Source organism: Pogoniulus pusillus, chromosome 9 (genome assembly GCF_015220805.1).
Source record: "Pogoniulus pusillus isolate bPogPus1 chromosome 9, bPogPus1.pri, whole genome shotgun sequence".
NCBI lineage: Eukaryota > Metazoa > Chordata > Aves > Piciformes > Lybiidae > Pogoniulus > Pogoniulus pusillus.
In genome coordinates, this window is record NC_087272.1 from 27255661 (window position 1) to 27399839 (window position 144179).

The 144179-nt window shown below is 38.8% G+C and overlaps 2 long non-coding RNA genes across 2 annotated transcripts; both read left to right on the top strand.

Moving 5' to 3' along the window:
• Nucleotides 1-23384: 23384 nt before the first annotated feature.
• On the top strand, nucleotides 23385-58742 carry LOC135178467 (uncharacterized). Its single transcript, XR_010303552.1, has 4 exons — nucleotides 23385-23441; nucleotides 23557-23610; nucleotides 57748-57847; nucleotides 58226-58742. It is a non-coding gene; the product is annotated as an uncharacterized LOC135178467 (long non-coding RNA).
• A 45077-nt stretch (nucleotides 58743-103819) lies between these two features.
• LOC135178468 (uncharacterized) lies at nucleotides 103820-110831 on the top strand. Its single transcript, XR_010303553.1, has 4 exons — nucleotides 103820-103877; nucleotides 107316-107416; nucleotides 109877-109975; nucleotides 110337-110831. It is a non-coding gene; the product is annotated as an uncharacterized LOC135178468 (long non-coding RNA).
• Nucleotides 110832-144179: the final 33348 nt, after the last annotated feature.

The following is a 144179-nucleotide window of genomic DNA, read 5'->3' on the forward strand; positions in this document are numbered from 1 at the left end:
GGGTTGGGGAACACCCAAACCATCACAGTCACTAATTTCTTTATAGTTGAGGAAAGTTTGATAAGCAAACACAGACAAAAAAAAAAAAAAAAAAAAAAGAAGAAGATTGTTGTGGTTGTTTGTTTTTTTCAATCTGTGTCCACACACATATCTTCCTAACTTGTCTAAAAAGTCACTTCCTAAACTGCCTGCTGCCAAGTTAAATCCCCTTATGAATTCCACAAGCCAGCGGATTTCCCAGAGGGTAGTCTGTTTCTAGTGGCAGAGACTAAATGAAAGGATTTTGAACAGCATGTTACACATTCCTCCAGAATATAAAATCATAGGAGATGGTGAATGCTTCAGAATTTGTTCAACACCTATTTGTCCCAGAGAGCTTCGCTGCTGCGACAGGACCAAGGTATTAATGAGTATACATGATGCTGGTAGGACTGTAGAATTCGTAATGAACTGAGGGGCTGCCTCCCACACAGAGCATCGCTAACAGGGTCAGGATTTACAAGAGAAGATGGAAAGAGAGAGATTTTGCTCCGCAATCTACCCATACAAACAAAAAGTGAAAGGTGATAAAGCAGAGGTGCGTCTGAGCCAAAGGAGAATGGTGAATCAGATGATTAATTCCCAAAGACTTTAACTTTTACTTTTTTTTTGATCTGTAGCAAGAAGAGACAAGTCAAAACAACCTGAGGAAAAATGCTTTGCAGACTCTGAACATGTCTCATATCCTGCAGCACATCTTTTGAAATACTTCAGGCTGACTTTTGTTGATAAACACTGAGATACAAAATTTGGACAAATAATGTATTTTACTAAAAACTGGAAGACTAACTTGTACTTATGACTGATGTTATAGAACCCAGAATAGAAGGGTTTAGTATTCCTTAAGTTCAAGAAATCAGGAGTCAGTTCTTTTGTGCTAAATGTTGAATACCATACTAGGAGCTCAACGCTTAGGAGGGATAGCCTCTGGCTGTATGAGAAAGAAGCCAAAGGAATTATTGCCTAGGGCCTTTCAGGGGTATACTGTGTAACTAATAACCTTAGATAGATTTGTGAGTCTTGTGAGAATATTTTGGTCTGAAAGTTTTATCCTTTGAGACATTCCTTTGTGTAATGCAGGAATTCATGTCTCCAGTTGGCAAGACATTTCAAAACAAACTATGTAATTGAGTCACAGCATCTAATATTAACAACTGACTACTTTCTTGTACAGCAAGTAAGTTCCATTTTGTTATGCACCTAGTCTGTGTAAAACAAGTCACTCAGGTCTGATCATTAGACACTTCAGCCTAAGGACATTTTAAATTCAGGCTACATTATGGAGTAATTCATGCACAGCCAAACTGAGACTTCAGATCTCTTAAAAAGAGTTTTTTTATATCTTTAGCAATATTTCAAATATTAAAATGTCCATTTTAACAAATGATTAGAATTTTCTTTCTCTGAATGTAAATGTGATTCTGAATCAATAATGTGATGTGATTTTCTCTTGGCTTTGTGTACACGTGTGTATGCATTTATTTTTTTTTCCTGGTCTTTCCTTCACCTGCAATTCTTAGTTGCCTATTTACTGTAGCTAAACAATTGCATCTTCAGCAAATGTGATCTCATCACATGTCAAAAGTTCATGGTGGTGAGAAAATGTGATCAGAACGCCTGGTAGGTCTCCAAGTGTAAATTCTCTTGATACTAAACGGAGGAGGAACTCACTGTAGTATAACAAAGCAAGCAAAAAAGCACTGAGCAGTATCCTATTGGATCATACTCTATGAATCTTGGACAGCAACTAAATAGTTCAAGATCTGTTGAAGACTAAATTGCTACAGATCACAACAAATGAGACAGCAGTTCTGCTTTAGTGATTATCAGAGTAGCCACAGTCCACATGTTCAAAATTAGTAGAATTTTAAGTGTCAAACAACCTAATTTGTAGTTCTTCCTAGATCATGCATGTCAAGTAAATAAAAATGAAGACATGTTGGATTTTTGGCTGTGATTTAAACTTGAATTCTGCCTCTGTCCACTGACTGTAGCAAATGACACAAGATCCTGTGGTAAAATACATAATCATGAAATTATAAACTCCTTGTGCCATGAGCAAGCATGGCTGAAAACACTGATACAGATACAAGTGTCTGGGGTTTCTTAAATGCAGGGAGAGTAATGGTAAATTAAATAGTGTTATTTGAATGCAATTATTTTCTCTGTGTTAGCTTCCTCACCATCTTTTAAACATCAAAATCAAACTAACTTCTCTGTCCAATTCCAGGTGTGTATACAGTCCATGCCACCCATCCTGTTAAGAGGTTTTAAAACCAATTCTTAACAGAGCATCACTACTTGCTGTTTGCTACCTACAAGGTAAAGTTAGATAGATTTTTTTTCTGGGATGTGTTACTGGGCATGGTTCCAAGGAATCAGCATTAAATTTGAGCAGAGGGATTGGACCAGATGACCTCCATAGTTCCCTTCTGACCTCAACCATTCTGTGATGCTTAATAACGTGTTTCATGATAATGTGTCAAATCTACTGGAAAAAAATATTGCTTTTTCATGTATAGTCTCATCCTGTGTCTACTTTACTTTCCTTCTTAAAGTAATTGGTCAGGAACAGGAAAGGAAAGAAATATCAGTGCCTACCTAACATAAATGCAAACGACACAATTTTTTAGGATGAATTTAACAAGCTTCATCTCCTTGGAGGGTAATTTCTGCTTTTAATTTTGTGTGTGTATGTGTGTGTGTGTGTTTCCAGTTTGATCACTTCCTAAAAGTCCCAGGATGGCCTGCCCTGACTCATTAACAAAATGAGTAATTTTTTTAAATATGGGGGGTTTTTTGGAGGCTTGTATTGATTAATTGATTTTTCATCTTTCTGCCATTTCAGAATTGCTGTGAGTTAATGCAGGGAATAAGAATGCACTTTTCATAACAAAGGACTTTACTAGGACTATTTTTAGTGCAGTCTTACGTATAAGTGAATGTCTGCTCTATTTTTTTCCCCAAATTGCAGACAATTAAAATTTTTCTTTTCAAAGTGTCATAGAAGAGAAGTTCACTTATGGCAACAGTTGTGAAGGCAGGGAATTAATGTGGCTGAGTCAGGAAATATACAACAGTAGGATTATTTTATTTTCCTGAAACCCTGCCCCCAAAACTATATACAGGAATGAATTTAGTTTAATTAGCAGGCTCCGTTTGATTGAGAGTATCTTACAAATGATACTATAGATAAATTTGGCTATTTAGGAAGTCAGGTAATAGAAAAGGCTAAGCTATAAACACAGCTTTCCCCCACTATCAATGAGGCTGAGCAGAAGTTAAGAGAAAAGCTTATTCATGAATGTGAGCTAGGCTGGATTCTCTCTTGGGGGGCAGCCCATGATGTTATCAGTGATATCCAGTAGAGATACGCACCACAGAAGTCCAAGCCAAGTCACAGAGCTCCAAATTCAGAAGTGTCTCCAGCACTTCTTCCTGAGTGGGACGGTCGCAGGACAAGGCTGCTCTCACAATGGGAAGGGGAGAACTGAAATTTCTAGGGTCCCCCCATCCAGCAGGCAGTCAGCAATTAGGACGGAATAGGGTCTGAGAGAGAGGGCGGTCCAGGTGCTTGCCAGCTCTATCTCTCTTTTAAAATGATATCTGAGGCTGGTTAAGCCTGTTAAGCTTGCACAAAAGCGTGCTTACAGTGGGCGAGCTGTCCAAAGCAGGGAGGGTCCAGTCGCGGAAGGAGCTTGTTCTTTGCAGTGCCGGGGGACTCTCTCTGCAGGAACTATCAAGGCAGGGAGCACCCCAAGGTGGGAAGCACCTCCTATTTTATACCTTCCTAGACAAAGAGTTGCTTTACCATTACCTAGGCGCAAAGACACAGCCAATCCCCAGCCCGATTTCAGTGCGGACATTGGCATGGGTCACCCCTTGTGCCAGAGGGACCCTTTGCTCCCTCCTCCTTCAAGCCTGCAGGGCGAGGGGAAGGGGAAACAGATTTTTCACACCTTTCCTCTCCCATTCAAACCATGAAGTGAGAGGAATCTGGGGTATCCAGGACACCAGGACAGCACCATAACAATAGTTTAAAAGGCATTCTTAATGAATGTAAAGATTTAAATATATGAAACTTCTCAGATTCCATGAAATGAAAATATAGATGAAAACTATGGTGCCAAAGGCAGTCATAACGTACACCCATGAAAGTGACACATTTTCCAATGAATTGCTCCACAAACTGTTTTTATTTGTGACCACTGCTGCTTTCTGTGTCTTAGAGAAAGGAGGAATGCACATCGCAAGGGGAGAAGTTCATGAAAGATTTTAAAAGCTTTATAAGGAAGAATTATCATGCAAGACTCTTAACTTCTTACCAGGTCTTATTAGGCATATTTGTCCTTCTCCAGAGAAGGTATGTATATTCTGGAGCTGCATTCTGGCTTACATAATAGTCACATAGATATGAAACAAATAACCATGAGTCAAGGAGAGAAGCACATCTTCTAGTACTTCCAGAAAGCAAACAAAAGCCACCAGATGCTGTGTATCTCTGCTGGTGGATGAGAGAGACAGAGAGAACTGAAAAAAAAAAAAAACCACCAAGGTGGCTGCTGGAATTTTTGGGTTCTGAGATCATAGGAAAGTCTCTAATGAATCAGACTACAAGGTTATACTGTGTATTTCATGTGTCTGGCAGTGGGCAGACAGCAACAGATACTGAAAAGATCATCAGAACAAAATGTCCAGATTCTAATAATTCACACTGTAGGAACTTCCTGAAGAGGAGATTGTAGCACTCCTTGAAACTGGATAATCTTTGCACTTACTTATACTCTCTCCTTTGATGCATCCTATTGCAAAGAATTCTACAATTTGATTTCGTTGAGCAAACCAGGAGATTTTGCCCATTTTAAACTGTCAGGTGTCTCCTTCTCCTATATTACAAGAGCAGTGACTAATGTTTTTCCTTTGCACTTTGTCTGTATCATTCATGATTTAATAGATCTCCTAATTAGGCTCTTTTGCAGGGAATACCCTGCCAGCTGCTTCTCTGGCACATTAAAGGGATTTTCAGCTTTGATTGTTGCAGTGTCAGAAAGAAAGTCCTCTACGTAGGCAAGACCTAGACTATTTTAAGATCTACACAGCAGTGCTTTGGGGAATGTTCCTAAATTATGATGAAGCAGCAAAATTATCCTTAACTTCGTGTCTTGTCTGCCTGATATAGGATCAGATCTTTTATATTTGTTGGTGTTGAATAATACTTTAACTGGCCAGAGGGGCTGCTGTTCAAAATGACATCCACATTTAGTTCTATAAGCAAAACACTCTTACTTGGGAAATGTGTTGTGTGCTGGCACATGTGTTTGAAGGCAGGTCAGCACCTGTCAATGATGCACACTTGCCTGCGGCTGTAATGTGCTCTTCACTTCTGTGTCTTCCCAGGGATGAAAAGGACAGAGAGGACATCCTCCCAGGGAATGTTTCTGTCACAGATACACATGCCTTTTGTGTCCCCTAGCTTTTGACTTCTTCTGTGCTGGTAGTCACTTTCTAGCCATCATGTCCTGCCTATCTGTTGCCTTCACTTTCACCTAACAGTACTGTTCCTAGCACACCTCAGGTCACAGAAAGAGCTGTGTTAACCAAATGGTAAGGTCAATGTTACAGCTGTGGACTGTGGCTGCTATAAAATGTTCAGCATCTGCGAGTCTTAGATAATCCACAGATAAGATTTAGATTAGCAAAAGCAGTGATTTTCAAATTAAACAAATAAGTATAACTTAATTTACTATTTTCCCCCCTTTTCTCTCTATAATGGTTACAGGTAATTTATCAAAAGGAAGTGGTTAAATAAAAACTGTGATTATTTAGCCTGTAGATAATGGTTAATACACGGAGGAGCAGGGAAAGGGTTAAAACAGACTGAAGTGACCTCAGAAGAAGGATGGCTAACAGACCACCTAAAGGGCTATACTAAAATAGTCTCCACTATGCAAACATTTATTTATGAGGTAATATGTGATCTTTTTGGTTTGAGTGCAACTGCTCATATTCATACAACAGTGCAGTATTGTGAGTATGGATATGTACAATCCATTACCCTTTTAGGTTTGAAACCAAGATGAGCATTTGGTCTTTCACAAAGAAGATATTTTTGATGGAAGCAAGGCCATGGTAATTTTCTGGGAGCAGTTATTCTTAGTGGCCTATTTATTATACACATTTTTTTGCTAGGGGAGTGCAATGTACTCCATGTTTTTGCAGTTATAAATGTGTGTTTAAACTGGGAGGTCACCAAGGATGGTAAGTCACTGAAACACTTCAGTTACTCAAGACTAGTCTAATTTAGTATTTATATCACATTTGTTGACAGGGTTAAGTGATGAGATCTGTCAAATGTAAAGGTTATTAAAAAAGATTCATCTCCATCAATTATTCCCTGAGTACTGGAACTTTATAACACCTAATTTCCTGATATCTCATGACTGGAACATCATAAAGTGCATCTCCCTGTTTTGTAAAGCTCTTCCCCAAGCTGGTTTGGTGATAGCTCATAGCGACATTAACACAATAGCCTTTCATTTAATGTCAGGAAGGGGGGCACCTATTCTTCACTCTGTCTGTTGTCAATGAAACCATGGGAATAGCTTGGTTTTAATTTGTTTTGAAAGTGCCCACCAGATCCAAATTTATGGTTGAATACTGAAGGATAGGCACTGCAAGTGGGAAGCAAGGTTGAAAATACAACTAGTCCTTAACTCCCTGTAAGGATTCTGTGTACCCAGACACCTTGAGAGCTTAACAGATTAAGTGGACAATCCCTTCCCCTGTCTCCGTATGGAAGAGATGTTTGATGATAGATAATTCAACTTTTTAAAAAGCATTTAAACAGTTTCTGTTTCTTCATACTTCAAAATATAAGTTATAGTTAAGCTTTTATTATTGATATGTTCCCTTCTGAATTGCCTTTGAGAATTCCTCAGAGAAGGTTACTTCTTTTGGTGAAATGAAAAATAAAACCCCCTTCAACTCTTAATGTGACGTTCACATCCTGCAAATCCCCTAAGGCATTACTGATACCTGTAGTTTCTCCCAGTGGCGTGTAGGAGCTTCTGAGGTGTTTGTGTTTAATGGCAGTGATTTAAAAGAACTACTTTAATTCAATTTCTACCTATTGTTTGTGACCGTGGGCGACTTAAATCAATAACTAAGATGTTTCCTTGCAAATTTCCTCTGATTCAGCAGGAACCACACTTGATTACCCAAAGCCTATTCTGTGATAAAGCTCTTAGTATGCAGAGCTGCAAACTTTTCTTTCAGATCTAGAAAAAAAATTTCTATCTTTGAATGGCATATTTTCTGAACAATGCATTACTTAGTCTAGCTTGTAACCTTTCCTGGAAAGGAATAATTTACACAGCAACACCAGTGGAAAAGATATTAACCGTGCAGCATTTTGCTTATAAAAGAGATCATTGAGTCATGATCTGAGTCTGATACGTACCTGCTGTAAGCAATAATACTTTCATCAAGGTAAATGCTGCTACAGCAGTTTGGAAACTGCATATGATATTAGTTAATCTGGACATGATAATGTCTGCTACATAGCCAAGGTCGTGGTGATGTAGAGAGGTAAACAGCTCCTGTTTTAATTAGATGGTAATTGAAATAGACAAGAACCACAGGTAAAAAAAAATAAATAAAGAGATGCATCCATGTTGGCTGTTCAGGGATTTCTAAATGACTAAGTTGGAAGGACCAGCCTCAACTCGATGCATCAACACAAACAAAATTTCTTATGTCAGTAATTTTTGCTTCACTAAAGTATGCAGGGTTTGGGTGTTATTTTTTGCATTTGAATTCTGCTATTAAGTTTCAGACCCTAAAGGGAAATAAATTCACTCATTTCTTCAGCTAGTTAGAAGGCTGGAAACAGTGTTTAAGATAGAATTTTATGTACTCCCTCATAGGTGAAATTAGTAAACTGGGACATCTAGTACTCACCAAATAACATAAAAATAGAGATATTTTATGACACAACTGAATAAGAACCTAAGTGGTAAAAATATATATTGCATTAGGAGAGTATATCTACGAGTAGAATTAGGAAAATGTTGATTAACTTTTTTTTAAGAGTCAGTAAATCCTAAAGCAAAAGTGATACAGATTTTCAAGGAGACAGTCCCAGTAACACGATCTCTTTCATGTTTGCTGGATTAAAAATACAGCTGTATACCTATATGCTGCCGAATGATCACCAAAAAGAGAAAAACAAAAGCTTTATCTTTCTGACCTGTTTTGTCACAGAGACATTTCTCCTAGTATGTAGACATCTTTTCACCCTTCCTGCTTTGCAGAAGTCTCATGCATAGAAGCATATTTGCTTTCTTGTTTCTTCTATTCCTTTGTTTTTACATGTAGGGTCATTCCAATCCTAATCATTATGAATACATTTTTTTCCCTGAGCTCTTTGAAAAGGACGAGAATGGAGGGATACGCCAAAGATAATGAACGTCAAACATTTCCTGCAGCTAAAATAATTCCTTGTTCCTCTGAAGTTTAGAGTTGTAGCTTTGCTGAACTCATCCAGTTCATGAATTCCCCCATGTCCAAAAATGTGTATCCAATCAGGAAGATTTCATCTAAGTTTGCATATGCATGCATGTGTAGTATATACCTGTAACATAGATTTGATATTTTCCCTAGTTTTAGATGTCTCCAAATAAATAGCAGATTATGCAGTGTCAAATATTTTCATTAGTAGGAAATACTCACACAGCAATTAGTGGATGAAGACTTCATCATCCCAGTTGCCTTTACATAACAAGTAGGAGGCTTTGGAACTTGAGGGCCAGGCAAATGAGGGTATAGATGAGGCTCCATTCAGGGTGTTGGCAGCCTGGGGTGAGTCAGCCAGCCCTATGCATTAGGAAGGCTTGTATGAAGAAAAAAGGAGGGTGATTGTTGTGGATCATTCCCTTCTGACCAGTTCCATCCTGCAGGGAAATCTGCTGTCTGCCTGGGGCCTGGGTTAGCAACATCATCAGGAAACTCCCTGGTCTGGTACAGCCCTCTGACTATCTACTACTGGTAATACAGTTTGGCAGTGATGAAGTTGTGGACAGAAGTTCTAAAATAATAAAATGAACTTTAGGGCACTAAGGAGATTGGTTGAAGGCTTTGGAGCACAGATAGTGTTTTCCTCAATTCCTTCAGTATCAGAGAAGAATGCTGGAAGGAATAGAAAAACACAATTGATTAATGCTTGGCTCAGAGGCTGGTGCTACTGGTGGAAGTTTGTTTTTTTTTGACCACAAGCTGCTTTACAAGACACCAGTGTGATAGTAAGATCTTTCTATAACCTGTCTCAGTGGAGGTAGGGGATGATGATTCACATGGAGTAGAGACACAAGAGTTGGTAGGCAGGTAACTATCAAGGCATCAGAGAACTGTCTTCCCTTTGAGAAGGTGGCAGGACCATTAGTCCAGATGAAGTGCATTTATACCAATGCACACAGCATGGACAACAAGCAAGAAGAGTGGGAGCCATTGTGCAGTGAGAAAACTGTGATATAGCTGCCACCACAGAAGTGTCCTGAATTCCTATCCTTTCTTCTCTCTCTGCTACAGTCAGTAAAATTAATTAACTTAGGAAAAAAAAAGCCACCTGTTCAGCATACTAACTTGCCTGACCTGTTCAGACCTGCTTGCTCAACTGAAAAAGTGAGTCTTTTGATCTGTGTTTTGAACTAAATGTGAGAAAGCATTTGTTAGTCTGAGACAGCTGAACAGGATTAGCTGGGGGAGGAGGAGAGAGGAGGAAGAAAGTATCTTGCTGAAGTATGCAACAAAGAATTTCTCTCTTTGGAGGGTTAATAAAAAAAATGCTGCCTTGCTCTGGGCTGTGATGTGTTGCTATTCACTGTCTCTGTTGCTCTTAGTTCTAGTTTCCACAGCTTTGTCCCATGCTCTGCTACCGCAGAGCGTCGACTGTCTTCTTTGTTTTCAGTGCGGAGCCATAAATGCTGACAGGGACTGGGTTTTTTTAAATATATATATTATATTTTACTGGAGTTCACTAAAGAAATAAAACTTTCTCCTTTGGTGGATTTGGCCCTTCACCCAATCTGTGTTATTAGATTCACATGGTGGTTCCACGTTTTGTAACTAAACGCAAGGCTTGAACTGCATATTTATTGGTTTTGTTATGTATAAATAACCCTGGATAATATAACTCACATTTCACTTTCTCTGGCAAAATTTCCCTTACAGTTGATATTTCGTGATGCCATTTTGATGTAGCTTACTCCCTTTTATCCTCCTCCTCCTCCTCCTTTTCTGGGGTTATTTCTCCTTTTCTCATGCATAAATGCACGCACCCACAGAAAATCACTCCTGCGCCAAGAAAACTGCTCTGACTCATCTTGCTTGCTGGCTGCACTGCTTATATCAGGTGGAAGTAGAGGAAGAAAGAGGAGAAGGAAAGTCTCAAATTAGTCTATCAATTGCACAATTTTAGGTGAAAGAAATGGTGAAATAAAAGCTGGAGAGTCTCCTTTTACTATGGTAACATGTTGGGTTCTCCCCCTCCCTTTTTTTTTTTTTTGATGAAGGGATTGTAATGTGAACTTCAGAGACTTTCTCTGAAGGAATGGCCTGCATTCCATTGCAGGATATCATGAAACATTCTGGAAATAACAGTATTAGTTTAAGTATGAAAAAAAAACATCATCCCTGTATAGGGTCCACTGTATACAAACTGCAGCTGAAATTCTGTGATTTTCTTTCTGAATGTCAATAGTTAGTTCTTAGCATATTTTCTATTTTCATATGCAATGTATCTTCGTAATACAATAGGCTGTAGAAAAAAGCAATAGCTCAGCATTGATTATCTTAGTCTATACCCATGCTACGAGTGTACCAAAAGTCATGTAAGCCTGGAATCAAATATAAACTGGTAATCCATATTGAGAAAATCATCATAAAAAACACAGCCATATTTTTTCTCTAACCTACAAATATCACTCTTGTATTCTAAAGCTTTGGGTTTCCCTTGTCAGAATTAGGAATTTTCCCTTTGACATAGGAGTACTTCTAGGGAATACAGAATATTCTTGTGCTCAGCAAGTGCCTCAGGCAGAATGTCTAGTGTGCTGGTTTGAGCCTAATTAGAATATTTTAATGAGGGAAATTAGATTATAGGCTGTGAAAATAAAATAATGGTGATGTCTATTCCCTCAAAGTTTTGCTGAGATGTATGAAAACTAGGACACAAACATAGATAAGGCTTCTGACATATTAACTGCTTCTGCCTGACCTTGCAGAAAACCCAACTAATCATTCTGCTCCTAACCCCGCTTGCCAGTTCTCCCAACTCACTTCGTGCATAAGGCAGACTCTGGGATAAGGGAGGGGGTTGCAAAAAAGGTAGAAGGGTGGTTGGGAGCCTCTCCTGGACACTCTGATTCCTGGGATGGGTATAGTGTTTCTGTACTACTTTTGACTTGTATCCTTCTGTATATAACTGTAAATATTCATAATATATTGTAACTATCTGCTTGTATATTGTGCTAAGCTGTGAATATAAGGCTTCATTCCTTAACTTACAACCTGCTGAGTCTAGTCTGGGTGAATTCATTGTGAGTGTGTGTGAGTAACTCCCAGAACCACTACATACTTTTCTTAGATGTGCCTTCATTTTTCTTTAGTTTTGTTGCAGGCCAGAAGCTGGACATATATTACTTCCTTAGCTGACCTTCTAATTAGCAGTGATCACACTGAACTCAAACCGTTTGAAGGCAGTTGGAAGCAGAATCTGATGTTGGTCTGTGCAAGTGTCTGTGCATTACTCCTTTTTGTCTAGCAAGAAAAGCAGGAGAATCATCTTGTCTGAAAGCCAAAGGGATATACCTAATAGAAATGGGTATGTACATGTGTGACTGACAGCAAGGATTACCAGAACATAGGATGAAGGCACCTTAGGTCTTTCTATTCTCCTGCAGAACGTTTTCTTCTTTTATATCAGTTATGTTATCTTGGTTGTATGAAACTACTGTTCCTTTATTTGCAGAGCTTGGACTGACTGGATTATGAAAAGGCATTATTGACTCAAGCATTACTGGAATGTAGGAGAATCATGTGCAGCTTAAGCTGTAGCCACATTATTATTTGAACCTATGCAAGCATTAACAGGAATCTCTTTTAAATGTCTACTATTCTGAGCCTTGAATGAATGACTGTTAAGAGTATTTCTGATGGAGTACAGCATATTGTAATAAAACTGATTGTCAGTCTGAATTTCCTCAAACATTACAGCTATTACTGCATCAAATTCTTCATTAGAAGAGTTAGAATTCTTCATTACTCACTTACTTAGAGTAAGAGTGTGAGTAAACAGCTCCCTGGCCTACAGTATCGTGTCCTTTCTTATCTAAATGTATTTGAATAGCTGCTAAGCTTGATGCTAACAATCAAAAGTTAGGTGAGAATGTTGGTCTGCTTGAAAGCAAGGAGGCTCTAGAGTGGGATCTGAACAGACTGATGTCAGTGGTATGAGGTCCAACAGGGTCCTGAAATTGCATCACAACAACCCCACACAATGCTACAGGCTTGAGAAACAGTGGCTGAAAAGCTGCCAGGTGGAAAAGGCCCTGGAAGTGTTGGTTAATAGCTGGCTGAACATAAGCCAGTAGTGTGCTCAGCTGGCCAAGAAGGCCAGCAGCATCCTGGCCCTGTATCAGAAACAGTGTGACAAGCAGGACCAGGGAAGTGACTGTACTCAACACTGTACTCAACACTTAAATACTATGTTCAGTTCAGTTTGTTAAAAAACATGTAGATATGGTGCTTATGGATGTGGTTTAGTGGTTGGCTGGCAGCACTGGCTTAATGATTGGACTTGATCTTAAACATCTTTTCAAACCTAAACAATTCTATGACTTAATGCATATCACTGACTCATCCCACTTCCCTAAAAGCTCGATTACACAGAGTGATGCTGGGAATACAGATTCTTAGCACAAAGGAAAGAAAGCATAAGTCAAGGAGTGCTCATCAAAGTTTTACTGGGTCATAACATGCTGCTCCCTTAAAAGCTCACATTTCACTGCCTACATATTATCCTGTCACTCATCTCAATACTGCTACTGACACTTTTGCCTTAAATTTTTCATGGCAAATAAAATATTAAAAATAAAACTCAAACAATCAAAAATAAAGATAATTCATATAATTTACTCCATTAAAAAAAGAAGTGAGTAGATTATCTTGAAATTTTGTTTTGAAAAATACTAAAAAGAAAGAAGAATTATTAGGTTTCTATAGAAATTCCCATACCAATCCTTGAAAATATTTAATGGAAGCAATTCATTCAAAGACATACTCGAGAGCCAGGCTCCAAAACTTTCTCCTACAATTAAATAGCATCAGCAGAACATACTGAATGTTCCACATCCACTTTTTAAATAGTTTCTCCATAAAAGTACACATAATTTTGATTTTCCTTGCCTGTTTTGACAAAAGCTACTAAGGCTCTCTGTTTCTGAGAGTAATTTACGAACTGCATTATTGTGTTATGTCTGTATTAGCAATGTATGTACCTGGCCAACTGCTGGAGGAAAATAGCCAGTGTCCAGCTATTATTTATACTAAGAAAGTATTTTAGGATATGTTATTTGTTCCTGCCAGCAAAGCTCAAGGATGAATTTTTCAGAACTCATGCTTTTTGCTCCAGAAATTCTGCCTGCAGGGAAATGCTTTGGGTTTCAGACATTTTTCCTCTTCCTTGTGGAAATTTTGTACTTAAAACTGTTAATGGTCTGGTTTGGTTTTGGGGTTGTTTTTTTTTGACAAAACCTAAGATCACAATATCCACACTCATTATTGCTAAGCAGTGCAATGATATGCAAGATGCACATAATTAGTAACAACTATGTTCTCAGTTAGGATATGTGCAGGAGCGTGTTCAAAGATTAAGTGTTTCAAACTTGCATTTAATGTCTTTTCCTTGGCTGGCGTTTCTGCTGGATGTAACCACTAGCTCTCCACTGGTGCCACTGTTCATCTCTCTGGATGACCTTTTTCCTTTCCTTTCCTTTCCTTTCCTTTCCTTTCCTTTCCTTTCCTTTCCTTTCCTTTCCTTTCCTTTCCTTTCCTTTCCTTTCCTTTCCTTTCCTTTCCTTTCCTTTCCTTTCCTTTCCTTTCCTTTCCTTTCCTTTCCTTTCCTTTCCTTTCCTTTCCTTTCCTTTCCTTTCCTTTCCTTTCCTTTCCTTTCCTTTCCTTTCCTTTCCTTTCCTTTCCTTTCCTTTCCTTTCCTTTCCTTTCCTTTCCTTTCCTTTCCTTTCCTTTCCTTTCCTTTCCTTTCCTTTCCTTTCCTTTCCTTTCCTTTCCTTTCCTTTCCTTTCTCCTCTCCTCTCCTCTCCTCTCCTCTCCTCTCCTCTCCTCTCCTCTCCTCTCCTCTCCTCTCCTCTCCTCTCCTCTCCTCTCCTCTCCTCTCCTCTCCTCTCCTCTCCTCTCCTCTCCTCTCCTCTCCTCTCCTCTCCTCTCCTCTCCTCTCCTCTCCTCTCCTCTCCTCTCCTCTCCTCTCCTCTCCTCTCCTCTCCTCTCCTCTCCTCTAAATGTATTTAATGACTCCATTCTCAAGTATCTTCTGCTCTTTAAAAGGGAGAATAGCATCTCAATATGCCTGAGAATCAACCAACACTTTTGTTCATTGGGAACTTTTACAATTACTAACTGTAGGCTAATCTCTTCAACCTTGTAATTACAAACCTTATCAAGATTAAATGTGTTAGTTTCTAGTTTGGGAGGTTATTCTTCCCTTGTACTCAACACTGGTCAGGTCATACCTTGAGTACTGTGTCCAGTTCTGGGCTCCTCAATTCAACAGAGATGTTGAGATACTGGAACACATCCAGAGAAGGGTGACAAAGCTGGTGAGTGGCCTGGAACGCAAACCCTGTAAGGAAAGGCTGAGCTGGGGGTGTTTAGCCTGGAGAAGAGGAGGCTCAGGGCAGACCTCATTGCTGTCTACAACTACCTGAAAGGAAGCTGTAGTCAGGTGAGGGTTGGTCTCTTCTGCCAAGCAACCAGCAACAGAACAAGGGGACACAGTCTCAAGTTGTGCTGGGTGAGGCCTAGGCTGGATGTTAGGAGGAAGTTCTTCCCAGAGAGAGTGATTTGCCATTGGAATGGGCTGCCCAGGGAGTGGTGGAGTCACCATCCCTGGAGGTGTTCAAGCAAAGCCTGGCTGAGGCACTTAGTGCCATGGTGTAGTTGACTGGCTAGGGCTGGGTGCTAGGTTGCACTGGATGATCTTGGAGGTCTCTTCCAACCTGTTTGATTCTATGATTCTATATACGTAGAGAATACTTTAGTGGTTAAAACATTTATATAAATTCTAGGAGGCTGGATTTACCTTCATTGTGTAGCAGCTGGTTCAAAATTGAATCAATCAAACTATTTTAGGCAGGAAAAATTACCAAAAGTGAACATTTACCTTATTTCCCCCCTCCCCCCACTGAATATTTAGTTATATTGTCCCTGAAGTCACATCTTGTGGACAGGACTGCAGCAATGCTCATTGAGGTACAGATACACAGATAAATGTACAGTGTACAGTGGCTTTTAAGAGATGGGCACTTTGTCTTTAACTGTTAGCTGATCTTCTGGCTGATGCTATTGCTCAGATGCAGTATTCCACCGGCTTTTACAGAGAGGCATTTTCCTCCAGCACATGTGTATATCTACACTATGTGTAGACATATATGTATATACACATGTGCATATCTACACTCTGTGTAGATATAACAGCAAAATAATTATGAATATTTAATTTTATTTTTTTAACCTGAAAATATACTTTTCTTACTTTTCTTTTTTTTTTTTCCTGCTAGAAATGTTGATATTCAGTTTGTATTTCCTCTGTGCATCACTTGCTTTGTGAAACATAGGTTATATTCTTATATCCAGCCTGAGGCACAACTTTAATGTTGCTATTTTTGACACAAAAATCTTACTAGCTATTTTCAGAAAAGGCTGTGTTCAAAAGCAAAATCTGAATGGTTTTCCCAGTGCTGTGTTTTTAATCAGTGGACAAAAAGAAGAATTATTCTGTACCCGTGTTCATGCAATCAGTGCTTTTCAAGTGACCAGGGAAGAAGGAGCTGGAAAGATGGATCATTGACTTTTACAGAGAAGAGATTATGGTCTCTTCTTAAATTAGTAGACAGACAAGTCAATGAATGTTCCAAAAAATACCAGACTGAAACAAATGTCTTTCCTGCTTCTGATACTAAGTGCATAAGGAGGGAGCTGACTTGCAAACAAAATTTAGTACCAAATATTTTCTTTTCTTTTAACACAGGTCACAATATTTTTTTTTTCTTTTCTGTTTGTATAATCCATTATTTTAGCAGGATCATGGTACAAGTATGTGTGCTTGCTGCCAACCTTCCAAGGTAACTTTTCCTGTACTTCTTGAGCAATGTATGTTTTCAGGAGAGAGAAGTGAATCATATTGTCTGGAAAAATATTGCATTAAGATCTAGTTTGAACAATTAGTTTTTGTAACGGTTAAGTTTTTCTCAGACAGGCAAATACTTATCTTCATTCACACAGATAATAGAAAACAGAATAGACTTTGGTGGCAAAAATCAAGAGTACAATTCCTTAAGATGAAATAAAGCAAAAATAAAATATTAACTTTTCTTTGACTTTATAGATCTGCTCAGAAGTATAGACTCTAACCTCCTGTTGAATATTTCTTGTGTTTATTTTATTAAAGGGTTTCTTTTTTTTTTTTTTTCCCCAATACAGATATACTGTAGATTCTCTAAAGAGGACATTGTTTTCTGTAACACTTCCAGAAGCCAAGAGGTAGCACTAAATTTAAACAAGAAAAATGTTTATTGAAGTTAAAGGAGGAAAGAGAGAGTAAATCAGTTTTCCTTATGCTGGCAATCATTTCCTTCAGCTGGAAACCACTGAAAAGCAAGTTTTCGTGAACACTATTAGTTTCATTGTACACATGATAGTTCCAGGTTTGGATTTCAGAAGTTTGAAGAAGGGCACAGAATTACACAGATTTCATAGATTTGGTCTTTCCTCAGATAGCATCCTAACGGAAAAGCAAATACATTGTGACAGAGGTCAGTAAATAAAACAAAATTCCTCATAAATACAGTTTTGACTGCTTCAAAATATGTTATTTTACACTAATTTTAGTCTCAAGAGCTGGCATTTCCCCAGTGTTTTGCGTTCAGGTTTTAAACACTGATAAATTAAATTGTGTTCTCTGCTCATCTGGACATGGAAGTGTTAACATCACAAGTCATGAGCTTCATTCAACTTTCACTACAGAGCACAATCCTCTGGACAGATTCTGTGCTCTTTCTGACAAGTTCTTGCTGAGGATCTTGACTTAATGAGTTCTGCATGTAATATTTAGGTATTATGATCTTATTTTTCCTGTGGTCTTGATTCAGGGAAATCTCCAACTGGAATCAATTAAAAATTCATTTGAAGGAGTTTGTAAGACACAGTCAGAGGCAGCAAAGGCTTTTACTTGCAGGCTTGTGGAGACTGATAAGGTAAACAATTTATCTTGGTAGACAGTTTGTTTTCGTGGCTTACATCTGGAAGGATAATGGAGCCTATCTGCAGCACTCAGTTGTTGATCTGAAGATCACAAAATATTTTTCTCTTGAATCCTGCTTCTCTATCCATTCCTCACTAATGTTAATGTAAGCAGATATAGTTCAAAGTATCAAAAGAGTTGCCTTATAAATGCATTTCCATATATGTTGCATATTCATGAGAAACTGAAGTGGCACAGGAGATAAATATATCAATATTTGTGAAACACAGATGTAACAACTAGATACTTTTATCTAAAGCTTTGTTCATTTTGGACTAAAACTAGTGATGTACCTACTATGTATCCTAGATTCTCCTATTTACCCAACATTTTCCCAGCATATAACTGCAGCTCAAACATCTTCATTAAAAAAAAATTGCAATTACATTTACTTTTCAAGTTTACCAGAGTCAAGATATTTCTTTCCTGAACAACATAGCTAAAGATAGAAAGGTCTGTGACATTGTTCCTGTTGTGCCTGGGAACAGGGCGGTGGTGGTGGGCATGGGGGACTACTGGTGTGGCTTCTGTAGGAAGCTTTGAGAAGCTCCCCTAATTCAAGACAGACCTTCCTCTGGCCAAACCCATCAGTGTCCCTGTGATAACATATCTAGAGAGGGAAAATCCTTTAGTGTTGGAGAGGAGTTGGATGGGGAGAGACAACCTAGCCTTGGGCACTGTGGTAAAGGGTTGGACTTGATGATCTGTGAGGTCTCTTCCAACCTTGGTGATACTGTGATACTGTGAACCGTGTGGACACAGCATTTAGTAAGGAAGAAGCTGATGTTTCCTTTCAGTGTGTGGTGAGAAGGCAGGCTGGCACCTGACAAAAGTCAGAGGTCAGCTGTGGAGAGGAATCCTGTCTGTAGCCCATAAAAGACCCCATACCAGAGCAGGGAAATGCTCCTGATGAATGTCATGCCTGAGGAAGTCCACACAGGGACAATCCTTTGATGAGAGGATTACAACCTCTGGAAGGGACCCACACTAGTAGGAGAAGCCAGTGGTGAAGTGTCACCTGTTGCAGGGACACTGCGTTTCTGCAGCAAAGGACTGTGAGGAGATATCCCCCTGAAGAGGAATGAGCAGCAAATACAACGTGCAAAGAACTGAGACTGCCTTCAATCCCCATTCCCCATCACGTTGTGTTGCTGTAGGCGGAGGAGCTGGGCCCAGGGATAGTGGAGGGCTGAGAGAAGGGTTGCATCTAAGATCTAGTTGTGTTTATTATCGTCCAGCTCTGATTCAATGAGTAAATTGGTAGTGGATTTGTTTAAAATAAATAAATGTTGTTTCCTCTAGTCAGTTCTGTCTTCTGCCCATGAGCATAATTGGCAAGTGAGTCCTCTCTGCCCTTTCTCTTGACCCTCAGGCCGTTTCTTTTATTTTCTGCTTTATATCCCAGTGGATAGGAATAGGAATGAGTGAGTTGTTGTGTGCTCGGTTTGATGCCAGCTGAATGGGCTCAAATCACAACAGTGAAAATGGGAAACAACGAAAGAAATTTACACTTTAAAATATCTGCTTGTGTTGAAGATATTATTAACAAGAAAAGTGGTCCCCTATCAAAGATGCTGGAGGCTGTGTTGGCATGTCATACAATGATTGGCTTTGGTTAAGGAATATGTAGTACGAAACACCATGGTAATTTAAAGCATTAATGATGGTCCTTCTCTTCCCTTTATGACATACACAAATATGGTGGCAATACCCTCTGGAAAAAATCAATAAGTGGGTAAAATCTGAAAGCTGCATATTTACCATTAAAAATCAGTAGTCATGAAATCACTATTTAAAATCATCATTTAGCTGAGAAAAAAATTTGTTATCAGGAGATAACACTATCAGGAAATAGTGTAAAATCAAGATTACTTTGAATAATTTAGTCAGTAAGTGTGGAAAGATACTGATGAGTATCTCCAAGGAGCAGATCATTAGTTGGTGGTAACTAATGTGTCTATGGAAAAAGCAGACTGACATTTCCCACCTGTATTGCACTACTAAAGGAATTTTTGCCTGTAGCTACAGTGGTCTGTTATCTGTGTGATTCTCACAGGAAGGAGCATCAGTGAACAGGCTGCATATCTCTAACCTTCAAGAGGTTCCTTCCTTGTAGCTTAAAAGGTGTAGAGATACTGTGGAAGTGATAGCCCACCAATATCCTAAAGTTAATACAGTACATTTCCAGTAGTTTTGAACTTCAGATATGTTCCCATGTTAATGAAAGTGTTAAGGCCAGCAGGACAAGGGAGGTTATTCTTTCCTTGTACTCAACACTGGTCAGGTCATACCTTGAGTACTGTGTCCAGTTCTGGGCTCCTCAATTCAACAGAGATGTTGAGATACTGGAACACATCCAGAGAAGGGTGACAAAGCTGGTGAGGGGTCTGGAGCACAAACCCTATGAGGAGAGGCTGAGGGAGCTGGGGTTGTTTAGCCTGGAGAAGAGGAGGCTCAGGGCAGACCTCATTGCTGTCTACAACTACCTGAAAGGAAGCTGTAGTCAGGTGAGGGTTGGTCTTTTCTGCCAAGCAACCAGCAACAGAACAAGGGGACACAGTCTCAAGTTGTGCTGGGTGAGGCCTAGGCTGGATGTTAGGAGGAAGTTCTTCCCAGAGAGAGTGATTGCCATTGGAATGGGCTGCCCAGGGAGTGGTGGAGTCACCATCCCTGGAGGTGTTCAAGCAAAGCCTGGATGAGGCACTTAGTGCCATGGTCTAGCTGATTGGCTAGGTCTGTGTGCTAGTTTGGACTGGATGATCTTGGAGGTCTCTTCCAAGCTGGGTGATTCTATAATTCTATGAAGTGTAGATTTCATAAAGTGACTGCACATGTCTTTGTCAAAGACATGAGGGTCTCTAAATTTTTGTCATGTTAGACCTATGGATAATTAAATTAAGGAGAAATGAGAACAATTTCATAAACTCATCAGGAACTGAGCTTCATATATATCCTTGCACTTGGATTGCAGCCCATGTTGTTGCTGGCTGGAGGTACAACCAAGGATATAGGTTAAACACATTTCATCCAAATGACATTAATTTAGGGGTGACAAGCATCAGTGATACTTTTCTGTATCTAAATGAGGAATTAGTGAACCAACCTGAGCAATGTCTGAAGGTCAAAATTCCAATGGTGCTTAAACAGTTACTTTAAATACTTCATCTCAGTAAACAACAGGGCTATAAACACCTGCTGATTTAAGTGGTCATATGAGGCAGGGTGTCAATTATCTGTGAATCTACCTCCTGACAGCCACAGACCCTTGGATTTTAATAGATGATTTCCATAAAACGAAGGCCACATATCTATCACTCTGTTTATAATAAAATTGAAAAGGTGAATACATTTATACCTGAGGGGTGACCTGATTTTTTAGTATGTTGGTATTGTTTTTAATGTGCTTGTGAGATGAAAGGCTAGAGAGGAATCTAAGCTGGACTGATGTTTTGAGCTCTCTATCAGTGAAGAGGTTTACTTACCCACAAATATGCCACTTGAAGAAGGTACATGAAAAGCTGTAGTGCTCAGTCAAGACTGTTTGAGGTACCACGTCTCCAGAGCACTAGGAGAAATACACATCTCCTTGTTCTATCTGTGCCAAAGATACAGCATCTGCCCCCCATCACGACAACAATCCTTTAGCAATAACTTCACTGTCTTTGTGCCATCCTTGCCCATTAAAAAATCATTAGATGAAGCTCTTAAATTGATATTGAATGCAGTAATAACTTTCTCTTTTATTCTTCTCCCCTCCCCCTCCCATTACATTTATTCTTTACCTATGAGCAACAAGAGATTATCCCATAATTGTCCTGTATCAATTGAATATTTTGTGTAGCCCCTTGAAGCAGCTAGGCATTTGAGAGGTCTGAATATGATTTTGCCTAATATATGTGCCAGCATAAAGCTACCTGATGGACTTCATTTTTTGTTGTTTATTTTCATAAAGTTACACAAATTAAAAATAATGTAAAGAGGAAGAAACAGTAGAAAAAGATTCTTAAGTAGTTCTCTTTAAAAGGTGCTTGCAGAAAGTCATAGAGCTATAGAATTATTTCATTTGGAAATGACATTTCAGATCATCAAGCCCAACCATTAACCCAGCACCTCTGGGTCACCACTAAACCATGTCCCTCACCACTACACCTACGTCTATTAAATACCTCCAGGGATGGTGACTCAATCACCTCCCTAGACAGCTTTTTCCAAGGCTTGACAACCCTTTCTGTGAAGAAACTTTTCCTCATATCCAATCTAAATTAGCCCTGGCACAACCTGAGGCCATTTCATACTGTCCAACTGTTACCTAGAGGAAGAAACCACCACCCACCTCACTATAACCTCCTTTCAGGCAGTTATAGACCATAACAAGGTTTCTGCTGAGTCTTCTTTTCTCCTGGCTAATTAACCTCAGTTACCTCAGCTGTTCCTCACAAGACTTGTGCTCTATAACTTTCACTAACTTTGTTGCCCTCCTTTGGATGTCTTCTAGCACTTTAATGTGAGTGGCCCAAAACTGAACATAGAATTCCTGGTGCAACATGATCAAATCTCCTGTTGCATGGAGTACACTGAAGGTAGATCAGAACTGACTGTTCATCTTAGAATCATAAGATCAGCCAGGGTTGGAAGGGACCACAAGGATCGTCTAGTTCCAACCCTTCTGCCATAGGTAGGAATACCCTACCCTAGATGAGGTGGCCAGAGCTGCATCCAGCCTGGCCTTAAACACCTTCAGGGATGGGGCCTCAACCACCTCCCTGGGCAACCCATTCCAAGCTCTCACCACTGTTATGACGGAGAACTTCCTCCTCACATCCAGTTCCACATTATGTAGAAGGTATGTTATACCTAACAAATAAGACTGCAAAAACAACTAATATTGCAGTTCTTTGGTTAAGAAAAATCTTCTAAAATCAACATTTGGTTGGCCTGAATTATTTTTTTCCCTGACGAAATAGTCTAAACAAAACAAATTTTGTTGCATTTACACTGTAAATCGTTTCCTTGCTTCCTTATCTTTCAGAGAGCTTTAATCTGCACAGGGAAAAATTGTGTTCTGCCAGTTTTTTTCTGAGCCTGTTCCAAGATTCTTGCATCTAACATTCCTGGGGTTGCCTCTCTGTCAGTAGATAAACCACAAAAAGAATGTAAAGAAATACTACCTAGGAACATGCATGAAAGGGATATGTCACAGGGATGGTTTTCTTTACTGGGAATGAACAATGCTAACACTTTTCCAGGTTCTCACCAGTTGCTTACGTGACAGTGACAGACTTAGGAGGGGTGGGGAAAGCCCTTAGAAACTAAATGCTACCTAGCTTCCTTCAGCTGGTTTGAATCTTCCTACTTTGAGACTGTATCCTGCTCTCAGGAAGAAAAAAACATGGCAAACCAATGTGACGATGGGGACAACTTCCAGGAGCAGCAGGAATGACAGGCAGTGACCATGTTCAGTGATAAAACCCTATCATCAGAGCTGTTTCCTAGAGCCCACCTTCATATACATAGCTCTTTTCAGACCAATACGTTTTTACATATCTAAGGCAAACCTAAATGATACTAAAGCGGAAGAGTAAACAATGCTAAATCTGAAGGGTTAAAACTGAAATTGTTTTTACAAGATTTGATGACATGTTGAACTTAGTTATTTTTAAAATCCATGCATAATTTCTCCAGTCCTCATTTAATGAAAAACAAAAGCATTGCAAAGTGGTTGCAGCTGCTGTAGGCAATTTAAAACCATGACTGCCAACAGAATTACTTTTCTTCTCCCCTGTCATTGTAATTTGACTGAAATTGCATTTTAGTGAGTATTACTCTAGGTTAAACTTTTTCCTTTTCTATTTAGAAAAAAACCCTAAATTCCTGCTTACTCCTTTCTTTAACAAAACAAATCTGGTGATTTTTTTTTTCCCTTTAAGGTTTCTTTATAATGGAAAACAAAGCATACAGACTGTGCTTCTGTGAGCTGTCTGGTGAGTAGTACAAACCAAAATCTTTTCAATAGCTGCTCTGATAAGTTCAATAACTCATTACTATAACTTACTTTTCATAATGCATCAAGGTCCACATGTCTATTTTTCCTTGATGGTTATTAGAATATAAAGTGAGATTTAATTAATATTTGGATAAAAGTGGAATATTCCAAGGAAGAGAGATTTTTCAGACTCTGATTGACAGCTGGATATTGACAGAGTAATTGTCAGTGCAATGACTTGCAGCATGAATTTGAAAAAGAGTTACTTAGGGGAAGAGAGAAAAGAATTGCTTTGCTTTTATAGTAACTGTACGGGGTTTTACTTGACAGGCTCTTAGCAACCTTGCTGGTTGCTACTGGAGCAGTCTGATCAGTCTGACCCAGCATGGTTGCAAGCCTCTAGGGTACTTGACCAGAGATTTTTCTAGCACATTGAATTTGGAGACTGGTTCTCATAGTATCTATCTGCTGCCAATCTGTACCTCCATCTTGTCAGGGTTTTAGAGTATTTGTACCCTGGTTGTATTTCAGGCCACACTTACTTCCCAGGCTACGAAGAAATAGATTTGCTGAAAACTAATCTCTGCAAGCATTGTTTTTAGACATGTAAAGACTCATGGCTCATAAGAAATGTTCTTTTTTTTGGCAATAAAGGAATTCAGATAAGATAAGGCTATAACAAGAAAATTACATGGTTTTTTGGTATCTGTCTGTAAGGAATTTGAGTTTACTGGAAGTCCTACCCAGAGGCAAATGAGCCTCAAACCAAAGTGCAAGTAGAACAAACTGAGGAACAGAGCAACCTGAGAATAGGAATAGGAACAAAATGGCAGGTCAAAGTGGTGCCCTCTAAAGAGTTATACAATATCTCAAGGCTGGGGTGGTCAAACCAATCATTCTTACAGCATCTTAAATTTTGTTCAGTACCAAAAGAACTTATAATTAGGCAACCTTACACCAATTTTAAAACAGGGTTCCAGAGATCTGGAGAAATAAGGAAAATTCCGGGGAACTTCTAAGTGAAAAGCAAAAGAATTACAGACGTGATAAAAAATATGAATATAAATGTAAGCTCAAAGTGTGTGTATGTTTTTTTCAACGACTTGGGAAAATCAGGCATGCCATTTTAAATTTCAAAATTAAGTACTAAATGTACTTTTAAGACCTACTTCCCTAATGAAGGCTTTTTTCTGTCCTGCAGCTAGTGTAATTGTGAGAATATTTATGGGACACTCCTATATTTTAGAGATGCTGAAGTATGACAGATGCATCAAACCAAAAACTATCTGAGATTCTCTTTTCTAAACCAAACCCTATTACATCACAGTTCTGCTTTCTGTTCAATTCACGTTCAACACTGAACATGTCTTTGATAAAGAAATGGAATATTTTTTCTTTGTACATAAATGTATGTAAACTGTGTACATTTATACACACATATATGTATATAAACATGAGAACGAACTACATATGCAGAGTTTGCATTATAAATGTTAAAATAAACCCAGCTTTTTGTACTTTGTGAGTTCTTTGGCTTCTGTTTTCATGAAGCAATGCTTATGTTTTCATGATATGTAAGCATTAGCATATCTGTGACTCACTGGAAGGTTTCCTATAATATGGCCTGTAGTTACTATTGTTCTAATAATGCCCACAATGGTATTCAAAGATCCATTGATTTTAAAGCATCTGACAGAGTAGTTTGTCTTGTAGATGTAGTAGGTGAGGGCAACAGAAACACATTCCATCCTTCATAAGTTTCCTTTAAAGTGTCATTTTATGGGAAACTTAAGACAGGAAAGCTATAAATATAATTAAGAAACAAATAGAAGAGAAGGCAATGCAATTACTCTGCTTTATTTCCTACCTTGGGCTCCTGCTATAGTTAATTATTTATGTTATTCTAAAGCATGGAAGCCTCAGTTATAACATATACCCTGTGCTGAGTAGCAGTCCCAAACTACATAAATGTTGTTCTTTCCCTGAAAACTCTTCAGTATAGCTATGATACGATTTTAATCAGACAACCTGATTTGGGATAATGCAGGTATTTGGGTCAACATTAGGTAACTTCAACTTAAAATTGAGCATCACATTATACTTCCTGGTAACTCAGTCCTTGGGCTTCACTGTTTCATGTAATACTCCACAACTTGGTGTGTGTAATTGTTCACAGAGAGCTGTGCACCACTGCTTAAAAATTGCTGGATGGAGTGGGGAAAGGAAAGTGTTTCTAACAGATATGATGAGTCAATAGGTAGTTTAGGCCAGTTAGCACCAACTGCTTCCAACCTGATCCCATGCTGCTGGGTAGGACTCCTTAGTGATGTTCCAGCTGTACCTGAGAGGGTACAGCTACTTTGCCCTGTATCTCTACCTGTGGATTCATTGCTGTAACTGTAACTCAGAAATGCTGCACTTGAAATTCAAGGCCAACAGATAAATTAATATGGAGTACCACATTTTAAATATAACAGCTTTATATAGGCTGTAAGGAATAGTTATGAACTTGCAGGAAGGTCAGATATAAAATATCTTGCTATGACAATATTTTGATACTATCAGTAGACACTTCCCATGTGTGATGGTTTGGGTGCTACCCGCCCCCCACTCTTATGAAATCACCCAGACTATACTCAGACAGCTGAAAGTTAAGGAATGAAGCTATATTTACAGCTTAGCACAATTTACAAGCATATATATGCATAAATATATACAGTTATATATAAGTTAAAAGTAATACAGAAACACAATGTCCCTCCCAGAAATCAGAGTCTCTAAGAGCGCTCTCAACCCAAACCCTCTTCCTCCTCCCTCTTTCCCTCCCTTCAGAAATAACCAGATCAACCCACATGTATCTCCCATGATAAATCTGGAGAACTGGAGTGAGATGTCAACGAGGAGGTTAGAGGAAAAATGGGTTAGGTTGAATTAAAGTTAAGGCAGAGACAGCCACACAGTCTTCTAGAAAGAAGGCATGGCCAGAAGTGAGAGCTAGTTGAGCAGTGTGTCAGAAGTGTCTTATCTATATTTTGACTAGTTGCATTTCTCAGCAGAAGAATGGATGATATAGAGTACTGTTGGTTTCTTTCTTTCTTTCTTTCTTTCTTGCTTGCTTGCTTTCTTCTCACAGCTAAGGATTTAATTTCTCTCAGTAAAATATTCCAATTAGCCTCAAACCAGCACACTGTGTCTCAAATATTTTGATATAGCATTAACTATTTTTTTTCCATTATGCCATACACAGTCACAAATGTCTAAACATTCACCTAAATTCCTGTCTCTTGGAGTTTTCATTCAAATACAAACATTTTCCTGCAGACCCAAGCAATTTTGTGGAGTACAGATTCACCATTATTTCTATAGCAGTTCACCAGATGTTAAAAAACCTACTGCCTGTCATGGGATGAAGTCACAGAATTGCCAGGGTTGGAAGGGACCCCAAGGATCATCTACTTCCAACTCTGTTGCCATGTGCAAAGACACTTCCCACTAGATCAGGTTGTCCAGAGCCACATCCAGCCTGGCCTTAAAAACTTCCAGGGATGGAGCTTCCACCACCCCGTTAGGCAACTTGTGTCCTTTCAAATTGGAATTTTCTCAAAGTTTGCTGGCTGAGAAGTTTAGAGGGCAGCAAATTTTACCAGTGTGAGGAACAGAAGGAAGCAGCTAAATTTTGCAGAGAAATCTAAAGATTTGAGAAAGTTTAAAAGCAGGTAGAAGAACAAACTGAGTGGGAATGGAAGAGAGAGAACAGTCCAGATAGGGTCTAGGGGGAGATGGGTAAGAGTATTTCTCAGAAACAGAAACCTTCCCAGTAACATTGGAATATGATTATTCTTCTGGAAAGAGAAAGGTCATCAGGAAATATTGATTGAGATACCCTCGGCACACCCTCTGACTGTTCAGAGACTGACTCAGAAGATCTGTGGTAGGCAACTTTGCCTTTGATTAAAATTTGAACAATCACTCCAAGAGTCCATAGAGGGGCTAAAGCCCAATTTTCAGTGCAAAAGTTGTCAAACCAGTACAGTGCAAAGTGATAGGAATTCATCCCTTCATATTACTAAGTTTCATACACAGAGCTCATTTATTCAGTTTTGTTCTTTTCATGTCTGTATGTGTACTTTAAGTGAAAAAGAAACAAGAGACGGAAATAAATACCTAAAGAGGTGACTACTTGAGCAATATCCACAATAAATCCAGTGCAACCTATTAATTCAGAATGCTTTACTTTGCTACAGATGCAATCTTATTTGGTTAGCACAAAACCAGTGCACGCTGATTCAGAAATTATTTTTTTTGACAAGGCATAATTTAGGAAAACAAATTCTAAACTATTTCAGAATGTTTCACCTGGTGATACTTCCACCAGCTCTAACCTGGCAATTTGTGTCATATTGGCAGATTCAGTGGTGCCTTTGTCATTGTTGCCTTTTTTTCCCCCCCCCAGAGATAGCATTGTATTTATATTGTGATGTTGTTGAAAGATTAAAGAGATGTTAAGCTTTGCATTTTTGCTAATATTTTGGTTTTCTTTTTATATACTTTCAGCCCAAAGACTTCTCATTTGATTGTCACTTCAGTACTTTTAGTGTCATGAATAGAATTGTTTTACCTTAAGTAGCACTTTTCTCCTAGGAGAATGCAATCCTAATCAGGCTTGACAGTTAATTTAGGTATAAGAATTTATCTTCTGAAATAAAAAAGAAATTATAAAGCAAACCGCAGCAAGCAATGTATAGTTTGAAATTGTATCACCTTCATTTATCTCTTTTGAGGGCATTAGTGGAGTCAGATGATTCATAACCAATGCCAAAACCGAATCAGTGCTCTTTTATAGTGATATGGGAAATAAAAGTCTAAATTTTGTCTTGTGATGGAAATTAAAAAGCACACAATATAAAAAGAAAGATAAGTCCCTTTATTAAAAAATAATTTTAGGAAGAATTGAAGTTGGAGCCACATTAGACTAGAAGACTATTTTTCTTTTAACTGATATACAGAAAGACATTTTTTAACTAAGGATTATATTCCTCCTAAGAGAACATATTCATAGCATCATTGAGGTAATATGGAATGGAAACTAGAAGCTAGATCAAAGTTAAGCAGCTGTTGTGGTAGGAATACTAATTATTTCAGTGACTCACATTGTCTCTTTGTACCTTTTGTCTTTTGCCTGTGGTTTTTTATCTTATGCTTATGTTGCAGTTTTGGAAAAGAATTGTGTTATTTTGTTAGGATTGTTTTGTACTGTGGCTAGTCCAACTGGTTACCCCAGTGAATTTACCCCAGTTAACATTTTACTGTAATGAATATTGTGTAATGTAAAATAAAGTATTTCAAGCAGGACTAACTTGAGATAGCTGTAGGTTATCTAAGGCACCGACCAGTGGACATGACATATGGCCTCTGTACACCAACTGTCTGTCTTGGAGCAGCAGTTAAAGCCCTCATTGAATATCCTTGGCCATTTTGAGTGGCATCAGCTGCCTCTTCAACCAGACTGAGCCTTTCAATGATGTTGGGGAAAAAAAAAAAAGACAGAGTGTTCAGACCTTAATGAGGAAAGTACCCAAACATGACTGAGATCTGGTGCCTAAATTTCTCTTGCAGGTTGGATAGCCTAAGGTTCTTTCCCTTTGTAAATACTACAGGTTCCTTTCCTAGGAAGTAAAACGACATGATTGAGTATAGGAGGGCACAACTGAGAATTATTTTTCCTGCACATGCAAGGTGGAATAACTATGAAAAGGAAACAGAATTAAAGCTCACCTACAGCACTGTTATTTCATTGGATGTGCATCCTCCTGGATGTAGTTTCTATTGGTGTAAATATTTTTTTTGCAGCTGAACATGGTTTACCAAAGTGTCTGGTTAAAGTGCTTCTTAACATCACTTTTCCAAGGTAGATAACAATAAACATAGTTTCTCTTCAGGATTTGCCAACAAATAGTATTTTCAAACATGCAGAAGACCTACCTCAAGCTAGCTGCTTCGGTGGAGTTTTCTTTTATTTTAAATTCAGAAAACAAAAGAATCCTATGTCCCTTTGAAAGTCTGGCTGTGGTGCAAAGATGTGTTAAGTGCTGCCGCATAGGAACTAGCAGAACTCACGTCATCTAGCAGCATGGGCCAAAAGAGGACTAACACAGCTATCTGCAGCTCCCTACCCCTAGCATTAGGGTATTAAAAATATTGAACTCACAAATTTTAAAATCAATTTTAAAGACAGTGCTAAGAAATTACTTGCAGCCTACACAGGCAGCAAATTCCACAAATTCCATACAGAGTCACAAAGATTTTGTAAGACATTGAAGTTAGAAAAATGAAAGGCCATGCTAGAAACATGTGTAGGAGTTAAAAATCTAATATGAAGCCTATGCATAGTGAAAAGTGTTGGAAAATAATTTAGCTGAAATAGACACACAGAATCTTCACATAAATTGTATTTGGTTTTTGCAATTTATTGTCTTGCTAATTCAAATAGAGTGACAGTAGAAGCTGCCTCATCAGACCTAGTAACAGAATATACTTGAAATATCCTGGGGCTTTTAAGCAGTCATTTTAAGTGAGTTTAAACTGAGTTTAGTTTTTACAAGACATATATACATCAGGAAAGTAAAATCTTTTAGCTCTTGTTCATGTCTTTCATTAATTCCTAACCATAGAACAGTTACTCAAAATGTTTACCAAAACCTTTTTATGTTTTTAGGGCACTGTAAAAATATTCTGTATGGCCTTTTTGTTGTGGAAGGGAAAATTAATTGACGTGAGATGATATTTTTCACCAAATTAACACTGTTTATTAATTTTGCTCTTCAGAACTCTCACCACCACTGACCACTAATTTTAATAATATTTTGGTTCTTAAACAGTCATGGAAACATTCTATGGATAATAACTAGATCCAGTAATAACCAGCAAAATATAGAAACAATTAAACTGGAGGAGAAGATTCCTGTGGTCAAATGCCACTTGCAGTGAATACACTGCTTGCACACTGGATGGACTCAAGGAGTTCTTCTTGCTTATGACAATGTTGTTTAGAAGAGGAGCCTCAGGGGTGATCTTATTACTGTCTACAACTACCTGAAGGGGCATTGTAGCCAGGTGGGGGGTGGCCTCTTCTCCCAGGTAACCAGCAATAGAACAAGGGGACACAGTCTCAAGTTGTGCCAGGGTAGGTATAGGCTGGATATTAGGAAGAAGTTCTTCACAGAGAGAGTGATTTCCCATTGGAATGGGCTGCCCAGGGAGGTGGTGGAGGCACCGTCCCTGGGGGTCTTCAAGAAAAGCCTGGATGAGGCACTTAGTGCCATGGTCTAGTTGATTGGTTAGGGCTGGGTGCTAGGTTGGACTGGATGATCTTGGAGGTCTCTTCCAACCTGGTTGATTCTATGTGGATTCTATGTGGATTCTAATGGAGAGTTACAAAGAAGCATTTAGGCATTCACTCACAAATTGTTATTATCTGACTCGCAGGGGCTAGCCACAGTCCCAAATGCTTTCAGGGGGAACTCTGTCTTGTCAGCCATGGTACTTGATTCTTCCCAGGCTTCTGTGGGAGAGGTAGACAATCTCTGATCTCGTCTCCTGGCTCGTCTGGGTGATATGTGCGTGTCCAGGACTGCCGAGCAGGACTTTCAGGTGCAGAGGCAGCTGCCGTGCGGGCTCAGCACAACGTCACGCTGACCACACAAGGCGATCGTGCGCAGGCACCCAGGGTCTGCTCCCAGTAACTCACAGCAGTGGAGTTTACCAGCAAACAGTAAGGCAATAGGCAGTTGCAGAGCACGGCTGAGCACAGCAGGGAGCAGGGGAGCACGTTGTCCATCTGCATATCTCCTTTTATCAATGTGGGCCCAGATTAATTGCCCTTTGGACACAGAGTAGCCTATCAGGGTGGCGGTTAGCCATATTAGGCAAAGCCACAGGCTCACTTCTACCCCAATTCGGGCAAAGCACAGGCCTTGCACAAGCTAAGTGTGTGTGCCTTGTTTACCACAGGGCCCTGGGCAGGCCAGACTCAGTGGCTCCAGGTTCTTTTGTGCCCTTTTCCCACGCTTGCCTCTCTGGTGGAGCAGAGAAGCATGGCTAGGCAAGGCAGGGCATGTATAAGCCTGGTTTGGGCCTACCAGGCCTACCACAACACTTTGTTAAGAATGCAAGTTTCTGGCATTCTGAGTGAGCATAGGTCAGCATCCAAGGTCACAAAAGATTTTCTTTCTCACATTTTCTCAAAGAAATCCTCTGCTCTTTAGCTGTAGATGATGTTTCTGAGGAATTTAAGAAGCACTTCTTAAATGCTATGAATTTCAACACTTTGGTAGCTCTAAAGTATAGCTGAACCAAAGGAATATGTCAGTATCTTCCTAGAAACTTTTTGTCTCGTAGCATTGAAGTGTCATAGTGCTGCTTTAGCTTTAAAATAGTGACAACGTCTCACGACTGTTGTTTTTTCCAACTGTATGTCTGTTTCCAAACTACATTTAAGACATGATAAAAATATAATTTTGATGGCTCGGTAAGACAGTAGGAAAATCTCCTATTTATGACTCTAATATTATGAGGCTGTGCATGCAGAATTTCCATAGCCACTCAATTTTCAGAGAGCCTTTTTTCCTTTTGGGAACTGCCTGTATTTTTAGAAAATCCATATTTCAGAGTTAAATCTAGGTCACCACTTCAGAGGAGAAAAGTGGGGCTTGAAGTGGGGATTTCAGTCTTAGCTGCAGTAGCTCTCTTTCTTGGGTAACACAGATGCTACTTCTGCTAGAAGTGGGATAGACATAATTTGATCTTTGTGTAAGTGTCATGGTTTAACCCTAGCTGGTAACTAAGCAATACCCATTTGCTCGTTCACTCCCCTACAGTGGGGTGGCAGAGAGGACCAGAAGGGTAGAAGTTAAAAAACTCCTGAGATAAAGACAGTTTAATAGATAAAGCACAAAATCCATACACACAGGTAAAGTAAAGCAAGGAATTTTTTCACCACTTCCAATTGGCCTGCAGATGTTCACCCATCTCCAGGAAAGCAGGGCTCCATCGTGTGTAACTGTTACTTCCCCCAGATTTATGTGTTGAGCATGCTGTCATATGGTATGAGAGATATCCTTTTGGTCAGTTGGGGTTTACTGTCCCAGCTGTCCTCCCTCCCAACCTCTTGTGCCTCTTCACCACTGAAATGCTGTGAGAAGCAGAAAAGGCCTGGACTCTGCTTGAGCACTGCACTGCAGTAATGAAAACATCTCTCTGTAATCAACACTGTTTTCAGTAAAAAGCTAAAACAAAGCCCACTACCAGCTACTGTGAAGAAAACAAAGCCTTTTCCAGCTAGAATCAGCACATCACCCCGTACTTCATACCGTATATGTCAGGCTCAGATACCACACTACCCAATATATTAACCACCTCCTCCTTTATTATCCTTTGATATAAAATGCAGATATCATTCCCTTAGTCTATGGACTACCCTTACAAAATGTCAATAAAATGTCCACAATATACAGTAAGGTGAGCATGGCAAGCAGAGAAGTCTGTCAGTTCATAGCTAAAAAGCAGTACCAGCTATAAATATGGTCTAGCAGTTTCCAATTAAAGCTTTTGTTTCTTGAACCCTTTGAACCTCATGTTTGGCATCAAAACCAGCTGTAATAATTTAACACACAGCTGGTAACTAAACACCACCCAGCTGCTCACTCATTCCCTCCTGGTGGCATGGGGGAGAGAATTGGAAGGGTAGTGATGAAACTCATGAATTGAGATTCAGACAGTTTAATAGGTGAGGCAAAATCCACACATGCAAACAAAGTGAACCAGGGATTGTGACTGGATAATCAGCCTTTAGAATTTCTGCTGCTCTGCATAAAGATGTCAAACCAGGAGCCAGGCTGCATATTTCCAAATTGCAAGTGAGCCACTGAAGTAGTCATTTACCTTTGAACATATTTAATAGAATTATACACATAGTAGAAAAGTTTTATACTTCTATGTGTATATAAATATTGTGAATTTATTTTCAGTTGAAAGTATTCTGTTGGTTTTTTTTTTTAATATATCTATGAGTCTGTTCCATTTTTAGACTTATCTGTCCTTATAATGAACACCTAGCATAAGGCTCTAACATAATCTCATTTTTTGAATGAAATGAGTAGGTGTTGAAAAGTATTGTAAGAGCCAATTCGTGTTTCAGAAAATTCCACTTGGGCTGCTTGGGACTGCCACAGTAAGCAACCACTCTTTGTGACTACATAATGAGGTTCACAGAACACTCCTTGAATTTTTCATTTGCTTCCATTTTGTAAGATCTCAGCTTCTAGAACTGGTTAATTACATGATATCCACTTTCATTTCATAAACAAATAAATCACTGAATGAATAGTGTGGCTTCATACAAAGATGTTACGATGCTAAGCAAATGCTTCCTAAAGATTCAAAAGCACGTGAAAAACAAAAACATATATACAGATCTTATAAAGAAAAAGGAGGCCGTGGTTTTCTTCCACCCTAATTTGTACTTTGTGAATAAACAGTTGTGAAGATCATTGACTGCTTGGGATACCTACTCTCTAACTATATCTATTCTTGCCCTGAATTCTGCTACAGAGGAAATGATGTGCCTGTTATATCTCCATCCAGTTAGCCTGTAATTGATTTGCAATGATAAATGCTCACGGGAATTATATTTTTGTACACAGAAAGTCATATGTAAGATTGTTTCTTCTTGTTACAATTTGAACATAGTCTTTTTTCCTCTAAAAAAACATTTATTATCTATAATATAGTTAAGTACAAACATAACTTCCCACCTCTCTAAACACCAAATGTGATTGTTCTGTCTTACCATTATCATGTCTGCTTTTAGTACTGGAGCAGCTCTCCAGCTAGGAATAGGCCTAGTGCTCTGACCTCAAGATAAATAATGGCCATGTCGTCCGTAGCCTTATTTTCATGATAATAGACAGTACAACTCAGTAAGTGTAAATTTGCAGGAGGATATTGTGCTGATAACCTAATCATCAAAAATTACATTTTACAGGTAGGCTTACTTCAAGCTAGCCTTTTTCCTGTGAACTGAATGCCCTTTAGTGATCAGACAACATTGAGTTTCCTCCTGGATTGCACCCTCTAGTTTAATTTCGTTTGATAAGTATCAGTATTCTTGTAATTTGCCTACTCTGCAGTGAGCACCAAAATATAGTAAGCACCAACAACAGGAAGATTAGTTTTTTTTTTTGAGGGAGAGGCATAGGGCTGACATGAGCTGAAGTGCTAATGGAGGTGTGCTCATGGCAGATTATGATATAGCTCAAGAGGATTTTATTATGACTTGAATATGGAAGGTACGGGTGAAGTTGCATCTTATGGGAAAAAACTCCAACTTTGCAGTTGTATATTTTGACATGCTTAGTTTTTTTTACATCCCTGAGTTCTCTCAACTTTTAAATAATGCATTTGTGTATATGTGAAAGATGGAAAACTTTCCTCCAAAAACCTAATGGCTTTTCTTCAGAATCCCAGAAACTGTCTAGTTTTCAGAAGAATGACTTAGAAACATTTTTGCAGTCATTTATATGGTGTTAAAAGCAAGTTGTTTTCATGAAAATTCCCAGCTCAGTAAGAACTGCTTCCAATTTTTTGCTTTTGTGTGGATGTGGACATGGTTTAGGAAGTTGCCCTTGCTACTCTCAGTTGTACTAATGAGCATGGCCTTCTTCAGGTTCATTTTTGATCATAATCCCATCCTGGTTAAAAATGCTTATGAGGTTACCTATGTAGACTTCAAATAGTTTTTGACCATATGCTTTTAATTCTCTTTGGAGTAAAAGACCCTAGTATCATTTGAGAAGAAGAGTGCTTGTCACCAAAACTTTGCCTAATAGATAGAAGTTAAATCAGTTCAGCAATTTCCCCAAAACTGTATAATAATAATAATAGACAAATGAAGGAATTAGTACATGGGATGTTTTTCTGAGTGGTGCTACTCCTTAATTTCTTCAGGCAAAGCCATCAAAGAGCTCACCACTTCTGCAGAAATTTGACTAAGACTGGTGTCACTGAAAGTAAACAGGCTGTTTGCAGATAGAAGATGGAACGTAAAGTAATCCTGAATGCATGCCTTATCCAGATAGCTTGGTTCTCTGGCACTCGTTCTGACTGCCATCTTAGTTCTCTGTGCTGCCTGCTCTCCTTCACCTCAGGATCACCTACAATGCCCTGCTGTTACACGGTCTTCTCAAATGAGTTAGAATGAATATATAATTTCTGGGCTTTTCTACAAAATGTGGAAGTAGAGAGGTTCAAAGCAAAACCCACCTCACTTCCTCCTACCCATCACAGTAGGGTACTCAATCTGTAGGATCACAGCTGCTCTGTCAATGTGCCAGGCAGGGAAACCTATTCCTAGAGAACTTAAGGAAAAAGGACAAGTCTCAGAGATACCTTGCATTTTCATCCTGTGCCCTGGTGTAGGGTCACCTGAGGACAGCTAGGTTCCCTCTTCCATGAGATGGGGACAACTGGAGAAAGAGTTTGGTTTAAAAAGAGGCAGAGACTCCACTCAACCCTTGTCCAAAACAACAATGGTATTGCAGCACTAGGTGAGATCACAGTACTCTTATTTGGCATACAGATTGTGAAACATGCACATCTTTGCACCCTTACTTCTCCAGATGGGAATTTGATTAAAAGTTGTGATTTGTTTCTGAAAGAAAAACTCTTTGACATCTAAAAATAGGATGCAAGACTGTCTATAGCATATAGCTTTAAAAGTATATATGATAACAACAAAACAACTGTTTTCTATTTATTCTACCATTTCTTATAGTCATGCTGAACTAAAATTGCTGTCAACTTCAAGCATCCAAAAATCATGACTGGGGCCATTATAAATGCCCTGAACTTCAAAGGGTATATTTTTTTACCTTCTGATTTTGAACCGTCAGAGCTCACCTTTTAAAGCTTTTCTCCAAAAGTGAAAGGATAGGAATTATTTAATTCTTGTTTTGCTATCTAAATAGATTCACTCAACCCTCCCTGCCACCAAATAATAAGAAAAGTGATAAAATATGGAGGGTTTTGCAGCACTTGAAGGGAGTGTAGCTTTTCAGTAGCCTAGCCTTGTTTCCACTATAATATCCTATGCCGCATAAAAGCGGAGGAGTGTTTCAAAATATAGTTTCTATTTTGCCATCTTCCAGTTGGTTCAGTCTACCCACCCGTTTGCTGCCTGGCAGCAGGGAAAGTATGTTGGTGAGAAAATTGTAAATCCAGGTTTTTAGGCACCTGAGGGCACTGTTCAGTGCTTTGACCCAAAGCAAAGGATTACTTGGAAACTGGGTTCCATCTTCCATGTCACATTTACATCTGCTCTTTATAGAGGAAACTTTATCATCTTCTGACTGAACATGCTTAATGAGGAAAATTTGATATAGAAAGGAAGTAATCAGGAGATACTCCTGTATATTTTAAAGTAATTCACCTTTGCATTTTAAGTAACTTCACCATCCATTTAGAGCATGTTGTTTTTACTTCAACAGCACTGAGTATCCCAGCCAGATGCTTTCCCTCTATTTTGGGATACATAATTAAAACATAATCTCTGCCACAAACAGAAACCTATTTATGGCTCTTAATTATTCTGTTAATGAGGAAACACATTATTTATTTCAAATGAAGTATGCCTAATATAGGTCCAAGATGAAAATGAAAGCATTCAGAGTATTTGTGTTACTATTAATAATTCACTGAATCACCTAAAATATTATGTATTAATTCACAGTGTAATGTATAGATGTCAGTCAGCAGTCACATCCCTCACTGAATTTTGTGTATGAACTATGTATGACTGAATGCAAACACTGACAGCCTAAGAGATGTCTGACTGGTAGACAATAGCAATAATTTATCTACTCAGACTTGATATTATAACTATCTGCTCCATGAATTGCTCTTACAGTCCAGCTGTCACTTCCAATATTTAGCTACTCTTTTACTGTGCAGAAAAGTTGATGGATAAATGGAGGAAATAAATGTCTTCAAGCAATTTGGGAACTGCTTCACATATTTGCTCCTCTGTACTAACAATATTGCCAATAGCATTGTCAGCCTTTTACAAGTGGCTTTTTGGATATTTTTTGTTCAACTTAAAGAAAGTGCAGAAAGATTTGGCATTAACATAGTTGCTTACAAGGTCTTATATAAGAAAACCCCCACAGCTCATAAACATGAAATTAATGGAAATTCAAGGTTATGGACCCAAATTCCCTGGTGATGAAGGGAATCAGCTGAGTCTTCCAAACAGGCTGAAAGTATCTCTGTTACTGTGTGAATTCCTTGTATTCTGAGCACCTTCTCACATTTGGTCCACCGAATGCTGCAAAATGCACACTAGTTCATGGGGGACTAACTTCTGAATTTGCAGAGTAAGTTTTAAATCCTGTTTATTGGAATGACAGCTGTGCAACTTCTAAGAGATCTTAAGTACCTGAAATTAATTAGTAATCTTCTATTAGCAACTAAGAATTTTTAGGTGCACCTGTGACATCATTTGCATTGGTAGCATTGACAAGGAACAACAAGAAGAGTTATGAGGAGCCCATGGAATAAGAAACATGAAACTTATGCCTAAGCTGGGGAGGAATCAAACAGGTAACAGAAGCTTCATTGCTTTGGTTTCAGAATTGTGTAAGAGTTTAGTCTATGCTCTGATGAAAAGGAAAAGTAGAGCTGCATAGAAATTAACAAAGCAGAGTGAGAATCAATGAAAAAAAAACGAATTGGAATTACTCAGGGTAACTTGTATCAAAAAGAAATAATTGATTTTCCTAAAAATGAAAAAAAAAAAGCATTTTTAATGCATCTTCCAAGAAAACAGTTGATAAGTATGTGATAGGGTCATTCAAGAAATGATGAAGTTCAAAAGATATGGAAATGGGCAAAGCTGAATCAACAGTGGGTCATGCAGACATGTTATTGCTCTGGACAGAATTACTAAATGAATTTCAAGGACTGAGATCTGATCTGCATGCAGAAACAGGATTAGTGCTATCGTAAGCAGCATGAATAAAATGTGCAATTCTCTGGACAACACTGTTCAGCTGGATGCAGGAAAGACAAGCTCTAAACAAATCCTCACCTGAAGACCTTTCAAGGTGATGAAGATGAGAGAGTAACTTCCTCAGTTCAGCAGAATGAAGGTGGATGAGGTTTCTAACCCCCCAAAAAGAAAAAAATAATGACAGCATAGGAGTAAATTGATATGGGCTGGTTACAAATAAGAGTACAATTAAAAATAATATAAATTAAGTTCTGAAACAGCTTTCCAACATGATATTATTGATAAACATCAAGATTATTTTTACGACTTCAGCACTATTTGACGTATGGCATGTTGTAAGGAGTGGCTTCACTATCTTGTGCCAAATATGTTCATGGAATCATGCAATCAACCAGGTGGAAGAGACCTCCAAGATCATCCAGTCCAACCTATCACCCAGCCCTGTCCATCAACTAGACCATGGCACTGAATTCCTCATCCAGTCTTTTCTTGAACACCTCCAGGAATGGTGACTCCACCACCTCCCCGGGCAGCCCATTCCAATGGCAAATCACTCTCTCTGGGAAGAACTTCCTCCTAACATCCAGCCTATACCTACCCTGGCACAACTTGAGACTGTGTCCTCTTGTTCTATTGCTGGTTGCTTGGCAGAAGAGACCAACCCCCACCTGGCTACAACCTCCCTTCAGGTAGTTGTAGACAGCAATGAGGTCCCCCCTGAGCCTCCTCTTCTCCAGGCTAAACAACCCCAGCTCCCTCAGCCTCTTCTCATAGGGCTTGTGTTTGTTTATATTTCTAAGGCCATTTCAATGTGCTTAGTCTTATGCTATATATTGAAGTCTATGACTAGCAGTAGTATGTGGTACACAGTGGTACAAAACAGTGATTGAAGATAGGACTTAGGTCTCAGAGTGTATCTTTTTTTCAGCTGTCTTGACTAATCTGATAAAAGATATCACATTTCTACACAAACTTTGCACCTGCTACTGAAGTTTAAGGGTTTCAAAACCTAGGTACACAAAAATATATGTCTACTCTGCAGTTGGGAGTATTTTGCAGTTTAAGAAAACCCGCACAGCTAATGTTGGTGCCATGATTTGTTTTGTCAGTAAAGAAGAATTCAATCTGGAGAAAGGCATGAACACTAAGTACATTACAAGTTTTTAAGAATGTAATTAGTCATGGTGTACTACTTACTGTAATCAAAGCTCTTCTGCCAGGGTGGAAATCCCCAGGTTTCTCCCTGATAAGACTAAATGTTTCTAATTCTGTCTGGCAGTGCAATAATATTTTTGAGCCCGAGATCTAATTAAAATCTGTGTGCTCTTTGATATGAAACAGATCAAAGTTAAATCTGGTATTCTTAGCATTCAGCTTTTTCTTCTCTTTTCAAATGTACACTTCTACTGTCTGAAATTATTTTGCAGCAGACTGTTACCTTCCCTGTTTGAAGATTTTTGTTCTGCATCACTGGATGCCTCTGACACTTTGGTAGGCTCAGTGGAATAGATAACATGTGTGTATGCACAAACAGAGTAAGGAAAAAGGATGAAGCATATCCTCAGCAGTGAAACACCAGCATTCAAATGATTAATAGCTGCTGAGACTACTGACTAATGTTTTTAACATAGGAAAGCTCATGCACACTAATAAACAATATCTTACATTTAGAAGAGCTGAACAAAGGATAATACAGGTCAAAGTCTGCTTATATAACCTCAATTGTTACTACTAGAAGCTAGAAGAATTATTGGAAGAAAACTTTTCAGAGCATGGGAAACACTCTGCTTTGCCTGAAAGCCAATTTCAGCCCCTAGTACAACTGAAAATATTGAAGCTTCTATGAATAAAGATCTTTCTTTCCTTGCTACAACAACTGAGTGTGGCCTGTATTAGACTTTATTTAGGCATGATGAAAGATGTTTCCTGCCTGGTTTGAAGTACAGCAGAGCACACAAAAGATTCAGTGTCTTTTGCTGTCTCAATGAAGCATCTTGCCAAAGTACAAGTAGGGTGACCTCATCAAATGAAAAAGGTTAACTAATGAATTAAAATAACTAATTGAAGTTAATAGTTAACTCATTGAAACTGTGCTCAGAGTGATTGTCAGTGGATTGATGTTTAATGGTCTTCCTCGGAGGTTGGTACAGGGGTGGATGCTGTTTAACATCCTTGTCAGTGATGTGGACAGCGAGATTGCAAGAACCCTCACCAAGCTGTGCAGTGTGGTCAACATGCTGGAGGGAAGAAATGCCATCCATTGGGACCTTGATAGTCTTGGGAGGTGGGCCATTGCCAACCTCTTGAAGTTCAACAAAACCAAGTGCAATGTCCTACACCTGGGCCAGGGCAATCCAAGCACAAATGCAGACTGGAGAGAGAATGGATAGATAGAAGTTCTGAGGAAAAGAGCTTGGGCTTGCTGGTTGATGAGAAGCTCAACATGAGCAGGCAATGTTCACTTATATTTCAGGCAGACAACCGAATCCTGAGTTGCTTCAAAAGAAGTGTGGCCAGTATTCCACTCTTTGAGTCATTCTGCCCCTGTACTCTGCACTGGTCAGACCACACCTCGAGTACTGCGTTCAGTTCTGGGCCCCCCAGTTTAGGAAGGACACTGAGATGCTTGAGCGTGTCCAGAGAAGGGCGACGAGGCTGGTGAGAGGCCTCGAGCACAAGCCCTACGAGGAGAGGCTGAGGGAGCTGGGGTTGTTTAGCCTGGAGAAGAGGAGGCTCAGGGGTGACCTTATTGCTGTCTACAACTACCTGAGGGGTGGTTGTGGCCAGGAGGAGGCTGCTCTCTTCTCTCAGGTGGCCAGCTCCAGAACGAGAGGACACAGCCTCAGGCTGCGCCAGGGGAAATTTCGGCTAGAGGTGAGGAGAAAGTTCTTCACTGAGAGAGTCATTGGGCACTGGAATGGGCTGCCCAGGGAGGTGGTGGAGTCGTCGTCCCTGGGGCAGTTCAAGGCAAAGTTGGATGTGGCACTTGGTGCCATGGTCTAGCCTTGGGCACTGTGGTAAAGGGTTGGACTTGATGATCTGTGAGGTCTCTTCCAACCTTGGTGATACTGTGATACTGTGATACTGTGATACTGTGAGTCCCCACTTGGAATATTGTGCCCAGTTCTGGAGTCTCCTACACAAGAGGGGCATGAAACTGTTCGAGTGGGTCCAGACAAGGGCTGCAAAGATGATTGGAATGATGGACCACCTCTCTTATGAAGACCAGCTGAGAGAGGTGAGATTGTTTGGCCTGCAGAGGAGAAGGCTCTGAGGAGATATCCTAGCAATCTTCCAGTGTTTGAAGGGGGCCTACAGGGCAGTTGGAAAGAGAATTTGCAAACACATTTAATATGATGAGGGGTTATGGCTTCAAACTGGATAAAGCTAGATTTAGATTAGACATTGGGAAGGAATTCTTCACCATGAGGCTGATGAGGCACTGTAACAGGTTTCCCAGGGAAGCTGAGAAGGCTTCAACTCTGGAAGTGTTCAAAACCAAGTTGGATGGGGCCTTGAACAACCAGGTCAAGAAGCAGATGTATCTGCCCATGGCATAGAACTAGATGATCTTTAAAGTGCCTTCCAGTCCAAAGCATTCTGGAATTGACTCTAAGAACTAAGAGTCTCAGTATGTAAGTTGCATTGACATTCAAGGTGTCCTAATTGCTCTTTTCCCTTGGTTAGACATAGGAGACACAGATAGCCAGTCACAACTTTCGTGATTGAGGAGACTTGTGTTGATCCATGTGCAAAACTGAATCTAAATATTGATTTCTTCTTCATTTAAATATTGGCTTCTCCTTCTGTGCCAGCTGAGTGACTGTTCTTCAAGACAGTGACAAGGCTGAATAGAACCCCATCAGTTTCTACTGTTGCTCAGTGACAGAGTAATTTACTTGATTAAAGTTTATTTGTGAAGAGGAAGAGTGACCTTGACAGTCTTCCAATATGTTTGATAGATAACGTAATCCTTCTGTAGGTTTAGCTTCTTGCAAGCATTTTACTGCTGCAGTTGTTATCTGGCAAAACTAAGCCAGGCAAAGTCGTCAATAGCAACACTGGTGAAAAGTCAGAAAGTCTGGAAGCCAGCAGAAAGATTAGCCCATGGTGATATATTCTCAGTTTCATTTCCAACTTCAGACCTGTGAGTCTTTTGTCTCATTGATGGTAAAGCCTTAATTTGGCAAATGACTTAGTTTGGTGTTACGGATTCAATTGCAAATGGTGTAAAGTCAGAGACTAAACCATTTTGAAGAGTTATTTATTTATAAGGTGGTAAATACCTGGTAGTAGAAACCATGCTCAGATGATATATTGCTGCCAAAGTAATTAACTGGGTGGAAGTGAGAAGGTGGGAACCAAAAGAAGATTACAGGTACCAAGCAGGAATATGGTGCCAGGTCCACAGTGGCTCTTACAGAAAAAGAGCAGCAGCATCCAAAAACCTCAGTGTCTCCTTTCCACTCAGTGTGGTCTGTGTCAAAGTACTCAGAACAAAGCCAAAAAGCCCAGTTACTCTTCTCTTGTTGAGGAACTGGTGTTTTCTGGGGTTTTTGACACTGACTATCACTCTTCAGAGAAACAGGAAGGGCATTCACCATGGGCTTCACTACGCTTTTGGTGAAGCATTAGTGAACTGGGGGTGCAGCTCATTAGCTGTAGAAAAATAAATTTGCTTTTTTGACTCTTTGAAGCCCATAGGTGCTCTGTAAAATGCCAATCAAATTTAATTTATCATGAAATTGTTGTCTAGCTTCTAAATTACATCATGTACCTAAAAGGCATGAGAACCTAGACCAGGTTGTTTGCCTCTGTTTGAATACAAAATGCACCCATAAGCCCTCAGAGCTGGAAACAGGCAGGGTCTGTGTCCCTGTAGAGTCTATTCAGGACTATTGGTGTGACTTCCTTTGCATCTGTTTTAAAAACTCAAATACTTGTAACATGTTGAGTCAGTGTCTATTACATCACACAGAACAATGACAAATCAGTGGAGTTCTGAGAAAAGTATATTGGGTTTTGTTTAGTTTTGGTGGTTGGTTGGTTGGTTTGTTTGTTGTTTGTTTATTTGTTTGCTGGTATGGGATTTTTGTTTGTTTGTTTGCTTGTTTGCATGAAAAAAAAGTTAAATTTTTTTTCTTGTAAAAATGTAGACAGGGCCAAGCAGAGTGGTGTCTAGATTGTGGTTAAGCTTTGGCATGGTCCGGACATGACATGCTTCCCTTCCTCTTGTATATGAGAGAGGATTGGTCTAAAATACATATATCTAATTCTTAATTACAGACACAGATATTAAATTCCTCAGATGATAATTGATGTGTGTTCAGGTGCTCCACTCTCATTTAAACCACTTAGTTTCTTCATGTCTACTACCAAGTTATACAAATCATAGAATCACAGAATCAACCAGGTTGGAAGAGACCTCCAAGATCATCCAGTCCAAGCAAGTGCCCAGCCCTGGCCAGTCAACTAGACCATGGCACCAAGTGCCTCAGCCAGGCTTTTCTTGAACACCTCCAGGGATGGTGCCTCCACCACCTCCCTGGGCAGCCCATTCCAATGGGAAATCACTCTCTCTGGGAAGAACTTCCTCCTGACATCCAGCCTATACTTCCCCTGGCACAACTTGAGACTGTGTCCCCTTGTTCTATTGATGGTTGTCTGGGAGAAGAGACCAACCCCCACCTGGCTACAACCTCCCTTCAGGTAGTTGTAGACAGCAATGAGGTCAGCCCTGAGCCTCCTCTTCTCCAGGCTAAACAACCCCAGCTCCCTCAGCCTCTCCTCATAGGGTTTGTGTTCCAGGCCCCTCACCAGTTTTGTCGCCCTTCTCTGGACACATTCCAGCACCTCAACATCTCTCTTGAATTGAGGGGCCCAAAGCTAGACACACTACTCAAGGTGTGGCCTGACCAGTGTTGAGTATAGGGGAAGAAAAATCTCCCTGGTCCTACTGCCCACGCTGTTCCTGATACAGGCCAGGATATATATAATGTCTGGGACAGGGAACCAAAGTCACTTACACAGGCTTCAGAAGAACTTGGTCAGATCTATTTTCTTTCTTGAGTTTTGCTTGTAGTGCTGTCATCTCAGCCTGCCTTTGTCTCACAGCTTGAATCACTATATCTGTAGTCTTAACTTTAAATTCATAATGTGATAAACACTTGGGCCACCATCCCCATAGAAATTATCTTTAACATAATTTATTTTTTATTTATGTTATACACAAATAATTTATCATAGGATTTGGGGTGTGTGTGGTGTTGGTTTGGGGTTTTTTTTGTGTGTGTGCTTGGTTTATTTTGTTGTTGTTTGAGGTTTTTATTTAATGACAATACCAATATGATGAATTACTTTGCTTTCTAAGTGGACGTTACTAATGGTATTCAGTTGTGCAGACAGGTCCTCTGTGTGTTCTAAAGTAAGATTTAAGAATTTTATGATAATCACATCTACAAAGGCTACCTCTCAAAAATAATGAGCTAAATTGCTCTCATTTTTTCCCCATCAGAAATGGATTCTTTTTGTGAGAATGTACACTTGCAAATTAATTCAAAATGTGAAGAAAAACTATTTGTCTCAGAGGATAAGCATGTATCTTACAGAATGCAGCTTTGGGTAAGGGAGAAGTGAGTGGTTGCCTTCTGATTGTTTAGCATAATTAGCTTTAGGCAAATGACCTTTCAGAATAGCATTCCTTGCAAATAATTTAGTATTCAGGTTCTTTCTGGAAAATGTCATAGATTGCTGTGTAATAGTATACCTGGACAACAGTGTGTAAAGAAGGCACAGTGGATCACTACTGCTAGCTCCTCTCTCTTGAAGGCTACCCATTTTAAAATATACTAAAACTGAATGTGGTTCAATAATCACCCATTCTCAAGAGAGGTTCTGCTGCCCCTCTACTCCACCCTGGTCAGGCCACATCTGGAGTACTGTGTCCAGTTCTGGGCCCCCCAGTTCAAGAGGGATGTAGAACAGCACGAGAGAGCCCAGAACAGAGCTGAGGCATAGGAAGTTTCATGTAAACATGTGGAGGATTTTTTTTTCCCTGTGAGGGTGACAGAACACTGGAACAGGCTGCCCAGGGAGGTTGTGGAGTCTCCCTTTCTGGAGATATTCAAACCCCACCTGGATACATTTCTGTGTGATCTGGTATAGGTGATCCTGCTCTGGCAGGGAGGTTGGACTGGATGATCTTGGAGGTCTCTTCCAGCCTGGCTGACTCTATGATTCTATGATCTTTCAAGGTCTCTTCCAGCCCCTGACATTCTGTGATTCTGTGTTTCTGTGGTTCTCTTCAAGCTCAGCTGGTCTACAGCTGCTGGCATTCTAAGTTCTGCATCAGATCTCATGGTACTTGTTAATTAGCATTTACTGGTTTTCAGCCAAAGTTTGAACTTCTAACATCTTTCATGCTTTTTAATAGCCTTCCCTGGGAGCTGAGAAAAAGCAGCTAATTCTTGGGCACTACTTGCCAACAGCTCCTCCGTCCTCTCTTCTCTGCTAACAGCTCACAAATATAGGGCTTCCAGTTATCAACCAATATAAGTCCAGGAAAATCACCTGAAACAGACTATTTCTCAGAAGTCTAAGGAATGTGATATTGAAGCTCTAGCTTTTTAGTGTCAGCTTAACTAAATAGATGGTTGTATAAAGGTTTTGCCACCTCTGTTCATGAAGAGAAGTATTATGAAGAGAATAACTGTACAAGCATGCTAGTAAAAAACATGAGGTGGCAAAAGAGGCTCATAAATATGTTTGTCCCAACCTACTAGAAACAAGAATTGGATATGGCAGCACGTCTTCTCTGTAGCAGATGTATCATCAGCTCTTCCACCAACCAGCCTGTGAACCGGAGTAAAAGTCCAGCACAGAGCCACAAAAATGATTAAGGAAGTTGAACATCTTTCTTATGAGGAGAGACTGAGCGAGCTGGGGCTTTTGAGCTTGGAGAAGGTGACCTCAGTCGTGTTTCTAAATATGTAAGCAGCAAATGCCAGGAGGATGAAGCCAGTCTCCTCTTGGTGATGCCCAGTGACAGGACAAGGGGCAATGGGTGGAAGTTGAGGCATAGGAGGAGGTTCCATGTGAACCTTAGGAGGAATTTTTTCACTGTGAGAGTGATGAAACATTGGAACCAGCTGCCCAGGGAAGCTGTGAAGTCTCCCTCTCTGGAGATATTCAAGAACCAGCTGGATGCATTCCAGTGTGATCTGCTCTGGCAGGGGGAGGGCTGGATCAGATGGTATTGAGGTCTCTTCTTGCCCCTGACATTCTATGATACCTGAAGGAAAGCTGTAGTTAGGTCGGGGTAAGGCTCTTCCCCCAGGCAGCTTGTGACAAGACAAGAGGGCATGGCCTGAAGCTGTGCCAGGGGAGGTTTAGGTTGGATGCTAGGAAGCACTTCCTGATGGAAAAGATAATTAGGCACTGGAATGGACTGCCTGGGGAGGTGGTGGAGTTGCTGTCCCTGGACGTGTTTAAGAAAAGCTTGGATGTGGCATTCAGTGACATGGTCTAGTCAACGTGGTGGTGTTCGTAGACTGGACTTGATGATCTCAGAGGTCTATTCCAGTCTCCATAATTTTGTGATACTATGATAATGTGGCAGGATTTGCTGCAAATCCACAGGTCCACACATGCTGCTAACTGACTGTCGCTTCTTTCCCCTGTAACAGTCATGCAAGTCATCGAGTGTATTACCTACATGAAAAAAAACCCCAATGTGTTTCTATGTTTTCAGATAAAGGAAATATTTTTGCAGCTTCCCGGAGTCTGAACATGGTTGCTACAATGATTATTTTCAGAAAGCATGTGGGAGAATGACTTCACTCAGTGATTGTCTGATTTCTATTAATAACAAAGCAAGGAAACATTTTCAGTCAAAAGGAGCATTTGTAAGCTCATGGCAAATATGCATGGTAGAGAACTGATTTCTTTTTATTTCCAAATTATGGCTTTAATGTGTACACAGTTCTGCTAAAATAAATATACCCTAAAAGGGGGAAAAAAATCACCTAAATATGTCAAATACAGGAATGACATGTTAATTCAGGAAAGGGGTAAGAGTGTTTGATGTCCAGCACACACTTGTGCAAATAACTGAAGCTAATCAAGCCCTGTCTGAGGGCAACTTAACCTGGTGGAGCAGGGAGGCAAAACTCTCCTAGCTTCCATGAGGTGAGGAAGGCCTCAGAGGAAGCAAAATGCACCTGTCCTGAAAGCACCTTCTCAAGGGAATGCAAAATACTAAGCTGAACAACATAACTCTTTTAAGTAAAAGAAAAAATTACAAAAAAAGAGAAATCACAGAATATCCAGGTGAGACACTTCAAATTAACAGGGCTGACAGTAAATACAAACTGTCAGCTTGCAGTGTCATTAGGAAGTATATTCCTTCACAGCCCTACTCTGTAATCCAAGTGTTCAGGGAGCAAGCTCCTCCTGGCATTCTCTCTTTTTTTCTTAGGACAAAAGATGTATTTTCTGTCATCTTTGGACCCTAGCAAGGAAATCTTCTTTCCTTATGAGTGGACCAGTTTGCAAACGGGGCTTCAGTATTTTGCATTTTGTTCATTGCATTAATACAGATACATATTTTCCCTCTAGTATTAAAAAACATAGAATCATAGAATCATAGAATCATAGAATCAACCAGGTTGGAAGAGACCTCAAAGATCATCCAGTCCAACCTATCACCCAGCCCTAGCCAGTCAACTAGACCATGGCACTGAGTGCCTCATCCAGTCTTTTCTTGAAGACCCCCAGGGACGGTGCCTCCACCACCTCCCTGGGCAGCCCATTCCAATGGGAAATCACTCTCTCTGTGAAAAACTTCTTCCTAACATCCAGCCTATACCTACCCTGGCACAACTTGAGACTGTGTCCCCTTGTTCTATTGCTGGTTACCTGGGAGAAGAGGCCAACCCCCACCTGGCTACAATGTCCCTTCAGGTAGTTGTAGACAGTAATAAGATCACCTCTGAGCCTCCTCTTCTCCAGGCTAAACAGGCCCAGTTCTCTCAACCTCTCCTCATAGGATTTGTGTTCCAGGCCCCTCACCAGCTTCGTTGCCCTTCTCTGGACATGTTCCAGTACCTCAACATCTTTCTTGAATTGAGGGGCCCAGAACTGGACACAGTACTCAAGGTGTGGCCTGACCAGTGACCATGTAAGTAAATTAACATGTTAGCTTTTTTCTTTACACTGCAGAAATTTGTGCAAGTAAGAGTGCTTTCATTTTCATCTAAATCACACAGATATGTGACCTACTGCTCTTGTATGTGTTCACCACCTTCTACTTGTCCTTTCAGTCATTTACTGAAGTGTTGGGTTGCTCAAAGGCTGTGCGGGAGACCAGAAAGACACGAGCTTATACCAATATGATGCATTGAAGGTCAAACTGTTTATTGAAGCTAAGAGTGGTGCTTATATAGTGGATTTGGTACAGGTGTGTGTACTTTTGATAGGCTCTGTCATTAGCTGTTCCCAGGGCTGACCAGCTTGCCCCACTTCAAGGCCCTCTCGCACAGCTCACTACAGACAGCAACTAACTTTCTCAGCTTCTCTGCTAGCCTCCCCAAGGCCGCTTCCCTGCAGCTGTGCTTCTTATCAGAGTGACCTTAGCCTTACCCTGCTTGTTTTCCTTATTTTTCAGACTGTTCAGTTCTGCTCAATACTGCTCAAACCCCAGGACTGAAGTTTTGGCTTCTCCTGACTCTCCTACCTCATACCTGTTTACATCTTCAGTTTGGTGTTATCCCATCAGAATGATTAGATAGACTAGCAAGCAGGAAGCCATATGGACTAAGTTTTTGAGGAAACCATGAGGATGTTCCCACTTGGAGTTGATCCTGAAGGATGTGGACAAACAATTCCCCTTATTCTGTGTCTGCATTGCAGCTTCTGGTAGCCACAGGTTCTGTTAGTGCCTCTGTTATAATGGCACTTTGATACTTTCCTGTCTACCTTCACTACATCCTTTTAATCTTTCCTCCAGTCTACAAAGCAATAACACTTCTTTTGCATTTTGAATCACTGTTGGGAATGCTACATATAATTTTCATCTCCTGTTTGGAACAAAAAATCCATGCAACCACCATGCAACCACCATGCAACTTCATAGTCTTTCTCCATGAGGGCACAAGATACTAGATACAGATGTTATAGTTAGATCTGGTAGTAGTTAAAAAGGAGTCCACAATCAAAGTATTGTATCTTTTTATGCATTATAAAGAGGCAGTGAAGTTCATATTTATTAGAGACATTTTTCCATATGTCAGTGGTGTTTTCCACATGTACAGAGGTTTCTTGTAAGTACAGCTTTACTACGATATGCCCAAATCTTCTTAAGTATTATACTCTGTTGAAGCTTTAATTCATGTAGAGTCTGCAGGTCTTGGAAAGAAAGAGATGTTGCTGCATTTGATGGTAACTGATTGCACCTGGAAAAATTGCATGCTCATGGTGGCTACTGCAACTATGTTTCTTGGGCAGTAGCATAGGGAAATTTTCTCTGGCAGATGTCCTGGAACACAGAAGAATACACCTTCTACAAACCCACTGTATATGATGTACCTTTATCCCATGGCTTTAAGTACCACACACCTGCCTGGATTGCGTGAACTAAAAGTATCATTCAGTTAAGTTGTGAGCTCAACATTTGAGCTGGGCAATTATGAATCTTCACATATTTAAGGTTAATGTGTAACCACACAAACTATTTGGTTTTGCATTTCAGCTAGCAATCCAGCAAAAAAATAGTTTCCCCTTTACTAGATAATGATTTCCCAGTGACAGGATTAGGATTCAGCATTACAAAAATAAGTGATTCAAGTTAGTGCTTCACATTCCAGCATAAAAGTGCAACTCTATGAGATTTCACTGATGAAAGCAAGGAGAAAAAAAGGATGAGAAATGATTTGCAGGCCAAAAATTGAAGACAAAATTTTTCTTCAACATTATGTTGAAATAACGATCTCAGTTGATTTTAAGCATAAAGAATAACAAAGAATGGGGGAAAGACAGGAGAAAAGACAGTCCCCCCCCCTCCCTCCCATTTTATGCTCTTTTGTGTATTACTGCAAATAGAATCATTAAAACAGAATACTTCTGACAAGAAAATACAGTGGACCTTGGGAACATTTAACTTTTAAAATTTAATTCAGTATTTGAATCTTTTCCTCTCTTGTTGCATGCTTTTATTTGTTCTCAAAGTTTTGAAAGAGTTCTTTTTCTTTCTTTAAGCATGTTGTTATCTATCCCTGGAAAACGCCTGTTTTTTCTTGATTAGTCCCCGCCTGTGTTCCCACCAACAAACTAAATATAAAGATGATTGCACACTTTATGCTTTTCGACTGTAGGGTGGAATAAAAAGTGGCTAAATTTTAGTACTATGAATGTTGTACCCAGCTCTTTTACATTTATCTTTATAGAATAATAAGAAAATGTAGGTAGATACATCCTGCTGCAGCTGAAGTCAGCTTTCCTCATACAAAAATGTTACTGAGTAAATAAGTTTTCCCACAGCATTACAGAAAGCTTTCTCCACTTGTCTTTATGAAATAAGAAACGTGCAATTTCACTGCTATGTCTTCAAAGTCCTTCTAGTTGCAGATATCAACCCCAGAAATATTGCTTTTGAAGTCACTTTTTCTCTTCTCTTAGATAATTTCTAGTTATTGGTTTTGGTGTGTTGTCGATCTGTGATGTATGTTTTGGTTTTGGGGCATATGATGGCAGTTGAAGGATGTAGGAACATGTGCACTTTCCTTGTCTTGACAAAACAGTTAGAAGTCAGTAAATTTTCATCTCTCAAATGCTAAAATCTATTTTCCAGAAGTATTTAGAAAAGGCTGCATTTGCACACAAAAGGATATGCATGAGGAATTTAAATGTTTTAATATGAGTTTCATCATTACAATTAATACTATCCTCAAGGTTGAAGTGATATAAGAATTTAATTTACAGTCAATCAAAATCAAAGTGGAATAATAAGAACAAATCTAAAAATACTTTCCTCCCATCCCTCCTTTCTTCCTGAGCTCAATTTCACTCCTGATTTCTGTTCATTCTCCTACTGAGTGGTGCAGAGGGATGGGGAATGGGAGTTTCGATCAGTTTGTAATGCTGCGTCTGCCACTTCTTTCCTCTCATGTTCTTCCTCTGCTTCAGCATGGATCCCTCTTACAGGAGAATTTATCCTCCATGAATTCTCTAATGTGGGTCATTCACATGGGCTATAATTCATTAACTGTTCCAGTGGATTTTTTTCTACTGAGTGCCATCCTTCAGGAACAGACTGCTCCAACATGGACTCCTCTCCATGGGGCTGCATTTCCTGCCAGGAGTCTGCTCCAGAGCAGGCCCTCCATGGGGCTGCAGCTTCTTTAATCCATCCTTCTTGAGTATGGGAACCTCAGTGAGGTTGCAGATGGATATCTGTTACTCTGTGGATCATCATGTCTGCAGGGGAATCTTGGCTTTCATATCTAAAGCACATCCTACTCCTTCACTGACATTGGTGTCTGTATTGTAGTTTCTGCCATACCTTTTCACTCTTCACCCTCAGCTGCTGATGCACAGCAGTTTTTACCCTTTGTTAAATATGCTATCACAAAGGTGCTACCACTGCTGCTGATTAGCTCAGCCATGACCAGCAGCTTGGAGCTAGCTAGATCCAGCTGTGTCCTGTATGCGGATAGCTTCTGGGATCTTCTCACAGAAGCCATTCCTAGAGCACTCTCACTACCAAAACCTAGCCAGCAAACATAATACAAGCTGTGACCTTGCTTCCAGAATGCACTTCAAAACACTCCCTCTGTAATACATTTTTCATAACATCCACCAAAATATGAGTACCCAAGGTGAGTTCAGATACTGAGGTTTGGAATTAGTCAAGTATTTTTCATTCTGTTATGTTCTTAGCTAAAGACTACTTATAAGACAAAGGGCTTGACTTACCATACTGGTATGATGGTTCTCAAAACTCTTTTCCCATATGACCTGTCACATCTTGGGTCTTACAATGAAGATGGAAGATGAGCAATGTGAATATAAGGAAGGGTCATACATCTGAGCCTAAAACTGATACTCTCCTGAAGGATAGTTCTGCATAAGTCTGCTTTTGGAAACAACTTTATTTTCAAAAGTGAAGTGGAATCCTCTCTTTTCCCTACGATATGTTCTAATGCTAGTCTTGTATTTATGATATATATGAGTACTGATTGATTATTACAGTAGGTGGTGAAGAGATAATCTTAATGAGAAAGAGGAACTCAACAAAGTGTGTAAATATGTCTCCACATTTTAAGATGTTAGATTAGTGTAATGGGAAACAGTTTGAGCTACCTTATTGAAAACTGTCTGCAAGGGTTCTTTTTTGCCCTAAGGAAAACTAAAGCCAGCAGCCTTCATTTTGAATATGACTTGTGATTGATGCAATGCAAAAGAATAAGCAGAAAACTGCTACTTTCTCACTATTCCCAAGTCTTCTTGAGGAATATTGAGATTGTCGGCCTTTGGAGCCAAAGGGACAGTGGATGGAGAGTGGAGAAAAGAGGCAAATGCTAGAAAATTATGTGCAAGAATTAACATAATTATTAATGAGATGTTTCTGTATTAACTAGATACTTTGGACTGTCAGACTATTAAGAGATTAATTAGACTAACAGTGGATTTCTAGCTCTGTATTTGTCCTGTGTTTCCTTTTTGCTCATAACAACAGATGTGAATTAAAAGATTTTGGCAGTCCTTATCCAGCCCTTCTCCAGCTGAAACTCTGGCCTTTCTGCTCTGTCTCAGCCCTAACCTTAAGCAGTCTCTTGGACAAGGTGGTCCTTCCACTGAACTAAAAAAAACCTACACATAGTCATTTTTGCTGCTCACAGTTTCTTTTGACTAGTGTTCTGGCTAGCACTATCTAGGCTAGATCTAGACTGAGGCAAAGGCCAAAGGGCACTAGTCCTTTAAGAAACTCAGTATTCCTCATAGAAGAATTTTCTCAGCAGTGCTATGTTTGATTTGAAAGATAAGAATTTCCTGTATACGCAGTAAGGTCTGAGTTTCACCTGAGGAGTACTCAGGCTCCAGACACAGAAGGGCCCATACATCTGATATTTTATCTGAGTGAAATATGAACTTGAAATATTCAAGACTGTTGTGCTTTACATCTATTTTTTTCCATACTTTTCTATGCTTTCTATGATGAAGGAGGTACAGAATAAATATCTATCAGTCAGATATGTATGTGCAGAGGAACAGAACCATCACTGAGGAAGGCAGATGGGTCAAAATGCTGCTCAGACTAAATTGCTGCATACTTATTCTCTTAAAGGGTTTAATCTGGTCTGGTACAGGCAAGTCATTCCTCCTGAGGGGGAGTCAATGCCACTTTCAAATAATGTGTTTATGAGGAATTGATTTGAACAAGCAATAAAAGAGCTTAACTGTACTTTTTTTTTATTTTTAAGGAAGTTGTCCTGCAACCTTTTTTAAAAGGAAAATGGTAGTGAAGAGGAAAGAAAGAGGAAATTGAGAAATTGACATTATTCCTGCAAAATGGTAACATAACAAAAAGATACCAGTGTCAATCACCACCAGTACAGGTCACCTTTCTCTGTCCTGTAGACTGCCTTGTTACACTGCTCTCCCACCAAACTTGATTTTCTGTCTTCTCTTAATTTCCCTCTAGAAGAAAAGACTTTCCTCATCAGCTGCATTGATAGTTCCATTGCATCACAAGTAAAAGCAAGGGTGCAGGGTTTTTGTTGGTGTAGTTCTCTGCTATTTGGCTTTGAGGGCAAGACTCTGCTAAGAGACAGTTGTGTTTCTGTAGCTCTCATGATGTACAGAAGCTTCTCTGACATTTATTTTTTATAGCCAAACTGCCAGATCTATTAAGGCACAGGAGACAGGCCACTGGTTTATTCTACAAAGGTCTCAGAATGCTTGGCAATGCAGCACAAGGCAAGGAGATCAGCAAAGGTGACCATTTCATGATCTTATCAGAAATTTGACAAACGTGGCTCTAGGTCAGAGTAAGAAAGGAGAGGTCGACTAGGGCAGAATAGGAGAAGTCATGCTCCAAAGTGGCCACAAAGTGCATGTTGAACATACAGTGAAGCACTGCTGAAGAGGCAGAGAGCTGATTTGGAAGTTATAACTGAGCTACTTTCTGCTTCTTGGAATACAAGTGGAATTCTGGATGTCAGCCCAAAAAGCAAGGAATGCCCCACAGCACTCTGGAAGCTTCCTTGTCTGAAGATCTTAAAATGCTTTCATTAACTGCTGTTTCAGAGGAAGCAATTTGGTTGATGCTTTATGCAGATGAAGAAGGGCACATTTTTTTGCAAGGTTAATTGCTTTTGTAGCACTCAGAGGAGGTAAGAAGGGCTTCCTTGCTAGGGATTTTGAAAACAAGTGATAAAACTAAAGCTGAGGCATTCATTTGCAGTGAGAAAGTTTTCCATTTATACTGCTTATAAGTAAATGGAAACATTGATTTCATTTTGTGATACAACAGGGAAATAATTTTAAAGCCTATATGTTGCTACAACTGATTGCCATTTTATGATTCTTTTTTGTATATATAAGCATCTGAAAGGAATTAGATAACAGATATTTTAATTACTCTGACTTGCTATATTTAAAGTTCAACAGCAATGTGTTTGCGTTTGCTGCATCCAATTATAGTTGTATAAAGTAAAGGGTAATGGTAATGCCTGAAGCCATGTGCCAGGTCTCCAGGAGGGGAATGAATTCAGGGCCCTGACAACAATTCAAGGAACAGATGCAGAATTAAATCTTTTGAAATGTCTTTTATGTAAAAGCAAACAAAAGTGTATAAGACAAACTCACAGGGATTTGATAATACTGAGCATCTTCTTTCACAATGCATCCAGTAGAGGCACTCTGGACCACTGGATATTCTTTGTATAGATCATAGAAAATGTTATGTTCCTGTGGACAGGATTTTGGTAGGGTGATTAGGAAAAAAAAAAGAATGACAGAATCAGATTAGCTGTGGGTAATTCTAATGCTGTAAACAATTTTGATGTCTATGTGATAATGAGTTTTGAATGCAGTCATCTCCAAAATTTACCTTACAATGTTCAGTCTCTCAACTTCAGAAATCCTGGAAACAGGGAACTAAAACACTGTGGTATAAATGCAGATGTAGGCAGTTCCTTTCAAATTGGAATAAGCCATCACATCACTTTTTCTTCAAGTATCTCATATAATTCTGTGCAACTTTTTACTTTCCTAAGTTTTTTTTCCGTAAGTTTTTTCCTATAGTTATTTCTGGAAGAAAAAGTGGGGGTGGTGGGGTGGTGGGGAAGAGAATGTGTGTGTTTAACAGTTAGCATTATTACTGAAAACACTGAAAACAGACCATTTTTTAATGTAATCTTGCAGGAAGATAGTTTTCAGGAGCATGATGTGGAAGCTATCAAGTGATGATTCCTTTATGACATTTTTATGCCACAGATGTGGAAATGGAGAGTATATCAAATAGACAAAGATAGCTTTATATATTGAATAACAAGTGTAAGAAGTTGCTTGTGAGCTCTAAAACTCTTTTTAGTCAAACAATATATTAATCTTTGTGATAGCATTTTATGGCATTAAATGTGTAATACACACCAGTCTATTACGATGACTTTACCTTTCATTGACCAGCAAACATCCTAGACATGACAGTGTAACAACACACTAGCAAAATAATGTTTTTACTGTCTTTATTAGCTAACTTTAACCTTTCTGGATAATAGGGCAGCTTTGATAGATCACAGTACAATACACACACCGCAGTCCAGCAAAGAGCTAGTATGAAAAATGCATGAGCATAGCTTGTGGAGATGAATGAGAATTTTGGGGCATTGGAATAGGTGAGCAGAGTCTTTAGGCCATAAAGAAATTACTGTCCTTGTTATAACAGATGAGTATGTGTGTAGGGGAAACCCATGTCTGATTTGTTACCCTGAGGTAGTGCTAAGGGCAGGACTGTGGAGACACTCAATAAAGGTAGAGAAGAGCCTCTGCTCTGTTTTGCCATTGTGGTATCCTCATTCACATTTGAAGCAAGGAACTGCAATATTCAAAAGCAGAAGTGGTGAGCAAATAATAATATTTAAAATAGTATTTACTTTTTTTCCCAACAAATATTGTCATTATGTTGGTATATATAAAATGCCTACACCATTTTCTTTTGAAGCAAATAAAAACAAACAAACCCCAAACCCAAAACCAGAACAACCCAAACACTACCTGAAACCTCATTTCCAGAAGATCTAAATTTCTGACATTTAAAATAGATGGAATTTTACAATTCAGACATCAGAAAGTTTTTATAGAACACATATAATTTCCAAAGAGTTCCTCCATTATATTTTGAGGCATAGAGCAATCATTTAAATCCTACTCAAGTATATAGTTTTAATTGAACACAAATATCAGTACTACTCAGAAAAAGAAGTTATGGCAATTATAGAATACTAATGAATGAAACTAACATTGACATCTTTCTTCTCCCCATTTCCCCCTTTCCTACAAATATCAGAATCACTTAAAATTATTTATACTGGTGAATATTTTCATTCTAAAAGTGTTGAACTGTGTGAGCTATAACAACACTGTGACAGTTTTGTGTGCTCTTGGCAAGAGCTTTTAAAGTAAGTCCAATGGAGTATTTCAGTGTGAAAACTACTTTGGACGCAGAATAACGAACATTTTAGGATTGGAAGATCTTCACATTTGAACTTCAAGAAACTTTGAACTAATGAAATGTAAAAGGAGATTTGGTTAAAGAGAATTATTTAAACCTCAGTGAGTAATAATAGTGTAATTACTCACAACATAATTATTTGCTAAATTGTTTTTGTCTTCCATGCTGATACCTTTACAATCCACAGAGACAACACTAAATCATCTAGGAAACTGCTGATCGAATAGAATCACCGTGGATTTTATTACCTAACAAGGATTTGTACCTTTAGCTGTCACAGAGCTTCAGGGAAAGAGAGCAGTCTCAGTATTCTAGTAATTGTTTCTTTTTCATGCTGTTAACAGAGCCAACAGAACATACACAACCTGGTGTGAAGTGAAGGGGAAGGCTGTGAGGAAAACAGTGCAGCAGTTATCAAGTCAATTCTGTGTACTGCAGCATTAGGTAATGTGTGCACATTTCTGGAATGCGTAGTAATTTTCCCAACAGGAAAAGAGGTTACTGAAGTAACAACATGAACAGTCACTGCAGGAAAACTGTGGCCTCTGACCTTGCTTCTTTTTGCTTTATTTTTCTACTTTGTCATTGAATTTTCTCTTTTCAAGGACTTAGCGGTAATTAGGTCTACTCTTGTTCTCCTAACACCCACCAAACCTAACTAGCTCACAGTTCCGCCTTAAGAAAATGGATTCTGTTTTACTCTTTTGGATGTGGAGGTGAACACACCTTCTGCAACTCAGTATGAAAACCTTTGTTATGCTATGAGAATGACTTTGTTGTACTTTGTCTTCTGACAAAGTCCAATTTCTTTTCGCTTTGTAGAGGAAGGGGAGTGATGCTGGAAGAGACAAAAAGGGAGAAAGGGAAGACAGGATGACCAAGAATAAGAAACACCTTAAAGAAGAAAGCAGAAATCCTTAATGAATCAACCAAGTACCTCTCCTTACAAACCTTACTTTGTTTCTCCATTTTTCTGTCCTTTGCATTATTTTTCCTCCCCCTTTCTGCTCCAGGAGCACAGTTCGTGCATGTTCTATGTGAGGACTTGCTGATCTTGACTCTTTCCCAGCAGTCCAAGCATGAGCCTGGATAATACTCATCAGAAATGTTTCCATGCGGTGATTGATGATAGCTCTAGGAAAAGGTATTTTCAGTCTCTCTGCTTAAAGAGCAGAGCTGGAACACAGAACAGGAGGCTCTGAATAAACACTGTCATAATTGTGCAGAGTTTGGGCACAATATCCCACGATAGTTGCTGTGTCTAAATCACTTAAATCTAATGGAATTCAGCTTGACTTTGCATTTAGATGATTATATAAACCACTAAATGTCTTGCTCATTCCATCTCAATCACTACAGAGGTGTTCTTTCTTTTTATTTTTTTTTGTTTTCCTTGTCACTTTATGTGCCTAGACGCAACAAATATAATACATGCATTGATACACACACTTAGCACTGTCAGAAATATTACAAAATGGTTTAACTGTGATAAGTGCTATATATTCCTTGTCATTGAAAGAATAGTCTGAAACTCGAATTCCTACTGAGTTTCCAGCTGGAAATAAAACACCCTGAAAGGCTGTTGCTCTTTTCCCTGTCCTTTCCTTAAAAAGAAGGGTGTGTTTGATACAGAGCCAGAACAGCAAGGTGAAAGTCAGTGCATGAAAACCTCTTGTATCAGTATCACTGTTTGTTTATGTGCTCTGAAAAAAAGTGTACTGGTTACAGCAGAATCCCATAAGCAGCCAAGAAGGAACTGAGGGCTGGTGAAGTGATATGATCATATGTGGGACTCCAGAGTGCAAATATTAGCCAGTCTGTTCTGAGGCGAAGCGCTCAAGTAACAGGAACAGAAACTCGTTGTATTCACTACAGAAAAGACAGTGAGATCTGGGAGAACTTTTGTTTACCCAACCTACGGAACAGTCGTCTCATTTTCAGGTCACTATTCCAGCTTACTTTATCCTTGACCACCAGTGAATGTTTGGTTATTTATGTTGTATTGGAGCTGTGTTTGGATTACTGACAGCAGTATGGCTGAAAACAAAAGTGCCTTAGAGAGGGAGTACTTAGAGAATGGAGATACTCTGGAGAGGAGCAGATACAGAATCACAGAATAGAAGTGACCTTTAAAGATCATCTAGTCCAGGCTTTCTTCAATAAGAAGAGATAGCTCTTTTGATAATATTCCCCACAAAATTCTTGCGGACACATAGGCTGCTCATGGCATGAGTGAGCACATTGTCTCTTGGATAAAGCACTGGGTGGACAGGAGGGCACAGAGAGTGGTGGTCAGTGGAGTTAAATCCAGCTGGTGGCTGGTCACTAGTGGTGTTCCTCAGGCAACTGTGTTGGGACCACTTCTGTTTAACATCTTTATTGATGACCTTGATTCAGGCTTAGAGACTGTCATCAGTAAGTTTGCAGATAGACACCAAGTTAGGTGGCAGTGTTGATTTGAATATGGGTATTGTGGCCGTTTGAGCTGATCCTCTAGCTCAGACATAGGGGAGAGATGAACATTCCAGGGATAGGTCACATAAATGGCAACAACAGATAGATTAATATAATTTCATTGGAGCATCAAGAACTTAATGTCTAGAAGCACAGCTTGTTCTGCCCCTTCTCCCGCTGGCTTCTGCTGCTGCAGCTTTGCCTATCTTCCCCGGCTGCTGTTTTGGCTACTGCTGCTTTGCTGCTTCGCCCCCGCTTGATCCCTCCCCCATCTCCCTTAAGGTTATTGTATTTTTTTTTCCTTCTTTCCTTCTCTAGTTATTATCTCTCTTTACATTGTTATACTATAAGAAAATACAATTTCATCTTCCCCTGACTTTCAAAAAAAAAAAAAAAGGGGGTTTGTGTTGTGAATTTTCTTCCCAGGGGAGAGATCAGCCTAAACCCGGGACAGGTAGAGAGACACTTCAGAGGGACTTGGATAGGCTAGATCAATGGGCCAACATTAATGGGATGAGTTTCAACAGGGCCAAATGCCAGGTCCTACACTTACCTCACAACAACCCCAAGCAATGCAACAGGCTTGGGGCAGTGTGGCTCGAGAGCTGCCTGGTAGAAAGAGATGTGATGAAGAGCCTGGAGAATAAATCTTGTGAAGAGCAGCTGAGGAAGCTGAGACTGCTTATTTTGAGAAAGAGGAGACTGAGAGGAGACCTCATTGCTGTCTACAACTACCTGAAGGGACATTGTGGAGAGCTTGGTGCTGGTCTCACAGGCAATTGGAGACATAACAAGGGGTAATGGCCTCAAGCTGAGACTGGGTAGGTTTAAATTAGACATTAGGAAAAAGTTTTTCTTGGAGAGAGTTGTCAGGCACTGGAATGAGCTGCCCAGGGAGGCGGTTGAGTCACCAACCCTGGATGTGTTTAAGGGTCGTTTGGATGTGGTGTTTAGGGATATGTTTTTAGGTGAACCTTGTAGGGTAGGGTTATAGGTTAGACTTGGTGGAAGCTCCTGTGATTCTGTGATCTTTAACCTGATCAGGATGCTCAGAGCCCCATCCATCCTGACCTGCAATGTTTCCAGGGATAAGGCATCTATCACCTCTCTGAGAAATCTATCCCAATGTTTCAGCCTCCTCACTGCAAAAAAATCTGTTATATCTAGTCTTAATCTCCCCTCTTCTAGTTTAAAACCCTTACCCCTTGTCCGATTGCGAGAGGCCTCACTAAAATATCTGTTCCCATGTTTCCTATAAACCCCATTTTATCTATTGAAAGGGTTCAAGAAGGCCTCCCTGAAGACTTCTCCAGACTGAACAATGTCAACTCCCTCAGCCTGTCCTTGTGGGAGAGGTGTCCTATCCCTCTGATCAGTTTCGTGACCACTTCTTCATTTACTCCAAGTGGTTCATTTCTTTCCTTTAGTAAAGTGCTGTGCACAGGTTCTTTTCACTTACATGATTTACAACAGTGAAGGGTTTGTTGGGGGTTTCTTTGGGTGGGTTTTTGTTTGGGCTTTTTTGTCTTCTTTTGTTTTGTTTTTCTAACCAATTAAAAAACCAATCCATTCAGAGAAAGTTCCCTTCTCATCAGATTTTTCTGAATCAGAGCAACTGTCAGATGTCTTTTCAGTTTCCCTTTTTCTTTGTGACTTTGCAAATGCCTCATATTCTCTAATTTTCCTGTTCCTTACTGCCTTCCCATGGACTGTCTTGTATTTCTCTGCCTCTTTGTTCACTGGAAAGCAAATGCAGTGACCCATAATTCAGCAGAGACAAGCTGAATGAAACCATTCAACTCCCTGTTTTTTGCCATACAGGGAGCTTTTTAAATGGAACTGTTAGAGGTTTTTTTTACAGCAGTACTCCAATATTGACTCATATTCAAGGATTTTGATATGCTGAAGCCCCCACACCTTTTTATCTTCAGTGCTGCTCTCTATTCAAGTTTCAAATCAGCATCTGCAGATTTGATTTTCTATATGATGTAGTATCTTATACTTTTTTTAATGAAAAGTAATTTTGTGGATCAGAGCTCATTTAATTTAATCTATTTTATTCAGATTCTGTCCTCCAAAAAAAATAATTGTTCCTCCCAGCTTTGTTTCTTTTGCATACGTTTCCTTTATTCCATCCATTCAAGCTATTGATGAAAATATTGAACAGAACCAGACTGCAGGCAGACCTTTGCAAAATTCTACTCTAAATATCTTGACAGCTTGACAGAAAACCATTGAAGCCTTGGATTTCTTCCAGTTTTTTAGCCAATTTGCTATTACACATTTGACAATGTGCTGTAATCTATAAATGATGGGTTTAATGGCTAAGTCCTGAAAGGATGTCCTGACTTCTGTTTCTGTGTTTGTAATAATGAGGCCCAGAAATTTGCTCACACTGCTGCTCTCATTCCCTAGTGGTAGTGAAATTTTCTTGTTAATTCATTTAAAACCACCTTTCATACCAAAAATTCCTCTAGCTTGACACTCTAAATTATCAGCTCCAGATTTGCTGCAACGGGTTCTTGCCTTGAACTGCCTTTTGATCAAGTAGCTCTATTGAACAGCTCTTCAAAGCACAGGACTATATATACATTTCCCTCTGCTACAGGGGGGCTGTGCCTGCTGTTCCTGACAGTATTTTAAAAAGGAAATTTTATCTAATGTGTCCTATGTATATGTAACATAGCAATTACATATTTCTGAAACTTTATGCTGAACAAAGGTATTAGACAAGTTTTGGAGCAGAAATCAGAAAAGCTCCTAAGGTCACAATGTCACAGAATCACAGAATCATGGAATGCTAGGGCGACAGAGGGACCTCTGGGGATCACCTAGTCCAACCCCCCATGCTAAAGCAGGTTTACCTAGACCAGGTTGCACAGGAATCAAACCAAACTGCTTCAAAACCACTGTTTCATGCTCTGGTGAAGAGAAGGCATAAGGGGGATCTATACATGAGGGCTTGGTGTAAGCAGAAGGGAACACGCTCTTCTCAATTGTGCCCTGTGATAGAACATGGGGCAATGGATCTAAACTACAGCACAGGAAGTTCCACCTCAACATGAAGAAGAACTTCTTCACTGTAAGGGTCACAGAGCACTAAAACAAGCTCTCCAGAGAGGTTGTGGAGTCTCCTTCTCTGGAGGTCTCTTCCAACTTCTGACACCCTGCAATCCTGTGAAAACAATAACTCAGAGTCAAGCAGTAATCAAGTTTTGGTCTCCTTTGTATCATCTGCTATTCTGGATTCATTCTTGAGCAAAAATGCTTCTGCCATGGTGATGCTACTGCAACCACTAAATATGAACGTGTTGCTTATAGGAACTGCAGTGCACATGGAATTCAAAATCTTCTAGTATGTATTATTTTGGACAACATAGCAGCAAGATACAGCCAGTCTCTCAGCAGCCATGCTGTACATTGACCACCAGAATTTGCTTTACTCAGCTAAAAGAGCAGAAGCTGCTGGGAAACGTTGGGAGACAGAAGTTATGCAAAGTTTCATGATAAGCTCCATATACCAGGTATAGGGAAGCCTGCCTGTAGTTTGCCTTTAGTTGTAAATAAATTAGTGACAACACAGAATTCAATCTAAGAATCAATTTTATCTTCTTGAGGACTGCTCAGCTGGCCTCTACATTCTTCAGTCTGTCCCTTGGGCAAATCTTAGCAGTTTAGCAAGCTGTGTCTGTGTTTGCAAATCAGAGTATTGCTTCTGGCAGAACCAATGCTACAGATTTATGTGACAAGCTGATGCAAAATGGATAAGGGCTCGACGCACCTGCCTGTATGTGCACAAATCCACTGGCAAAATTAGCTTTTTTCCCTCCAAATTTTCAGCACTATCATCCCACTTCATTGTAACATCATCTTCAGTTGTCAGTGTTGTCATGGTCAGCAGGCAGGAATATTCTGCCTGCTTTGATGCTCCATGTAAACAAAATGATAGTTTCAGTGGAAATGCAGAATGCTGGCTACATTTAATTTTTTTGAAGTATAATTAAGTGAAGATAGAATACAAATTATCATCACAAAATCTGTGCATTTAAAGATGGAACATAACTACCAAAGGTACATGGCCAGCAAAGGTACGTGACCAAAAGCTACATTACACTCACCATGACCTATGTATAGGCTACAATCTGCAAAGCTGTGTAAATTTGAGGATGCAAATATGAAAACTATTTGAAACTTTATCATCAATTCACAGAATAGTAGAGTTGTTTCATTTGGAAAAGACCTTTAAGATAATTGACTCCAACAATTATCTAATTCATTACAATTAATGATTTTTAAGATGTAAATTCTAATATTCATACACATAAAGGCTTATCCTTAAAAAAAAGAGACAACTACAAAGTCAGAAATATTTGAAGGCTTTTGTACCAACACAAGTTGAACTTCAAAGGGCTGCTTGTATAATATTGTATAAAACCTATTTCTTACTCCATCTGGCTCACATTATTTCCAGTATTTGTAGATATGCTTACAGCATCTAAAAACACTTATCTGCCAACAGTAAGATTGGTAAAAGCATCAGATTAACCTCTGTAACAGTTAGAGACACTGCAGTGTACTAAGACACTGTAACTAACAACATCTAAATAGCATCTTCCAAAAGTCAGATATTGAAAGCTATTTTCTCTCTCTCTCTGTTTTTTTCCAAATCATGCATCAGTTTCCTGTGGCTTTATAGCCTAGTTACTGAGAAATGTCTGCCAGTATTAACCTACAGGCATATCACAGTGCTAACAAGTCTAGTAATAACTGTCAGATTCTGATAATGATCTTCTCTTTCCTACCTAAAATCACCAAAATTGATAGCTTCTTTGACAGATTATTCTTATGAAATAGCTGTTGTTATTTCCTTCTCCAAGAAACAGGCAGTGTGGGAAATCTTCTCTGTGAACTGGTGGTTAGCTTCTGTTTAAAACTTGAAATTGATTAATCTCAGCTTCCAGTACTCTGTTTTTTTTTTCAGTGAAAACCTATTTCTTTCCTTTCAATTAAAATATTCACTGTATAATTTTTCTTCTATAGCTGTAGAAGACAGATGCAATTTGAAAGGGATTGTCTTAAAAAAACCCCATGTTATGTATTAAACTGAAGAATGACTTTTTTTTTTGGCCACTTAAATTTGGGTGATTCAAAAAAGTCCAACATTTAAAAAGCAAACATATTTTTTCCCCTGTTTGCCAACTGAATTACACAGCTGCTCAGTATCATACAAGAATAAATGAATATAACTTTATTTTTTTGATTCCTAGGAATGAGTAAAATAAATTTACATAGACCATAGGGTTGCTTCTGTTGTGGTAGGCCTGGTAGGCCCAAAATAGGCTTATACATGTCCTGCCTTGCCTAGGCATGCTTTTCTGCTCCACCAGAGAGGCAAGCGTGGGAAACAGACACAAAAGAACCTGGAGCCACTGAGTCTGGCCTGCCCAGGGTCCTGTGGTGTGAAGTACACACACTTAGCTTGTGCCTGCCTAGTGCAAGGCCTGTGCTTTGCCCAAATTAGGGTAAAAGTGAGCCTGTGGCTTTTGCCTGATATGGTAAGGTTTGGCTAACTGCCATCCTGATTGGCTATTCTGTGTCCAAATGGCAATTAATCTCGTCCCACATTGATAAAAGGAGATACGCAGGTGAACTACCTGCTTTGTTCCCCTGCTTTTCTGCTGTGCTCTGCTGTTGCTTGCTGCAATTGCCTACTGCCTTATTGTTTGCCTGCCAAGAGTTACCAGGAGCAGACCCCTGGATGCGTGCACAAGATTGGCCTGTGTGGTCAGCATGACATCATGCTGAGACTGCACCACATCTGCCTGCTGCACCTGAAGATCCTGCTTAGAAGAGCCAGGAGACAAGGTCAGAGATTGTCTGCATCTTTCTCCAAGAAGCAGGGAAGAATTGAGCCTCAATGTCCAACAAGACAGAACCCCCTGTAAGCATTTAGGCACTGTCTGGACTGTGACTAAGCCCCGTGAGTCAGGTAAAAATAATCTGTGAGTAAATGCTTAAATTCTTCTTTGTAATTCTTCACTGCCTTCTGCCATAAGCAGAAAGCTACTTGAGCCCATCTACTGGGCAAGGAGTGTATTGACCACAAGCGGCGTTTGACCGTGGGAATCTTCTCTTCCACTTTAATTAATGTTCATATATTTTGCTGGTTATTACTAGATGTAGATGTTATCCATAGAATGTTTCCATGACCGTGTAAGAACTGAAATATCATTAAAATTAGTGGTCAGGGGTGGTGAGAGTTCTGAATAGCAAAATCCATAAACAATATTAATTTTGGAAAAAGATCATCTCGCATCAGTTATTTTCCCCTCCTTGAAAGCTTCTCTGTAAATCTAGGTGAGATTTTCCTTTACTCTGTGTCCTTTATCATCAATTGAAAAAATGAAATCCACAATAAAACTTCGAGTTTGAGAGACAATGGATTGCATCATCAATGTAAATCATGTTGCCTTTCATTTCTTCTGTGAAATGTAGGTAACTCCAAAGAGCTTAATTGAGGAGACTACAGTTGTTTTTTATGTTTTACTTGCAGATGCAATCCATAAGTAAACCATGAGGTTTGGGGCTTTTTTATTGCATTTTAAATATAAGCAATAGCATATTACAACTGGATACCATATGACAGGTTGATTATAGATACATATTACAGATAATTATATTATACTGCCCTGAACATAGAAAATCTGGAAAATTGTTTGAGTTATCATATTCATTTATAGTCAGGACCTGTAATCTACATGTCTGAGTGGCTCTCATTTGGCTCAACACAAACCACATCCTGACAGAGGGATTATTGCAGCCTATGTCTCTCATGGCATCCTATGTCACTCTATATTTAGGAGGTGATCCTGTGATTTTTACATTCATCCCTAAAAACAAAATAAATGTGGAATTGAAACTTTCAAGCAAGTGTTCTACTCAGTAGTTGAAGCCTTAAATTTAATAACTTACTTGTGACTAGCTGAGGCAGCAAAGAGAAAAAAGATCTGTGTAGCCTTTGGATCTTCTAAAGAGAATAATTCCTTCTTGGCCTCTAGGCTAAACACTGTTCCTGTAACAACGCTACAGGCAGAAACCACAGACGAGTATCATCCCTGCAATTGTTGTGTTACTTGAGAGGAGACAGAAAATCTACTCTCCCTCAGCTGAATGGGTGGCAAGGCACATGAGAGCTCTCACAAGGCTCAGGACTTCTGCTGTGTCAGCCTTTCTTCTGAAGGTCCCTTTGCTAGCTCCTTTTCAAACCTCATCAGATCAAAATTCCCCACACTGAGGCAGGTGGTGAGTATTTTATTCTCAAAAATAGTGACAGCAGATGAAGTTCACCATCTGCATTCTGTAGGACTAGTACACTGGAGGCCTAGAACGGGAGAAAACAGATGGCTCAGAAAATCTATAAGGAAAAAAAGGGAAGATGAAATAACAGTAATAGGAGGATAAATGAAGAAACAAAATGTCAGCTAGATGTCGAGATACTAGGTTTCAGTAACAGAGATGGAGTCAAGGAGTAGTATGATAAAATATGTCTTTGAGATGGGCTTCTTGCATTCCTTATATTTTACTTAAAAGAAAATATTTTACTTAAAGGGAAAACTAATAAAAAGATGGATTTTTTTTTAATAATATGATTTTCTACTAAGCTTTTACACTGAAAAACAAAACAAAACCTTGCAGATCAAGAAACATTAACACATCAATATGAAAGTACTATGTTCAGCTCTGGGGCCACCAACATAGAGAGTACCATGAAGATGATTAGAGGCTGAAGCACCTCTTCTATGAGGGCAAGCTGAGAGAGTTGGAGATGTTCAGCCAGAAGAGAAGGCATCAGGGACATATTATAGCAGCCTGTTAGTAACTAAAGTGAACCTACAAGAAAGGTGGAGAGGGCATATAGTGATAGAATCATAGAAACATAGAATCAACCAGGTTGGAAGAGACCTCCAGGATCATCCAGTCCAACCTAGCACCCAGCCCTAGCCAGTCAACTAAACCATGGCACTAAGTGCCTCATCCAGGCTTTTCTTGAACACCTCCAGGGACAGTGCCTCCACCACCTCCCTGGGCAGCCCATTCCAATGCCAATCACTCTCTCTGCCAACAATTTCCTCCTGACATCCAGCCTATACTTCCCCTGGCACAACTTGAGACTGTGTGTCCTTGTTCTATTGCTGGTTGCCTGGCAGAAGAGATCAATCCCCACCTGGCTACAACCTTCTTTCAGGTAGTTGTAGACAGCAATGAGGTCCCCCCTGAGCCTCCTCTTCTCCAGGCTAAACAACCCCAGCTTCCTCAGCCTCTCCTCATAGGGTTTGTGTTCCAGGCCTCTCACCAGCTTTGTTGCCCTTCTCTGGACATGTTCCAGCACCTCAACATCTCTGTTGAATTGAGGAGCCCAGAACTGGACACAGTACTCCAAACTAAAAGAAAGTATATTTGGATTGGTTGAAAGGAAGCTGTTCACTGTGAGAGTTGTGAGACATTAGAACAAGCTGCCCAGAGAGTTTGCAGTTGCCCCTTACTTGAAAGTGCTCAAGGCCAGGTTGGATGGAACTTTGGGCAACCTGATCTAGAAGAAGGCATCCCTGCTTATTGCAGTGGGTATAGAATTAGATGATCTTTAAGATCCCTTGAGACTTTAGAAAAAGCAGTTCTATGATTCTATTCACACAGCTTACAGCATGGAATAATAGAGTTCATATTTCACATAGTTTTACATAGTTAATGTAAGGTACATACTATTTTTGATCAAAATTACATTAGAATTGTCAAGATAACATACTGAGGATCATCATGTAAAATTCTTGTTGTTATTTTGGTACACCCAGAGGAAAAACTGCTCTGCAAAATCAAATCAGAGAGTTTCATTTGGTTAAATGTCAGGAAGGACTGCATTTTTTATTAAATAAACACAATATAGTCAGTTCTTGATTTAGCAAAACACTGGGCAGATGTTCAAACTTTAAATAGGTGAGTAATCATGTTTTAAATGAAGGCTGATATTAATGTGGGTTTGGTTTTTTTTTTCCTGTACAGAACATGTAAAGAAATAACCTGGATGGGAAAACAAAAACAAAACCAGAAACATTTTTGTAGTGCAGGACCTTCTCCAAAGCAGAAATAGCAAATTCTGAAGTTGAATGCTGAGGATAATCATTCCAAGTTTACTTACTTTTCACAATAAATGACAGCAAATGTAGTTGCAAGCTGTGGCAGAGTAGGAAGTGATAAACTACTTATTTTCCAGGGAAAAGAGAAGCACTGCTAATTTAAGTCTGTGGAACAGAGAGAAATTAAGAGGGAGTACAGTGGGGAAAAAATGAAATGAGGACTATATTGCACCATAAAATCAGTCAGGACTACTAAGGTTTCAGAAAGACACACAAGCATAATTTTAGATCAGACTTTTACAATCAATTTAACTTAGTCTGTTTATTTTGTTTTAGAGATGTCCCAGATTAATTTTAACCCTTCCAAGGAAAACTTCCTATTGTTCACAACAAAACAAAGCAAACTGTAAAGTTAAGTATTGTTCAGTGCTGATACATATTAAACAACTAGTTAGCACTCAATATATAAATTGAGTACCATTTCTTCCCTTGGACCATTGCTGCTTTTCCTTGTAGTCTGTTTGTCTGGATTTATTGCACCATGGAAGTTATTGCTGTCCCATATGGAACACTGGCTCATAACGTTCCCAGCAACATTCTGTTGAATAATGTGGTCCACAAAATCTTACATGTATTTTTGGTCAAAAAATATCCTGTAGAAGGGAAATCTCCTGAAAAGATAAATATTTTTTTTCAAACAAAAAGTGACAAAACAAAAATCCTCTGAGAAGAAAGCATAATTTAGTTCTTCATGCACCATACATATCCACAGGTAGGAAGATCTTTAATAGGGAAAATCCAGGGCTGAAGGACTCTTCAAATGAAACATGAGACTTGTCTACATAAAGGAAATAGGCAGACTTCCACTTGAACTACAATCCAACTTTCTTATTATAAAAGGATTGTATTCAGAGGATATTGAGCCACAGCTGTTCCTATGTCCCAAATTTCAAACATCTCATTAGTGCAATTTAACCCCAGAATAATTTTCTAATAAGGATGCATGTTTATTATCTAGCTGAAATCAACCTGTCCAGTCTTGCCTCAAATTCTCTGAGTTGTTATTAAACTTTATTTTGTTGACTGCTAGCAAGCTAATTCATAATGCAGAACACCACAATTTCTGTTTTTATGAAGCAGAATATCATATTTTCTTTAACATTTTGTATTACTTTGCAAATAGTCTAACGCTTAGTTTTTGGAGGCAGAACAAAGGAGATCCTATTGTAATTCTGAAGTATCTAATATTTTTTTTCCTACTGATTTGGAGGAGAGCACATATTTCTTTAAAGTAGTTTTACAAGAAATTTTATTATTATTATTATCAAGGACTGATACATTTGTTTTTCTTTGCCATTATATTATTGTCTTCTAAGAAATAAATCTTAATTTGAACCAGCAATTCAAGCTAGGGAGACAGAAATACATTTTTAATATCTTCTCTTTTTTCATTCTCACTTATTAAACTAGAGTGCACATGAACCAAAATAGAGGGATTAATCTCAAATATTCCCATTTTATGACTCATCAGACGTTTGCTCAATCCAAATCACAACAGTAACTGGTGTTTTATATGTTTGTTACTCAGTGCACTTCAGATTCATTACTTTACTGAACTGAACAGAAGAGCAAACATAATCTACAGGAGGTATTTTGAAAGGAGGAACTAGTTTCTATAGTTGAGTTATGCATAATATCTCTTTAGAACAATGATTAAAGCATCAGTTCTGAGGTATCCACAAAGACTGATTTTGGGCACAGCAAACTGCTCTCAACTTGGACCTCAGGATGTGACCACTTCTGTAATTGGTGTGATTCACTGCAAGGCTCATGCTTGACCTGCTGGCTAGGGAGAAAACATGTGGAGTTCATCATTCTGAGATTAAAGTGAGCCATTTGAGAATGTTTTGCAACAGTTATCAGGCAATGCTGAAACTTGTGAAAAGGAAAGAAAAAACTTTCACCTGACATCCCTCCCCTCTTCTAAAAAATAAAAACAGTGTAATGTTCCTTTGGATTATTAGATCACTCAGAATATCTGAAGGTAAAGTCACAAAGAGAATTAATACTCCATGCCACCTTTTGTATTCCAGCTATTGCTAATAAGTGCAGGCTGGCTGAGCAGCAGGAAACTTACAATGAACTTGGAATTTTTCTACACATTAGATAAGAGGGTTCTAGTTCATGGTCAACTATCAAACTGATATCTAAAGTGGTGGCAAAATATCATGAACCATATGAGACTTTGTCTTTTCTTTCAAGAGATCAGTTTGTGCTATATCCTGAAGTATCATGAACATCCAAAATCTTCTAGAAAACTGATGGCATGAGAGGTAATGATCCAGATCATTACTGTGACTCTCATCTCCTTCCAAAGCAGTTCTCATGCCCTGTTCAAAAGGAGTTCTCCAAGTAAACTGCAAAGGAAATGATGAAGATGTCTTTCCTGTTACCTGTGGTACAGTGTCTAAAATTTTACAACTGTGAAAGAAATAATGCAAAGCATTATTATAATGATTCTATAATAATAATAATAATATTAATAATAATAATAATAATATTAATAATAATAATAATAATAGAAGGAGGAGGAGGACGATGATGATGGCAACAACGATGACAAGCTGCCTTGCAGATTTGGCCTAGGGACCAAAACCTTGTGTGTCACATCTTTTCACAGACTACAATGTCAGAAGACAAACCATATTTGATGCCATCCATCGTTTATTATTTGGATTTTTATCTTCAGTAACAATTCCACTTCAACTGATAGTCACATTACTTTTTCTGTGCCTCCATCTCACTGAGCTTGAGTGTATGTTTTCATCAAACTTGATTTAATATCAGCAGTCTTCTCAAAGGCCAACAAGCAAGGGAAGTTATTAAGAACTGGGTATTCAACTGCAACAACATTTAAAGTTACATGGTTTTGCATAGGTCAGATAGACAAATATTATTCCTGGCTATACCTCAGTCACTTGAAATTTTGGTTTATGGTGAAATTTCTGCTGCTTTTGCATTTTGGCTTTCTCTTTCTCATTGATTTCATATTTGCTGCTGTTACTGACAGTAAGTATAGTAAGTGATATTTTTTCTGTTGATGTTTACTTGTGTTTTTGTCCCCTGCTGAACAACCTATATTTCACTCCCATAATTTTACCTGGAATAGTGTGCATGCTTTTGGAGTCTTTAATTTCTGCTAAACAATTGACTACTGTAAACATTTCTGTGTAAAAAGTGATTAGCCTTTGAGAGATTTATAAAAGAGAATGCACAGAACAACTCACTGCAGTAGTGAAAACAACTGTACACGTGCACCTAGCAGATGAACGCCTTCTATGCTGCAACAAATTATTGGGTTGGTTCTGGGTTTGGTCTGAAAGTATGTGAAAGGCCTTACAACAAAGGGAGAGACTCCCTTCCCAGTCCATGTCTTTCTTGTGTCATAAATGTGGAAGAAGAACACTATACCAGTTTAAAAGGCTCTCATTTCCTACAGATGTGGAGTTTTGCCTCCAAGTGAAAATATTGACATTGTTCATAACAGTGTGCCATCATAAAAATATTTTTTCCTCTTAAATTGTAACTGGGGCCCTCAATTCAAGAGAGATGTTGAGGTACTGAAATGTGCCCAGAGAAGGGCGACAAAGCTGGTGAAAGGTCTGGAACACAAACCCTATGAGGAGAGGCTGAGGGAGCTGGGGTTGTTTAGCTTGGAGGTGTGACCTCATTGCTGTCTACAACTACCTGAAAGGAGGTTGTAAACAGGTGGGAGTTGGTCTCTTCTCCCAGGCAACCAGCAATAGAACAAGGGGACACAGTCTCAAGCTGTGCCACAGTAGGTATAGGCTGGATGTTAGGGGAAGTTCTTTACAGAGAGAGTGATTTGCCATTGGAATGGGCTGCCCAGGGAGGTGGTGGAGTCACCACGCCTGGAGGTGTTCAAGCAAAGCCTGGCTGAGGCACTCAGTGCCATGGTTTAGTTGACTGGCTAGGGCTGGGTGCTAGGTTGGACTGGATGATCTTGGAGGTCTCTTCCAACCTGATTGATTCTATGATTCTATGAATTACTTCAAATATGATGGAAAAACTCTTTGTAGCTATTATCAGGTGGCTGATTACTTCACTATTCAGGAAAACCTGAAGAACACTAATTCCTGCTCTAGAGAGACTAACAACCTTTATGTACACACAGTTGTAAAAAACAAACAAACAAAACCCCTCAAAACAAAATCAAAACCAACCAACCAAAATACCTCCCTCAAAAAAACCCCAAAGCAATCCAAAGCAACAAGAAAACAAAACCACAACAAAACAACAGCACAAAAAAGCAACCCAAGAACAAACTTGAATTTTATTTTAATATTACTTGAGTAACTTAGAAAATAGTAATATTTTTTAAAAAATCACAGAGCTCAATGAAAATTTAGGCTTTACTACAGACCTAAATTTCATCATCTACTGCTCTTTCTGCAGTAAATTATTTTTTTTTTTTGCCAAAACAAGGAAACTGTCTTCAAAAATAAATTGAAAGACAGGTCAGCTGGGTAAATAAGAATTCAGTTTAATGAATCCTATACTTAGGAGAGCATCTGTTCTGCAACAGCGCATATGGTAACGTGAATGAGAGTTTTACTTTTGCTTACAGTTTTTAAAGACATAGGTACAGTATATGTAATCTCTTCCAGTTTGGATCTGTAAAGCCTGTTAATTTCTTCCCCCCCCTCCCCCCCCCCCCCCCCCCCGACTGAAATCTGTAATAAGCTGTGCTGGGAAATGAAGGTTGTCTTTCTCTGTTTTCCAGGTGAAATAACTTAGCCATTGATACCCACTTTGCAGCAGCCACTGTGTTACCAGAGGACAAGGGGATTGAGTCCAGCATCAGTAAGTTTGTAGATGACACCAAGCTAGGAGCAGGTGTTGATCTGCTGGAAGGTAGGAGAGCCCTGCAGAGGGACCTAGACAGGCTGGATGGGTGGGCAGAGGCCAATGGGATGAGATTTAGCAAGGCCAAGTGCAGAGTCCTACACTTTGGCCACGACAACCCCAAGCAGTGCTACAGGCTGGGGACAGAGTGGCTGGAGAGCAACCAGGCAGAAAGGGACCTGGGGGTACTGGTGGATAGTAGGCTGAAGATGAGCCAGCAGTGTGCCCAGGTGGCCAAGAGAGCCAATGGCATCCTGGCCTGGATCAGGAATGGTGTGGCCAGTAGGATGAGGGAGGTTATTCTTCCCCTGTACTCAGCACTGGTCAGGACACACCTTGAGTACTGTGTCCAGTTCTGGGACTCTCAATTCAAGAGAGATGTTGAGGTGCTGGAACATGTCCAGAGAAGGGCAACAAATCTGGTGAGGGGCCTGGAACACAAACCCTATGATTCTATGATTCTTGTGGGTTTGGCTGACTCTATGAAGTTAATGATTATAGGGAAAAAAAAGAAGCTTCAAAACAAATTAAGTGTGCAATGTATAAGCTACAGAACTTCAGGTCCTTGAATGAAAAAAGTAGTCACACCAAATAAAACTTTAATTTTCTATGTGAAGACAGTAGTGGGAGGTAGAGGAAATAGTTTATGTCCTAGATGCTTTGTACTTGTGACAGAAATATTAACTTTCTGAAGCTTGCAGTGTGAATGTCAGTTTATTTTGGTTTTGAAGTATCTCATATCTTTGTATGTGCTCACTCATTATAATGTCAATCAAAGTAATTTTTCCTAAGAATGTGCAGATAGTGGCTCTTGAGAAGACAGAACACTGATGCTTACTTGTAATAACTAATATGCAGCACAAATCTCTTCTAGTTCTGCAGCTAAAGCACCTCCTAAAGTAACATTCTTGAACACCTGAGGTATACAGCTTCCCAGCCCTGATCATTCATGTACTCTGGGTTTAGAATGCTTGCACGAGCAAGCGTTCAAGGGGATTTAATGTGTAGGTATGTTTTGCCAATGTATTCTCAGGGTGTTATTGAGATTTGTGGCTCCCTTTGAACCTCCTTGGCTGAGTAAGGATCTTCCTTTTTGAAGCAGGAAGTCTAGAAACCAGTGAACTAGATAGAGCAACAACATTTTAAGGGACTACAGAGATCAGACCTTTGCTGCTTTAACCCCTTCATGAGTTGGCGTGGATAGAAAACATCTTCAATATCCCTCAGTATATTGCATGAGCAGAAACTACATCTTCTCAGTCAATTACTGCACTCTCACAGTACCTTTTGCTTTATGTACCTTGCACCATCTTAGTCAAAAGAGAAATTATGTTGACAGAGGCAGAAACCTTCAGACATTTCATAACCTCTCATGTGTGCAACCTTATCTTTTCAAGAATTGAAAGTACCACAGCTCCTGGGGTGGACTTTTACTAGGTGAACATGCTGTGTTTGCAGTGTACTGGTGGTACATCTAGAAGCTTTTCCTGCCCCTTTACAACTAGCTAGGGAATCAGGCAAATAGCCTGTTCTATTCATGGTCTCATAGTAACAATTATTTGGTTTGAACAACATCCTAATTTGTAACCTGGTTGCCTTTTTTTTTTCCCCCTATTTATACATATTATGTGGATATTTTCAGAGGAAAAGCCAGACAGTGCTGCTAATGAAGCTTGATTATTCTCCCTCTTGGCTTTGTGTCCATTGTTAGTATCCAGGAGGAAATATGAAGAACTCAAAACCCCATCACTTTGGTAGTTAAATAACATTCGTATTCTAACATTTGGGAATAAAATTTATCAAGTCAGATATATTTAGGAGGAGGAAAACAAGCTGATGATTTTAAAGATTTTTTTTTTTGCCTTCAACGTGCAAATTTAAATGGAAATAAAACCCTTTTTCCTTTCATGAAGAAACTGCAATGTTTAACAAATACCCATAGATTAGATTTTAATTTATTTGACAGTTCCTTTTGCTTTGGAACTATATATATATATATATATATATATATATATATATATATATATATATAATTTTAAATCACTAGGTGTGTTTTACTTTGCAAGTCTAAATTAATTACTCATTCTACATCTGCAGAGATATTGTTATAAGAAAATTTGTTTTCATCATATCCTTCTATTTCTTCAGTTGCCTGGGCAAATAACCATACCCAGACACCAAACAATGAAAACGATGCTACTGATACTCAGATTGACAGCCACACAGGCCGATTTGAGTGCAGGCATCCAAGGTCTGCTCCTGGTAACTGGCGGCAGTGGAGTTTAGCAGGCAAGCAATAAGGCAGTGTGCAATGGCAGCAGGGCTGGGCACAGCAGAGAGAGCAGGGCAAAGAGCAGGGAAGCAAAAGCAGGTTGTTCACCTGCATATCTCCTTTGATCAATGTGGGATGAAATTGATTTGCCTTTGGACACAAGAATAGCCAATCAGGATGGCAGTTAGCCAAACCTTACCATATCAGGCAAAGCCACAGGCTGGCTTTCCCCTAATTTGGGCAAAGCACAGGCCTTGCACTAGGCAGGCACAAGCTAAGTGTGTGCACCTTACACCACAGGACCCTGGGCAGGCCAGACTCAGTGGCTCCAGGTCCTTTTGTGTCCGTTTCCTGCGCTTGCCTCTCTGGTGGAGCAGAAAAGCATGCCTAGGTAAGGCAGGACATGTACAAGCCTATTTTGGGCCTGTCAGGCATACCACAACATAGAGAAATAAAAGAGATTATTTGAATAAATCACAAGATTTTCCTTTAGGAGCCATATAGGAAGTGTTGTTTATGCTATATGAACTATCCCTTGTTATTCTCATGCTGCAACAGAAACCTATTGGTCTAAAATCTATTTCTAAGATAATTATAAGAGATGAAAATTTCATATATAGACTATCATCAGGGAAATTCTACACGAATTGCAAATATTTTGACAACTATTTGAAACAATAACATAATGTATCCTTCAGATGAATAGAATTGCTTCACATACTTATTAAATATGAGTGACAAAGAAATCAAATTCCTGAATGAAGGAATTACTCTGGTATTTAGAAAACAAACAATGGTAAGCACAGAAGGATCAAAGAGGACTTGAAATTGGTATATTTTCTCATTTTGAATGCATAGTAGATATTTATTCTGTATAGAATGTAATTGACACACAGAGGAATTTAAATTCCTGATTCTAATAATGAATGCATTAGCATTCTTAGAGATGTAATTTAATTTTTCTTTAAGAAAGAATATAATTTAAATTATATCCTTTTAAATTAAGTTTCTTTTGATCATTTAATCTTCTTAATTTAGGCAAGATTTAATAAAAATCAGACTTTTCATAGAATAAATCAAAGGAAATTTCCATGTATTATCTAAACCTCTGGCTTGATGCATGTCAGCTTTATTTAATTCTGAAATTAGGTAGTCCACAGAAGTCTTATTGGTTTCCAAGGCTGAAATTTCTTAATTTATATTCTGAGACCCCTTCATCACCAAACTCTTCACTTCAGCTTTTCCACTAGCCCCATGTCTATTCTAGAAATTGAATTGTAATTTCTAGAGAAATAAAGCTTTGAGACTGGTCCTGCACTGAAACCTAAAGCAAGAAAGGCTAAATCAGTGACTGTTACCTAGATGACATTTTAAAGTGGCTTAATCGCTGTATGGAAATGACCTTGCCAAAGGTGATGTAAACTAATGATAGATAAAGAAGCAAAAGGTCCATTGCCTCAAAGGCTTGCTCTCAAATGACTCATGGAATAGAATTATATTACAAAGAAGTAAACATGATTAAACAAAAAAAAAAAAAACCAACCAGCTGACCAACCAACCCCCCAGACTCTAACTTTGACCTTCTTGAGTAAAAGTAGGGCAATTAAATACAAGATAACAATAAGGGTTTTTTTTTTGGCTTAAGGGCACATTCATAGTTTACTCTCCAGACACAGATTCTGAGCTGTGTAGTGGAAGACAGCAGTTTTGTTGTCGTAGTTCTGTTTCTCTCAGTATATCTTCATCTTTGAGGGTCTCCTATAACCAATAAAAAAGAAGAAGTATGTGAGGATATTTTGTTGGAAATTATTTCTAAAACACAAATTTCAGCATTTAGGCATTCAGAAAACTAATCTACAGGTTAAATAATTAATTATTTGAATCCAAGAAAGTTAGTTACATGTTCAGGAGCTACGTATTTCAAGCAAACTTAATAGCTTTAGATAGATAGATAGATAGATAGATAGATAGATAGATAGATAGATAGATAGATAGATAGAAGAAACATTGCATAGGGTTTAGCATGCTGTTATCGCCATAGTTTGGATATCCAAGATGGAAATCTTTAGTAGACTATTTCTATGCAGAAATCCTTGTCCTTCCATATAGCCTATAATCTATAACTCCATGGAAAAGTTTCACTGGGGATTTCTTCAAGAAAAGACTGGATGAGGCACTTAGTGCCATGGTCTAGTTGATTGGATAGGGCAGGGTGATAGGTTGGACTGGATGATCTTGGAGGTCTCTTCCAACCTGGTTGATTCTATGATGTGACCATGATGGAGAATTATAGTTTTATTTTGTATAGAATTAGTTGACATATATTTGTAATTTATATCAGTATCTATATCTCAGATGTTAAGTAAAATAAAATTAATATCTACCTGAATATAAGCATGATAAAATAGAACACTTGATGAGAGCATTTGAGCATTTTGTTATGCCACTAATAACCTGTTGGAAGCCAACTGGTCTTATATTGCCAAACCGCAAAGAGGCAAACAGAGATCTGTGCTGCACTTGCCTGAATAGTGTGTAAAAAGATAAGTGCTGGTATTGCAATCTGCAACAGAAGAGCTAAAGATGCAGAGCAGGTGTTGAAACAAAAATAATCTTGAGGAGAAGGCAAAAAAAATTAAATGTCTGCTATAACCAGAAAAATTCCTACAAAATAAGTGAAATAAGGGCCAGGATAAGTCCTGCTCCCAAAAATAATCTGCCAAAAAACAGGTGAGATCACTGTCTTCTATTTTGGGGTGGTGGATTCTTCCACATTTATTTCTAGTTCAAACACAACAAATAATATTTTTTTTTCTAAACAAATTATTGTTTTACACAGAGGTAGGCACTAGATGTAAATTTAAAGATGCATACTGATATGGAGCATATAGTCTGAATTCACAAGTCCCAAATACATGTGCATGTGTGCTCTTCATCTGAGGAAATTGCTTACAGAATGATACTGGCTTTCCAGGCAGATTACAGCACTGTCACTAGAGCAGCTACAGTCTAATTAAGGTTAAGAGTGGGTGAGTAGCACTGACAGGGCAAAACGTTTGAAGGTCAGAGTTATATTTTAAAGGGGACTATGAGGTTGGGAAAAAAATCTATAAAAAGAAGAGGAAAAAAAAAGGAAAGACAACTTCAGCATGGTTACACGTGCAGGCTGAATGTGCTTGGACAAGCATTTGAAAAATAGCTATCATATGACTTGTCTCATCCATTATACAGTTTACAAATTCTGCTACAGACTAATTGTGACCCCTACAAGGCAAATTTTCGTAGTGGTGCATTTGTTTTTGTGGACTGAAGTAGACAATATAGGAAACAACTTCTGTGCCTATGTCGCTCCTCATGGGTAGTAAACATAGAGAAGAGGAGGCTCAGGGGTGACTTTGTTGCTGTCTACAACTGCCCGAAGGGAGGTTGTAGCCAGGTGGGGGTTGGTCTCTTCTCCCAGGCAACCACCAATAGAAAAAGGGAACACAGTCTCAAATTGTGCTGTGGGAGATATAGGCTGGATGTTAGGAGGAAGTTCTTGCCAGAGAGCGTGATTTGCCATTGGAATGGGCTGCCCAGGGAGGTGGTGGAGGCACCGTCCCTGGAAGTGTTCAAGAAAAGCCTAGATTAGGCACTTAGTGCCATGGTCTAATTGACTGGATAGGACTGGATGCTAGGTTGGACTGGATGATCTTGGAGGTCTCTTCCAACCTGGTTGATTCTGACTCTATGATTTTGAATGTGCTGGATACTGCAACAGCATATCAACTGTCTTGCTACATTCTACACTTCACTCTTTGCTGGGGAGATGGGATCTGGCTAAGATAATTCATTGTGTTTGTGGCAAAGGAAGAAGGCACTGTGTTAGTGACAAGATAGTGAGAATATGGTGAGTTGTTCATAGATACCCTCTGTGACCTGATCTAGATTGTATGGTCCTGCTCTGGCAGGGGGGATTGGACTCGATGATCTCTTTGGGTCCCTTCCAACCCCTGACATCCTGTGATCCTGTAATCCCGTGAAACACACAGTTGATGTAATCTGTTCTAACTAATGTAATCTAACTTGCAGGTTTCTCTTTGTTCTTCTCTGTTGCTGCTCTGAGTCCTTGAACCCATGAATCGTTGAAAAGTTTCGAAGCTGCATTAATTTATATTCACACATAACTGCAGAGCAATTTTATTTTATCACCCATTTCCTGTGTTGTGCAACAGTAGCCCAAACATTTTTATGCTTGGGGAAAACTGAAAATCCCTCAGTACAAACATTTTGTTAAGATAACCTCACATTTTAAAATCATTCAGGGTAAAGCACCACCATTATCTGGCCTACCTTGAATCTGTGATATTCCAGTTGCTCAAAGGAATGTCAAAATCAGTAACAGTATGAAGGCAGCAGTTGTTCTGACAGCTGAAGCATGAACTGAATCTGTCTAGCAAAATTAGCCTAATATGGTCAAATTGCTTTTGCTTTTTAACTGTATATGGGCAACAACAAGCCACTGTGTGTATGTGACTTCCACATCAATTAAGAAACACCTAATGGAATTATGTAACAAATTGCTGTGATCAGTAATAAGAAACAGGAAAAAAAAATTTTTTTTAATTGGTTTTCATTGGAATTCTTCACAGTTTCCAATTTTCCTCCCACTGATACTAATTAAACTTCTGCATGCAATTTTATCCCTAGGTGAGTTATGGGAAAAATAATCCTATTGTGCTCTGTTTCCACTTATTGATCTATGGTGTATTTAAGTTTTAGCTTTGCTAGAAATCCCTCCAGTTCTTAACAAAATAAGTAATTTTTATTCATTTTGATTGTCTTGAGCTTAATGATAGTGATAACAGGTTGAGGGTTTATGGGTAAGAATCAGATGGATGGCCAGCAAGACAGATATTGTGGTGTGAGTCTGTTACAGACCACTCAACCAGGATCAAGAGGCAGACCAAATATGCTATAAGCATCTCATAGAAATCTCATAACCACTAGCCCTTCACTACGAGACAGACTTTGAGGTGCTGAAGTGAGGCCAAAGGACAGTGAAGTCCAGACAGATCTGTAGCTCTTTCCTTGTCCACTGATGTAATCACTCCATCATACAAAGCCACTATATTGGTCAGGCAGGATTTGCCCTTGATGAAGTCAGCAGTAGACATATTTCTTTTCAATCAGGGGAAAGAAAGGAATGTACTAAATGTCTTAACTCAGAAAATTGATTTTGTGTGACACGTGTCCTGCAAATCAGCAACTGCTGCTAAAAATGAAGTATAGTAAAAGGGAAAGCAGTTTAAAATCAAGTGCCATTGTATACAACCTGTGAACTACTCCTGTCTTTCAAAAGCTTCATGCAAATGCTCCCTTTAAATCATCTAGAAGTTGACTGACCTTGATTCTGGAGAGCTTAGGACTCATGCAGCTGATCATTTGGAGCTACATGGAAATTCCTTGTTGGCAAATGACACAGAAATTGCAATTTAGCATTTAATGTGTATCAGCAATGCACCTTGATTCCAAAACAAGTGGCAAAACACAGTGGGCAAGACCTAAACAGTGATAGAGTACCTATATTAATTCTGTATCTGCTAGTTTCTGTTAGATTTTGTAAGCAGATCCTGAGAAGCCCAGTAAATAGTCAGTTACATTTCATTAATATTCATTATGCTATAATTGCATTGTTATCAAGATATGTGCTGACTCAATAGCAGCATGCCTTTTTCATACTTATTTCTTTTTGATCACTATTTTCAAATTTATTGCCTATCAGGAGCACAGCAGATATGTTCTACTTTTCCCAGATTTGACTGTGTTTCAAACAGACCAAAAGGTAACTAATTTTCCTTCTAAAAGTGAGGAATTATCAAAGTGAAGAATATTGACTGGAGTAATCCCTTAACAGAGCTGTTGACATTCTAACCTTTCTCTTACAGTTTGCAAGGCTGTAAGGATTCTTTTTAGCTTCTCCAGATTTAAAAAAAAAAAAATCTTGTGTCTGGGAGTCATAAAAGCAGAAAAGTATTTTTCAGACTGTTTCAGAGAGAAAACTTAGGTGGGGAAAATATGTAGTCATGAATGTCACACATCGAAAACAGAGCTACGGTGAGAGGCTGTAGGCTTAGCAACCTTAGAAAAGAAAACCGTCAGCATTTCCCTTAATTTCATGTGGTTATTATCCTCAAATTGTTCTTTTCTGTAGCAGAAGAATAAAATAAAGTTTGTTGTTGATGAAGATGACACTCTGATTGATATTGTCATTTAAGTTGTGCTTATTAGAGATCAAATACTGATGGTAGCAAATGCAAATGTTAGATGTGCCCTACAGTAAACTGCCAAGATGCTACAAAATCTAGCAGATCAGTTGTTATAATCTATATCTCTAGAGGTTTGCTGCATTAGAAGTACTTTAGTACATAGCCAGCATCCACTACTCTTGAATAAAGGGCATGTCATTCTACATATGTTTTAATTTGTATTGTCTCTTGAGTTTCTGGTGGCCAGAAGTGGTGCAGAAAGGGATGAGGGCTGTCAACTCTGAAATAACAAATTCCCCTTGGTTCAATAAATGTAAGTCTCTTTGAATAAAGAAGGCTTATACCTTGGCTTTCTACACAGAACCTTTTCTCCTACTGCTTTGCCTGCTGCAGCAGTTTACCAGAAGTACACTTACTAATAGAAGTAAAAGACAAATATAATAAAATAGAAAATCAGTTTTGGGGAAGCTCATGTAGACTTGCTAAATCCATAAAGTTTTGTAGATTTCCTAAGAATTCAGACCACTTGTTTTTCTGCCTCTTTCCTTCTGCTCAAAGACAGCCAGAATCTTAGCCATGAAAACAGTGATGTGTGCCTGTGGAATAATTGTTGATGATAGTTAAGATACATATTTTTATTACTTTTCCTGTGGATTGAAAATAAAATGTGTGTCCTTTCTTATGATCTTGATCAAGATGAAAATATCACAGGCTGGGAAAAGCTCATTGTTCTACAAGATTTATTTTGGAATTATATGGGACTAGATGTTAGAGGTGGAAAAATGTTAATGTACTGAAATACTGAAAGCAGTAGATACTCAACCTATCACCATGTTGTAGGAATTATCTTGTGAATGTAAATCATCTTGTGATGGTGGTGATTGCATTAAGAACTAAGTGCCTCAACAAAGATGAGATGTGTCATCTCTGTCCACAGAGAGCAGCTGGCTGGGGGTGTGTGGTGAAAAGACCCCCTGGAACGTGTAACAAAGGTAAACTCATCCTGGGTACTTGCCCATCCTAATGTTGCCCCGGGATGGGTGTGGTGAACAGGTGGGAGGCAAAGAGGGCAGAAGCCTCTCTAGTGCCGACCCCTGCAAGCACACAGGAAAGAGCCTTTGAGTGACACCTGGCAGTCACACATGCATTGTAATGTCACTAGCGTGTGGTGCCAGGTGGAGCTCCGATGACTTAACTGTATGAAAGTCCCAAGCATGCTCAGTAGAGGAAAAACTTCACTGAAAGCACTGCACACTGGAGCCTGTACAGTAGAGGAAAACCAGCATGGACATGGGAACTCGCCAAGATTCTTGGACCTCACCTCTGGCCAAAGACATCATAAGCCAAAAATTGATGTCTCACCCCCCCTTCCCTAGCCAAATACAGAAAAACACCTTGAGATGGTAATTTATTTCCTGTTCTCTCTTTTTCTCCATCTCCCTTCCCCCTCTCTCTCCCTTTTCTTCTTTCTTTGCTCTGTGTATTCTTTAATAAATAGCCCCACTTCGGTATTTGGCTTCGTTTGTGCCTTAATTTCACACATGGGAACATTTTAAAGGACCCATGTCTCTTTCCTAACTTCAGGACTGAACACATGTCATCTTTACTGACTTGACATCTTAGTTCCATAAGTGGTGCTAAAGTCCAAAAAGCTGTAAGATCAGGTGTGCAGGTGAAGCCTTCTCAGTCGTTGTCACTAACTGCATTGTTTGCATTTTTCCTGACATAGTCTTTCACTAACTTCAGCCATTATGTAGTGAAAGGCAAAGCCGCAGTCTGTGGAGAAGATGAGAGTGAATAAAAGCCTTTGTTGAAGCAGCTCTATTTATATGCTTCATCTAAAGCTTAGGAGCTTTAGATACAGTGCCTCATTTTACATAATTGTCTTATCTCAGTAATTTTGGACTTTTACCTTCAGATAAAGATGATTATAGCATCAGTAGCATTGGTGTCTCCCACAAGTCAAATTACTTATGTAGGTTAGGTGCCATTTAAAGGTTAAGAAGACCTTCATTGTGTTTCCCCCTCTCATTCCTTTCCTTTCTTCTAACTGACACAAATAATGGCTTCTGAAAGGAGAGAGAAAATAGGTTAACAATAACCTCCCAGGCAGGAATCGTAATGAGATTCAAACTTGTCCCTGTCTCATCTTCATTTCCTTTCCTGGCAGGTCTGATTGCTTATATGTTAGATGTCTTTCATGAAATATTTCTTCAGAAATTATTTTTAAAAGAGTATGACACACACAAAGGAGAAGAGAGAGGGAAATCTTAATTAAAGAAAAAAAAGAAAGAGAAAGAGTTGTGAAGTTGATTTTCATACACCTCAAGATTGCTCTCTTCATGTGAATATCCTGCCTAATTTTTCATCTTTCCAAGTTGTTTCAAGGCTACCACTTTTTAATTCAGAAAGTACAACCTCTTTCCCCCGCCCCCCTCAGCTGTGAATAACTTAACTCCTTTGTGATTGTCTTGATTTCCTGTTATACCTTTCTGATTGAGTATTGCAAATGAAATCAGTTACCTGGCACAGATTTTTTTCCTCCCTGGTTCCATTGTGTTGAGGTTACAAATTCCATTGCTTATTCGTATTGCATAAGGGGAAATTTGACAACCACCTTTACACTTATAATCAAAACAGGACTTGGTTCAAGTCCAGACTCTTAGTTCTAGTATCTGGATAACCTGAAGTAAACGATGCTACGTTTTTCTGTTTCTAAAGCAGTAGCTAATTCATTGCTGTCACTTTTTTTTTTCATTTGAGTGCTCTCACAAGTCCTTCTAATGGTTAGAGATAGTTTTCATATACTTGCAGATGACATGACAGATGGCATTTCCAAAAGGTGACTGTTAAATAGATCCAAATATGCACTAATTTTTTAAATTTATTTTTCTGCTAATTTTTCCATGCTGGTGCTCAACATTTTAACAAGCTACACTTGCTACAGAGGCACAACAAATTCTCACAAGACAACTCATAACAAACATCTGTTCTGAGGCCTTACAAATCTCACACAAAAAGTGTGGCCTCTCAGAAGCGATGGCAATAGTGTATTTGCTGGTCAACAAGGCTACAACATGAGGGCTACCCTCACTGCTCCTCCGGGACTCTTTTAGCCCTGGATTCTTTCTGTACATTTCAGAAACACGGAATACATTCTCTATTCCCCCTGCAGATTTTTCACTCTCTCCTTGCCATTGGCCTTCTGCTGAATAGGTTTGATTAAATCTGCACTCAATGTTTAAGGAACCGTATGCAATTCATATAATTTCATTGATTTTCCTCTGCAGAGATGAATGTTTTGCTGACAGCAAACTCAATTACTTTGTCATATTTCTGATTTGATACAAAATAGGAGTTGTGTCACATAACATCAGTGATTAGACAATGATCTAGGATATCTAATATCCTGAGACTGTATACTGAATGAATCCGGAGGGTATCTGCAATCCTTGTATCCCCCTTCACAGGCAAAAAATGATTTTTTTTTTCTCTTAAAGGAGAACTCTTCCCTCCAGGTGATAAGGAAGACATGTTACACTATGATCTATCTTGCATTCCTGATAGTTTTTCACAGTAGCACATTTCCAGTCACTATTAAGCTAACAATGGAAGCCCCAGAACTCTCCAAACAAAATCTCAGACCAACATTTATGATTGCTGTAAGGCTAGCCTGTGTACAGTCCCTCTTCCAATATAAGCTTGACATAGGAAGCCTTAGAATCTCAGACCCTTTCCCCCGCCCCCCCTGAATATTTGCAGAGTCTTTCTCATGCTCAGCTATTTCCCTCCAGACAACAAAAAAGAGAAGGAACAGTTCAATAAGTATGGCTCTCTGAGTTCAAGTAGGAGGGAATAAAGACACTGACTATACTTATAAAGCCATGTATCTGATCTGGGAAGAGCTGGACCAAAGTAGTGTATCAGCATGCGTAATGCTGGAGAGAGTTTCCCAGGGAGAAAAATAACAGAAGTAGCATTTCTACTCATTCAAAATTTTCTCCCAGATCTTTAGTAGCAAGTGTATTTATACCTGAGGAGACTCTCTGCTTCCTACAGAAAGCTCAAGTGGTGATTTAACTTTTTTAATTTGTGTTTCAGTCTGAAGAATCTCAAAACTTGACATAAAGGGAACTTCTTTACAATCTTACTACGTATTTATTGGTTCACATCATAGATGCAAGCAACATAGACATTTGGCATGAAAATGAAATTCTCCCTTAGCAGCTGGAGAAAGAAATTAATCAACAGGTATGTTTCTGTGTACATTCCCTCTCTCTCTCCTCTTTGCCCCACCTGTTTTCCTTATGGTTAACACAGCGCAGGTTTGGACCAGTGATTCACTTAGAATCATAGAATCAGCCAGGTTGGAAAAGATCTCCAAGACCATTCAGTCCAACCTATAACCCAGCCCTAGCCAATCAACTACACCATGGCACTAAGTGCCTCAGCCAGGCTTTTCTTGAACACCTCCAGGGACAGTGACTCCACCACCTCCCTGGGCAGCCCATTCCAAAGGCAAGTCACTCTCTCGGGAAGATTTGCTACTCAGTCACTACTCACTTGTTAAAGTATCAAATAACTTTAAAAAAAAAATCATCATGGTCTCTTTCCTGCTCTTTTTATTTTAGTATGTTTATATATATTTTATTTGTAGTTACATGTACTCTCCCAGTATCTTGTTATTTCTCTTCTATTTTTTTTCTCTCCTACTCATCCATTAATAACAAAAATTGTCAGCAAACATCCCTTGTACTTTCGCCTACAAAAAGATGAAGATGAGAAGGTCAAAGGAATATGCAATCTACTTTAGTCTGTAAAAATAGAAGCTGAATGTGTGACCATACCGTTCACTGGTAACTACAAGTTGCTTTCCAGTCTCTTTCTACTGAGGCACAAGAGGGCAGTGTTTCATAAACTCTAACCTGTCTTCTGTTCACCATTACAGTGAAGCCAGGACTGGTATTAACCTAGCATCTGACTAATACACAAAAGATTGGTGCTAAAAGCAAATAGTTCACTGGCAGAGAATTCTACTTGTAACAACAAAGACTTCAACTCTGAAAATTAATCTATTAAAAAACTTGCAAAAACTTCTTAAAGAGATGTTGCAAAGCAATGACAGCAAAAATCAGTTAAAAAATTGGCTTTGAAGCCAAAAGTAGCTATTCTTAGTTCTCTGTTGATTAAAGAATGTGGAAGGCTACAAGAGGAAGAACATCAAAACTAGCCAAAGAAACAGGATTTTAACATGAACCTTATAAAATGCACAAGAAAAGCATATTTGTGTATAACTGTGCATGTGTGTATTCATATACATGTGTGCATATGCCTGCTTCTTTGTATCCACATTAACAGAAAGAAGCAGAAAGTGAGATGCCTACAAGTATTGAAGAGCACTCAAGTATTGAAAAGTTAATGGCAGAAGAAATCCAGGTTCTTCACGCTGCCTTAGTTTAGGAATCTAACTTGAGTCCCTTTTTAGTCTCTCAGCTAATGTACACAATTTGTCACTCAACTGTTTCTTGAGGATTCCTGTTATAAGTGTTAGATGCTCTTTCTCCATCTTACTTAGAGTCTTTGCATCTGATTTAAGACTGTTAGTTCTTCAGGGGGGTAGCACCGAAGTCAGCTTTTTGACACTTCAGCTATCCATACATGACCAATAACTCACATTAGCAGGGAGAAAAGATAATTCTTGTAAATCATGAAGACTCCAACTCAGGATATTTTTTCACCTAAATTTGGAGACAAAACTTCTACAGGTACACTTAAGATCTTGATGACTTTATAATAGTACCTATCAAGCAGACACCCAGATGGAGTTTAGAGGAGAGTTAAGGCCTCTGCACAGCCCTCGTTCCAATAAATGGCATACTGAGTCATATCTTGACCTTGGGATAAGCAGAATCTGTCTCAGTTTGTCCTAAAGGCACCTGCCTGGCTTGAAACCATGTATTTGTTCCATGTAAAAATAGATATTGGTCAATCTGTTTTGCTGCTCTAGGAAAACAGCTATATTTTGCCCTTGAAGTATTAGTATTTTTAGTTGGATGTGTACCTGTCTTTTCTGATAATCCATTAGCCTCACTATTCCATTAGATTAATCACTTAGGATGCAGTATATTTCCTAGAATAAAATCAGCATCTCCAGTTATGTCTTAATAATCAGCTATGTTGGAGTATAATTAATTCAGTATTATATATTATAGTTGAGAAAGTTATAGATTTTTATGGTTCAATACAGCTAGGACTGGATTCTTCCTATGCTGGTAGCTACACATAGCTAGAGGCTAACATAATATGTTTCTATAAGTGATGTGCTTCCCAGCAAACTGTGGACCATTGTATGTCACAAGTTCCTAGATTTTTTCACCATACAAACCCACAGTCTTAAGGCTATCTGTGACACTTGAGATGGAAAGGTCAGATAAGCATTCAATTTCTAGGCATCAGGAAAAGCTGCAAAGTGCATCAAAGTTCTTCTGTCTTTGCAACTACTTCTTCCCAACGACCAATTCTAAATCAAGAAGAGAATTCCTCTGGACAAGCAAGAAAACTTGGTTGACCTCTGAATTTTTTAATAAACATTTTGATATCTTTGATTGTCCAAGAATATGAGGAAGGCATTCTTTTCTATTATGAATTACTGCCATTCTGTAAGTCCTGTGAGTATTCTTCTTTTGCATACAGACACAAGCAGTGTACTTCTGAACTAAGTAAGACTGCTTCCAGGGAGAAAGGAAAAGTACCCAATCATAAGTCCAGTAAGCTAAGTAATTTCCTTCTAAGGCTGTCAGGCCCAAGCCAGTGAGGTATCTATATTTCCATACATGCTAGTAGTTCTATATCTAATTTTATCCAAATATATATACAGGTAGTTGTCTAAATTGAGATATAATGGTAACTCCTGTAATTACTGTATGTTATTTGTATGCTTTCATACTGCTCATATCACAGGGATAATGTTGGCAAATAGTTCTACTAATCCACTAAATGTAGTGAATAATTTTTTCTTTGAAAAATAATCCCCATTTGGAAGTGTCTGGGCTGCCATATGACCAAGTTATAAAATTGCCTTTCGTGTACTTCAGTATTTCTCATTTCCTGCTTTGATACTTATGCCTGAAAAGAGAATGACCTAGGTGAGAACTGCTTCTGCCTAGTTTAACATTGAGAGTTTTAAATTCATGAATGCCAAAGATGCAGAAAATCAAGAGCAGTGCTGAGATCTTGAAATGGAAAACTGGCACAGTTTTGGTTTCACTATTCCAGAAAGTTACTCTCTCGATCCAGGGAACTTTCTGAGTCAATATTTTTAGCACTGAAAACTACAGAACTTTAAAAGAAATATATGAAGGTAATTAAATGCATTGGGCCACTTAAACTGTCCTTGTATTCCTCACTTTAAAAATATGTCTATACAGGAAATTGGCAATCCCCAACAAATGGCCAAGCATGTGATGTGCTTGTAGACTACATCTTAACATGTACAGAAACACAAATCCTGTGGTGGAAGGAAAACAGATCATAAAATGCATAAACAATTTGCACATATATAAGCCCACAGAGCTTGATAGGATGCAACTGCACATTCTGAGGCAGCTAGCAGTTCCCAATGCAAGACCACTTTTGATTATCTTTAAGCAACCACTGCAACTGGAAGGGGTAATTGAGAAGGAAAGCAAATTTTACTCTTATCAAGAAGGTTAAGGAGGCAGCTCCAAAAGCTAAAAATTGGTCAGTGTCACCTCAGTTTTCAGGAAGATGAGGAAGTAAACCTAGAAAACATTTCCAGGCACTTGAAAGGCAAAAAAGTCATTGCAAGAAGTTAGCATATATTCATTAAGTGCAAGTCATGCTTGACTAACCTGATAATCTGTAATGAAATGACTGCCTTGGCTTATATAGGGAGAGCAGTGGATATTATCTACCTTTTCATCACCAAGTCTTTACAGTATCACAGTATCACAGTATCACCAAGGTTGGAAGAGACCTCACAGATCATCAAGTCCAACCCTTTACCACAGTGCCCAAGGCTAGACCATGGCACCAAGTGCCAGCAATCCTTGTTGAGAAGGTGATGATGCTTGGGATGCATGAGGAAACAGTAAGGTGTATCAAAACCTGGCTGAAAAGCCAAGCCCAGAGGATTGTGATCAAGTGGTAACAAGTCTATCTCAAGGCCAATAGGTAGTACTGCAGGGTTCAATATTGGATTTGATCCTCTTAAACCATGATGTAGGTGAAGAGATAGAGTACCCTTAACTAAGGGAAGAGTACCTTTAGCAACCTTGCTGATGACACAAAACTTGGAAAGTAGCTGATATGTCAGAGGGTTGTGCTACCTTCCAGACCTTGAGAGTCTGAAGAAATGGTCTGACAGGAAGTTTGTGAAGTTCAACACAGAGAAGTTGTTGCAAAGCCCCCCACTTGGGTAGGAACAACCCTATATACTGGTGTATGCTAGGGGATAATGAGACAAAAAGAAATTTTCCATAAAAGAATTAGGGGGTTCATTATGAGCCAGTAAATTGCCCCTTGAACAAGGAAGGATAATGGAATCCTGGATTGCTTTAGGAGGAGTGTTGCCAGCAGGTTAAGGGAGTCCATGCTTCCCTCCTACTCGGTGTTTAGGGGACCTCATTTGAGAGTACTGTGTCCAGTTTTGGGTTCCCCAGTGCAAGTTAGAAATGGAATGCTGGAGAGTGTCCAGGGACTCTCGAGGGAGTTAAGCAGTGTGAGAAAAAGCTGATAGTGTTGAGATTGTATGGCCTAGGGAAGACCAGGGGAGATTTTATCAATGTATATGAATATCCAAAGGAAAGGTGTAAAGAAGTTGAAGTCAGGCTCTTTCTAGGGCAGCCCAGTTACCAGATGAGGCAATGGGCACAAACTGAAACACAAGTTTCTGCCTAAACAAGCAAAAAGCTTTTCTGATTTGAGGGTGGCCAGTCACTGAAACAGAGATATGGAATTCCCATCCTTCAAGATATTCAAAAGTCCCAGACAATTGAGTCTAGATGGCCTTGCTTGAGCAGGTGAGTTGGAGCAGATGACCTTCAGAGATGCCTGCCAACCTCAGCCATCCTGTGAATCTGTGATTTTATGATTCTATTGCTGCATTTTATAATCCACAAATTTAAAACAGATAAATATTTTGCAATTTTTTGCACACCAGTCTACATTTTTCCCCCTGACATCAAGTATAATGAAAGACTGTAGATACACATTTGTGTCTTGAAGCAGTAGGCTACTAGTTTCTGCTAATCACCTTTTCTATCAGATATAATGACGGCTGCACACAGAATTGATTGGCATAGTAGCATCACAATGAATCAGGAGCACTTCACACGGCTGAACGATTGTTTCATGCTGTGCTGTTCTTTCTCGTGTTTACTTACTGGCTATAACATATTAGGGTGTTTTTGGAAGAATAATTTCAAATACAAAAGAAACTAGAGGTTTCTGTAATTTAATCTGATCTGCTACATAAAAGAACAGTCAGACTTCTACAGAAAAAAAAATCCTAGGTAACCTCATATGTCATATTTAAATTACCATTTTTTCTTCCTCATTGAGAAGAGTTTTTACTTTCAAACTGCTTCACACCTATTAGTAATTTGTTTAACAAAAATAGTTACATGCTTTACGACATGAAGTGAGAACAGTGTTTAATGGCTTCACTAATTCTGAACTGCTTGGCATCCTGTGACTGTGCTCCAAGACAACCTCCTGCTCCATAGTTACTCCTTTGTAATCGCAAGTGGAACAGAAACACTGAATCTAGTTTTTAATTAGTTCAAATAACTGTAATGATTAATGAATGGAATTAATGTTAGCTAACTCAAAAAATGGAAGTTAAAATTTGGTCCAAGCTTAGGTATCCTCAGTGATGAGGACAAATATTTCCAGGGGACAAGTCATGCTCTCTAGAGGCAAAACTTTTGGAGACGCATCATTCATTCATTCATTCATTCCTTCATTTCATGGCAAAAGGAACAGAAGAGTCCAGTTTCCTCTCTATGCCTAACTTTCATCACCTTGAAAGCAAAAACGGATTCCAATTCAAAATTCATTGCAGTATATCTGAACTAATCTGCTAAAGGATTGATTCAGTAAGTTTATAGGAACTGCACTCTTAAGAATGGAGTTAATTCCCAGAGTATAAAGTAACATAAACCCTACCTTTCAGCAGCAAAAATCTAACTGTGAGAGCTAATTACCAGCCTTTATTAGTAATATTTAACAGTCTGTTCTGGGTTCCCTGGCTAATATGTCATCCAAATAGAAAACACCAACATCATTTAATTTCCTAAATCTCTTAGAATCATAGAATCAACCAGGTTGGAATGAACCTTCAAGATCATCCAGTCCAACCTAGTACCCAGCCCTAGCCAGTCATCTAGACCATGGCACTAAGTGCCTCAGCCAGGCTTTTCTTGAACACCTCCAGGGACGGTGCCTCCACCACCTCCCTGGGCAGCCCATTCCAATGGCACATCACTCTCTCTGTGACATAGAAGACATACATAAGTGGAATTCACAAGCTGAATTGACTAGAAACAGACTCACTGACAACTTTTGAAATGTGAGATATACAAATGAATAAAGCTATCCAAGTAGGATCTTGTAAAGACCAAATCTCTAATTGATCCTACTTAATTTCTTTGTCATCTCTTGGGATGATGATAACAAATACTTCCTGGAGGAGTCTGCAGATGGCATACAGACTAGGAATTGTGGTGCATAATAACTATATCACAGAGTCATGGAGTGATGTGAATTACTTGGTTAAATAAGCACCAATGCATTTTATACTAACCAGAGAAAAGAAAGCAATGAAGGCAGAGTAAAACTGCTGAAATTCAAGAATCACTTCCAAGAGAGAGACCCACAGGGGACTTTAATGTAAGTGTAGATAATTGTCTAAGGACAAGTTCTCAGCACAATTTTGTGGCCATACTGCTACTACATTCATAAAAAGAAGGATGTCACAGTGGATAGGGAAATTGAGATTTTCATCTGCACATTACACTGATTAACCTACTGCTAAAGTACTACGTATCCTTCTGGGATCCATACATGGAGAATAAAGTCAAGATCATAAAGACATTTTAAATTAGTGTTCCAAAAATTATGTTTAAGAGGAAAAATAAGCCTTTAGGAGCTCATCTAATCAGGGAGTTGCATGAAATGCTTCTGAATCCCTATGGAAATCTGCCTATGCACAGGAGTAAAATGATATAAAGAAGTACTTTTCAATTTTGCCAAAGTACAACAGGATCTAATAGTTCAAAGTTGATGCTGGACAAACTCAACCTTGAAATTGAAAGTAATTTCCAGGCTGTAAGGGCAATTAAACATTTTCCAGGGAAAATGGTAGGGTAACCATGCCTTACTGTGTTTTGGATGAGACTATTTTCCCCCCTTAAATATTATAGCTTAATATAGTTTCTGAGAGAAATTCCAGGCCCAAAGGAGTGTTTGAATTAGTTCACTGGGATTATTCTTAAGTATTAAGTTGTGAATTTTTGTCTTGATTTATTCATTTCCTCCTGTGCTGAACTTTATGAAGTGTATTACCCTGAGGCTTCAGCTACTTACCCATAGGGGTTAAGAAGCACACAATTCCTAGAGGCAGAAATGATCAGATATGTTCTTGATTGAAGCTGTTTTTCCTTCTCTCTCTGAGCCCTCACTCAGTAGTGTGGTGATTACTAGATGTAACAGCAGCAATAGCTTTTCCCCAAAATTTTGAGGTGTGAAGAAGACTGAAAGGGAGGGAAGGAGGAGAAGTTGACTTTCTCTGAAACTTTGAAACTTGTCACTCTACCACTACACCAAGAATACAGTCATGGTAATCATTTTATATGTTCTATGCCTTGAACTTAATGATTGCTCACTGGTTTATACTGACTGTACTTGGCACAGTTTTGCATTAGCATTGATGCTGTGGCAAAAGCTGGGCATTGTCTCCCTTTTAAAGAAATTGAATCACTCCTTTGCCTAAAATTCTGGACATAGTGTTGGAGAAGTTCACTTGGCAGAACAAGAATTCACAATGAAACATGAGTAGATCTCTCTGTAGCAATAAGCTGTCTAATTTTTTTGGTGACAAAAAGGGCAAAGGAAGCAGGAAAAAATAAAAATAAGAATATTTATATGTTTCTTTTACAAAAGCTTCAATGTAATCACAATAGTGGAAGAACTGGGAAAAAAAAGAGGCTCTAAGGAATGTTTGCCCTTAAAGATGTATCATGAGAAGGACAGCTAAGCTAAGGCTTATCTATATTTAGGCATACTTTATAGGCATAATTTTTCAGTCAGTATGTGCTACCTTATTTCTCTGGTAGATAACATCAAAGATACCTAAATGACCATAAAAAAATCAAGTCATCAAACTACCTCATCAAACTACATCATCTGTAGTTTCCATTTTGAGTGTTCTGCTGCTCAAAGTCCTTTTTTTCTATTTCTTTTTTTTCTTTATTTTTTCTTTTAAAAAAGGAAAGAAAGAAGTAGCAGTATAGCAGTACAGATACAGAATCATTTTGTGTGAAAAAAAAATACAACAAACAAGCAGAAAGATGCAAGTACTGCCTGAGTCTAAAAAGCTGCTAGGAAGAATAAAAGGAGAGCTAAGAATTATTAGAAGTGCAAACACAGTAATAAAGGCATGTCTATATGTCACATTGTGACACCTCAAGGCATCTGAAAGGACAGAAATATGTCTGACAATTTTCACTGCAATATCACAGAAGGAAGTGTTACTTACTTTACCCACAAGATAAATTACTGTGGGAAAGTACTGCTCTCTTTCCTATTAGCTCCACATACTAGTTCCACTAGCCCTGGAACAAGCAGTCTAGGCACAGAAGTGGAGGCTCTGATATGAAACAGACAGCTGAACTATGCTGCAGTTTCTTGCTAGAGTTTAAAGTTCTTTTGGAAGATCTTGCTTGCTATCTGTGCTCTCCAGCCGGCCAAATGCGTGGATGTCAGTATGAGTTCTATCTCATTGAACCAGTGGGTTGAACCAGGTCCTTCACTGGCCCAGTTGTTTGCCCATTGTGAAAAGAGAAAAAAACCAAACTTTCTTTAAAGTCAGTACTAATTTTTCATGGAAATATTTTAACCTGCTTGTTAACTTGGACTTTAAATTAGGAATAAAAGTAGCAAAATAAAGCTATGTTTGTGAAGGCAAATTTAATCTGAACTAAAAACAGTTCTGGAAAGAAAAAAAGGAATTGAAGGGCTTTACTGAAGATGATTAGGAGGGAGTTGTTGCCAGAGGGAGTGATGTGCCATTGGAATGGGCTGCCCATGGAGGTGGGGGAGTCACTGTCCCTGGAGGTGTTCAAGCAAAGCCTGGCTGAGGTACTTAGTGCCATGGTCTAGTTGACTGGCTAGGGCTGGGTGCTAGGTTGGACTGGATGATCTTGGAGGTCTCTTCCAACCTGGTTGATTCTATGATTCTATAAATTTCATCCTGAAAAAGTCAATATGGATTTTATGATAAGAAGTTGAAATATTCAATAAATAAGAGGTGAGAGAATTACTTGATGATCTGTGAGGTCTCTTCCAACCTTGGTGATACTGTGATACTGATAGCATAATTGCATTTCAAAATAAAACTCATCAATCCCAATTCAAGTAAAAAAGGATCTTGTTTTCAGAAATATAACATTATACCTTAAGTCAACCTAGTTCCCTAAGCAGCAGTGTTTACTGTATTATATCATGACCACCTTAAGAATTCTGGTGGTCCTTTACATATTTTAAAATCATATTTATGTTCTGTGGATATGCAGAGTGTTCTCCATCCCATGCATAGTAAGAGATCTGTGGGCTCAAGTTTATGAAATCACTATGCCAATAAGGCATAAATCTTGTAAAGTAATGTAACATCCCCCACAGTCTTTCACTAAATTCAGTCTGGCAGTTTGAGTCATCAGAATGGCAAGGTCTAAGATACTACACTGAAAATAATAGACTACTGAACTGCTGGGAAGCTTATCAGCCTAGAAATGTTAGTGCAAGTGTACTGCCTGAAACATTTAAATTACCTCTCACATATTATATGTTGTAACCTGAAAAGGATTAAAAATTGTACTTTGAGTAAAAAAGCCAAAAGTTTCTAAAAATCAAATTAGCAGTTTTAGGCTGTGTGAGATATCTGTCTAAAGAACAAGTTGAATAGAAATAGAATGATAACTTTAGGAGAAAGCAAATACAAGCTTCATGGGATTCAAATTTTGAGGATAATAAGCAGTTCAAATTTTATTAGAGTTTAGAGAAAAATGATGTCTGGTTGCCACTGTAGTAAGAATTTAATGTCTTCAGATATTTAAAATTATTTTTATGACCTCCTGGTTCATTCTCATACACACTCAGGCAGCATCCTCCTTCCATTAATCCACCTCCAGTGGCACGATATCAGTCCATAATACTATTACATCAGCTATCTCAGTTCATTCACTTGTTGCTCATGTACAGCACATTAAGAGATAAGCCCTCTGAAAACAGGAGAATTTGCATTTTACATTGTGTATGTGCTGTCTAAATCCATATTTAGTGGAACTGTTAAGTTTGAAATACCTTTTATGACACTCATCTGAAAAAGACCTGATGAATTCACTCTGGTCAGTCCAGGAAATTCAACATCCTTAACAAAAGGCATAACACATAACATACTCTCTGCATAACATTACTTTTCAGACTAATCAATAGTTCATCCTTCTTTTGCCAGGTAAAAAGGTTAGATTGGATTTGGGGGAAAACGTACCCATGATCTTCTTTTACCCTCAACACTTGGCTTACAGTAATTACAGGTTATTTTTACTGTTAATTGCATTTTGCATTTCAATTTAGCAGATGTTTAGTTTTCAAAACCTTTGATGAAAGAAAATTAGGGTGGTTCATTCAGTCTTAATTTGTCTTTGCCGTGTAAGGGCACAATGCTTTATGAATGTATGATTACACATCCTTTCTCCTTTGACCCTCTTGTGTGTTTAGTGCAGATGATGTCTGTTTGTATATGAGGAGCAGGCTATGCATCAGTAACAACTCTGTGTGACTCATCTCTTAACTTATTGAATTAACCTAGTTTATTTTTTTCCTTCAGCTTGTTTGTGGAAATAGCTGAAAAGTTTTGGCCGAATCACCAGGATGAGGAAAAGTCAGCCTGAGGAAAACATGTGGCATGAAAAAGGTCAGGACAAATTATTGATAGCCATTCCATCTGTTTGGAAATACAAACTGTTACCGTAGACAGCAGATAGGTTCATCAAACAAATGAGAGAAGGGGAAGAACAAGATAATCAAGAAGTAAACACATTTAGCATAATAAGTAGTAGTTAAAGCAAAAGGACATTAATCAGTGAGGCCTGCCTAAATGTTTTGTAGATGACATAAGTTTTAGTAAGGCATTTAAAGAAGGGTAATGTGCCGCCATTATGGACTCCCATGGAAAAATGACTAGGAACTATAGGACCAAAACTGAAATAGAAGGACATAATGACTGTCATCATTGGTGTCTTGGTGATAAAGGTAGTGGCATTATGGCTTATTAGATCTAATAGTTCAAAAATAAAAGCTAGGTGAATTTCAATCTCGTGATCTTAAAAAAAATGAGAGGCAATTTTTGCTTGCAAGTTTGTGTTGTTTTTCTGTAATTAGTCTGTACTGTGGCACTTTTAAGTATGACCATACTGAATATAAACATATACATAGGAATATGAAATTCTATCATGTCAGTTCATCCTATGACAGCGTGTTTCATGTACTTCCTTCCATAAATAGATAAACGCCAATTTAGAAGGGAGAAGGTAATTTTAGTCCATTTAGTATTTGAAAACTTCTCAGTAGTTCACTGCCCTTGTGTTTAGGAATCATTCTTCAATTTCCAAATGAATTCACAGTCACATTTCTTCTTGCATTAATAATTTGTTTTAACTTAGGTAAGTCTTGTCCCTCCTTGGTATTTCCAGAGAACAAAGTTAAAATCCTGCACTGCTTTAATTTTGCTTTACCAGGTTCTAGATGCTTCTACCTGTTCTTATGAGTAACAATTCCCTACAGCTGTGTTTGCCTGGACCCACCTTTGTTCAGCCATGGTTCCCACCTGTGGACACTGTAAGCAACAAAACCTGCCTTAGCGGTAGTTGTTTCCATTGGATTCCCATAAAGCTATTCCTATGCATTTCATTTAGCCTTTCTGACACTATAGACTGCTATAGAGATGACCTTCCAATTTGTGTTTATAATCTGCTTGGGGTTTTTTGGTTTCCTAACCTTCACTATGGTTGAAGATTCTGATAGCCACAACTTCTCCTTCATATTCCTTATATATTACTCTGAATGTATTTTCTTTCTATGGCATGAGCATATAAAGGATATGACTTAGTGAATGGCTACATCAAACTCAAAGGCATTTATGCACAGAGATTTAAAGTACTTTACAGGCTAAACATTTAAACCAGCTTCTTGACATACTTGTCTTCAAGCACTGATCCAACCTGGTGAATGTGTCCTGTCATTCTAAGAGATGGCCATTGGTCTAGACAGCTGAGAAACATGAATTCACATTCAAGTGATGTGAACTCAAATGCACTTATGGGTGTTAAGTGCATGATACACAGCCAAAAAATTCCTTACAGTTGTTCATCTTGAGGCTTTACACCTTTAGTTAAGGAACTGAGAAGTTTTAACCTCTTGCCATCATTAGTAAAGCATTTTTAGATATGCATCTGTTGATCTAGTCTTCTAGATGTGCTCATTAACTAAAACATGTACTGAAAAGTAGATTCATTAATGTTTATTGTATAACATCAGAGCACATTAATTAAATCTCTTGGAATTCATTTGTTTATGCCTGCAGTAAATTTGACAGAACATGAAATTATTCTGTTGAACTCAGTCCAAGACCACACTGATAAATAGTTGCGTAAGACTCAGGGTTTCCCTCTACATTAAGTTTGTCCACAGTCTTCACTGACTGTGGCAGAAAAATTAATGGCATTTGCAACCTCAGTAACAGTGACATTCTCCTATCCTAATTACAGCCTTGGATTCAAGAACATCTGTTCCATGTGCCATAAAAGTACACCGAGTGAAAAATTGCACAGCATTTTCCCTACTTAAGAATATTTCTGGCAAGACAAACTGCATTTACTTTTTGTAAGGAGTAAAATGTGTGTGACTGCAAACCTGTTTACCCCACTGAAAGGAAATCCATTGCTTCCAGAATGTTGAAACATGACAAATTCACTGTGTTTTGATCCACAGAAGGACCCCTGTGTCATCCCTTCTGGCAACCTGCAGGAGGGAAGCATTATGCCCACAAGGCAAAAAACAGTATTTGAAAATTATAGAACTTCATGAAAAGTTATACAAATATCTGGATTTCTTCTTTTCTGTGTAAAAAAAAAACAACCCAGCAAACATTGTCTGTGCTACCATAAGAGGAGTCACAGAACAGTGCAATTTCCACTAAAACTTCAAGATTAATCTCAATGGGCAAAATGCAACTTCACCACAATTTTTCATAAATGAACACTGAAATGTTCTAATATTGTAACCACAGAATGTTAGAGGTTGGAAGGGACCTCCAGAGATCATCGAGTCCAACCTCCCTGCCAAGGCAGGGTCCCCTAGGGTAGTTCAGGCAGGTTTTGAAAGCCTCCAGAGAAGGAGACTCCACAATCTCTCTCAGTACTCTGTTCCAGGGCTCTGTCACCCTCACTGTAAGGAAGTTTCTCCTCATGTTGAGGTAGAACCTTCTGTGTCACAGTTTGTAGCTGTTGCTCCTTGTCCTATTTAAGTACACTTAACCCTCAAAGAAAGGTTTTAAACCAAAATATAATGGTAACAACAATTTCCATAACAGAATAACTAAGGAGCAAACGAATAGAAACAAAACAAAATGCAGGTGAACCAAAATTTTCACTTTGGCTCAACCTCAAATGACTTATTCATTATTTCCACTACCACCACCACCCCCCCTCCCCCAGCCACCCAAAGAAAAAAACATTTTACAGTCTGATTCAGAACATCTCTTTTCTATTTCATTTTCCCAGTTCAGTCACAGAACCAGCAAGACTAATCTTAACTCTGAGAGTAAACTATAGTGCTAAATCATGAATTTTTCTCAATGTCTAGCCAATTTTTGGAGATCAATGAAAATATGTAAGTAGAAAATGCTGTGCTCTTAAACATAGAAATAATCATATAAGCTAAAGCTGGACTATGAAGATAACTTGTCAGCCCAAAATTTGCCCATTTTCCTACTGTATTGGTGAGCTAATGAAAATATTGTCTCTATTTACAATTCATAATTGTTATTTGAAAATTCAAAACACATTTTGGCATGCCATCAGAACACTATGTTAAAAGAAAAGGTATGGAAAGGAACTTGTTTAGCACTCTCCTTAGAAATTAGAAGTATTCTCAGTAAGAATACTTTAAAGGTGGACTACTGAAATCCCTAGGCTTTTTTTGTGTGTGCATATATTTCTTTTTCCTCTTTGTCAATGACACAGTATAAGTAATAATCTGGAACTTGAAAAGACTAACCAAGCACGTTTAATAACACACACACACACAAAAAAAAAAGAGAAGGGCATGGGTATGTATATCTCCAGTAATTACAAACATATTTCCCCTAAAAAAAAAATATATTCACCAGAACAGAGTATAAATAAACAAAACAAACCAAACAAAAACCCAACAAACCAAACCCCATGCCTATGTCTGTAGAAGTAAACCAAAAATAAATGTAAATTTATGTTTAGCATAGCAGCTAATAGAAATGTGATGAGTCCTGTTTTTATGTTTTAATTCTATTTGCTTTTGTTGTTTAGGTTATGGTAGATTGTGCACTGAATCTTAAGTGTTCTGTAAGGCTATCCATCATTTCACTTAATGAAAGAATTGAGTTAGTTCCCATTTTACATCATGACATTGACTGATAAGATTTCTGGAAAGTTGTATCGTATATTTATTATTTGAATAATGTATTCAATATTCTGATAGGACCTAATGAAGTAGATTCCCAGCCCATATAAATTCACATTAGATATCTAGACTCTCCAGATTGTACTAAAAGATTGCAAACAGGGTCTTAATTAAATGTAAAATTCACACTGATAGACAGTTGTCATTGTTCAGATATTTTGTCTGAAGTAAATTTCTAACCTAGAAGTCACTTAGACTTTGTCATGAAATTTCTGACAACCTTTCTGTTACAGGAAACTTATTCCCAACGACTCAATATCAATGAAAAGAACCACTTAATTTCTGTATAACGTCACTAGTACCAACAATGTAGGAAAAAAAAACAAAAGCTGATGGCAATAGTTAACCTGGGCATGCATTTCAGGACTCCTATTTCAATTACCATCCTATTTCTATTAGTGCTAGTCTGGTTTGCAACCATTATCCTTACAAATCATATTAAAAAATGACAATAGAGTACACCAGTTCCTGATACTTAATAAAAACATATGAGGCAGAGACACTTTTCCTTTAAGCTAGAGCCTTTTCTGCATGATAAATATGTAGGTGTTTTGATTGAAGTGTAGAATATTGTATTACATGCATAAGTCTACCGACAAAAGACTTGCTTACTGTCCTTAATAAGACAGAGACTCCTTGCCCACAGTCCCTATTGCAGAACACAGGAATCAGTAGTTGAAAAAAAAAACCAAACCCACATTGATCCAGAACATTTGTTTGAAAAGAAAGGAAGATTTAAAAAAACAAGAGCAGAAATACCCCAAATAAATCTAGAAGCGATGTCTTTGCAAGCATCCATGTGAAAACAACAGAATATTTATTATAGACAAATTCAAAGTACCTGAACTGCTTAGTGATTGAAGTACTCGCTGCCAAAGCACAGGACTGTAGTGCTGGGCTATGCGTCTCATTGACTGTGTATTACACAAATGAGAACTAGAAAGCTCTGTCGTACCAGAAAGCAGAGATATTTGGTATTAACCTCACAGGAAGACCACAAACTATTTGAATTTGTTGCACTTTTCCTTAAAATGCAGCTCCAAAATCAGCTCAAGCCACAGTACCACAAGGAAATCTGAATTCTTCTGCTTTGGAGGCTGGGCGTCGGATCAAATCTGTGTGATAACAGAAAGGAAAAGGGAAAGACACATGCTTCTATCTGAAGAATGTCTTCTATGTACACTCCTCAGATAGAGCACTGAAATCACAGAATCACAGAATGTTAGAGGTTGGAAGGGACCTCCAGAGATCCTCGGGTCCAACCTCCCTGCCAAAGCAGGAGTCCCTAGGGTAGCCTGCAAAGGAATGCATCCAGGTGGGTTTTGAAAGTCTCCAGAGAAGAAGACTCCACAACCACTCTGAGCAGCCTGTTCCAGGGTTCTATCATCCTCACTGTAAGGAAGTTTCTCCTCACATTTAGGTGAAATCTTCTCTGTTCTAGTTTGCATCCATTGTTCCTTGTCCAATTACTTTGCATCACTGAAAGCAAATTGGCCCCATCCACTTGACACCCACTCCTCAGATAATCATAGACATTCATCAGATCTTTCAGTGCCTCAGATTAAACAGCCCCAGGTCTCAGGCTCTCTCTGAAGGGGAGATGCTCAAGACCCCTAATCATCCTCTTGGCTCTCCATTGGACTCTCTTCAGCAGGTCCCTGTCTCTCTCTAATTGGAGAGCCCAAAACTGGACACAATATTCCAGGTGTGGTCTAACCAGGGCAGAGTAGAAGGGGAGAAGAATCTCCCTAGACCTACTGGACACACTTTTCTTGATGCACCCCAGGATGCCATTTGCTCTCTTGGCTACAAGGGCATATTGCTGTCCCATGCAGAACTTGCTGAAAGACTTTATGCTTTGTGTATATATATACACACACACATACAAAATTCATATATGTTTTTCTGTTTAATTTTTATTGATTAGTTTTCCTCCTTATTTTTTTCTCTTAGAAAGGTGTGACTTGCTCTTCTCCAGCCAACACAGTGAGCCAGTGAAGATGTGTGGTTAGTACTCCAAGCAGAAATGACAAAGGTTTGGTCATGAAAAGGCTGGGTTCAATGCAAAGGCTACAGTTCAGTTTTCTTTTTTTTTTTTTTTTTTAATTTTAATCTCCCTTCTCCCCCATCTCCCTCTTTTCCTCTTCATCTCCTTCCTTTCTCCCCATCTTCTTCTTTTCATCTCCATTCTTTTCCTCTCCATCTCCCTCCTTTCAGCACCACCTCCCCTTTTCCACCATAGCTGCCCCTTTCCCACCCCACACTCTATTTCCCCCCAAACTCGTAGCACCTGTGTTCTGTTGGAGTCTCCTCCCACCCCAGGTGTGACCACTTTAACCTCCCTATCCACTGCCCTTTTTAATCAGCCCCAGGAAAGGCAGAAACCCCAACTAGGCAGAGGAGTCCTGCTCCTGTTGTCATCTCTGGTGAGTCCCCATGGTGCGCACTGGGTGAATGGGAGTGGAACAAAGGCCGGGGGGCCTGGTGGCCCCCCGGCTAAGCAGGCTAGAGAATTGATGGACACTCTAACATCACCTATGGGTACTGGCTGGGCCTCCTTACTTAGGCTAAGCTCCTCTCTGTTTAGCTGCTTCTTTCTGCTCACTTTCAAAATGTTTCTTGGAGACAACGCTGACTTCCAAGCATCTGCAGTTAAAAACTCACTGATGTGTACATTGATCTGCCAGACATTTGAGATTTCAGATGTTTTGGTCTGCGACTTTTGGGACCACAGATCTATGAGGTAGATCATTCAGCTGGGAGGGAAGAGGTAGTTTCTCTAAAAGCAAGAGCCTTTTAGAAAATAACGTGGATGGGAATTGGCAGGCTTGGGAATTAAGAGACTCTTGAGTGTTGCTGTCAGTTTTCTTCTGCATTTCACAGAATCAGAATCACAGAATTGTTCCAGTTGGAAAAGAACCTCAAGATCATCAAGTCCAACCATTAGCTCTACAGTATTCACCCTTAAACTATATCCTTAGGCTCCACATCCAAATGACTTTTCAACACATCCAGGGTTTGTGAGCCTACCACTTCCCTGGGTGGTCCATTCCAATGCCTGACCACTCTTTCTGTGGACAAAATGTTTCCTAATGTCCAGTCTAAACCCACCCAATAAAATCCAACAACAATAGAAAAAAATCATATCACTCCAATATGGTTCTATTTAACAAGTGAGCTATTTATGACCTTACATCTATATCTCTTATAAATCTTGGGAGGTGATCTGTCTTCAAAAAAAGAAGACATTGTTATGGTCATTTTACTAGAAAATAAAGACACTCTTGGCTGTGGCCATCTGAATCAATATATGGCACTGGGGGTTAACTTGGAAAATAGGAGTCTAAAATGGTTTCAGTTACTAATAATATGAAAACTGAAAAGCTTTTTTTTTTTTGGGGGGGGGGGGGATCGTTTGGTTAGTTGGGTTTTGGTTTGTGGGTTGTTGGGCTTTCTTTTTCTTCTAGTTCCAAAATGTCTTATTCTTTTGAACTATCACTAATCATTTAGTGAATTTACCCTGAGAGAGAGTTTTAGAAGTTTCTTGAACCTCCTTGAGTGAAATATAATTTAGAAAACTGCTAACACATATTGCTATATTCTAAGTAGTCAGGGCTCCCTGAGAGTGTATCTGAATCTTGATCAGTAACACTGTGAGGCTGTTTGGTTTTTTCACTTTGTCCAAGATGTGAGAGAAATGTTGTCACAGTATTTTTGTGAGATACAAAGAAAGCAAAGGGAAGGCAATTGCTGTTCTATTAATCCTCACACATCTATTCTGCTTCAGTGAAATATTAAGTTTGCAGATATCACACTGATGATCTAGCTCAGATTTCTTTGTGTTGGTCTTACCTCCAGTTGTAATTATCTCAGCTGTGATGCAGAATATGATTTGAATTAAACTGGCCTATGATTATCTTCAACTGTGAAAATGTCAGTTATAACTTTTAACAAAGTCATACTGTCTAAAACCCACATTTGTTCACACAATATAGTTTCCAGTCATCCCTAACTTGTGGCTGCTGATCATTTCTATTGATGGCAGAGTTTCACCAGAGGTTGGTGTCAGAAACAGTCTAATGACAAGTCTCAGATCAAAAATCCTCTTTCAGGATGAAAAAAGAAGTAAATGATAAGAATTTAAAAGTAATGTTGAGGAGGGGTGGATGAACATTTTTTTGGGGCAGGTATGTTCTGATTTTGGTGGTTTCAAGTCTTTCATGCCTTTAATGGAGAAATAAATTGCCAATGAATCTAAGAGGTGCTCTCAAAGGCTTAATGGGATCCTAGTAATTGATATAATGATTCAGTGTTTAAAGATCTAGACAAGGTCTCAAAAGATAAGGTTTGATTTCATGACTATTTCATCCATCCCTACTTTCCTACTACCTACTTCACTGGGATAAAATATTGCTGATGTTTTCCACTATGTATGTTCTGTCTACTGCAGAGTGCCACAGAATTTCTGAGCCTCTAGGGCTGGGTTTTTTTGAGATGTGTACTTCATTGTACCTTTGCTAGTGTTTCATGTTTCAGCATTCTTTTTTTACCACTAATATGTGGCTTGCTGTTTCACTGAAGTGTTTAGTATGTGCCAAGTTATTTTTGTGCTACCCTTCAAAAAATAGCAGCCTAGTGAAAGATAAAGGTCTATTTGTTACATTCATCTGATTACCTGAAAGCAAGCAATAACCAAAAGTCATTTTGGTCAGAAAGCAAAATTTCTGAGATATTTATAATGTGATATATTCATTCTGGCCCAGAGAAAACCAAATGTACTGACTACAAAGGAGTGAGCTTCACTATCAGTCAAGTCAAGGGTAAACTGTAAATGAACTTCTGAGTGTAAGTGTACTGTAGGGACTTGGCTTTAGACAGCCTTTTTAAGTAAAGAATCAAGGAAGCTAAAGCTTTAGAGACAAGTTTAGGATAAGAGCTTTTAGTCATCCTAAAATTTACAGACCTTTATGTAAATATTTTTTATGTAAATAATTTTTTTAAATAGTAGAAAAATCACCTTTTTTTTTCTTCCTTGTGTCAATACTTTGTCATGTATTTATCTGCTTTTCCCTCTTGCCCCCATTTTTTCCTCCTCCTGTGGCATAAATTCTAGTTGGTAGAAAAAAAGAAGCAGGCTGGAATTTCACATCCGAACACTCCATGTTAATAGATTCCCCACCATAATCAGGAGTCAGAAGGTTGAAGAGCAGAGTATCTGGACAAAACTTGCTCTGTAACACTTCAGAACTCTGTTCAACAATTTTCTGCTCTTAAACTCAAATTGATAATATTTAGGTCTCTCAAATAGTTTTTAAAGCCTTTTATTGAGAGAGTTGTGCAAGTAGTGATTACTGTGCTTTTTACCATCCATCAGATATCTCTTGTTTACAGTTTCAGAATTTGTTCTGAGGACTCTGAAAGGTGGTCAGTTTGTCTGACATTTTCAAGCTTATCCTACAGTGGCCTTTCAAGGAGAATCAAATGAGTTGCAAGTGTTTTCAGTTTAAATTAGGCAATTACTAACACTACAAAAGCACTATGCATATAATTTTATATATATGTGTGTGTGTGTCTCTGTGTATGAAAATTAACTAATTCTTTTGAAATTGATCAGTTTTTAGGTATACAATTTCATATGGAATACTGGAGACAGTGAGGTTCAAATGCTTCTTTCAGCTTCAATGTCATGTTTGTAAGTAGACTGCTACTCGCACTACTCAGGAGTCTTTGCCTACTTATTAATTCATGTTTCACTTCTATGAGTGGATTATCTTTGTTTGCAAGCTAGATTTGCTGGGTACAGAAAAATAATTCCCTACTTATTACTAAAGTCACTCCCATGTGTTTTTATTGATAATTAAAAGGTATTTCTACATTGCAAGTTTTCTATGAGAAATCAATTGTGCCTGCAACTGCTGTTCATCAGTGCCTCCACCCTAACCTCTTCATGCCCTTTTTCTACAAGGTAAGATCTACAGTGACATCTATATGCCAATGCTTGGTAGGTACATGACTTTGCAATTTCTTCTCTGATCTCTCTCTTGCAGTCTTTCATTGCTATCAATTTTAATTCTTGCCTTTAGAGCTCATTGCTCCATAATATGTATGCAATCTCCAAGGATTAAAGTATATATAAAATTGCTCCAGATCTGAGAGTTAGCACCTGGAGTTGAGTTGTATTATCCTGGACATAACTCAGACAGTTACTTCAAGGACATAGACAAGTGTCCAGAGAAAGACAATGGCATAAGACTTTTCTTGCCTACCCAGAGGCATGCATGCTTGAGTGTCAGTAGGCAAAATACATTTCTTCTTGTTATTGTCTAGTTGGCTGATGAAAGCTGCATTCTATACTTCCCCGTGCTTCCCTAGAAGACTGTGAATCACTCTACAAATAAGGATAACATATATCCAATTCCTCTACAAAATAGATGCAAAAAGGAAAAATAGCAGGGATAATTACATCATACCCATAGGGGAGGCTTTCAAAACTCTGCAGTCTGCAACAGTGATTCATTTAGAGTCCTATGGGTCATTTATTCCTGTGGTAGAAAGATTGCTTGGCAGATGGATCTGAGCACAGCTACAGAAAAGAAAGGAGAGTAACTGCTTTTAGCATTAGTGGCACTTGGTTAATAAGTTTCTTAATAAACTGATTTAAAGCTGTTGCTGCTCTTGAAGCCACCTGATTAGGGACACCTGAGTATTTCTCAGCATATTTGTTGCACTTAAGCTATGGAAGGAGTCTGTTGCAGTTCTACCCATTTTAATACATCTCCAATCTCTGTACTCCAGAGAGTCACTTCTTCATTCCTTATAATCAAAAGAGGGAAGATGTTGAATTTCTTGTGAAGTAAGAAATGGAAAACTAACAAAACCATGGGTGTCTAGGCACAAGAGAAATAATTTGAAAGATGGGGATGGTTTGTGAATATAGAGCAGATGGTGCTATGTTCATTGAGCTTAACCAGGAGGCACATGAATAGGCATGCAATTGCCTATGAGAGCGAGATGACAGTATACTATGTTGATAAGTGGAAGGGAAAGTCAAAATCTGGAAGGATGGACATTCACATAAGCTCCTATTCCATTGAAACTGATACCTTTTTGAGAAGATCTTACCAAGCACAATTTGAATAATTCTTTGATCTACAAAGTTCATAAATACTGACCTCTCCCAACCGAAACACTAAAAATCCCCTTCTTAGCTTAGCCAACGCTAGAGCTTTAACAGTCTGGCAGATATTGAGATGACTGGTAGATGTACAAATTGCAACATTAGAATACAATCTGAACAGCAAGGTGTGAAAAGAGTAAAATCTGTGTCTGTGTGAGGCTCCTAATTCTTTAGAGAGTAGAAACTTTCCCAGCAAAGAACCGGGATAAAAAAAAATTACTTGTGGGACTGTGAGTCTTTAATCAGTAATTTTAGAGTGCAAACAAGGTGAACCAGGACTCACCAAAGGCAGTTTCTCCATATTTCCTAATTCCAGGAGGAAGGCTGAAGAACATGGAGCAGAGATTCCTTAGTAGGTAGTAATAAACTACTCACAAAGGAAGCTGATGCAGGATATGTATGTGTGTATATATGCACATGTATCTTGACCTTTGTCTATTTTTGTGTTGGTCTGAGGCTGCCTAAAAAATTTACTAATTCTGAAGCTATTTCAGAGCACTCTTAGAATTAAATACCTATTTAATTTGAACATGCATTCTTGATAAGATGAATTACAGAACTGCAAAATGCTCTATTGCTACATGATTCAAATATTTGCCAGTGATGGATAAGTGTTTGGGAAGGATACTCGGCCACGTGTCCTGATGGTGGTCTCATGGTAATTACATGATGTGGCCTTTAATGTCAGTATTTTTAATATCTTATGTTGAATATGTGAAAGTTCTACAGGTGGACACAAATCCTCAAACTAGCAGAATTACATTACCTCAGTATTCTAAGTTAACGGTGCTAATTTTGCATGGCAATGAGGACTACTCATACAATTTGTTCTGCTGGCTTTCATGAAAAAGGCAATAAAAGCATCTAGGGTAGACCTGTGGCAGATGCACCTGCCATGACAAAGATCCAAAGATCCTATCGGGGCTTACCAGTCATTCAAACCTGATTACTGCTCTTCAGATCCTTATTCTGTGTTTTTCATGTGGTTGCCACCAGTCCACTAGAACTGACCAGAAGTTATAATCACCCAGGGGAGTGGTGGGGTCACCGTCCCTGGAGCTGTTCAAGGCAGGATTGGATGTGGCACTTGGTGCCATGGTCTAGCCTTGAGCTCTGTGGTAACAGGTTGGGCTTGATGATCTATGAGGTCTCTTCCAACCTTGGTGATACTGTGATATAAATGACAACCAGTGCCTGTGTCCCATTCATCCCATCCGCTTGTTGTTAATGGGGTGCACCACTTTTTAGTCTTCCTTGACACAGCCGGTATGCAGCCAGGGACCCTTTGACAAGGACAATGCTCAAGGAAACTTCACGGGATTGAGTGAGCCCTTCCTCCCAGCTTTGGTGAGTGACTACTGGATGAATTGCCTGAGCTCTTGTCCCTTGTGGGTAATTCCATTTCTGAATACTCTTTAATGAGAGGCTTTCACCTTTGTGAATGTGTGCACAGATCAGGTGATCTTTCTAAATAAGAATATTCAACAAAACTAGAAATTAGATATGTAGTGTTATATTCCTGACTGACATCCAGACTTGTAATTTTCTTTGGTCTATTGGAGTGTGGGGTAATTTTTTATTGGATTAAGTCCTATATTCCCTCCTGATATCTGCTCTGTTTTATACATGCCTTCATGACAAGGCTCTTTGTCAGTTCTGTGTTGCTGGTGAAGATGTTGTTACTCTTTCCTGCACGCATCACATACAGGTTACTGAGTCACCACAGCTATAAAAGCCCTGAGGTGAGCACTTGTCAACCCCGAATGAGAAGATGAATCAATTACTTCTGTTTCAGTGCTGTCAAGGAACACAATAAAAATTGACTAAAGGAGGTATCTGAAGTAAATATTTCTGTTGCCAAATCTACACATACTTAATAAGGTTTTTTGTTAGCAAATTTTAAGAGCTTTGGTTATTTACAGCAGTATCAGATTTCTCTCATATCACTATTGGAAATAGTGTAATGAAAAAGAGTTATTTTTCTGGGTCTCTTTTGCTAGGTTAGTAACTACCATTGTACCAAGGGCTTGTGTTTGATGCAACAATAAGTGAAAAATCACTATTTTATTACATAAAACACAAAAAAAACCAAAAACAAATGCTCTTTTGAATTGTTATATCTAAGCTCATAACTTGTGAGAAAATCCTGGAATTAACTAATTGTAGGTGGTTTTGGTCATTAAAAACCTACAGCTGATGATAATGCGAGCTGTCTCTCTTCACTGTGCTCTGGCAAAGTCAGTACCAGGAATTGCAGGACAACATGGTTCTGTAATTCAATATGCCCTTAATTTACTATTGACTGGCTTTGTTGCTCTCAATCTCCTGTGTCAGCCAGCAAGTAATTCTATAAATGCAGATTTTACTGGTAGCTAAACTGGTTAAATTTGTGGTTTAAAACTTAACAAGAATGAAAATTCCCTTGTTGTATGTGTAGTATCTTGTTGTGGGCAAACCTTACTACACCTGGTCTGACCCTCAGGCAGAGTCCAACTATCAAAAAAGGGCAAAAGAATTCTAGCACGTGAGTTGGCAGCTCTCACTGAGAGGGCTTTAAACAAGATTTAATGGGGTAGGGGATGAAGCCAGGTTCTCCACACAGGAAGCTGAGGGTGGTAAACAGGTGTCAGGGTGAAATCAGCAGCCCAGCTGCAGTGCATGTACACCACTGCAAGCAGGATGAGCTGGAAGCATTGGTGCAACTGGAAGGCCAAAACTTTCTCCTCACCTCGAGCCTAAATTTCCCCTGGCGCAGCCTGAGGCTGTGTCCTCTTGTTCTGGTGCTGGCCACCTGAGAGAAGAGAGCAACCTCCCCCTGGCCGCAACCACCCCTCAGGTAGTTGTAGACAGCAATAAGGTCACCCCTGAGCCTCCTCTTCTCCAGGCTAAACAACCCCAGCTCCCTCAGCCTCTCCTCGTAGGGCTGTGCTCAAGGCTTCTCACCAGCCTCATCGCCCTTCTCTGGACACGCTCAAGCATCTCAATGTCCCTCCTAAACTGGGGGGCCCAGAACTGAACACAGCACTCAAGGTGTGGTCTAACCAGTGCAGAGTACAGGGGCTGTATATAGCTGTACATATTGTGAATATCTGCTTGTATATTGTGCTAAGCTATAAATATAAAGCTTCATTCCTTACCTTCTAGCTGGCTGAGTCTTGTCTGGTTGATTTCATAAGAGTAGTAGGTGGGGGGGTAACACCCAAACCATCACAACAGAATGAAAGATTTAGTGGAATAAGAGGCCTCCTTTGCAGAGACATGAAGTATTACAGCCAGGTAATTTTTATAATCCAGTTAAGACAGCTACTGAACTTCTGTACTACTGTATTTATTTTTATTTCATTCCATGAGTCATCTTCCTAGAATTTAAGCTTCATCAGTTGTCTCAATAGACGTTCTTATGGACTGAAATTCAGATCTATAAAACTCTTCCATTTATGGTGCAAAATTTGCTTCCTCCCCCCCAATCAATTCTAATTTGCTTCTGTTGTATTCAATTCCCTCTCTTTTCCCTTTGATTCTCCCTTCTGAACTAGACTGAAATTTCCAAAGTGAGCTTACACTTTTTGTCATTTCATATCAATAATAAATTCCTTTATGTATTCACCATCTTGTCTGAGCATTGTCTTTTCCTATTTATATATAGGATATTAACTGCATGTTAGAATTCTGTAACATGTGTGTTGCGGTTTTTAAAGAGAGCCAATGGAAATCACAGGATATTAGGAGTTGGAAGGGACCCAAGGAGATCATAGAGTCCAAACCCCTGCCAGAGCAGGACCATGCAGTCTAGCTCAGGTCACAGAGGAACACATCCAGACAGGCCTTGGAAGTCTCCAGAGAAAGAGACTCCACAGCTTCCATGGTGAGCCTGTACCAGTGCTCTGAAATCCTTACAGTAAAGAAGTTCCCCCTTGTGTTGAGGTGGAACCTCCTGTGCTCTGACTTACACCCACTGCTCCTTGTCCTATCAGAGGGAGCAAGTGAGCAGAGACTGTGCCCCCCCCCCCCCTCCTGGCACCCTTCAGAAACTTATAAACATTTATCAAATCTCCTCTAAGTTTTCTCTTCTCCAGATTAAAAAGCCCCAGGTCCCTCAGCCTCTCCTCATAAGCCATGCCCTCCAGTCCCCTAATCATCCTGGTAGCCCTCTGCTGGACCCTCTCCAGCAGATCCCTGTCCCTCTTAAACTGTGGAGCCCAAAACTGAACACAGTATTAAATGTCTGCTTATGGGGTTTTCAGAACTGGGATAGCTTCCTAAAGGAGGGTTAAATAGCTCTCTTGTGTTTACTATTGCCCTTATTTTTACTTAGAATACTTTTAAAATAGCAAATTGCAATTGTCCCCTGTAGAGGATGCCTAGGAAACTTCTGGCATAATAGTAGCTCCTCAGCTGGGTTTAAACTGCTCTGTTTCACTCAGTATCTCCCAAATCCCTCAAAAAAAAATTAACAGGAGCTAAAAATCTGTGTTCTGCTAAGTACTGGAGCCATTAGGAATTGTGTTACTAATCTGAGTGAAGATTATATTTTTTGCAGTCTACATGATATTGTGTTGAGAACTAATGCTTGGGCTTCCTGTACAACTATTTAGATTAGTATTCTAGCTTTTGACTCTGCAAGAGGGCCTAGAGACAAATTATCTCTTCATGTGCTTTCTGTTCACTCTGTTTCCTTTACTGGCTTAGCCAGATTCTTCTGGAACATGGAGAAGCAGAGAAGAGCTGATCTGAGGTAGGCAAGTGTGAGTTGAAGCAGAAAAAGAACAGGTTTAGAAATAGAATACAGGAGTGTAAGCATGAACCGACATGTGCTCATCTTCTGCCTTGTAGTCTGGGCTTTGCAGGAGGCAGGTTTCTTCTAGGACAGAAAGCCTATTAATATGGAGATAGGGGTGTCATAAATTACAATTTGTACTAAGAGTCTGTTAAATTTTGTTCCTAGGCTTTTCCTTGCACTTTCATCAGTTTTCCAAGCTATTCCCTGGTGGAGTTCAATTCTATGTCTCTATCTATCAATCAACTGCCATTTACAAAAATGCTGTCTTGAGACAAAACCCTGCAATTATGTTCAGACAATATTCTCCAAACTACTCGAAGGGGAACATTTTTGTGGAGAAGGTAGAACAGGACTCAACCCCTTGGTTTTTAATCTTCAACATAATTTGTTTTTTTTTTTTCCCCTTGACATCAGCCTAGATTTTTACCAGCAATTGGGATTAACAATAATTGCTGGAAATCAGGTTATATTTCCAATTCAGGAGTACTAGATCTGTAGTAGTCCAGTCCTGTTCTTAACAATTAAGATCATTGCAAAAGACTGCAGCAGCATGTTTAATACATTGGGTTCTTTTTTCCTTCTTTCTTTGAAATGTTTTAATTTTTCTTTTTCAACAATAAAAACCAATTTGCTCTAAGCAAATTGAACTATATGAAACAGTAATGGCATAACTTACAACTGAAAGTCTAATAAGGTATCTTCAGATAATTCTGAAGTGTACCTTAAGTAAAATAAGAATGTGAGTGTAATAGCACAACTCAGTGGGAAGCTGATTTCTTTTAAAGCTTCCTTATGTTCAACCTTCACTCACCACTGAAGTAGGTTTAATTATTCTTCAGTATTTGCATATAGTTTACAGTTGCTGCCCTAGCAATTACAGAAAGTAATTAAGTGCTTTCTTTGTTGTTTATGAAATTGAAAGTGATGGGGGGAAAAAAATGTATCATAGAATGGTTTGAGTTAGAACAGACCTACATAGGTCATTTAGTCCAACTTCCATACAGTGAGCAGGGATGTACTCTGTTAGATCAGGTTGCCCAGAGCCCTATCAACCCTGATCTTGAATATTTCCAAGGACGTGGCCTCATCATCCTGGGCAAGCTCTTGCAGTGTTCCACTACCCTCATGGTAAGGAACTTCCTCCTAACATCCAATCTAAATCTACTCTAATTTAGGAATATTGTCCCTCATCCTATCACTACAGGCCTTTGTAAACAGTCTCTCTCCAGCCTTCGTGTAGACTCCCTTCAGGTACTGGAAGCCTGCTATTTGGTCTCCCCAGAGTCTTCTGTTCTCCAGGCTGCACAACCCCTACTCCCTCAGGCTGTCATTGGGGTTTTCCAGCCCCCTGGTCCTTTCCATGGCTCTCCTCTAGATAGAAACATCCTCTTACTTGGTTTTATTGAGGAAAAACCTACTGTTGGCTAAGTCAGTCTGACTGCAACTCTAACATGCCATCATACAGACAGCCACATTAAAATTTTCATCTTCAACAAGTATGGACAGAAACAAAACCAACAAATGCAGAGAAGTGTCTAATATCCAGTGATATTACAAACCAAGAAAAAAAGAAAACCAACCAAACGAGCAAAAACCCCCACTAACAAGAAAAAAAACCCAAACCTCACTAAATCACCGATTTGAGATTGATTGTCAAGTTATGGAGTAAAAGATAGAGACAGATAGAAGTTCAAAAATAATATTTGGAGAAGTATTTTCTATCCCTTTGCTTTAGACTAAGAAGAAAGACCAATGCACTGGGCAGAGATTCCTGGCGTACCTTTGGAACAGACATAATGCTGTATCGTGACTTATACTGAATTTAGAAAGGCTGTCTGGGCTAGTTTGAAACAGGCTAGAATGTTTTGGTAAGAAAAACTAGACCATAGGCTGTGAAAAGGAAAACAGTGGTGATATCTCCTTCCCTCAAAGTCTCACTGAAGAAGAATGTAAACATTAGATAACACTCTGGCCATTTTCTCTTCACTCTCTGGCTGGGCTTGGACTGAGCTGCATCTTCCTAACCTCACTGCCACTCACCTTTGCTTCTTAACCTCTTGGCTGAACCCCTATTCTTCCTTAGGACTGGGGTAAGGTTGAGAGGGGCAGGGAGAAGGTGCAGGGATGGTTGAGAGCCCCTCCTGGGGACTCAGGTTTCTGGGAGGGGAGTTGTGTTTCTGTATTACTTTTTTACCTTGTATATTTCTGTCTATAACTGTATATACTGTAAATATCTGCTTGTATATTGTGCCAGCTGTAAATAAATAGCTTCATTTATATTCCCAGAGCCCGGCTGAGTCTAGTCTGGGTGACTTCTTAAGTGTGGGGGGGGGGGGGCGGGGAACACCCAAACCACCACACTGACCACAGAAATTAATTGGTGTTTGTTGATATATTTTAAGAAAACTTTCAGTCTCTGTTAGCAAAGGCAGAAGTAGATTACAAAAGTACAGACATCTGATATCAGAGAAGATATTTACACATCAGTTGGTTATCAAAAAAAACCAAAAAAGGTTAAGACACAGGAAATCAAACCTATACCCCTAAAATTCAAATCTGATTTCTAATGTGAGACACAGTTTGTTATTTCTGCTTTAAGAAGTATAATAAATGCAAATTGAAGTAGATAGTCTGTTTTTCTCTGAGTAAAGTACAAAGTGTCTCACTGACACCTTTTTGTGAATACTAAAGATGTTTTCTGCCTGAAGTGATTTCCAATGGGAAGTACACACTACTCATTTAAAGAGTTGCTTCTTATAAAAAACTTCAGTGTTTGGAACACTGAATCTTTCTATTTTTATTTTTCTTGCAAATATCATAACATTCATTCAGCAGTCTCACAGCCTTGGAGCTTCTCTAGAGATAGAAACAGGACTTCCCTAAGAATGCAGAAAGAGGTGATAGCCATCTTTTACATGAGTCAGGTACTATACTTCCTAATATTTGAGCTGTCTCAAGTTCCTAAATGGAATCACATTATTGGGATGACTAGACCACAAAGTGTATGGACAGACTATGTGTGATGGTTAGGGTGTTCCCTGCCCCCCCTCCCCCCCTTTAGAAATCACCCAGACTAGCCTCAGCCAGCTCTGGGCATATAAATGAAGCTATTTATTTACAGCTGGCACAATATACAAGCAGATATTTACAGTATATACAGTTATAGACAGAAATATACAAGATAAAAGGTAATACAGGAACACAACAGCCCTCCCAGAAACCTGAGTTCCCAGGAGGGGCTCTCAACCACCCCTTCACCTTCCCCCTATCCCACTCAACCTTACCCCAGTCCCAAGGAAGAATGGAGGTTCGGCCAGAGGGTTAGGAGAAAAAGTGGATTAGTCCAAAATGGAGGGCGAGGTTAGAGAGTAAGATGCAGCTCAGCCAGCAGCCTCAGTGAGAGTGGTTATCTATGTTTGTATTTCTTATTCCTGTACATCTCAGCAGGCCTATGAGGGAAGTTGACATCACCATTGTTTTACAGCCTGTAATCTAGTTCTTCTGACCAAAGCATTCCAGCTAGCTTCAAACTAGCACACTATGGGAGAAGATGCATCGTACATAAATACCTGAATACACTTTCAGATGTTGTCAAGTAGCTTCAAAGGGATCAATGCTCACAGTGATATGGAGACACTGAGATTGTCTGATTTTCCACTGTGGTGCTTGGGAGGCTGAAAAGAGGATTAACTAGAGGAAGGAGGAATGCTCAGGAAAGTTCAAATCGCTCTAGGACTTTCAATAAAGCTGCAGCTGAAGTTATCCCTCCTAAAGACAGAGGAAAAAGCAGATATCTTTACATGTTTATTGTCCTATGCAGAACACACTTCTGAAAGTTATGTATGACACAAAATAACCATTGCAGAATACAACATTCTCACTCAAGTGACCTACAGCTTTAAAGTCATTATAAAAGGTTAAGTTTTAGTCCAGCTAACTGAGATCAAAGATCAGAAGATAACACCGCTGATAACTGTCAAAACTACACTTAGAAATAACTATGACAATCTAGATAATTTAAAAACATATCTTGTCCTAAAGAAAAAACCCTAAAGATTGTCTGATTTTCCACTGTGGTGCTTGGGAGGCTGAAAAGAGGATTAACTAGAGGAAGGAGGAATGCTCAGGAAAGTTCAAACCGCTCTAGGACTTTCAATAAAGCTGCAGCTGAAGTTATCCCTCCTAGAGTCAGAGGAAAAAGCAGATATCTTTACATGTTTATTGTCCTATGTAGGACACACTTCTGAAAGTTATGTATGACACAAAATAACCATTGCAGAATACAATATTCTTGCTCAAGTGACCTACAGCTTTGAAGTCATTATAAAAGGTTAAGTTTTAGTCCAGCTAACTGAGATCAAAGATCAGAAGATAACACCGCTGATAACTGTCAAAACTACACTTAGAAATAACTATGACAATCTAGATAATTTAAAAACATATCTTGTCCTAAAGAAAAAACCCTAAGAAACTGCTCATGGAGGCTCATGGAGTCACAACAAACATATCAATCACCTTCTTTAGCTGAATTGAATGCTGACTATCATTCTGAGGAAATGCTAGACCACAAACTAACATCAGTTATGATGGATATGACAAAACAGGCAAGTTGAAAGTGACTTCAAAAGATTATCTGGTCAAATCTTTCACAGAAAAGGGAGCATAGATGAGATTATTTATCACCTGACCCAGCTGTGCCTTGAAAACCTCCAGTGATGGGGACTCCACATCCCTGGTGAGATTGTTCCCAGTGATCAGCTGTTCTCACTGTGAAAGTTACCTAATTTTGTACGAAGACCAGCCCAAGTTTAACATTGAAAGAACAGTATCAATATACTGATAATTACATTCTTAATGAGCGTCATGTAATGCTTTCAGTAGTCAAAACTATAAACTCTTTACAGTGCCAAAAAAAGGATAATAACAGCCCAGTAATCATCTTTGTAGTCATTTTGATTAGCCAAGTCCAGAAGAGCTTCTGGGAAACTAACAGGATGCCTTGTGGCAGGTGAATAAGGATGAAAACAGAAATATGTAGATTAATGCATACTGAAGAGCGAATAAATGGATTCATTCTTTCACTTTAAAGGTTACAAAATATTAGTATTAATTCAGTAAAAGATCTGGGTATCACTGCAGGCAGTTCAGTGAAAACTACAGCTCAGGGAGCAGTTTCAGTTGAACAAATAATGAGGTTACATGAGTGCATAATGGGGAATGTTGTTATTCCTTGAGAATACTGGAGATGATGAGGGGTCTGTCCAGAAAGAAGAATTTGGCTTTGGTGTGAAGACTCACAGAGCACTAGTGGGAAAGAACAAGGCATGGAATAATCTCCTTTGAAGTGAAACTGAAACTGCTGCATTTGTTTACCTCAAAGAAAGAATAAATGAAAGAGGATAAGGTGAGAGTAGTTAACATTTCACTTGCGTTCTCAAAGAAAAATCTTTAACTGACGAAATCAACCACTGTGAGATTAGAAAATGCCAAAACTAGTATTTGAACAGATGTACCCCAAAAGAGTGAGAAATAGTACCAAGAAGATTAGTTTTCATAGACTTGCTTTTTAGCATTTTTTTCAGGTCAACTTCAATTTATGGTCATCTTTATAATATTTACTTTAGGGTAGCTCTTTTTAATCATGTTTGTTTTTACAGTTAATACACAGACTTATTTGTGTCACATAATTAGTGAATGACACAATATAATCTACCACACAAATGTGCATCTCAGGCTTCACATTCTTTCAGGACACTAGCAGATGGAGATATTTTAAATCAGACACAATGTTAGACAATGCAAATGGAAATGTTTATTCTCAGAATGACCGCCAATAAAAGAGTTTTCTTAGGCTCCTTCTTAATCCCTTCCATTTTCTGATTGCAAATAATAATTAAAAAAAAATATTATTTTTGAAAATATTCTAAGATGTAATGTTTAAAAGTACCAAGCTGCTGGGAAAACATTTAATTTTCTTTAGAAATATACACAATCAAGGTGATGGAGATAAATGGTGTAGGAAGCTAAAGGTGACATAAGTTTGCTAAAGAGTGTTCATGCCATATCAACCACAAAGGTTTCTCTGATATTTTTTTCATCAGGAAAATACAAAAGATTTCACCTTCCACATAGTAGAATTAAAACAATTAAGTACTGTATAGTTTTCTCCTCAAAAAGAGAAGACAGCCTCCCCTAGAAGGAAGGAACTGCAGAAATCTTCTGAAAAGTTTATTGGAACAGCAGTAAAAGGGAGTTAATAAAACACATTTAATTTTAGGAGGGATTGCCTCAGCAGAGTAGGAGTAAAATATCAGGAAGAGAAAACTCACTATTGTTGAGGAGAAGAGTAATAAAGTGTAATCATGTGAAGGATAAAGTACCACATTTGAAAATGAAAGTTGTTATTTATCAATGACATAGAGGGAGTGAGATTTAGGCTTGGAAATCCTAGGACAGCATTTTCTTCTCAGATAAGTTGGTGAATTGAAAGACAGATTCTAGTGGGTTTGTTTCAAATTCTTAATCTATATGAATTTCCTTCTTTCATTTTTTTCCCCTTCTCTTAAAGTCATGCAAATTGCTGCAGTCAGGTTTGGTCTGAATACTGTTTAGCAAATTTGGAAGCAGTGGTGGAAGGAGAAATGACAAAACCTAAAACTTACACTGGCAGCAGCAGGAATATTTGTTGTATGTAGTCAGTAACTAGGTACCATCCAGTCATTTGCTCACTCCCCCAATCCAGGCAAGATGAGAGTATGAATTGGAAAAGTGAAAGTAAGAAAATTCATAGGTTGAGGTTGAGCTCTTTAGGTAAAGCAAAATCTATGCACATAAACAAATCAACATAAGAATTTTGCCTGCCACTTCCTATTGGCAGGTGATGTTCAACCATGTCTTGTAAAGCAGGGCTCAATAGCATGCAATAGTTACTTAGGAAGACAAACAGCTCTGAATGTTCATCCTTCTTTCCTCTCCTAGATTTACATGCTGAGCATAATGTCATATGGAATATGACTTGGACCAGCTGGCATCAGCTATCCCAGCTGTGTTCTCTCTCAACTTCTTATGCACCCCCAATCTATTTGGCTGTTATGTCAAATATCTACCACACCAGCCTGTTTTTCAAAAGTTGGTGTAGCTGCATCTGACTGGAGCTGTTAGTAGATATGCTGCCAGAGCATAGGATCATTAGTTATTTCATCTTTAAAATAACAGATAGGTAAGTCACTGATGCAATAGCACTAGGAGTTTTCTTTAAAGGCTCTTCTTATTAAATTTAATTAAACTATAAACTGCAAATAATAAAGTATCACTACCGTGCAAGTGATTTCACTTGCACACACAGCTTGTGTGGATCATTGGGTCTGAATCAAAATTGTGTTAAGTATTTACCATATTTTGGAAACAGTAAGATTTTTTGAGATATCATTAAAATGTTTAAAGTATTTACTTTGCCATTAGAATGGGCTGCCCAGGGAGGTGGTGGAGTCACTGTCCCTGGAGATGTTCAAGAAAAGACTGGATGAGACACTTGGCGCCATGGTCTAGTTGACTGGGTAGGGCTGGGTGCTAGGTTGGACTGGATGATCTTGAAAGTCTCTTCCAACCTGGTTGATTCTATGATTCTATGAAAGTGTGAGGGAGTTGCATTCTAAGAGAGAACTTTTGGATTTTATATATTTATGGCAAAGTCAACTGGCAGGGTCACAATATGAGTATTAAAATTCTGAATTTAAATGTATCTGGCAACCTACCACTATACTATGGCAGTGTGCTAGTTTGAAGCTAGCTAGAATGTTTTGGTAAGAAGGATTAGATTACAGGCTGTGAAAGAGAAACAAATGGTGATGTCTACTTCACTCATAGGCTTGCTGAGATGTATAGGAACAAGAATCAAAACATAGAGAGTTTGAGCACAGTCTGAGCTCTGAGCTGCATTTCTCTCTAACCCCACCCCCCTCTGTCTCTCTGACTAATCCACTTGCTTCCTAACCCCCCTGGATGATCTCCATTCTTCTTTGGAGCACAAGGCAATGTCTGGGGCAAGGTAGAAGGGTGGGAGAAGGTGGAAAGGCAGTTGGGAGCCCGTCCTGGGGACTCGGGTTTCTAGGAGGCATGTTGTGTTTCTGCATTATCTTTTACCTTGTATATTTCTGTGTAAAACTGTATATACTGTAAATATCTGCTTGTATATTGAGCTAAGCTGTAAATATAAGCTTCATTCAAATTCCTAGATCCAGCTGAGTCTAGTCTGGGTGATTTACAAAGTGCGGGGGGGCAGGGAACACCCAAACCACCACAGGTAGATACAACTAGACCAACAAATTTCATCAAGTTTTACAAATAGTTTATAAAATTATTACTTCCTAAAATAAATCACAAGGTGCAGGTTTTTTTACCACAATTTGTCATTTGTTTTTTGCAGAAGTACTACAAGGGGCATCATAGTTGCAATTGTGTAGAATGATGACATTTTAAGTGCTGGCCACTTCTTACCACATTAGTATAGAAAATGTTTTCCTTACAGTTATGGGATTCCCACCCTCACAATATGTCAATTATGTACTTATGGATAAGAAATTACCCACAGACTAGATAATTGCTTGCATTTCTTCCTCCATACTGAGTCTATTTGCTGATTGTACCCTGAATGCACAACGATGGTTGTGCCAAGCTATATTTCATAATTCCTGCTGTTGCATCTGACTACTTATTAAGGAATGAGTTTAAATTAATTCTATTTTTAAGCATAGTTTGCAGATAGAATAGAGTTTGAAAGGGAAATAACAGTGGTATATGCAAGGCACAAATTTCCCCTACATATGGTCTTCTTTTGACAGAAAGTTGCCGACAATCAAATGAGGTTACTGCCTCTAATTCCATTGATCGCACAGTACCTAAGGTTAAGAACTAGAACCCTTCTCCTGTTTGACCTGAATTTTCCTTACCTTTTGATGTAACTGCATGTGAATTCTTAAAAGAACTCGTTCCAACTGCAGTAATTCAACACCATAATTAAAAACAGGCAGATAAGAATTTCTTACACTAATCAAAGATAGTCTTAACATTTATCAGCTGATAAGCATAATTCCAGAAAGTCATTATTTCCTTTTCATGTACTATAAAACTACTAAAGTGATGATAGATAAGACACAAACTGTGCACTAAGTGAAAATGGAGCAGAACAACTTGACATCCTAGAGCCCTCCTCAAACTATAGTCGTTTGTGTATAAAATAAATCTCACTGTCTGCACTGCAGAGGAACTCTTTAACAATAAAAACATTAACTGTTTCCTTTATATCCACAAATAAATCAGGGCATCAGCAAATTGTCCAAATTCTTGCTTTGAAGAACCCAAGGCAAGGTTGTGGTCTAGTACACGTTTAAAGTTTTACTCTAGACTCATAAATTAGAAAAGCAGTATCCCAAGAATCCCTCTTCAATTAGTGAAAGAGTTTCAAAGCCTTGGCTTATCTAAATGAGTAACAGTATCCAGAGGAGCTTTGTGAGGTTTGTCCCCACAGACTATGATACATGTAAGAATATGAGTGGATTGAGAGCGGAGAGGGACTTGGGAGTGTTGGTGAGTGAAAAACTGAATGAGCTGCTCATGTGCACTTAAAGACAGACACATCCTGGGCTATATCAAGATAAGTGTGACCAATAGTTCAGGAGAGGTAAATGTGCCCTTCTGCTCTGCTCTTATGAGACCCCACCTAGGATCTGGGATATTGCCCATAGCTCTGTGTCTCCCAGTGTAAAAAAGATATGGACTTCATGCAGGGAGTCCAGAGGAGGACCATGAAGGTGTTGAACGCAGAAGAAAAACATAGTGAAGAAAATGTATTGGAAAAGTAGGAAAGGAATACATTTGTTGTATTGACTTGTTGATAGAGATGTTCTTCCTGAGATGTAGAACATGCTCTATAAGATAACAGCATAATTAAGCTGACTTCTGATGGAATAGAGTAATTTTTAGTCCTTTTCTGCAATTCAGCATGGAAACTGAAGCATGTTTATTACACAGACTGATTACTTTGACTTTTCATGTGACTGGCAAAGATTGAAGGTCTGGGTACTCGTATATGCTGAAACGTACAAGCTCTATATGTCTCCCATCTAAGTATTTGGGGTTACACAACTAAAATGTGAAAGGGAATGGTTGAGAGGAGTATCTGTGAGGCTCATCAGCTTTACACTTCAATTTTTTGCTTAGGATCTGAGCGGCATAGTGAAGAACACTTTTCAGAGGCAGTAGAATTTACTGATGACAGAAAATAGGAAAAGGATAAACCTTTGTGAATGCACAGCAACAAAGTAAGCTAATTTGCACTCTCAAGTGGCTCATCCATCTCAGGAGACAGAAGTGCACAGCAATTATTCTAGGTTCAAATAATAGGACATTACCAGGCAGGAGTCACAATGTTGAGTAGGTGAATGGTTTAAACACATGAAATAGTAGGTTTGAGCAAATTCATATATGAAGCTCCAATTGTTCTGTTCATCACTAGACAATGGGATGCATATGGATTGCAATGTTGCACAATTGTAAACTTGGGGTTTTTTTTTTGCAGCTTGTAATATTTCTTATATTTGTGGCTGTAGTTTGGGAATACAAAAAGCCTTATCTGATATGTATTGAAAAAACTCTGTAAATCCATATAAGCAACCTGACAAGATCCTGACAAGAAAGGAAAATCCATGCTTTAAAATCCAAAATCTTCTGAATATTGACATTTCTGATGACAATATGAACAGAATATGGCCTGAAATGAAATTGGCATTAAATACTTCCTTGCAACAGATCTATCTACAGTGAAAGAGCATGAGGATAAACTCCATAATGGTGATTGGTTTTGTTAAAAATAATGAAGAAAGGATATGAGATGTAATTTGTGCTTCTACTTTTTGTAACTGGAAAATTACATTGTTAGGAGCCTGATAAGCATTTAATCTTTACTGTTCTGGTCCTGTGGGCTTTATGATTACAGGTATAGAAATTTTTCCATAGTGCCAGTTGTTCTGGATATAGTTAAGGAGTGGAATATAATTTTAAACTGCAGAATATTATAAATTAGTGCTACTATAAAGTCTTGAAGGGACCAGGATTTGAATGATACCTGTTGTAAAATAAGTATCATAGGTTTCACAGGAAACAGCTATGTTCAGAAGCTACTGCAGATGTTATATGCAAATTTATAGATCATAAATTAATTCTTTAATCTGTCCAAAAAATAAAAGTGGGTAAACAGCTGCTGTAACACTAGTGCCTGCTGGACTGAAGCAGGTGACTCTGTTGTAAGTGTAATTAAACACACAACAAAGCAACTGTACATCTGTGACATGATGAACAGCACAGTACAGGAACGGCTACACACAATGTCTGAATTGTACCAAAATATTTACTGAGATATTCAAGTTTTTTCTGTGCTTCTCAGAGAGATAGGCTATTGGTTATTAATTTTTAATATACATATAATCATTGACTTGTAATTGAAAATGTTTACATATTAACAAGGTGTCATTCACAGGATCACAGGATGTCAGAGGTTGCAAGGCACCTAAAGAGATCATTGAGTCCAACCCTTCTGCTGGAGCAGGATCATACAATCTAGCTCAGGTCATAGAGGAACACATCCAGACAGGCCTTGAAAGTCTCCAGAGAAGGACACTCCACAGCTTCCATGGGGAGCCTGTTCCAGTGCTCTGTGACCCTTACAGTAAAGAAGTTCCCCCTTGTGTTGAGGTGGAACCTCCTGTGCTGCAGCTTACATCCGTTGTTCCTTGTTCTATCAGAGGGAGCAAGTGAGAAGAGTCTGTCCCCCCCACCCTTCCTGGCACACAGCCCTCAGATATTTATAAACATTTATCAAATCCTCTCTCAGTCTTCTCTTCTCCAGATTAAAAAAAACCAGGTCCCTCAGCCTCTCCTCATAAGCCATGCCCTCCAGTCCCCTAATCAACCTCATAGCCCTCTGCTGGACCCTCTCCGGCAGACCCCTGTCCCTCTTAAACTGTGGAGCCCAAAACTGAACACAGTACTCAAGACAGGGTCTCACCAGAGCAGAGTAGAGGCAGTTATCTAATTCTAATGCTAGCATAAATGAAATCTTGTCATAACACCCTTAATTAAATGCTCCATTTTCTAAACTATTTATTTGTCCATTTAATTAGGGAGCAGAAACAGTGTTAGAAAATGGAGAATGAGGAAATTGTGGCAGAAACAAGAATATTATGATCAATTAACTACCTTACATTTACACACATTGGGCATTTAATTACAATTTGCAGAAAATGAAAAAAAAGCAGGGTTAGTATATGAAGAGAGAGTTAAATATTAGATATCAGACCTTATGTATTACTGTTTCATTGGCCTATTTTATGATCAAACAAAAAAAAACCCATTTAAATACTGTGTCAGTAGAGTCAAGTATATCCTTAGCCACGTAAGTGCAATGCTTATGCTAATATGACCCTATCACAGCATTGACCTTATCTAATTGATCCAAAAGTAGAAGGTAAAAGCAAAGTTCAGCATTTTGTTCAAATTGTCACTGTATGTAGTATGAGGTGGGGCTGGGAAATCTAAGGAGAAAGAGAAAAGCTGAATCATCACTTCAGAAGTCTTTTTAAAGCTTCCAGTGGCAGAAACAGAGCCAAAGCCAAAGCTTTAATAAAATTTGACTTTGAGCCATATTCATTTCCTCTATGACAAATACTCAGACTCCTCTGTAAGCACTGTGATACTGTAGAAGGATAAGGCAATGACACAAGTCATGGAGATAAACATGAGCTATCAGTTTTAGATTTGTGTATGTAAAAAAGGAAGTCTAGTAAATGCACACGAGCAACATTGCCATTTTCTCACTTTAAAGATTTAAGGGAGAAACTCAGCAGAATTTCCTTACAACTATGACACTGCACAGGGTTAACCCTCCAGGGGGAGTGACCTTGAACCTGACCCTAGGTGATCTTGACCCCTCCACAGGGGTGGATCTGAACACCGCCGGGTGAGTCATGGTTAGCCCACTCCCCCTTCATGTCTAAAGGTCTATAAAAGCAGGGGGGACTTCCTGTTCTCTCTCTCTCTGTGCTCCCTGCCTACCAGCATCACCATCCCATTCCTGGTTCTCTTCCATAAAAGCAGGGGAACTTCCTGTTCTCTCTCTCTCTGTGCTCCCTGCCTACCAGCATCACCATCCCATTCCTGGTTCTCTTCCATAAAAGCAGGGGAACTTCCTGTTCTCTCTCTCTCTGTGCTCCCTGCCTACCAGCATCACCATCCTATTCCTGGTTTTCTTTGTTTTATCACATGGCCATCACTATGGCCATCACGAGGCAGACAAACCCATTACCATCAAAACTCTGTTTGTATTTACACATTTTGTATTTGTTTTCCCTTCCCTATACCTTTGTAACTTCCCTACCTCAGATACCTTTTTAACTTATTGTTAAACTTTTCTTCTTTTTTAACTTCCAAATCAGAGTGAGATTATTTGTTTGAGTGTGCTTACCTTTTCCTCTCTCTACATCTGATCCCTTTCTTTTTGGAAAGAAGGGGGAAGAGGGAAGGGCACTCTATAAAATTGACTCAAATATATTTGAGTCTCTGGGATTTTAAATTAGAACCGAGACAGACACAAACTACATCAGGTTTAATTTTTTTGTTTGTTTGGGTTTTTTTTTTTATCTGAAGCACTTTTGCAAAATTCCCACTTAGGAATTTGCAAGGAAATGGGCTTCTAAAAATTCTTAAAAAAACTCAGAGTATGGCAGTTGCCATTTTCACTGTTATGTAAACGACAGTACATATTCTACAATGACATTGAACTTTTATAATTGCTAATCTCTTTCCTTGCTCTTGGAAAAATTAAACAAGAAAAGCCCATTGAAAGCTACCAAAACCACTCTGATGTTTTTAATTGAAAAAACAAAAATAAATTTTCAGAATTTCCCAGTAAAATATAAGCATATTTTGATTCACAGGTCTTAAAATATTTTATTCTGCCTAACTTCATTCTGCTGTTTTAAAATCATTAGCATATACTACATTATATATCAGATTAACTTGTAATAAAGCTAGTTGAAAATAATTGAAGATAATTGTTACTAATAAAACCACCAAGAATTATGACTATTGTTTGGTTGTAATTATCTATTTCAACCATATTTATAGTATTTCATTTTAAGTGTGTTAGCTTATGTCATGAAAAGTTAATCACAGGCAACACAGCTGCCCATCAAGGCTCATGGGGACAGCACAGGCAGGAAAGCCCTGGTGACCTGATAAGTGAAATTATGTCACAGAATCAGACTCTTCAAAGACCTCTGAAGGAGACTAAACAATAGCCCTCAGTGAGAAACCCATCAAGATGTGTCAACCAAAACCCCTCTCTCCATAACACCATCCAGGCTATCAGGGATGACTGCCTGACTGTGTGCAAGACTTACTATGGATGAAGTGGAAGCACATTCTGGGACAGTGCAAAGCTGGTATGGATTAAGGGGATTCTGAGAACAAGCAAGACTAATTATGGGATGCTGTACTGGGGCTGACTGGACTGGAGTTAACTTCCTCCATAGCAGCCTGTAGGTTCCTTTATTTTGGATTTGTGGCTAAATTAGCATTGGTGACACACTGGTGTTTTGCCTACTGCTGAGTGGTGCTTGCACAGTGCCATGCTTTTCTCTTTTTCTCACCCACTACTGGCTTTCAGCTCTGAGTAGCATCATTGCTCTTGCTGCTCATGGTTGAGTGAAAGTGATATCTCCTGGTGTGTGTGCCCTCCAAAGTATTGTTTTCTACGTGCTGGTTTGTGTGGCCAGATGTGTCAGCAGTGTATGTGTAAGCTATCTGGAACGTGTGCTCATCCTTGTCATTGGTCAGGGCTAGGGACATGAAACCACAGCAAGCCTCACACCTATGGATCTGTCATCAAAAAAGACCACTATAATATCCCTGCTCTTTACTGAGATGCCCATACCAGAGGCCACCACTCAATCTCAGAAAACCTATCCCTACAGCTATTTGCCTTCATGTCCTCAGTTCTCTTCAGTACTCTAGAAACTAAGCACTGTCATTTCACAGCCTTCTGTTCAGAACCTTATTTTACTTTGTTATTTAGGTAACTCTTGTAGACAATACAGTCTCCTCTCTGACCTGTACAGCAAGTTCCTCTCAGCTTCAGCTGATGTAGCAAATAAAGGTTTCCTCCTGGTGAGGAAAAAAATAATTTGTTCCATCCTTGAATTAACCTCTGTTCTTAGAGGTCTTTACTAAGATTTTGGTTTTTTTCTTTCTCTAAATATTTTCCCTTTCTATTCTCCTAATTCTCTGAAGAGAAGTTTTTTTTTACTTCAGGTTATGAGAACAAGGTTTACTCCTTTGTTCATGAACATTCATTGTCCAATCTGCCAATTGTCAGAGATGGCTGTCACACAATTGTTAATGTCAAGGAGTATGACAGGGAAGATTTGCAAGCAAAAAAAGTGTTTCAAGGTATAATATGGGGAAGATGAGACTTTTTTATTAAGATCAGAAATTTTATTAAGATCCAGAAATTCTGATGTTAAGAATTTTTAAAAGATTGTAACTTCACTCTAAACATTTCCACATGGTCACTTAAGCTACTGATTTACTATCTCATTTTGCCTTTAAGGAAGGGAAAGAGGAGGAGTAATAGACAGTAACAAAAGCTGGAAATGTCTTTTATAGTAAATAATGGGGCAAGTTTCTTTTTTTAAAAGGAAAAGTACTGAAACTTATTTGGGCATTTTTCATTTCACTAAATGACCAATGAATCAACTATTCTATGTTTAGAAAGTTTGCTTTATATCCTTGGAAACAGTACAAAACACATTTTCCCAAACATCCTGTTAGAATGTTAAAAAAAACCCAAAACTTTATTTTATTCCAATATATTCTATTTTATTGCAAGCCCATAGGTTCAACGAGTGCTTTTAGGCATAGTGCAGTAGTTAGCTACCAGTAAAATAAATTCTGAACAAGACATTATTAAACAGTAACTGCTCCCCATAGAATTCCTTTTTAAAAGAGCTATTGCACTCTTTGGACATATTACTTTTAAAAGGTGAAGATTTACTGTGCTGTACAGCGAATGAACCTCTTAGAATCATAGAATCAACCAGGTTGGAAGAGAACTCCAGGGTCATCCAGTCCAACCTATCACACAGCCCTGTCCAATCAACTAGACCATGGCACTAAGTGCCTCATCCAGGCTTTTCCTGAACACCTCCATGGATGATGACTCCACCACCTCCCTGGGCAGCCCATTCCACCGGCAAATCACTCTCTCTGTCAAGAACTTCCTCCTAACATCCAGCCTATACCTCCCCTGGCACATCTTGAGACTGTGTCCCCTTCCTATACTGAGTCTGATTTTCATTTGAAGATTTTTTTTGTGGTTTTTGTTTGTTTGTTCAATTTTTTTCTAATTGTTGTTATTAGTTGGTGGCTGTGTTGTTCTTTTTGTTTGGTTGCTTGTTTGTTTTTGTGAGGAATAAAAGGAGTCAGCTCTTTGTGGTTCCTGTCCACTAGTGGAGCTGAAAGACACAAGTATTTCTGATCATACTTTGTGACAGCTGATTGCCAAATGTTGCTTTTCTACACTGCACCAAAGTCTTATTGAAAAAGTGTCAGGAAGGTTATGTGCTCTGTTCAAAAGAAGGCCTACTGAACTGCTTTTGTAATGTCTTCTGTTCTATATATCAAGGGGGGAAAAAAAGGAGCCATTTATAAAAGACAATGTTTGGGCTATTTATAAAGGACACCAAGTAAGATATAGCTTGTGTGGTAACATCATATTTTTTTTTCTTTGTATCCTGTTTAGAAAAAAATGACAAAACAACAGACAACAAACCCAAGCTACCTATTCACTTCATCAGGTTGAGCTAGAATAAAGAGAAGAAAAGGGATTGGAAGTGAAACATCCACTCAGGTTTTAAAAAATGTTTTAGACAACTGATCATAGAATGATAGAATCATAGAATCAACCAGGTTGGAAGAGACCTCCAAGATCATCCAGTCCAACCTAGCACCCAGCCCTAGCCAGTCAACTAGACCATGGCACTAAGTGCCTCATCCAGGCTTTGCTTGAACACCTCCAGGGGCGGTGACTCCAGCACCTCCCTGGGCAGCCCATTCCAATGGGAAATCACTCTCTCTGTCAAGAACTTCCTCCTAACATCCAGACTATACCTGCCCTGGCACAACTTGAGACTGTGTCCCCTTGTTCTGTTGCTGGTTGTCTGGCAGAAGAGACTGAACCCACCTGGCTACAACCTCCTTTCACGTAGTTGTAGACAGCAATGAGGTCTGCCCTGACCCTCCTTTTCTGCAGGCTGCACATCCCCAGCTCCCTCAGCCTCTCCTCACAGGGCTGTGTGGCAGACGTCTCACCAGCCTTTGTTGCCCTTCTCTGGACACATTCCCAGTATCTCAACATCCCTTTTGAATTGAGGGCACAGTACTCAAGGTGTGGCCTGACCAGTGTTGGGTATAGGGGATGAATAACCTCCCTTGTCCTACTGGCCACACTATTTCTGATGCAGGCCAGGATGCCATTGGCTCTCTTTGCCACCTGAGCACACTGCTGCCTCATCTTCAGTCTACTATCCACCAGTACCCCCAGGTCTTTTTCTTCCTGGCTGCTCTCCAGCCACTCAGTCCCCAGCCTGTAGCGCTGCTTGGAGTTGTTGTAGCCAAAGTGTAGAACCCTGCACTTGCCCTTGTTAAATCTCATCCCATTTGCCTCTGCCCACCAATCCAGCCTGGCCAGGTCCCTCTGCAGGGCTCTCCTACCATCCAACAGATCCACATCTGCTCCGAACTTGGTGTCATCTGCAAACTTACTGATGCTGGACTCAATGCCCTCATCCAGATCATCAATCGATGATATTGAACAGGACTTGGCCCAGCACTGACCCCTGGGGACACCACTAGTGACTGGCTGCCAACTGGATGTGGCACCATTCACCACCACTCTCTGGGCTCTGCCATCCAGCCAGTTCTTGATCCAGCACAGAGTGAATCTGTCCAAACCATGAGCTGCCAGCTTGGCCAGGAGCTTGCTGTGGCAGATGGCATCAAAAGTTTTGCTGAAGTCCAGGTAGCCTACATCCGCAGCCTGCCCCACATTCACCAGGCAGGTATCCTGGTCATAAAAGGAGATCAGGTTGCTCAGACAGGACCTGCCCTTCCTAAATCCATGCTGGCTGGGCCTGATCCCTTGGCCATCCTGCAGGTGTTTTGTGATGGCACTCAAGATGACCTGTTCCATGACCTTGCCTGGCACTGAGGTCAGGCTGAGAGGTCTGTCATTTCCCAGTTCCTCCTTCTGGCCCTTCCTGTGGATGGGCATCACTTTGGCCAGCTTCCAGCGTTCGGGAACCTCTCCAGATAATATATTACAACATTTTACATTCTTAACTATAACAAAAGAGGAATGCTAGAAAACATTTTGAGCAATAAAATGCTATGAATTTTCATGTATGTCCCTCTACAGTCAAATGTACTTGAAATCTTTCAGGTACGTACCAGCAGAAAACTCCCTTTGCTATTCCAGAGCAGCCCTGCGGCCACAGTGCACCAACGGAGATGCCCACTAGATGGTGGTGGCACCGTTAAATGATGATCCTTCACCTTAAGGCAGGTTCACTTATTTATTTATTTATTTGCAATTACGTTGATGCTTGCATCTTCAAGATTATAATCAAAGCACATGATTTTTCTGCCTGTGATAAGCCTACCAAAGTTACAGGTGAACTTAAAAAATACTGTTGCTGGGCTAAATGCAGCCTAAAGCATGGAAAATTTGCTTGACTGCAAAGTCTTGTGAAAGTCAGGAATTGTCAACATGAATGAAATTCGGGGGGGGGGGGGGGGGGGGGGGGGCGTTGTGGATTTAAAATTCATTTTTAGTCAATTAAACTACACTTTCCTATAGTGTTCTGAGAATCAACTTAGAGAACACTTTTTCTGTTTTAACGTGCTCAGTCCTTGTTTGAATTTTGCTTTTCCAGATTCACTATCCAGACTTATCATTAAAAAAAAAAAACAACACTGTAGTTTAGGAAAAAAAAAATTAATACTAGAAATCTCATGAGAAAAATGGTTTAAGCTACAATTTTCCAGAGAGTTTGCCATAAAAAAAGAAAATACTGTTCATTACTAAACAGTAATGGAAAAAAAAATCTGACTGTTTCACAGCATGACAAATTTGTTTAGGCAAGAAGCATCAGTAATTTGTTCTATATGACTGGATGATCTTGGAGGTCTCTTCCAACCTGGTTGATTCTATGATTCTATGGTATTTCCTTTTATGGAGTAGTTTAAGGAGACAATTTCAGACTGCCTTAGTGGCTATCCATTGTAAGTTATGTACTTTGCTCATAGCCTATTCATTCATTACAAAAATGTCCATGTTGACCTGTAACTCCATGCAACCATATTAAATGTTTTTTTTTTCTACAGATTTCAGTGACTCAGGGTTACTTTTCCTTCTTGTTTTGGTGTTTGAGAAACTGGAAGGGCACCAAAAGTAGTAGCAACCACTAGGAGAAAATACCAGGGAGGAAACAAAATCAGATTAAATATGTTGGGTCCATGCCTTGGGCACAGTCTGATGACTCCAGAAAAAAAACGTAGACTACTAACAAGTAGAGCTAGTTCTCTGATGCATCCACAGATTAAGAACTGCTTGTCTACTAGTAATTACATTAATTGTTTCCTCAGAGAGGAAAGTGATGTATATGTGAGCTATGTCTGTGGGCTGCCACTTTCTTTCGTGGGAGAGACTTCAAGGAAAGCAGTATTTCTTCCCGGCTGTAGCTACTGAAGATAACAACAACAACAACATACTTATGGTAAACTATCCTGCCACCTTCTGTTATAAGCAACGAATGTTTCAGTCTGATTTATGCATATTTTCAGCATACAACACAAGCAGTAAAACCATGCACCCAGGTAATTCTCTGCTAAGCATTTAAGACAGCTTCACACCATTTTTTGCCCTCAGAAAGAATGCCAAATGTGGCCAGGAGGAGAAGTCTGTAATCGGTGAAACAATTTAGTCTCCATGAAACAAGGAGAAATGCGGAGAGTTCCTTGCAACTCAGCACTCTGTTGAATTTCTCTTCCTGAGAAAATGACATTTTAGCATTAACAGCTTTATATATTTCTTGTTCTTGTTTGTTTGTTTGTTTCATGTTTTGTTTTGTTGGTTGGTTGGGTTTGGTTTGGTTGATTGCTTGTTTGTTTTTTCCTGAGATTTATGCAGCCAGAGGATGTCACATTCAGTAGATTTCAAGATCCAGGTGGCTGTCTCCAGTCTCAGCTCTATAGAAGTGAGGTTGCTGCTGCTCTATATCCCCAGGTCCATGCCCCAGATGACAAAGGCTGAGCATGTATTCACACATTGCTGACATGGCTGTCTGTACAGATTAAAGAAAGATAGAATATAGTTCACAGAGAATAAAAAGGATTTATTATAAGCTACTGCAACTCAGTTACTACAGCTCTCATTCAGGATCACAAGACCTGGACTCGGTTTTCATTTTTCCCTGGAGAGATGTGTTTTCAAATTGCCTGCCTTTGTGATTTGGAATTAAACCCCTCCTGCTGAATCCATGTAATTGTGAAGAAAAACCTGCTGGACCAGGAGAACTGATGTGTGTCATTTAGCAGCTATGGCAGACTCCTGGATTGTGATATTTTAAGTATGTAAACCAAGAAGGGAGCACAAACCACATCCACTCTAGCATGATTTATAAATTTCTGTTGCTCTTCTCTTCCTCTCAACTATGTCCTGTAAGGAAAGAAAAACACATTCCATTTTTCAAAGGAAAATCATAGACCTTTGCCTTGAAGAGAAGCTTCTGCAGTCAGTCCTGCAAGGAAGTATGTACCTTGCTAAAATATGCATCCTACTCCTACAGAGAACATACATACATACTTATTTCAACTTCTTCCATCTCTAGCTGCTTGTCCAGTATTTCACTTTCTTCAGGCATCATATTGAGGGTTTTGATTCTTATCCTATTAGTTTGGATGCTATCAAAGAAGCAGGAGCTTTAAAGCCTTTGCATTGTGGTATAGAAGCCATTTATTTTAGCATCTGACACAGTACTAGATGCATTTTTATAAGGAGGAGTGTGAAAGGAAAAACATAAATTATGTGTCAGAGTGGTCAGTTTGGAATATCTCAAATTCCAGCTAAAGGTTTTAGAAGTCATGGCAGTATTGGCTAATACCAGCTAGCACTATAGCTAGAAACTGGGAGCTGCAGAACACCCAGCATTTTTCTCAGGGGTTAATAAAGCCAAACGTATAACAAGGTTCTTATTTAACTATAACAAGACACTTTAGTGTATAAATCACATTTTAGTGTAATCTCCTACAAATAACTGATAATCATGCTATCATGCAGAAAGACTGATCAACCAGGATCTTATTCTAAGCATCTTGTAATCTAGGAAAGTTGATAGGGAAAGATGACAGATTTGTATAGCAATTTATACTTAATAGCATTAAAATATATCATATGCTGAAGAGGTGTAGAGACAGTGTCTTGTTTCATTTTTTTTTCAGGGGATTTGAGTTTGGTTTGTGGTTATTTTGTGGGTTTGGGTCTTTTGGTTAGTTTGTTTTGTTTTGTTTTGTTTTGTTTTGTTTTGTTTTGTTTTGCTTTCTTAGGAACTCTTCTTTCTACCACCATGGGTAAATGAGATGTGATTTTTTAAATGATGAATACTGTTTATTTTCCTTTTTTTTTTTTTTTTGGTATTTCTAATGGAAAGACCATTACATGTTTGAGATATTTAAGATTTAAAATGTTCCTAAATTTAAAATGAAACACTTACACATAAATCCCTCTTTTGCCTAAGGCTAGCAAAGTAAGTGACTCCTCCACACCCTTCCCACATGTATCTTAATGTTTATACTAATCACATCAGGGTAGGTGCCAATAACACTTTTCCACATAACTGTCATTTTAAAGTACATCAGACTTTAGATCCAAGAAGCTGCTAACATCCTCCACAATTGTTCTTTGGAAAATTCTCTGTCAGGACACTGTGATCACTTAAAGTAGAATATGAAAAAGGGATTCTGAGTTGCCTTAAAGAATCCTCTGCAGCTATGTGAGCTGTGGTGGTTTATGCATATATTTCTTACCAACTCTCTTATTGTCATAGAAGAATCTATTCTTTTCTTCTTTCATATCATGGAGTACTGAAGTTCTGGAGAAATAATGTATAATGAGGGTGTTACAATAATTTGTAGTTTTGTATTGTGTTTTGCTTTGTTTCTAGAAGTTTCAGACCTTGTGAATGAGGAAAAAAGTTGGAAAATTAATCCATCTGGGGAAAAAAAAAAAAAAAAAAGGATGAGATACATTATCTGAATTATTCTAGGTGCTCCAAAACCAGGAAGTGAAAGAAAGCAACTCATAATCCATTATTTCATCAATGACATTGCAACAAATTTCCTAAGGTTTGTAAAGTTGCTTAATAATTCCAGAGTACTGTTGAAGTACCAAAGAGCTACAAGATACAGTGTTATCACCTGTAAACATTTCAAACACCTGGTTGTTTTCAAATGAAATATACTAAATAATAAGAGTGAAGCCTGGAAACTGAAGAGAAAGTTTGATTAATTTTTATTTTCAGCTTACGCTTTTTCAACTGCAAGGATTTTTCATTAAGTCTTCAAACTGTGAGTAATTAGAAACAGCTTTGATGAAGATGTTGTTACTTGCACAATTTTTACCCCTTTTACTGATATCAAGCCTTGACAAAAGACCATCATCATCCAATATGATTGAATACTTCAACACAGACTCACATTTGTGGCAAGAGAGTGTCAAGTTCTGTCACTGGTAATTATGTGTACATAATGTTAAGAAGACTAGAAAGGAGTGCTTTGTGAGTCAAATTTGCAGATGCAATCTCCATATTATTGCACCATGGGAAACCATTGTGCCTTGGAAAAAGCTGTTGGAGACTGGCATTTTTAAGAATTGAAGTCTTATAAAATGTTGAAAACCAGGTTTGTTTGGGTTTGTTTTTCTGATATAAGAAGCAAGAACATGAAGAAGGTCCTCTGGAGAAGGGTAAAGGAGGAAGAGAAAGGTAAAATTATTTGGTTTATTTTCTGTAAGATGTGCATGTATTAAGATGAAAACAAAAGCAGGATTATTTTTTTCATTTTAAGATTATATGAATTAAGAGTATAATTTACAAATATATAAGATTATAATACACAAATTAAGATTATAATCTTAAGATTATACGAAAAGATCTAAATAGAATAAAACCTGAACTTTCTTTCTCTTTTAGCAAAAACCAAATTCTCTAAAGAAACAACAGGACAGTGTAGGGATTAGAAAGAAACTTTACTTGTACAATTTTAATTTCATTTTCTCTTGGTCAAATCTGTTTTTTTTTTAAATCTTTTAAAAGAATCTCTAGTAGTAGTCATCTTGTAGAAATGGGTTTCTGGGGTGCATATTAACAGGTGATGCATGTGATGACTTAAGAAACATCATAATGGACTGGAAATTCATATTCTCTCTGTTTGGACAATTATTGTGTTCTTCCAAAAAATATACTTTATACTTCCTTAACATTTCTTTCCTGTTTGAGATCTGAAATTACTCTATGAGGGCGTATAAATAAGATTATCCAGGTTTTTATAGTCAGAGAAACTGGGGCAGTAAGTGAGTAAATGGCTTGCTTAGCCCGTGGCAGTGTTGGGAACTGAACCAGCATTTTCCAGCTGTTAGTTTCAGTGAAAAACATAAACTTCTGTATTTGTTACCTTTTTTGGAATTTGGGAGGTTGGACATTTTTTGACTTTTTAAATGCTAATTCTGTTTTTGTTATCATAATTAGGTAGCTGTGGTAGCCTAGGGTCCAGTATGCATCCAACTGTAAATTACAAGAGCAATAGCCGCTTCTTCCCAATTTTTAGACATAAATAGTCAGCCCATGGCTGTCTCAACTCCAGAGGAAATAAGCAGACCTGAGAGAAAGATTCTGATTTGTGGCTGCATGCTCTGTTATTTGAGTGTGCACATACCCTCGGATATAAAATGCACTTGGAAAGAGCCTTCAAATCACATCTTTTTTTGGCTGAGTTGTTTTAAATCATGACATACATAACCCTGTCCACAAGACAGATAAAATCATTTAAATCTGCAAATACTTTGGGAAGTTTAGTGCTTTTCCTGCTTCTGCTGTTAAAGTCTACTTGACAAAAACTACTTAATTATTTCAAATAGTTTTTTAGAAACCTAAACTCAACTACGTAATTGATATTATTAACAAAAATATTTATATGCTATACCCTGCCTAGGATTAATAATACAAATTTCAGAAACTTTTATTTTCCTTTTTCTTTTTCTTTTTCTTTTTCTTTTTCTTTTTCTTTTTCTTTTTCTTTTTCTTTTTCTTTTTCTTTTTCTTTTTCTTTTTCTTTTTCTTTTTCTTTTTCTTTTTCTTTTTCTTTTTCTTTTTCTTTTTCTTTTTCTTTTTCTTTTTCTTTTTCTTTTTCTTTTTCTTTTTCTTTTTCTTTTTCTTTTTCTTTTTCTTTTTCTTTTTCTTTCTCTTTCTCTTTTTCTTTTTCTTTCTCTTTTTCTTTTTCTTTTTCTTTTTCTTTTTCTTTCTCTTTTTCTTTTTCTTTCTCTTTTTCTTTTTCTTTCTCTTTCTCTTTTTCTTTCTCTTTCTCTTTTTCTTTCTCTTTCTCTTTCTCTTTCTCTTTCTCTTTCTCTTTCTCTTTCTCTTTCTCTTTCTCTTTCTCTTTCTCTTTCTCTTTCTCTTTCTCTTTCTTTCTCTTTCTCTTTCTCTTTCTCTTTCTCTCTCTTTCTCTTTCTCTCTTTCTCTTTCTCTTTCTCTTTCTCTTTCTCTTTCTCTTTCTCTTTCTCTTTCTCTCTTTCTCTTTCTCTTTCTCTTTCTCTTTCTCTTTCTCTTTCTCTTTCTTTCTTCCTCTTTCTCTTCCTCTTCCTCTTTTTTACTTTCTTTTTTTCTCTTTCTTTTTCTTTCTTTTTTTATCTTTATTTTTCTCTCTTCCTCTTTCTCTTTTCCTTTTTTTCTTTTCCTTTTTACCTTTTATTCCTTTTCCTTTTTTCCTTTTCCCTTTTCTTTTTTCCCTTTTCCCTTTCCCTTTTCTGTTTTTCTCTTACAAATATATTGGAAGTTTAAATGGAAAACACAACACAATGGAAAACAAAAATTTGGGATAATATAAAGGAGGGTTTAAGAATAATTTGAAAACACTGAACCATTTTCAAATAGGAACATATTTTCATTTTACTGATGTCACAGTAGCAACTTTAAAGGACATGAAAGTTATTTGATTATCTGGGAAGGAGGTTACTGCATTTTCAAAACTGGATGCACATGAAAAAATTAAAGCCTAGAATCAATTTTGTAATTGAAGGCTTACATATTGAAAATTAGAACAAAGAGGTTGGGAATCTTTATGAGAGCTTACCTGGCTGTACAACAGAAGGCATATCCTGGACTTAAAGATTTAGATGCAATATGCAGTGGTTCTCTCAAGGTTTATGTTGAGTGATTTTCTTGCCAGGGAAAGGAATGTATAGATGAAGAGGTCTGCACATCTCATCTCATTCTGACATGGGATTAAAATATGCCTGGATCACTTACATGGGCCCAGGGCCTAAGACGTGCACCTGGATCATATACTCTAAATGTAGCTCATATGCTCTAAAGGGAGACATTTTACCACCTCTGCATTTCCATCTGTTTGTGTTTGGTGCTTTGTTACCACAATTACACATTTGCATTCAGAAAAAAAAATCTGAAGACCTCCTCCCCTCAACTTTAGTCTCATGAAATGTTGGCAGACATCTCATTCTTCATCAGTGGGTTGATAAAAGATACCTATGGTGATTGAAATAAAAGATCTATTGGCCTCTGCAAGAACACCATTTTCCTTGTACTATAGAGTACTATAGAGTACTTGCCAGCACTTTATTTGAAGAAAAGAGCATTGAATTTCTCTGGTGTCAGTTAAACAATCTCAAGACCTTAAATGTTAATTGACGGAGCTGCTTGGAAGTGAGTTTAGATGTTACAATTGCATCATGTCTCTTCCAAGCTTATTTCTCCAAGCATGGGATAAAGCTTTTTGTGGCTGATTTGCACTTCATATCATTGTTGCCATGTATGTCATAAAATACAATTCTGTGCTGATACTCCACGTGCTCACATATTCAACAGGTTCTTTACTTAATAACACCCCTGACATTAGAGGAAAATGAAAAAAGAGAGAATGTTTTAAATTAGCACTATATGCCTAGAAAAATTTTGTATGGTGTTAAAGTGGAGAGGAAGAGTCTATTAATTAGAAAACCCTTAGGAATACTCAGCCAATGAAATCCTGTGACGGACTGCAGGTTGCTAACCTAGGAGATTTAAATAGTTGTCGGCTCACTGCAACAGTGGTCATAGCAACAGATCATTCCATTTGACAGAGACAGGGATGTAGGGGAATATGGTGCTCAAAATACATTTACACTTTAACAGGCCCAGACACAAACAGAGGTATAGATATAAATGTCTGAAAATATGCTTTCTAAGAGCCATATAATGTTTTTACAACCTATTAGGAGCTTTGCCCTCAGCAGTATTTGGAGTCTACATACCTAGAGATATAAAAAAGAGAATAGAATCATTCAGTTTTGCTACAACATCTCATATCCTGACTTTCTTCTGCTCACTAAATGATCCTTAAATCATCAAAGTACATAAACAAAGTGGTATAAGAGCAGATTAATTTATATTTTATATTTGTAATTTATATTGATTTTAAAGATATGATTTTTTAAAAAGTGAAATCTGAACTTGTAAACAGAAAACTGCTTCTGACTTCTTTTTACTCTATGTTTTCTTTAATCATAAGGGCTTAGACTGTAAAATGTAATGTGCCAACTTATCACCCACACAGTGATATTTTAAACTCACTACCAGAGCAATGTAGTGCCCTCATCACTGGTGAGTTCCTGAGGTAAGTTAACACCAGAGCTTTCATTTCTGAGAAAAAAACCAAAACAAACACCCAGCATTAATTACACATTTAGACTACAAGACTAAAGATTCCTATTTCAGTAGGTGTATTAATAAACAAGACCAATTATAGGCATGTATACCAATCTGAAAGAAATAGATCAAATAAAAAGCTTAACTGCCTGAGAGGAAGACATAGTAGTGGAATAATACTCAAGTTATTAGGTTAATCCTACAAGAAGATTTACCCTACATGTAACTAACATACTTCCCCCCCCCTTTAACACCTAAATAGCTCATGTATTATTATGTCAATAATGACATCAATGCTATTTAATAATACTTTATAATAACACAGATTTACACCTACTGATCTAAGCATATGGAAAAATGAATTAGCTAAAACTACAGAAATATTTTTCCTATCAGTTATACACCAGAAAATTTGGACTACTTTTCATTTGAACTGATGGCAAAGAATGGATGCAAAATTATTACAAGAATGTACAACTTTATGCTGCTCACTGAACAAGTTTCACTTCAGTTGGACTTCTCATAGCAATGTTCAAAAGTGTTGTCCATAATCCTCAGTTCTCTTTATAGAAGAATTGCCTCAACTTATCAAAATTAAGGAAAAAAAATTGTATTATATGCATGCTCAGAATATTTATCTTTGCAGACAGAAAGTACCTATGAGAGCAAATCACTCACTGATTCAAACTAATTTCAAAACACACATATATGTCCAATGCCCTTTGGCAGAGCATGGAAAAGTTGGATCTAGTTTCATATTAAGAAAAATTCTCAGAAAGGCAGCAGTTGTAATGTTTCATTAAGAGCTCTGTCAGGCATTTCTTGTGGCTTAGAAATTTTTGAGGTTTTGATGCAACAATTTGTTAATTGATTATGTATAATGGTTCACAAGCTTGGTAGATCAGAAGATAGGGACATGTGTAGCATTTGTTTTCTACCCTGCAAAGTGGCCAGAGAATGTGTGAGAATGTCATAGGAGAAAACTAGAAGAAAATATTAGCTGGGAATCATAGAATCAACGAGCTTGGAAGAGGCTCAGGGGTGACCTCTTTGCTGTCTACAACTACCTGAAGGGAGGTTGTAGCTAGGTAGGGGTTGGCCTCTTCTCCCAGGCAACCAGCAACAGAACAAGGGGACACAGTCTCAAGTTGTGCCAGGGGAAGTACAGGCTGGATGTTAGGAGGAAGTTGTTGCCAGAGAGAGTGATTGGCATTGGAATGGGCTGCCCAGGGAGGTGCTGGAGTCACCATCATTGGAGGTGTTCAAGAAAAGACTGGAAGAGGCACTTAGTGCCATGGTCTAGTTGACTGGCTAGGGGTGGGTGCTAGGTTGGACTGGATGATCTTGAAAGTCTCTTCCAACCTGGCTGATTCTATGATTCTACATAATATACATTCCTAAATATTTTTGTATCTCTGTTCACTTTATCATACTTTGTAAAACCTTCAGCAATTGTTTTTTATTAGTTAAGATTAAGAAGGTTTGGAAACATGTGCTGGCATATGTGGGGACAATTTTAAGTGATTAGTTTATAATCCTAAAATATTTGGCAAATTTCTATAATCTCATGCCAAGGATAGAAAGAAGCACAACTGAAAGTGATTGCACTAATCTGCTGTTGTAGCAGCTGTTGTATTATTGCACTGTGTAAATTTACACCAGATGAGCTAGTAAACTGTAACAGCACTACCAGCAGAAATCTTTTCCCCTCTGCATTCAGACCCACAGCTTCTAGCGTTTTCTCAAAGGAAACTTGGATACAGTGCTCATGTGGGGGAGTTTAAAGTATCTCTTTCTCTTTATATATAGACTTTATTCTTTTAGAAAGAATTTTCAAACCCAGGATCCAGGAACAGGTTGCACTTTTAATATAGTTTAATCTTTTTTCCAACACTGACAAAGTTGGAAACTAACGCTGTCAGGCCCACTAGGAACAGCCTACACAGTGCTACAAATTGTTACCAAACAAACCCACTGCTTAATCTCTTTTTTTTCCCCAATGATTTTTTAAAAAAACATATAACTTAACAATTTATGTATTCACTAAAACCTTCGTTTTATTCCCACATAATTATTTAGTAAAGTTATGTTCTTCATGTACAGTAGCTCTACACATTTCTCAGACTAGAATCAGTTAAAACTCGAGAGCATATGAAAAACTCTTTATAAATCTGAAATAGTTGCTTCCAAAAACTGCAGGGCAACGAAAGTTTGCTTTATGATCTTCAATTAGATGAATTGGTTATCACTGGTTTTAGAGAATCTTAGAATCAGGCAGGGTTGGAAGGGACCGCAAGGATCATCTAGTTCCAACCCCTCTACCATGAGCAGGAACACCCTAGCCTAGATGAGGCTGGCCAGAGCCTCATCCAGCCTGGCCTTAAATACCTCCAGGGATGAGGCCTCTTTTGTTACAATCAAAGACAAAATCAAGTGGTTTTTTAAAAGCTTCTCCTATGATTGCCTCATTGGATGATAATATTAACAAGGCTGCGGGCATCGATCTTCTTTCATCTAAGGACTAGATCATTAGTTTCAAAGAGTGGTGTGTTCCTAGTCTTACATTCCTATTGACAGCCTGGAGAAGAGGAGGCTCAGGGGTGATCTTATTACTGTCTACAACTACCTGAAGGGGCATTGTAGCCAGATGGGGGGTGGCCTCTTCTCCCAGGTAACCAGCAATAGAACAAGGGGACACAGTCTCAAGTTGTGCCAGGGTAGGTATAGGCTGGATGTTAGGAAGAAGTTCTTCACAGAGAGAGTGATTGGCATTGGAATGGGCTGCCCAGGGAGGTGGTGGAGGCACCGTCCCTGGGGGTCTTCAAGAAAAGACTGGATGGGGCACTTAGTGCCATGGTCTAGTTGATTGGATAGGGCAGGGTGATAGGTTGGACTGGATGATCTTGGAGGTCTTTTCCAACCTGGTTGATTCTATGATTCTATGATTCTATGACTTGCATGTCAGAGTCATAAAATAACAACCCCCTAACCCATTTTCGTTCAGCTCTAATCAGAATGTTTTCCTTACTGACTACCATTTCAGGGATTGATATGGAAACACAGTCACAGCAAATCCTAGTTATAACTACAACAGAACATCTGAACAACTTCCTCAGAATGTTTTAAGAATTAAGGTAGGGAGAAGATAAATCAGGGGATTAATAAGTAAAGACCATTGTGGTAACCTTTTGGCAACAGTTTTTAATTAAGAAATTGTATTAAGAATTAAGCATTTTTTATCAGCAGGTTGCATGGACAGATAAAATACAATTGAAGTAAGTAACTGGAGGTCATAAAGCTGTATCTGAGTTCTTTTATTTGCTGGGTTTGCTCTGTTTAGTGAAGATATCAATAAATTTGGTAAGAGATGAAGCCCCTTGCATTCTAGCTGCTCATCAGAAATCAGAGGGGCGGGGGGAGGGGGGGGGGGGGGGGCTGGATTTATCACTTAACAAGTTTGCCAGTCCAGTTGCTGTGGCAACTGGTGGCAACTGCATCAGTCCTGACACCAGATGCAGGAACAGTCTGTCTGCTGTAGGCCTGACTGCATCCAAAAGTAGCAGCTGAGGTGCACATATAGTGCAATTTGTTCACATGCAACGGTGCAGGTTCTTTAAGACTGTTGGTCATAAATGCACCAAACTGCAAAACAGTGCTGCAGCACTTAAACAAGCTTGCAGTACCAAAT